Consider the following 144,179-nt stretch of genomic DNA (forward strand, 5'->3'; position numbering starts at 1 on the left):
CACTTTTAGTGAGTTTGGTACACATCCGGTGGATAGAGAGAGCCGTTTATTATGTTCAACATAGGAGGGCCAAGCACAGGAAGCAGCTCTTTCAGTAGTTTAGTTGGAATAGGGTCCAGTATGCAGCTTGAAGGTTTAGAGGCCATGATTATTTTCATCATTGTGTCAAGAGATATAGTACTAAAATACTTGAGTGTCTCTCTTGATCCTAGGTACTGGCAGAGTTGTGCAGACTCAGGACAGCTGAGCTTTGGAGGAATACGCAGATTTAAAGAGGAGTCCGTAATTTGCTTTCTAATGATCATGATCTTTTCCTCAAAGAAGTTCATGAATTTATTACTGCTGAAGTGAAAGCCATCCTCTCTTGGGGAATGCTGCTTTTTAGTTAGCTTTGCGACAGTATCAAAAATAAATTTAGGATTGTTCGTATTTTCCTCAATTAAGTTGGAAAAATAGGATGATCGAGCAGCAGTGAGGGCTCTTTGATGTGTTCAGTGAACCACAAAGATAGTGAATTCCTAAAAGAGGGACTCTGACAGTAAAGTTATTTTGGGTGAAACGTCTGAACATGCCTCTTCAGTCAAACCTTTATATTCACAGTAACACAAGAACAAACTTGCATTATCCAAGGTGATATACTATTGTCTGGTTGGAGTTCAGATGGGTTGGTGCTACCGAACGCAGGAAATATATTCAGCATATTACCTAACTGGGAAATCTCCTGCAATCTGTTCATTAAAGAGACTCCATCAAAGTCCTCCATAAATATTACATTCATTGGCCTCTATGTAAGATCTTCTGTTGGGGAGCAGGAAATGTTTTGTAGTAACAAGAACTACTAGAAAACATACACCTCCCCCTGGGCTTTGGCCTTTTTTACTCCCTCCTTTTACATCGCTCCATATGGAACAGCTTATACACATTGATGGAAACATGGAGACATTTGGCCAGAAAACCAAGTGAAACAGCTACAGGCTTTATTTCCAGTTGTTGGGGCTGGGTTTGACTTCCATAAGCCTATTTAATAGAATATACAGGTTTCATATATTTTCGGCTTTAAGTGGAACAGTTGTTGGCGTCTGTAAAGTCTGTATGTTTCCTGGGGAAGACAAAAGCAACATTCTTCCAGCACTGAGAGAATGAATGCAAGCTTGGGTTTGTGGAATCAATCAAATAATGTTAACAGTATGACCGGTATGAAACAAAATAAACTTTACACCGGCGTATTTATTCCAACTTACTTTCTAGCAGCATGGGAAGAATGATATATCAACAGGCTTTCACAGTCTTACTGCAGAATTAGACGTTCATCCACGATCTCCAAACGTCAAATTTTGAAGTTGCTCCTGCTCTGTATCATTCCATATTTCTCCAATAAAAACCAGTGTGCATGACTGGGATTGAACACACAACCTTCTGATCCACCACCACCCACATCCACAATGCCCTAGCAAAACTCATGCCCACTTGATGGCAATATCTCTCACTGTTGCCCCTAGTGGCCGCTTTGGAAGGCATTACCCGAGGTCGTCAGGACACGGATAGACATCCGATTTCAACATCAATCTTGAACGACCTGGCTGGATATTTTGCCTTAGCTGTGGAACTCTAACCACTTTTGATAGACTGGGGCCCATATTATAAATGTTGGTTTTGTACAGTATAGCCTATGCATTGTTCACTCACAGTCAGGACCATTGTGTCTGTGTTTATAGGATTTGTGAAATATTCCTTTCTTGAAGACCAGGACCATGAGGATATGCTATCAAGGAAAGTCAGTCACTGTTATGCATAAGCAGGACATGATATTTTAGTGAAACTACCCCACCTCCCCTTCTGTTACATCATAATACCATAGGTCTTGATACATCATAATACCATAGGTCTTGTTACATCATAATACCATAGGTCTTGCTACTTCATAATACCATAGGTCTTGTTACATCATAATACCATAGGTCTTGTCTTTCCCCTTTTAATACTAGAAATAATTGCTTCTCTGACACCCTGTAAATATAGGCACTCTCTCACTCACTCACTGACTCCCACACTCCCCCCGCACGCATGTGTGCGCGCACACACACATGTTCTGTTTGAATGTCTGTCTGTCTATTTGCGTCTCTCTGTCACACACCACACATGCACGCACGCACACACACACACACAGGAGAGGAGAACTACCCCACTACCCCTGGAGGCAGTCACTATTGAAAGAGCCAGGCATGGGTTTTAGAGTACAAGGTTCTGCAAGTCTACAATGTATATCAAAGCCGGCTTGACCAACCCTCCTTTCCCTTCAGGCCTGCAGCTTGTAAAGCCATTAAAGCATCTAGGATTTTCTTACCAATAGGCCTCTTAGTGCAACCCTCCCTTTCAAGCTGTGGTTATTAAGGTTGGGGGGGCCAGCCTCCTTGTTCCTGAATGAACCATGTACTGTGTTTGGAGCGCAATAATCGGTATTATTCTTATTCACAACGCTGTCTTGCTATTCGGAACCTTTGAGAGAGCATCCACCAGCAACTTTAAGGTAAATCGCATACTTTTCATTCATAAAAGTTATTTAAAATCTTAATCCGTCTTGTGCAGAAAGCCGTGCGCTTCAAACACCCTTGTTCTCAACTCAAATGTCTGCGCGTGCATGTGTAACAGTATAACTTTAAACCGTCCCCTCGCCCCGACACGGGCGCGAACCAGGGACCCTCTGCACACATCAACGACGGTCGCCCACGAAGCATCGTTACCCATCGCTCTACAAAGGCCACGGCCCTTGCAGAGCAAGGGGCAACACTACTTAAGTCTCAGAGCAAGTGACGTAACTGATTGAAATGCTACTAGCGCGTACCCGCTAACTAGCTAGCCATTTCACATCCGTTACACTCACCCCCCTTTCAACCTCCTCCTTTTCCGCAGCAACCAGTGATCCGGGTCAACAGCATCAATGTAACAGTATAACTTTAAACCGTCCCCTCGCCCCGACACGGGCGCGAACCAGGGACCCTCTGCACACATCAACGACGGTCGCCCACGAAGCATCGTTACCCATCGCTCCACAAAGGCCACGGCCCTTGCAGAGCAAGGGGCAACACTACTTAAGTCTCAGAGCAAGTGACGTAACTGATTGAAATGCTACTAGCGCGTACCCGCTAACTAGCTAGCCATTTCACATCCGTTACACATGTATCCCGGTACTTATCTGAAACTAAAGCCTTCAAATGGCAAGAGGATACTCTGTTTCTAGACTACTAACCCATGCTTGCCCGCAACAGTTTCAATCCATTCGGGACTGTATTAGCCAAGTTTAGGTTTTGCGCCTTCTTCCCCCCTTCCGTTTTATGCCGAAATACTTTTTCTGGACTCTTTATGCTTCAATATCAAAGCCCCAGCTGGAGTCTACATGTCTGCCTGGTATTTCCTAAGCAGTTGAAGTGGCTGCATATTATTAGAGAACTTCGTGGTCCACTGGACCAAAACTAATGAGGCTGTGCGGGAGACATGGATACGGTACAGGGTTCTACTTTAGTTCTAATCGAAGGAAGGTAGTCTGTAGACGTCTGACATGGGAAGATGCTCTAATGCATTAACAAAACAGTATTGGCTAGTCTACATCTAACCAACATCAGGGCAACCGTTATAAAACAGCTTCTGAAAAAAAGGTTATTTGAAACTTTTCCCAAACTTTTTTTTACAGACATACTTCAAGCCTTCTAGATGCGTCAAAACAGTGGTTGGTTTTCCAATTCCAAGGGTTCATTTCTATTATTGAGTACTCAAGCCTCTTGAATCATCTACATGGTCTCCACCTGACTGGCACCAGACTTGCTCAACTCCAGTGACTTTGAAGTGAAACTGGCCAATGTCCAATTGGCAACATGGTCTCAGGGAATTCGTATTATTCTGTATGTAAATCGGTGATGCTCCCTTTAGTATCATATGTTACATTAAGTTAGGTTACATTATGAATGGTATAGCGGTTGTGCAATATCATGCGAACTAGAGGATGCATATTGTCATATTGTAATGACCTTGATAGATCATTAGTAAAATAATATCCAAGACAGTGGATCGCTTTCTCGAATCAAACAGTTTTTTATGCAACTCGAACACGCTACTGTATGTACGTAGCCTACGCCAATAAATTGTTATACATAAATCACTAACTCTGATAGCTATCTCACTGATCCAGGACGTAAGAGAGAGAGAGAGAATAATCAAGCATGGCAATATAACACAACCTTTGGTGCCCAGCCCCCCGCTGTTCCAGCAACCACAAGGATACCTAGCAGACAGCAGGGGGACTGGCATGCTGTACCCCGCAAAACTCTGAGTAACTGGTAAACGTGCCCTGATAACCACACAACAACAGAATGTCAGAACACAAACACGTCGCTACAGATGAAGTAATTTATAATACATCTTGGAGTACGTTCAGTACTATACATCTTTATTTGAGACCAGGTTGCTTGGTACATCCTAACAACAAAGAAGAAATATAGCTGTAAGCAGCCATGCCGGGGGTCAAGCTATGGTCCCACAGTACCACCATCAGGACACATCGCCCTAGGATGAGCTACTTCTGAACACCTTACCATGACCATGTCAAACCACAGTGCTGTCTCATCCATGGCAATGATGTTGCTCTCCTTTATCTTCTTTTGCCCTATCTTTTTTTGGTACTCACTGTAGTTCACTCATTAACAATTCATTTAGACCCATATCGTTTATTTAAAACAGACGTTTATTTGGTGAATTGTGTGCTGACGCTCGGCTATTAAAAGGGACAGGCGGCAATAGCAGCTATGGACGCACATCTTTAAACTCAACATTTTCCAAGAGTCTAGCTAAAACAACACGGTCCTTATAAGCCAATGAGCTGCATTCATGTTTTTTCTTATCCAACAGCGCCAACATGCGGCCAAACTCAACCGTTCTCTACAGGTTAGCTATAATCACATCCCTGAGCATGTGTGTAAAATGTAACCACTGTGAGTCAAACAGATCAAGGGATATGAATATGTTCCCGTAATAGTACCACCGTGTGGGGTCGATCTGAATGTGCTTCCATATGTTGAGTCTTGACAGTGTTTGGAACATGGTAATCAAGTTTTATTACAATACGAATGTCTCTGTCTGAATTATATGCATTTATGTGCCAGGTCACGTCCACTTGAGTCTTTATTGGCCAGTATCGGACATATTTTTCAACATACAAGTCTGTAAAAACAGGCGTTGAAAGACCTTGGTCCATTGATGCCATGTATCAAGTTTCGTGCAGACCGATTATTTGGGGCTAGAGGAATAGCGTTTTATGTGTTTTTCACAAAATTCTAAATAGCAGAAAATCCATCATGGTGGACCTTATGGATCCTTGAGGCAACTTTGTTCCTTGTGAGGAGAGGGTCATATGTACTGAATTGAATGACTAGGTCACACGGGGTAAGGGGCCTGACCTTTCAACGTTTGCATTTATTTTCAATCGTGTGTTATAGCGCCACCACGTGGCATGGCATTGCATGAGAGGGTGTGGCCCTTGGTGCTTTACCAACATGCAAGGTTGCACCCTCCTAAGCCTTACCATCTCACAGGAATTTGTATTTTTTTCACCAAATCATTGGCAGGAGAATAATAATGAACTGCAACAAATACAAAAGGGTTTTACACAGCTTCGCTACTTGAACCCCTAATTATGGGGAGAATTTACGTTGGTGGTTAGGTGAACTAATGAAGAAGGTTAGGATAATTTATGTGAGAGGATCCGAGAACTAAAACGACAAAGGTTAGGTGAATTTACATAGCAGGTTAGGTGAATTGGGTTAAGTTTAGAATAAGTGTTACGGGAAGGGTTTGCTAAAATGCTACTCGAACGCGCAACCTTTGGATTGTTAGACAGTTGCCTTTTACACCCACTCATCCTCTCCGACCAACCTCCCTACTTTTGCTTCTGTCTAAACCCACTGTGCACAGACGTCAATTCAACATCTATTCCACATTGGTTCAAAGTAATTTAATTGAAATGATGTGGAAACAACATTGATTTAACCAGTGTGTGCAGAGTGGGAAGTAACTAGACCATTGGTAGGTATCATACGTCCTTGATAAGGCTGGGCAACAATTGTCCCCCACTGCTGGTCGCCACCACCTCCAAAAAGGTAGTGATTTGGAACTTCCTGGAGGTTCCGGGTTTGATAGCCTTGTGCATTAAAACCTGAAAAGTGGGGCTTGCACATTCTTGTTTGGACATGCATCACTCTAGTACCCTAGTTAAGTTACAGAATTGTCAGACTTTTGGGGTTTCTACCCATGTTTGTGATTTCAACAAAATAACTTTATTTCATACCTCTTCTTGTGTTCAAAGATGTGGTGATGTAAAATGAGTTTGTCTTCAAATCTATATGGCTGTCATATACAGTTGAAGACAGTTTACATACACCTTAGCCAAATACATTTAAACTCAGTTTTTCACAATTCCTGATATTTAATCCTAGTAAAAATTCCCCGTCTTAGGTCAGTTAAGATATTTTAAGAATGTGAAATGTCAAAATGAATAGTAGAGACAAATATTTATTTCAGATTTTATTTCTTTCATCACATTCCCAGTGGGTCAGAAGTTTACATACATTCAATTAGTATTTGGTAGCATTGTCTTTAAATTGTTTAACTTGGGTCAAATGTTTCAGGTAGCCTTCCACAAGCTTCCCACAATAAGTTGGGTGAATTTTGGCCCATTCCTCCTGACAGAGCTCCCGACAGAACGGAATCAGGTTTGTAGGCCTCCTTGCTCGCACACGATTTTTCAGTTCTGCCCACACATTTTCTATAGGATTGAGGTCAGGGCTTTGTAATGGCCACTCCAATACCTTAACTTTGTTGTCCTTAAGCCATTTTGCCACAACTTTGGAAGTATGCTTGGGGTCATTGTCCATTTGGAAGACCCATTTGTGACCAAGCTTTAACTTCCTGACTGATGTCTTGAGATGTTGCTTCAATATATCCACATAATTTTTCTTCCTCATGATACCATCTATTTTTTGAAGTTCACCAGTCCCTCCTGCAGCAAAGCACCCCCACAACATGATGCTGCCACCCCCATGCCTCACGGTTGGGATGGTGTTCTTCGGCTTGCAAGCCTCCCCCTTTTCCCTCCAACATAATGATGGTCATTATGGCCAAAGAGTCCTATTTTTGTTTCATCAGACCAGAGGACATTTCTTCAAAAAGTACGATCTGTCCCCATGTGCAGTTGCAAACCGTAGTCTAGCTTTTTTTTATGGCGGTTTTGGAGCGGTGGCTTCTTCCTTGCTGAGTGGCCTTTCAGGTTGTGTTGATATAGGACTCGTTTTACTGTGGATATAGATACTTTTGTACCTGTTTCTTCCAGCACCTTCACAAGGTCCTTTGTTGTTGTTGATTTGCACTTTTCGACCCAGGGGATGTTCATCTCTAGGAGACAGAACGTGTCTCCTTCCTGAGCGGTATGACGGCTGTGTGGTCCCGTGGTGTTTATACTTGCGTACTATTGTTTGTACAGATGAATGTGGTACCTTCAGGCGTTTGGAAATGGCTCCCAAGGATATACCAGACTTGTGGAGGTTCACAATTTCTTTTCTGAGGTCTTGGCTGATTTCTTTTGATTTTCCCATGATGTCAAGCAAAGAGGCACTGAGTTGGAAGGTAGGCCTTGAAATACATCCACAGGTACACCTCCAATTGACTCAAATGATGTCAATTAGCCTATCAGAAGCTTCTAAAACCATGACATAATTTTCTGGAATTTTCCAAGCTGTTTAAAGGCACAGTCAACTTAGTGCATGTAAACTTTTTACCCACTGGAATTGTGACACAGTGAATTATAAGTGAAATAATCTGTTTGTAAACATTACTTGTGTCATGCACAAAGTAGATGTCCTTACCGACTTGCCAGAACTATAGTTTGCTAAGAAGAAATTTGTGGAATGGTTGAAAAACTTGTTTTAATGACCCAACCTAAGTTTATGTAAACTTTCGACTTCAACTGTAGATGTGCTTTTGTTTGTTGTTTGAAGGCTCTTTGCACCTTCATATTGAATTACCACGACTACCTACCTTTATATTAATTAGCCAATTTGTTGGCTTCAATTTGGTTAAATTTAGTTTAATTCAGACATTCAATCATCTTTCTCCCTCTGTGTGTCTCATCTCTTTTTCCCATCCTCTGGTTTTATCATTCTTTCTCCTCTCCCGTGCGTTCCAGCAGAAATGAGTTTGAGGTGCGATTGATGGACCATGACATTAGCCTTGCTGACATGTACAGATGGAAGGTATCTGCGTACGCACCCTGCAGCTCAACATGTACCACAGGTGCAGCTACCAGCCACACCACACATACAATGTACACACACACATTGTACACACACTTTACACACATTCTCTCAAACACGTTCACATACATTACACCAACATCAACAAACACACATACCGGTACTGGCAAATCACTTCTTGTCTCTTCTCTCCACATTGATCATACCTCCCACTAAAGATAGTTTTGTCTCATGAACAAAAGAAACATAAAGGATACATGTTCAGTGGGATATTTAGTGTAAGCCTGATTGTTCAGTATTATATTGGTCATGGTAGTCTATGCTCTGCAGGTATCAGTGTCGGTGTGTCCACTATGACTGCGACACCGTGACCAGACCTGAACCCACACATGAGTTCTGCACTGGGAAGGAGTGTCCACCAAGGTGAGATATCCCATGTAACATCACATCAGATTGGGGTTTTCATGGACCAGGACCTGATGGTGTGAATTAGGGCTGTTACATTGACCGTATTACCGCCACACCGGCGGTCACGCGTCATGAAGGCACTCAAATTCCATGTGACCGTTTAGTCACAGTAATTAGGCTTCTCCAAGCTCTGATGCTGCTGATGGTCATTAGTAGTCTACCAAACTTGCTAACTGCCTGGCACTCTATTGTCCCTTGGATCATTCTGACATCAATTCAAATGTAAAATCCAATCAAACACTTGAGAGCCCATGAGCTCATGTTGCACAACGTTTCTATAAGCTATGCGATTGCGTGAGAAAACAGAGTTTTGATGGCCTCTTAAAAATATTTGTGTCATTCTCAAAACTTTTGGCTACGACTGTACACTCATGTTACTGCACGATGCTCTCCATGGTGCAGCTGTAGAACTTTGAGGATCTGAGGACCCATGCCAAATATTTTCAGTCTCCTGAGGGGGAAAAGGTTTTGTCGTGCCCTTTTCACAACGGCCTTGGTGTGTTTGGACCATGATAGTTTGTTGGTGATGTGGACACCAAGGAACTTGAAACTCTCGATCCACTCCACTTCAGCCCCGTCGATGTTAATGGGGCCTGTTCAGCCCTCCTTTTCCTATAGTCCACAATCAGCTCCTTTGTCTTGCTTACATTGAGGGAGAGGTTGTTGTGAGACAAAGGAGCTGATCGAGTAGGTGTGTCCAACCTTTTGACTGGTACTGTATAAAAAACATTTATTTTGTGCTGTGTCTAACAATCCAGAGAAAAAAAGCTGGTGAACAGGCTAACCCCTATTATGGTTTTCTTCACCTCAACACAAACATCAAGTCAAAGACACAGAATGTCTCATGTTGCAGACTGTTTATATACCACTACGTGTTGTGACAACACTATGTAGACAGACACAATAATCAATCACACTATAAACTGGGAGCATGCTGACCAATAAAAAGTGGCACCAGATTCACAAGGAGAGATGCATCACATTTAGGGTGGGTTATGGGTGGGTTATGGATAGAACAGCTACTCTACAAGTTCTTCTGTCACAGTGATGCTTTCCACAGAGGTTTATTTTTAGGGATCTAAACTCTAATAAAAAGGCATGGAAGCACACAGCAATGGGTTGTCACTTGACTAATTTCATAGTACAGTACATTTTGATACCATCTTTAAAAGGATCTCCATGGACCGGGTAGCAGCGCAGGCGACACACGGTTAAAGTTCAACTGCCTATGAGGTTAGCTGGTTTAAAACAGTCGGTCTTCCAAACCATTTCAATACTTTATCTTTAATACTTTATCATTAAGTGCTTTAACATTAGCTCATGTATCTACTGTAACATAGGTATCATACCTTGACAACACTAAGTCAGCCGTCAAATGAGGCCGTGAGCTAAAATTTCCCAATGCTGTCCACAACCACTAGAATTGCTGGTGTTCACAAGGCATTACTGTATACTTGCGAGCCCAGTAGGTTTAGTGCATAGGGTGTACACGTGGTCCAAAACAAGACAACAAACACCACACTATGAAGGTGAATTAAAACAGTGCCGGACTTCAAGAGGACATTAGATCATGGGGCGAGTCTCCGCCCACAGGAAGTGAGGTGCTATATGTCGTGGAGGACTTCCAGCACCGTGGAGATGGACCAGGCCTGTGATTCGCAGCTGAAGGGACAGTACTGGCCATTCTCATTGGTCAGCTCTGGCAGACCCTTCCAGCTAGACCTTAGAGGGTTAGAAGAGACATGGATGAAAGTTCAAAGAGTGTGTGTGTGTGCGCATGTGAAAATGTGTGTGTTAGTGTGTGTATTTACCTCTCCAGGTGGACATAATGCTGAGAGAGAATGCTCTTCACCAGGTACACTGTCTGTTCATAGGTTTCCTTCCCAAGCTTCTTGGCAAAATAGAGCTTTGCTCGCAGGAAGTACCCAATTGGCCATAGCCACTCCTAAAAAACAAACAAAAAGTCATTAAACCAATCAGATCAATTTAATACAACTTTATTTATACCCTCGGGAGCATTGACATAATAAGTTAACAATAACTCCTAATTCAAGGTGTAGTACAACTCAATTCCTCAGTAATGGACACTCACTGGTCCTTGGTGGTAGTTGAAGCCTCTGGCCACGTTGTAGTTATCGTTGTCCAGGGCGTTGTCATAGACACCGCAGTACACCATATCACTAGGGGAGAAATTAACTTGATGTCAGTATATGTGCCAAGAAAATAAGTATTGAAAATGAATCAGTTAATGAACAAGTATTAATGAACAAGTATGAGTGGGGCCAGGAGTTTTTCCTGAACATATGACCTGAATAAGAAAAACTCAGGGCCCTAGGTTCTCCTGGTCAGGTCACATGGTGATGAGTGATAATGAGGTCTCTTACTCTGGGTCCAACGTCTTCATTCCCAGAGGTCCTAGCAGCTTCTTCTCAGCCATTCCCAGGGCCTTCCAGGCTCTCTCCACAGTGAACAACTCCGGAGCCTCAGGGACAGAATAGAGAACACCATTCAGGTCAACTTATTAACCCATAAGAGTTACAACAACAGCTCAGCCGCGAAGTGGTAGGCCACACAAGTTCACAGAAACAAGACCGCCGAGTGCTGAAGCAGATAACGCGTAAAAATCATCTGTCCTCAGTTGCAACACTCACTACTGAGTTCCAAACTGCCTCTGGAAGCAACGTCAGCACAATAACTGTTCATCGGGAGCGTCATGAAATTGGTTTCCATGGCTGAGTAGCCGCACACAAGCTTTGCTGCCATTGGACTCTGGAGCAGTGGAAACGCGTCCTCTGGAGTGATGAATCAAGCTTCACCATCTGGCAGTCTGACGGACTACCAATGACATTCTAGACGATTCTGTGCTTCCAACTTTGTGTAAGGCTCTTTCCTGTTTCAGCATGACAATGGCACCGTGCACAAAGCGAGGTCCATACGGAAATGATTTGTCGAGATCAGTGTGGAAGAACTTGACTGGCCTCAACAGAGCCATGATCTGAACTCCATCGAACACCTTTGGGATGAATTGGAATGCCCAACCTCATTAATGCTCGTGGCTGAATGGAAGTATGTCCTCGCAGCAATATTCCAACATCTAGTGAAAAGCCTTCCCAGAAGAGTGGAGGCTATTATAGCAGCAAAGGGTGGACCATTTCCAAATTGATCATAAATACAGTGTAGACATTGTTCATGTTGTAAATGACTATTGTAGCTGAAAACGGCAGATTTTTAATGGAATATCTACTTAGGCATACAGAGGCCCATTATCAGCCCATTACCCTTTTGCAATTATGTTAGCATAGCTGAAAACTATTGTACTGATTAAAGAAGGCAATAAAGCTGGCCTTCTTTAGAAAAGTTTAGTATCTGGAGCGTCAGCATTTGTGGGTTCGATTATAGGCTCAAAATGGCCAGAAACAAAGACCTTTCTTCTGAAACTCATCAGTCTATTCTTGTTCTGAGAAATAAAGGCTATTCCATGCGAGAAATTGCCAAGAAACTGAAGATCTCGTACAATGCTGTGTACTACTCCCTTCACATAACAGCACAAACTGTCTCTAACCAGAATAGAAAGAGAAGTGGGAGGCCCCAGTGCACAACTGAGCAAGAGGACAAGTACATTAGAGTGTCTAGTTTAATAAACAGACGCTTCCTCAACTAGCAGCTTCATTAAATAGTACCCGCAAAACACCTGTCTGAACGTCAACAGTGAAGAGGCGACTCCGGGATGCTGGCCTTCTAGGCAGAGTTCCTCTGTCCAGTGTCTGTGTTTTTTTGCCCATCTTAATCTTTTATTGGCCAGTCTGAGTTATGGCTTTTTCTTTGCAACTCTGCCTAGCAGTGATGCTTGCTGATAAATGGGCCTCTATACACCTATGTAGATATTCCATAAAAAATCTGCCGTTTACAGCTACAATAGTCATTTACAACATGTCGACACTGAAAAATTTGCTTTTCTTTCAAAAACAAGGACATTTCTAAGTGACCCCAAACTTTTGAACGGTAGTGTATATATATATATATATTCTTTTACATGTATTTCACTAACCAGTCTCCATATATACTCCCATTACTTTTTTCAACTGGTACCAGGGGACCTTCAGACGAGTTTAGTGAGGCCTAGATCAAAACAACTGACATGTTCGTGAGAGTCACCTTTCCACAGAGGGGTCAGTGTCTAGCCTAACTGTCCTGACTCTAAAGACAGAAGTTGGCAGATGGCTGTACCGACTTCAGATGAGTCCCAAGACGCTTGTGGGGGTCATCGAGCAAAAACAAAGAGACTCATCATTCCATAGAGGGACTATAGTTTGTAGGCCAAACCGTTTGGATGCTACAAACGATTTGGTGAGAACACCGATTTTCGGGATGTCTCAAGGTCTGACAAACACCGCTCTAGCTCGGTCAGCTTTCACCGCAGATGCAAAACAACTGGTATCTCTAGGTTAAACTGACAGATTTATTATGCTAATTTGAATTCCGCAGGGGCACGGACATTGACATTAGGTGGTTTTAATACCTCAAACTCTACCACTATGTCCTGCTATACATCTTCCACTGACCCAGAGCTTTAGCTCTATTTACATCCAAGGAGTAGCCAAGAAAATGGGCTAAGGACCAGGGTTGGTGTCAATTCCATTTCAATTCAGTTAATGCTGGAAGTAAACTGAAATTCCAATGCTTCTCTATGAGAAAAAACATGCAAAGGATTGAAGGAACGGGGCATGGGCTGATGCCACTCTGATGGCAACTCACCACCACCATGGCAATGCAAAAGTTGGGCCTGAGCTGGTAGTCACACCATGGGCTGGAAGCTCCATGGCTGTCCTTGTAGATGCCTCTCTTGTGGACCAGGTCAGGGTGCTTCTCGTTGGGGTCCTTGTCGTCATGGGACACATAGAAGTTCTTCTCAAAGTTGGCCAGGATATTATGGTTCCACTCCTCATAGGAAACCTTCACCTCCTTACCTGCAAGGGAAAACAATAATATAATAAAAAATGTTTCATTATGTCTTATTAGTGAAACAATTGTCTCTGAGGGAGGGACATTGCACATGTAAGTTTGCATACATGTCCATGTGTGTGTATGCCAGCACTGCTGGTGTGTGTGTGTGTGTGTGTGTGTGTGTGTGTGTGTGTGTGTGTGTGTGTGTGTGTGTGTGTGTGTGTGTGTGTGTGTGTGTGTGTGTGTGTGTGTGTGTGTGTGTGTGTGTGTGTGTGTGTGTGTGTGTGTGTGTGTGTGTGTGTGTGTGTGTGTGTGTGTGTGTGTGTGTGTGTGTGTGTGTGTGTGTGTGTGTGTGTGTCCAGGCAGCACTCACCATCCCGGTGTATTTTCATGGAGCTGTGGGGGAACAGGCCCTTCTTATGGAGCTCCACCAGCCAGCGCACCGCAGACTTACTGAGGCCCACAATCTCCACCGCTGACCCATCTCTGGAGACACACAACCAGGGAGACAAGTCACATCAAATCAATTTAATATGCATTATTACATCTTTACAAACTTCAGGAGAAGCAGGAAAGACACCCAACTAAACATACACTGGCTTTTCCCTAGTTTGGTTTAATTGTATTGTTTTGTAGGTTTAAAGGCCCAGAGCAGTCAAAAGCTTGATTTTCCTGTATTTTATATACTATATTTCCACACAATGAGGTTGGACTAATACTGTGAAATTGTGAAAATTATGGTAATGCCCTTTTAGTGCAAGAGCTGTTTGAAAAGACCGGCTGAAGTTTCAGCCTGTTGTGGTGGGATGGAATTTTGGCCTGCCTAGTGACCGGTAAATTAATAAATAGACCAATAAGAAAGAGCGTTCCAAACCTCTCTGCCAATAACACCTCGTTTTCAGTTGTCCCCTCCCTACCTAGCAAAATTCTTGTTTGAGAAATTACTCTTTGCTAAGAAGCTATTTTTAGTTTAATTTTGACCATTTTAATTGAAAACAATCACATTAAGGTGATTAAATGTTACCCAGAAATTATTTGATATTGAGATAAAAACAGCTGAATTGGACCTTTAAGAAATAGGGGTAAAGTGGATAGTCTTACCTGGGTGTTGCAGGCATGCCCTTGTTGCGAGCTTTGTCACTCTCTCCCATTTTGTCCATCCATGTTCCGCAGTTGAAGCGGTTGCCACCGTAAACAAAGCCAGTATCACGGTGCACTTTGGCCACAACATTGAAGCCTGGGAGCAAGGAGAATAATAACAATATACCATATTTGCTGAAGCAAGACAATGTGCACCTCATAACAAAAACCTTAAAAACCAACAAGAGCAACTTGTAGGGAATAACAGGTGGCCCAGAGTTTTTCCTTGTCAGGTAACTTGGTCAGTAAAAACTCCTGGTACTACTTATTAACTCAAAGTGTGACCGAAACAAGAGGTGACCAGACTGTGGCGAACTCACCCTCGTCCTTCATGTGCATGTCGATCTTTGGTCCTGCGTTGCGCTCCCTGAAGTCGATACCCTGCATGTGACGTGTCATGGCCTCGTGGATGACATCACACAAGGGCTGTGTGAGCAGGGACTGAAACACACAAGGATCACGTTAGACTGTACCTGTGCGTGATGTACAGAGCCTTCAGAAATTATTCACACCCCTTGACGTTTCCACATTTTGTTGTGTTACAGCCTGAATTTGACACTGGCCTACACACAATACCCCATAGTGTCAATGTGGAAATGCTTGCAAATTAATAAAAAATGTGTCAATAAGTATTCACCCCTTTGTTATGGCAAGCCTAAATAAGTTCAAGAGTAAACAGTTGCTTAACAAATCACATAAGTTGCATGGACATTGTTGAATGACTACCTCATCCCTGTACCCCACTGGTCCCTCAGTCGAATTTCAAACAGATTCAACCACAAAGACCAGGGAGGTTTTCCAGTGCCTCGAAAACAAGGGCACCTATTGGTAGATGAATAAAAAATTTAAAAGCATACATTAAAAATATATCCCGTTGAGCATGGTGAAGTTATTCATTCATTGTTTATTTTTTATTGAACCTCTAATTACAATTTGGATGGTGTATTAATACACCCAGTCACAAGATACAGGTGTCCCTCCTAACTCAGTTGCCGGAGAGGAAGGAAACCGCTCAGGGATTTCACCATGAGGCCAATGGTGACTTTAAAACAGTTAGAGTTTAATGGCTATGTTAGGAGAAAACTGAGGATGGTTCAACATTGTAGTTACTCCACAATACTAACCTAATCAACAGAGTGAAAAGAAGGAAGCCTTTACAGAATAAACATATTCCAAAACATGCATCCTATTTGCAACAATGCAAGTAATACTGCAAAAAATGTGGCAAAGCAATTCACTTTTTGTCCTGAATACAAAGTGTTATATCTGCGACAAATCCAACACAACACAAGACTGAATACCACTCTCCATATTTTCAAGCATAGTGGTGGATGCATCATGTTATATGTATGTTTGTAATCATTAAGGACTGGGGAGTTTTGTAGGATAAGAAAGAAACGGAATGGAGCTAAGCACAGGCAAAATCCTAGAGGAATACCTGGTTCACCAGGAAAACCTGGCTTTCCCACAGACAAGGAGTGGCTTCGTAAGAAGCATTTCAAGGACCTGGAGTGGCCTAGCCAGTCTCCAGATCTCAACCCCATAGAAAATCTTTGGAGGGAGTTGAAAGTCTGTGTTGCCCAGCAACAGCCCCAAAACATCACTGCTCTAGAGGAGTTATGCATGGAGGAATGGGCCAAAATACCAGCAACAGTGTGTGAAAAGCTTGTGAAGACTTACAGAAAACGTTTGACCTCTGTCATTGCCAACAAAGGGTATATAACAAAGTATTGAGATAAACTTTTGTTATTGACCAAATACTTATTTTCCACCATAATTTGCAAATAAATTCATAAAAAATCCTACAATGTGATTTTCTGGATTTTTTTCTCCTCATTTTGTCTGTCATAGTTGAAGAGTACCTATGATGAAAATTACAGGCCCCTCTCATCTTTTTAAGTGGGAGAACTTGCACAATTGGTGGCTGACTAAATACTTTTTTGCCCCACTGTACATATTTAACAAAAAATATATGGGGGATTGAAAATGATGCAGATAATTACATTGATAGAAGTCACAATCTATTTGCAATATTAAAGCTGGTCTACCCCCCCAAAAACCTATTGTCTCAGGGGTGTGAATACTTATGTAAATTAGATATTTCTATATTTCATTTTCAATAAATTAGCTACAATTTCTAAAAACATGTTTTCACTTTGTCATTATGGGGTATTATGTGCAGATGGCTGAGAAAAAAATAATATTTTTATCAATTTTGAATTCAGGCAGTAACAACAATGTGGAATAAGTCAAGGGGTAAGACTACTTTCTGAAGGCACTGTATGTGTGTGTGGACCTGTATGTGTTTATGGATATGTGTGTCTATATTTGTGCATGTGAGAGTGTGTGGGTGGGAAAGAGAGAGCGATGGAGAGTGTGTATGTATGTATGTGTTTATGCATGTGTGTTCGTGTTTGATGTGTACACGTGGGCGTGTGTGTGAGAGAGAGAGGGATGAAACGTGTATAGATATGACCTACCGGAGTGCCAGGGGCCTGGGGCTCAGAGTCGTCACGGGGGTACATCCTGACCACAGGGCAGCGGAGGATGGCAATGCCCTCGGGCACCAAGGTACAGTAATCCTGGATGCACTGCAGCCACCACCACACGGCATCACGGCAGTTGAAGCGGGCACAGATGCCCTCGCCCAACAGGTTGGGGATAAGACCGTGTCTCAGGGTGCCTGCAAATGCCAGGATGATGTTTCTGTAGGAAAAAGAGACATTCAATTAATATATCAACTGTATTCCAGTGTAATATCCAGTGGTAGAAAAAGTACCCAATTGTCATTAAAAAAAGGAAAATACACCTCAATAGAAAATGACTCAAGTGAAAATCACCCAGTAAAATACTACTTTAGTAAAAGTCTAAAAGTATTTGGTTTTAAATATACTTAAGTATCAAAAGTAAATGTAATTGCTAAAAGATACTTAAGTATTCAAATTAAAAGTATAAATCATTTTAAATTCCTTATATTAAGCAAACCAGACGCCATAATTTTCTTGTTTTTTTAAATTTACGGATAGCCACGGGCACAGACAGAATTTACAAACAATCATGTGTGTTTAGTGAGTCCATCAGATCAGATGCAGTAGGGATGACAAGGGATATTCTCTTGATAAGTGCGTGAATTTCACAATTTTCCTGTCCTAAGCATTCAAAATGGTACTTTCGGGTGCCAGGGAAAATATATGCAGGAAAAATAACATTATTTTCTTGAAGAATGTAGTGAAGTAAAAGTAAAAGTTGTCAAAAACATAGATAGTAAAGTACAGATACCCTCAAAAAACTACTTAAGTAGTACTCTAAAGTATTTTCACTTAAATACTTTACACCACTGGTTATATCTTTTCTAATAGCTAAGAAGTTCAATTTGGATACTACTACAGTACAGACAAAATACACACCTAGCCTCCAGGTGACGACCAGTGACCAGCATGAGTCCACGCAGAGCGATGAAGGTGTCTCGGCCCCAGCAGCGGAAGATTCCAGAGGAGAAGTGAGGCAGACCTGTGAAACAGGAAGGTAGAGATGAATAAAGGAAGAAGACGTTCAAATGCAGCTGAAATTCAAACTCCAATTCTCAAAATGGTACCGAGATACAAATAGGACTGACAGCTACTGGATTGGGACTGAAGCTTGTAGAATTGTGTCAGCTTAAAAATACCAAGCGACTGACTACAATAGACCATTTTGCTGACCAACAATAGACTTAAACACCACTTATTGGTTTCGTGAATATCAACAGAAGAATTATGGTTATTAGGTTGGCATCCAACTACTGTTTACAGAAGTAGAATAGAATATATAATAGAAATAGGTTGTTGCTAGGCAGACCTGCGGCCAGGGAGACGCAGCACTGCTCCTTCTTGCCAGTGTCCTTGTTGAGGCGGTAGGGGACGTCGGGTAGTTCCAGGGATAAGGGGGGCAGAGCCGGGAAACTGCCCACACCACCCATCTGGACAGAGCCCAGGGCCAGCAGTTTGACAAAGGTCGAGCCGTTCTGGACAAAACTGAAAGAGACAGAAACCAGAAGAAGAACATGATTTTACATTAAAAAAATTGTGCACCATTACTGGACAAAACTGAAGACACCACGAGAAAACACATATGTTGTAAAAAAGGAGAGGTTAAAAGATGCTGTCAAAAACATTTAATGGTATGGTTCTGGGTTTCGGCACAAATACCCTTAAAGGTGCAGGGCCTTTTTTAATACAGATACTCTCACTAAATCTAATCATTTAAGAATATTCCATTCTTCTATTGCATAATTTCCTCAATGTATGTTGGGTATGAGAGAAACCTTATAGGGTTGTTTATGTGAGACATCCAGGTGCAAGATTTTAATTTGACCAGTTTCTCACAGGAGGAAAATAATCCTGCAGCTTCAGGAAATTTGAATTATTGTGTGGCTTATAATTAACGGAGATTTTTGTAGGGGTTGTTACATAATAAGAGCAAATCAAGTCTGAAATGTTTAAGTGTAAATTACAAACTTTAGAATCATTTTTAAACCTTGAATACACTAGAGGTTTGCATTTCCTGCTGTGCAGGACATTTCCTGCAACAGGGTGATCAAATTAAGACCCTAAATTTGTACCTGGACATCTTGTTGAAGGTGGTGTCAAGAGCCGTGGTGTAGACTCCCACTAAAATGGCATCAAAGTAGCAGGGGATGAGATAGCGAGGGATGTGCTTCAGATAATGGAACATCGCCTTGAGCCACTTCCCCACCTGGAAACAACACATGTTATCTGGATAACACCAAACTCTAAAATTATGACAACGGAAAATGGTGACAATGATGATAATCATCTTCCTATTATCATACTGCTACCACAGTGGTTGATTTAAAAACCCCTTAGCTGGGCTGAGTTGTAGGATTCATTTCTATTTACAATAATCATTGTCAAGTTCAGACCATCTTGTTTGTTACTTCTTACCATCATTAGGCCTATAAAAAATCTAAATGGGATTCATTTATTCAGTTTAAATCACTGTCACTCAAACTGCTCACCTCTCCTAGAGCGCCACTGTGACAGACCAGCCTGTTACTGACGTAGTCGATCATCCAGTCCCCCTGTCTCAGGTTGTCACACACCGGGTGGCCCAGGTCGTTCTTGGGACGAATGTCTGCCATCACTGACAGAAGACCTGCATGAAAACAATGAATCCCGTTTTCAATGTCTAAGTCCAGTTTCATTCAACAATATGTGTATAGCTGCTTGTAGACACAGCTCTAGGATGAGCTAACCAACTCAAATCCTAACCTTAACCATTGTGGGGGATGGAAAAATATCTGACCCTGTATCAGTGGTTGGGGCAACTTCCACAATGTGTGCTGACCAGGGTTAGGATCAAATCAGTCAATTCAGGAAGTAAACTGTAAAATTCCAATTTACTCTGAATTGACCGAATTGAAATGGAATTGACCCCAATCCTGGTGCTGACTGGACCACCTCACTGTGCACTGGGGCAAAATTGGGCTCCCGAGTGGCGCAGCGGTCTAAGGCACTGCATCTCAGTGTTTGAGGCGTCACCACAGACACCCTGGTTCGAATCCAGGCTGTATCACAACCAGCTGTGATTGGGAGTCCCATAGGGCGGGGCACATTTGGCCCAGCATCGTCCGGGTTTGGCTGGTGTACAGTAGGACATCATTGTAAATAAGAATTTGTTCTTAACTGACTTGCCTCGTTAATAAAGGTTAAATACATGTATTTTTTTTACTGTACCTTGCAGGCCACCGTACTTGAAGCTGGTCCAGGAAGGGATGTTGTAGCAGCCTCCTCCGTCCTCCTGTTCCTCAGAGTCACAGCGGAACAGCAGCATGTTCATGTCGCCCAGATTCAGCTTAGACATGATCCTGAATGGGGATAGAAGATGGAGTCACATAACATTAGAACACACCCACCTGAGAGCACAACTGGAGACTACAGAGCCCTGCTGAACAGTATTTCAACACATACTGTATGGACACAATTCATTACTATACAAATATATAGCTACCAGGAAAAACCAAACATACTATACCTTTCAAGCCATTGTAAGCGTAACGCTTTTCCAATACACTTGGTGAGTGAATTCGGAAAGTATTCAGACCTTCAGTTTTCCACATTTTGTTACGTTAAAGCCTTATTCTAAAATTGATTAAATAGTTCCCCCCCCCTCATCGATCTACACACAATACCCCATAATGGCACAGCAAAACCAGATTTTGAATAACTGAAATAACACATTTACATAAGTATTCAGACCCTATACTCAGTACCCTATACCCATGCCAGGTTGCAGTTGTAAATACGAACTTGTTCTCAACTGGCCTACCTGGTTAAATAAAGGTGAAATAATAAATAAATAAAAAATACTTTGTTTAAGCAGCGATTACAGCCTTGAGTCTTCTTGGGTATGACACTACAAGCTTGGCACATGTATTTGGGGAGTTTTTCCCATTCTTCTCTGCAGATCCTCTCAAGCTCTGTCAGGTTGGATGGGGAGCATCGCTGCACAGCCATTTTTGTTGTCCCCAGTCTGAGGTCTTGAGTGCTCTGGAGCAGGTTTTCATCTCCGTTCATCTTTCCCTCGATCCTAACTAGTCTCCCAGTCCCTGCTGCTGAAAGACATCCCCACAGCATGATGCTGCCACCACCATGCTTCACCGTAGGGATGGTGCCAGGTTTCCTCCAGACGGGACGCTTGGCATTCAGGCCAAAGAGTTAAATCTTGGTTTCATCAGACCAGAGAATCTTGTTTCTCATGGTCTGAGAGTCATTTAGGTTCCTTTTGGTAAACTCCAAGCGGGATGTCATGTGACTTTTACTGAGGAGTGGCTTCTGTCTGGCCACTCTACCATAAAGGCCTGATTGGTGGAGTGCTACAGAGATGGTTGTCCTCCTGGAAGTTTCTTCTACCTCCATACGAGGAACTCTGTCAGAGTGACCATCAGGTTCTTGGTCACCCCCCTGACCAAGGCCATTCTCCCCTGATTGCTCAGTTTGGCCAGGCAGCCAGCTCTAGGAAGAGTCTCCAAACTTCTTACATTTAAGAATGATGGAGGCCACAGTGTTCTTGGGGACCTTCAATTCTGCAGAACTTTTTTGGTACCCTTCCCCAGATCTGTGCCTCTACACAATCCTGTCTTGGATCTCCACGGACAAATCCTTCAACCTCATGCATTGGTTTTTGCTCTGACATGCGCTGTCAACTGTGGAACCTTACATAGACAGGTGTGTGCCTTACCAAATCATGTCCAATCAATTGAATGTACCACAGGTGGACTCCAATCAAGTTCTAGAAACATCTCAAGGATGATCAACGGACACACAATGCACCTGAGCTCAGTTTTGAGTCTCATAGCAAATACTTATGTAAATGTGATATTTATGTTTTTTCTTTTTAATACATTTGCAAAAATTTCTAAAAACCTGTTTTCGCTGTCATTATGGGGTAGTGTGTAGATTGACGCAGAAAAAAAATGGTTTAATCCATTTTAGAATAAGGCTGTAATGTAACAAAATGTGGAAAAAGTGAAGCCTGATAACTTTCATGAATGCACTGTATGTGTTTGCAATGCAGTGTGTGTAACAGTACATTTGCGTGTTTTTGTGTGATGTATACTCACTGTGCCAGTGGTGTCTCCAGTATGGTTGGTGTGTGCTGGTCAGGCAGACTGCCAGGCTTGTACTTGGGGCTGAATTGGATCAGGTGATGTCTGATGACTCCCACCAGCTCCTGGGCCTTAGGGTCCAGACTCACCCTGGTGAGGGAAACACATATACCCTACCAGTCAAAAGTTTTAGAACACCTACTCATTGAAGGGTTTTTCTTTAATAGTGAAGACATCAAAACTATGAAATAACACATATGGAATCATGTAGTAACCAAAAAAGTGTTACACAAATCAAAAATATTTTATATTTGAGATTCTTCAAATAGCCACCCTTTGCCTTGATGGCAGCTTTGCACACTCTTGGCATTCTCTCAACCAGCTTCATGAGGTAATCACCTGGAATGCATTTCAATTAACAGGTGTGCCTTCTTAAAAGTTAATTTTGGAATTTCTTTCCTTCTTAATGTGTTTGAGCCAATCAGTTGTGTTGTGACAAGGTATACAGAAGATATCCCTATTTGGTAAAAGACCAAGTTCATATTATGGCAAGAACAGCTCAAATAAGCAAAGAGAAACCACAGTCCGTCATTACTTTAAGACATGAAGGCCAGTCAATACAGAACATAAAGAACTTTGAAAGTTTCTTCAGGTGCAGTCGCAAAAACCATCTAGCGCTATGATGAAACTGGCTCTCATGAGGACCGCCACAGGAATGGAACACCCAGAGTTACCTCTGCTGCAGAGGATTAGTTCATTAGAGTTACCAGCCACAGAAATTGCAGCCCAAATAAATGCTTCACAGAGTTCAAGTAACAAACACATCTCAACATCAAATGTTCAGAGGAAACTGCGGTGATCAGGCCTTCATGGTCAAAATGCTGAAATGAAACCACTACTAAAGGACACCAATAGTAATAAGAGAATTGCTTAGACCAACAAACACAAGAAATGGACATTAGACTGGTGGAAATTTGTCCTTTGGTCTGGAGTCCAAATTGGAGATTTTTGGTTCCAACCGCAATGTCTTTGTGAGATGCTGTGGGTGAACGGATGATCTCTGCATGTGTATTTCACACTTAACGTTTCGACAGGCAAGCTGTCTTCATCAGGGTATAATCACAAACACTGCAGGGTGACTCGTTTATATAGTGTCAAAAGACACACAGGTGTCGTAATCATGGCCAAGTATGGCCTAATATCATTGGTTAATTCTCAAATATTAAAATGGCATACAAAGAACAGCATACAAAATACAAATTGATTGCATACGATCATAGATTCATTTTAGACAACACAAGCTTACAAACAATTACAAATGGCAAAAGTCACAATAATCATAAGAATAGCTTCAGATCAAAGTCTACGTTGAGACCGAAGAGAGCAACGGTCTTTAAGTTAAAGATCCAGGCAGCCTCTCGTTTTAACAATAAATTGTTGAGGTCAACCCCTCTCCTAGGGAGGGTGACATGTTCGATGCCAATATAACGCAGAGACAAAATCGAGTGGTTTGTTCCAAAAAGCATGGAGGACGATGTGTTATGGTGTGGGGGTGCTTTGCTGGTGACACAGTCTGTGATTTATTTAGAATTCAAGGCCCACTTAACCAGCATGGCTACCACAGCATTCTGCAGTGATACGCCATTCCATCTGGTTTGGGCTTACTGGGACTATCATTTGTTTTTCCACAGGACAATGATCCAACACACCTCCAGGCTGTGTAATGGCTATTTTACCAAGAAGGAGAGTGATGAGTGCTGCATCAGATGACCTGGCGTCCACAATCCCCCAACCTAACCGATTTTGGGCCAGGCTAGGAGACATACTGTACAGGCTCTTCAAGGCTGGAGAGACTCCTGGATTACTGCCATGAAGTCAGCCAAAAGCTAGAGGGTAAGGTTTCTTCCTTCGAGACAGATTTGAACCAGCGACCTAAGGACCACTGCTATTTACCTACAGTCCTCTGCTCTACCAACTGAGCTATCGAAGGGGTGCAGAGTCAACAGTATTATCTGTGAGTTGTGAGTGGACAATAGGGGCTAAACAACAGTGTACAATAGGGGGACAAACTGTCCAGAGAATATCCCTCATTGGTGTGTGTTACAGTAGACATGCTTTGAAATTCTATTTAATGGGTGTATATATTGGTCTGCTCATCATGACCTCTGACCTGAAGGCGATGACGCTGCCAGGGGTGAGGCGCTCGAAGATGATCTCCTGGACAAACTCACTGCTGCCCTTAGACGTCACGCCTGCGTGTTTTACAACACCACTATCTTTCAGCTGGGGTGACAGGGGACACAGAAGACCAGGGGTGAATAATGTTTCACTACCACATAAAACAGTATGAAGGTCCACAATGGGCGATTGAGAGGAGAGGACAATTATGAATCGGCTTTTGCTGGTCTATATAACCAAATATTGTGTGTAGATTGAGGAGGATTTTATTTTTCATTAATTTTAGAATAAGGCTGTAACGTAACAAAATGTGGAAAAAGTTAAGGGGTCTGAATCTTTTCTAAATGCACAGTGAACTAAATGGCATTCAATAGAAACTGACAAACATTCCAGACAGAATATAGACACAATACCAGCTTGTGAAATGTAACCAGATGCCACTGAAGCTTCTTGTTTTTCAAGACCCAGTCTGAAAATGGATTTGTTTGGATTGAGAGGAAATATTTGTCACAAGGCGATCTTTACTGCTCAAGCCCATTGTGACAGGAGGCCTAAACAACTAATTATTACCCACGTTCCTAGCGTCACACTACCTGGATGTGCTCCTTAATCTCCACGGTGTACTCCGGCATGCCGTTGATGTACTTCTCGCATTTCTTGTAGGTGCCGGCTTGCCGGTCAATGATACGCGCCTCCAGAATGACCTCCTCAATTTTACCTGGAAATGGAGAGAGATGAAGGGGATTGTGTTAAAATAGTAGGTGCATCCAGGTCAGTAGAGTTCTCCTGTGCCTCTCTTGACATTTTTTTTCTCCAATTATACTGGTTTTAAATAATCCCTGACTAAGATGGCTGCCATTATCAGCACATTCTAGAGTTCTGAAGATGAATGACATAGGCCACAACTATAATTGTATTTCTATAGATAACCCATTCTGAGGACAGTGTCCTGTTTATGGTAACAGTGAAGCATCACACCAGGGATAAACATGGGTGGAACCTCCTTCCTGTACTGGTGGTGTTTGGGGTTGTGGAAGGCAGTGCGACACACGGCCACCACAGACTGGTGGGTGCTGGGACAGTGACGCGTCACCGCCACAATGTCCTCGTCCACCTGGTCAACGTACACCTAGGAGAGGGCCAGGGGACAAGCAGTGTTACAAACAACTTTTATCAGGCAAATACATTTCCACATTCACACACACATACTGACCTGAATACTGAAGAGGGCCAATGCTAAAATGATCCTTTGGTTATTATCGACGACTCTTCACACGTCAAAGGACTAAATAGGAGTAACTGCTATGCCATATCTATTTAATCCAGTCTACAATTACCATTCACCATGTTGCCAATACCCATTCAAAAGGACTATGGATATGGGCGAGGAATTGGTTTGGGATTGAGTCAGACGAACACCCATTCCCCCACACACCCACCTGGTTGAAGCCCTTGGAAGCCAGTTCCTGGTGCATTTTGTTGAGGGCCAGCTTGCCAGCGATGATACCCGTCTTCAGGTTGACCTCCCCGGGTGACGAGGCCTTGGCTTCAGGGTTCCACTTGGGGTAGAAACGCTCCTCCTTGACCACTGAGATCTACAGGCAGACAGGCAGGGGAGATGGTCACTAAAGAGTCTAGTCCAGGCAGGAGAGATGTTCACTAAAGAGTCTAGGCAGGAGATGGTCACTAAAGAGTCTAGTCCAGGCAGGAGAGATGTTCACTAAAGAGTCTAGTCCAGGCAGGAGATGGTCACTAAAGAGCCTAGTCCAGGCAGCGGTACTCAAGTACTATTTGAGAAGGTCCAGTCCCACAAATTTCCTAGATGGCAAAGGTCCGGATGGATATTGTCATTTAAATCGGCATAGTAACAAACCCCCACGGCAGGTAGCCTAGTGGTTAGAGCGTTGGACTAGTAACCGAAAGAGTTACTAGTCCCCGAACTGACAAGGTAAAAATCTGTTGTTCTGCCCCTGAACAAGGCAGTTAACACACTGTTCCTAGGCATCATTGTAAATAAGAATTTGTTCTTACCTGACTTGCCTAGTTAAATAAAGATTTTAAAAAACAACAAAAAATATTCACACCCCTCATATTGGCGTAGAGAACATTTTGCAGTTTTAAACATAATTTCCTGCAATTCTACAAATGTTGCTATGGGCCGGAGAGAAATGTTGCAGTTATAAATCTCCTTTCCTGAAGCTCTACATATGATACCAGGGGTAACTAGTTACCATCATTCTAAACTCCTTGGTTTTATACTTAAAGTGATTTAAGATATTGTGACGCTATAGTGGTGTATATGCATTTAAGATATACAAATATCTGTCTAAAAGTCATTATACTGTTATGACCAAGAAAAGGTGTGAGAGTTACCTGGTGAGGCACCATCTCATCATATCCCCTGGTGCTGCCAGAGCAACAGCAGGCCATTGAGACGATGGCAGAACTGGGGAGCGAGTCATACGCAGAGCGGAGCTGGAACATAGACAACAACAAAGGAATTGACACACACCAAGGTTTGTGGTTGTCTTTTTTTTTTCCCACTAGGGGAAATGTTCCCAGAGAGTGAACATGGAGAGAGCACACACACCTCACTGGAGTTTCATATTGTACTGGAATTAAACCAAAAGTTCATACTGAAATCAACCAGGCTCTCAACAGGGTGAAGCCCCTACAGATCACCTTGTTGCAGGAGAACTTTCCTGCAATGCACACAATAGCATTCCACTTAGAATGCATGGACAATATAATTTCTTCATTCTAAGCAGTAGTACGCCAGCTATTGTGCATATTGAAATAGTGCCTAGATATTTTATTTACAGCAATGAAATAGCAATGGCCACTATAACACTGTGATGTACCTGAATAGCGGAACTCAAGGATAGGCTAAGAATAAAGTACCTGGATGGGGCACTCGTTGTCATGGGTGACGTCCAGGAACATGGCGTGGGCGATGCTGGGCACCAGGGGGCGGAGGCTGGGCTGGACGAAGGCCCCGACGGGCTCCCCTCCGTACCTGTACACAAGTCTGCCCTCCTCGTGACTGTCCCCTGCACTCATTGCCTCTGGAGGGGCCAGGAAGGGAGGGAGAGGGAGGGGTTCACAGTTACACCACTGTATTAGTTTGTAGTCTTTTCAATCACACACAATGGTGTAAACATGCAGGAATTGAGAACGCCCGTTGGTACAATGTTTCATTCACAGATGCAGTGATGCGTTAACCTGGTCTCAGATCTGTTTGGGGTGTCTTACCAACTCCTATGGTCATTAAAGACAAGAACCAAAGGAGTTGGCAAGACGGCACAAACCATTCTGGGACCAAGCTAGTGGTGTGCAATCCTACCTCTGATGAGCGAGGTAATGCCTAGCTTAGTCACAAAGACATTGTCCAGGTCCTCGCTGCCCGTGAACAGCTCAGCCACCACGTACAGACTGGGCCTCAACACACGAGCCACGTCCAACATGTACTACATGTCCACATCCACAGGTCAGTCAACGGTGGGTTAAAGCACAGAGAGGGTGGGGGTAGAGGAAGGAGAGGGAGAGGGAGAAGAAGTCGAAATGTAGGGAAGTACGGCGAAGCTAAGCAGGAAAGCAGGTTAGTATGGAAGAGGGGTCATGGGGGGGTTCAAGGTTCAAAAGAAAACATGCCAAACACCAAACCAAACAAAGAGACAGAAATATGAGAAGGGAACCGATAAAGGGGTGAGGAGGACGCCAATGATAAAGGTCAATGAGGTGTTTAGACCAGGAGTAAAAGAAAGGTGATATGTTTAATGCAAAAATGTTTAGCAGAGAGCGAGATAGTATGTAAAGTGAGGTATAGGAATGATGAAATGAGGGTTGTAAATGGGAGATATTAGAGAGACACACAGAAAAAGACAAAAACAGAGACTAGATTTAGTGTCATGCCAAAACAAAACGTTTTTTGGTAACACTTTATTTTACAGTCCTAAGATGGTATTTGGTGTTTACTCAAAAATGATGTTGTAACCAACGATACTTTCTGGTATATGCTTTGAAGAAACTGGTACCAGATGTTACAAATATATCTGTTTTTCAATTAAATCTCAATAATGCAATTATTATGTCATTTAAATAAACATTTTCAATGGAATGTCTAGTAAACACCAGATACGTCAAATAAAGTGTAACCTGGGATTTAACCCACACCACTCCAGTGCTGTATCTAATACATGTCAATGTCCGGTACCTCTGACAAGACTGGTTATCCCCAGGCGGTTAACAAACACATTGTCAATGAGTTCGCTGCCCGTAAAGAGCTCAGCGATTACATACAGGTTGGGCCTGACCGCCCTGGCTGCAGACAGCATGTGCTACGGAAGGAGAGTGGTTTCAGTAATGACATTGTTTTGTCACTTTACAGCGAATTATCACTAACTTTACTCATACATCAACCGTATCAATTATCTTGGAAGATACCTGAATCGTATTAATTGGCCATACAGTAACGTTCTGGGTTTCATAGATAGTATGGCCTACATGGATTGTAATAACAAACTCAATGGCTCAGACTGAATGGAATTGTGTACAGTACCTCAGCGACATGCAGAGGGGTGGAGTGACAGTTGTCCAGGCGGACCCCAGCGAAGTGCTTGGCCGTGATCTCTGTGTACTTCTGCATGTGGGCCCACAGGTAGGGACAGTCCTCGGGCTTGTTGCCGTAGCGAAGTTTGACACTGTCGCCCCAGCAGATCAACTCTCTCCTGATGTACACGTTGGAGCCTGGAAAGATGGAGGCATTTGTTATCTTTAAATTCTCAGAGACTTGGCCTTTAGCTCCCCCTTGTGGAATGATCAGGTTACCACAGAACCAGCATCACTATTTCCAGCTTTTTGTTTCTAAAGTCTGAACTAAAAATGTTTCTTTATATTCATATATCACTTAGGCTAAATATGTTTGGTAAGAAAGCAGTTGTTCTTAATCAGAGTGACTAGTTCACGCATCGCTACACTGTTTGCGTGTCATTGACCCATAGAGAGACACTGGTCTTTGCCCTGAAGAAAAGAGTGAGCGTAAAGTTATATCTTCCTTAGCTGAATGTGCTTATTGTAAGTTGTTCTAGATAAAAGCACACGTTTGAATTATTATAATTTAAAACAATTGACTGAGCTCCAACATCCCCAGAGCTGGGGCACAGTGGAGAAATCGTCAGAAGTGAAGATTATTTTGTTGCTGCCTAAGTGCCAGCCGGCACAATGGGTAGGAATGAATGAATGTAAAATAAAACGTGTGGACCTGGCTCAGCAAAGTTCCTAAGAGGGTCATCTCCCATCACCCAGCCGTTGTGAGCCAGGAAGTGACGGGCCTTGTCTGGCTGGTCCATCATTGTCAGGTCATCCTCCAGGCTTTTCTCCTCGAATGGGAAGGTGAAGTATCTGTCAACATACAAAATAATTTATTTATTTGTATCCAGAATTAGATGTGTAAACAAATGACCCAAATTGTATTTAGATGTGCATGCTGCTAAGGCTCTAAGGAAGGCACTCCTGTTTAAATAAGCTTAGCATGAAATAATCGCTGATGTCACAGATGGAACTCCCCGTTTTTTCAATGCCAGGAAATAAAGTTAATCTCCTTCTTTGACATTACAGTCCTAATACTCTAGACCCTGTTTCTAAATCTGTTTTTATATTAATGTGAGTGAACTAATTAGTCAAGCCTTTTAAAAACTACATACAGTCAGCACACACAGCATACCTGGTAACAATAGGGTCTTTCCTGGTGACGGGGCCCAGCTTGGGCCCGTGGTCAGCCAGGCGCTCATAAACTACATTTCCCACGATGCAGTTAGCAGCCTGTTTGAAAAAGAATAAGCAGAACAAAGAATTGTAAAATGGACGGACTACATTACCCAGAAACACGTATGGAACATACCAGAGCTACTGCTGGGGGTGGCGGGAGTGTGTCCTACCTGCTCCTGGTGGTGTAACATCTGCTGGTACTGCTCTTTATTGATCTCCTCCAATCTCCCCCACAGCCAGTTACAGGCCTCCAGAATGGCTTGAGGACTGCGGCTGGACAGGGACAAAGAATCGACAATGTGCAGGATGAGACTTGGTTATAGATTTGGGGATCGATTCATTCAAGAGAATCTACTCAAACTCATGTTAAGTCATGACCATCGGTTCATCATGATCACACACACACACACACACACACACACACACACACACACACACACACACACACACACACACACACACACACACACACACACACACACACACACACACACACACACACACACACACACACACACACACACACACACACACACACACACCTGTGAGGCACAAAGGTCTCTAGTGCAGAGTCCATATCCACTTTATTTCCGAACCGTCTGAACATGGGGTCCTGGATGATCTTAAGTCCCTGTTTACCCCCAGTCTTCTTCTGGTCTGGTTTTGCTCCTGAGTCCAATCACATAATACCACAACACATAAATGACTTCAATACCAACACATTCAAGCATATCCTCAATACCAAAACACAATTTCTCTGACTGAGAAATTATAGCTGCCAAAAAAGGAACATTGGAAAATGATAAATCAACAACACTTTTGCAAATTCTCCTCATTTATATAATTTATTTTTTATGGAGTCATTTGTTTCACATCAGACATGGACAAACTCCCACTGAGGTGGAGGTAGGTGTCTGTTTGACTGTGACTTGGCTCTACTTCTCATGCGAATCGATACACGGTCACTGTTCGGACTAGAGGTCGACCGATTATGATTTTTCAACACCGATACCGATTATTGAAGGACCAAAAAAGCCGATACCGATTAATCGGCCGATTTTTAAAATGTATTTGTAATAATGACAATTACAACAATACTGAATGAACACGAAAGCTAAAGTTTAAGTTCCTTGCTCAGAACATGAGAACATATGAAAGCTGGTGGTTCCTTTTATCATGAGTCTTCAATATTCCCAGGTAAGAAGTTTTAGGTTGTAGTTATTATAGGAATTATAGTACTATTTCTCTCTATAAGATTTGTATTTCATATACCTTTGACTATTGGATGTTCTTATAGGCACTTTAGTATTGCCAGTGTAACAGTATAACTTCCATCCCTCTCCTCGCCGCTACCTGGGCTCGAACCAGGAACACATCGACAACAGCCACCCTCGAAGCAGCGTTTCCCATGCAGAGCAAGGGGAACAACTACTCCAAGTCTCAGAGCGAGTGACGTTTGAAACGCTATTAGCGCGCACCCCGCTAACTAGCTAGCCATTTAACATCGGTTACACCAGCCTAATCTCGGGAGTTGATAGGCTTGAAGTCATAAACAGCGCAATAGATGCTGGCAAACGCACGAAAGTGCTGTTTGAAAGAATGCTTCCGAGCCTGCTGCTGCCTACCACCGCTCAGTCAGACTGCTCTATCAAATCATAGACTTAATTATAACATAACACAGAAATACGAGCCTTAGGTCATTAATATGGTTGAATCCGGAAACTATCATTTCAAAAACAAAACGTTTATTCTTTCAGTGAAATACGGAACCGTTACGTATTTTATCTAACGGTGGCATCCATAAGTCTAAATATTCCTGTTACATTGCACAACCTTCAATGTTATGTCATAATTACGTAAAATTCTGGCAAATTAGTTCGCAATGAGCCAGGCGGCCCAAACTGTTGCATATACCCTATATACCCCATATACCCTATATATAGACTCTGCGTGCAATGAACGCAATAGAAGTGACACAATTTCACCTGGTTAATATTGCCTGCTAACCTGGATTTGTTTTAGCTAAATATGCAGGTTTAAAAATATATACTTCTATGTATTGATTTTTTAAAAGGCATTGATGTTTATGGTTAGGTACATGTTGGAGGAACAAGTCCTTTTTCGCGAATGCGCACCGCATCGATTATATGCAACGCAGGACACGATAGATAAACTAGTAATATCATCAACCATGTGTAGTTATAACTAGTGATTATTATTGATTGATTGATTGTTTTTTATAAGATAAGTTTAATGATAGCTAGCAACTTACCTTGGCTTCTTACTGCATTCGCGTAACAGGCGGGCTCCTCGTGAGGCAGGTGGTTAGAGCGTTGGACTAGTTAACCGTAAGGTTGCAAGATTGAATCCCTGAGCTGACATGGTAAAAATCTGTCTTTCTGCCCCTGAACAAGGCAGTTATCCCACCGTTTCTAGGCTGTCATTGAAAATAAGAATGTGTTCTTAACTGACTTGCCTAGTTAAATAAAGGTGTAAAAAAATATATATATATTATATATATATATATATATATAAATAAATAAAAATCGGCGTACAAAATTACCGATTTCCGATTGAAAACTTGAAATCGGCCCTAATTAATCGGCCATTCCGATTAATCGGTCGACCTCTAGTTTGGACAGGTGGAGCTCATGAGAAGAGGAGATGGTTACTCTTTTGAACAACACTCTGACATAAGGTGTTTATAAATCAAAGGTATATTCATTAGTGTACACCATAGCAAACCGTAACCGCAGATGTCATGAACAGAAAGATAAAAACAGTGCTCAGTTGAATGCTCTCACCTTCTGTGAGCAGGGTCCTGAACTCCTCCACAGTGCTCTCGATTTTGACCTGGAAGAATTCCCACAGCTTGACCTTGGGGAACACCTGCTCCCACAAAACATTGCGGATCGCCTTAGGGAGGTAAAACAAAAAAATAAAGGTTTAGGTCTTCACAAAAGGAGCTCACAATTTCATTAAGACAAACCGAACGAGGTGTTATGTATAAGGCCCTGGAGTTTTTCCTGACCACATCTGACATGACCAGGAAAAACTCTAGACTACCATTATAGTGCTGTTGCCAGGGAACAAAAATTAAGTAAGCTTTCCTTAAAGGTCCAATGCAGCCATTTTTAACTCAATATCAAATCATTTCTGGATAACAATTAAGCACTGTGGTTGTTTTCATTTAAATTGTAAAAAAGAAATAGCTTGTTAGAAAATAGCAATTTCTCAAGTAAGAATTTTGCTAGGACTGTCTGGGAGTGGTCTGAGTGGAGAGGGGAAACTGAAAACTATATGTTATTGGTAGAGAGATTTGTAACTCTTTCTTATTGGTCTATTGACAAATTTACTCCATAGTGATGTCACCAGGCAGGCCAAAACTCCATCTCACCAAAACAGGCTGAAATGCCAGGCAGTCTCTTCAAACAGCTCTTACACTAAAACTGGATTATCATCTTTTTCCCAATTTTATTCCAACCTCAGTGTGGAAATATATATAAAACACAGAAATATCACATTTTTGACTGCACTGGGCCTTTAAGTTCCCGGTTTGAGGAAACCCTCCTGCTTATTCCCTCCTGATTCCAAGAATCCTTCAACCAGGATTTTTTATTTATTTATTTATTTATTATTTTATTTTTTTTAAACATGGGAATGTTGGGAAGGTTGGAATTTCACAATCCTAGCTGAGAAAGTAAACCTCAGACACTCACATTGAGGTGCCCCTCGTTTTGGACCTGGGCGGGGAGGCCCATAGCAGCGTACTTAGCGTCAGCCATGTTGCAGGTCATGTGCCATATGGCCCGGTCCAGGACCCAGGCTGACCTCAGGTGGGGGGAGTTGACCAGGTTGTAGCCACACTCAGGATGCTCCTTGATCCACGGGCTGTTGGCGGCTGCACAGGCAGGGGAAGCGCACAAAGCAACAGTTACCACACTGAAATTCTCAGTTATGGAGGACATTGAGGCCTTTGTCAAGGAATATTACAGAGGGGAATGAAGGTTCATTGATTCTATGCAGACACTCCCTGAGAACTAACGTTCTATCAGTGGTAGGATAATCGTTGGGCACATGACCAAAATGGCAGCGGTATCTCTTCACTCGAATAAACCCTAGACCCTTTTTTTTTTGCATTAAAAATATGTTGTTTTTATGTAAACACTGAAAATGTTCACTTTTGATCTAGGTTATTTCTCAGATAATACACATTCTAACCTGTTTATAATATGCACACATATGATAGAAAAGGGGAACTCTAACATAGGTAACCATTTCAGAGTGTTACATCATATCACAGCAGCGCAGACCCATTGGTACATCATTGTAAGCTGCACTGACCACAGACCATAGAGTTCAGCAGGTTTCTGGACATCAGTCAGCACATGGCCTTTAAGCTGCCATGGAGATAAGGTTTCTCTGACCATCTGACCTTTCACAATACTGGGTCTTGGCCATAGAGTGCTGCTCTCAAGACCTCATCCTCTCCAAGCCTTACCTAGGTTTCTGAAGCAGGCTACCTACAGTACACTGAACCTTATTACAGACACTTGTAAACCATAAAGGATACAACTGCCCTGAATAGAAACTAGTAGACAATAGAAAAACAACTGAACTACCTCCACGCAAACCCCACACTCAAACACTGAAGACAAAAGAAACCACCGCTGAACCAATGGCAAGGAGCCACTTTGACACAGGTTCTATTCAAAACACATCTAATCAATAGGAGCTTAAGTCAGCGAAAGCATTCTCTCTTTTAACTTAGCATGCTAGTCACATAGATTCTGTTATGCAACAGCTTGGCTGCAGGGCTGCACACACACAGACTGGGTTCACCAGCAGCCATGACCAAGTGGTGCAGAATTATCTAGGGAGGGTATTTTTAACACGCCACTCATCTTTAAAGCTCGCTCTAGACTCGAGGACCATGACTCGTCATTATTTTAGACACTGTGGCCTTTTCCTAGTGACCTTTCCCTAGTCTACATTCAGTAAGAGACATGCAGTATGCAAACATTGGCTAGAGTGGGACTTTAAAAATGTTGTAGATGTAGAGGTTATTTAAGGATATAAGACTGCTAAACTATGAATTGTGAGACCTGCCTGGCTCTTTGACAATGCTGGTACTTTTTCTCTGGACTTTGAGAGGAACTGCTCTTCAGGTATGGCCTCACAGTTACTGACTGTGACGCAACATCTCTAACCTAATACGCAGCTGTTGCAATGATCCTTCAACCAAACAGAGGGAGACACACGCACAGGCACACGTTCACCCCACGTCCCACCTACACACGCACACCTGTGTGATTGTAGACCACGTCAGTGATACAGATCATATTCCACTCTTTCTTCAGTTTCTGCACCAAATCTCCCACTTCTGTCCAGGTGTAGTTCTTTCCCGGTGGTGAAAACTCTGGGTTCAGGCTTAGTTGGTCAGCTAGGGAGTAGCAGGACCTGGAATTCCCTAGAGTCTGTAGTGGGGTGAAGTGGATCATGTTGTAGCCTGTGAAACAAACAAAATGCATTTGTTAATATCCAAGCATTGGAGCTAAATGTCCTCAGTTTACTTAGTTGATTAAGTTTCACACGAAAAACTCAGGGAATGGCATCCTCGCATGGCATGATAGCTACCCTTTCCATTTCACTTTAATGCATGTACGGTTATTACTACTACATACAGTATGCATTTTGGAACCAGCTTGTTAATGATTAAACTAACCCTCTTTCTATTGTCTAGTGAGGACAAGCCTGGGATATTGCAAAATGACAAGATGAAAATGTAGTGTAAACATTGACTTGGAATCATGAACTAAACTGGTGTCCGTAGGTGACCTAAAACAAATTCTGCCAAACCTGTTAAATGGGATTCAAACTTCCTGGTGAGATGACGGACTTACAAGACAATTCTTCGCTCTTGATCCAGGAAAACTGCAGGCATAACACACCTAATACTGTACATCTAATTTAGTTGATGACTAGTTGATAAGTTGAATCAGGTATTCTAGTCCTGGGTTGGAACAATTAAAGCTCTACACAGACTAGACATCCCTCCAGGACAAGGATGGAAGAGAAGTACACGTAAAGGCAGGCTGGCATAAAGACGTCACCCTTCTCTCTCACCAGACTCCTTGGCCACCCTCAGTCTGGCTGGCCAGTCATCCAGGTGTCCCAGGCATTTGGACAGGTAGGTCTGGATGGTGATACAGTCCAGATGGACGTGGTGGTTGTCAGCACCGGCACGCAGCACTGGGTCCACCACTATGTAGCCACCGCCTGACTTCTCCTCATGGCTGGGGGTGAAAACATGTAGAATATTTACTTATAGTGGTGATATCAAGCATTATATAAGGACAATAAATTATTATATGAAGACAATTTGGACAATGGTCCAACTTGAACATACAACATGAAGCTATAGTTACTCAGTGATGTTGTGGCTCATGTAGAAATGCAATATGAATACTGGTCTCTATTACAATAGTGCTTAACTCTCACCCGTGACCAAAGTAGTATTGGTATGATCCAGCGATCTGTAGGTCTAGGGTGCAAAACTTGTCAGAGTCGTCCTCTCTTCCCATGGGGTTGTGCCAGTCCAGGGCCTGGAAGGTGTGACGGTCAAAGTGTTCCCCCAGGGCAGGGTAGTTAGTGTGCACATGCACATGTTTTCCCTGGAGAGTAGGGCCCAGACGGAACTGGAGCTCAAAGCCTTAGAAGAAACATATAGTACAAACAGGCCTGAGCATACAATACATTTCTATGATTGTATGCTGCAAGGCACATGGATCAAGTTACGTCCCCCCTTTCGCCATGCTTTTGAATGCACCACTAACGGATTACAATCCGTTTCAACTAACATTTGCTACTCATTCTCCAAAAATGCGAGAAAGGAGATTTTGCACATTGCTATTAATGAACCAGCTAACAAATTTGGGACCAGTTTCCCAGACACATATTTTGCCTAGTTCCGGACTAAAAATAATCTTCAACTCTCCATTGAGCTTGCTTTTCAGTCTAGTACTTGGCTTAATCTGAGGAAAGCACCCCTTAATCTGCTAAACCACCCCTTAAAGTCTAGTTGCCATAGACCAGGGATGGGCGGCACATTTTTCTCGCCGCCACCATGGCAAAACGAGTAGAATTCCATGAAATGAGTTCGAACATTTCAAAATCACAACTGTCGCATGGCAAACTATGTACAATTGCAGAAATGAACTCTAATACTTCAAGTTCTTCTCTCCACTGTCAAGAGGGGGGGGGGGGGGGGGGGGGGGGACAACAAAATACTTCACTTAGGGCCGGCTCTGACTGCATGTGTGGGTATGAATGTGGGTAGGTACGCAGACCCGAGAGCCACTGCGGCCCCCTCCCGCGATGAGTTCAGATTTTTTGTGGCCCCCACCCCTTTAAAGTTGCCCATCCCTGCCCTAGACTATAAGTTATTGATAGATATAGGAATAACAATGAGTTGTCTGATCTCTGAAAATAGATTCTGCTGATAAGCTCAGCAGCAGCTGCCTTATCAAGTATGGTTGAGACTGCAACGCTGCAGTTGCTCATCTGGAGAAGTGGAGTGATACTGGATCGCCACTATTTCCTGTTGTTGTTGTGCAACTGTAGTTGTGGTTTATGCATATAATTTAGACAATGAACAAGATTATTCGAATCATCTAAACCAGAATCTCTTCTTAAGGAAGCAAACTATGTTGGCTTTGTCTCATAATAGTATCATGTTACCAGATATCATTGAATTAAAATTAATAATGGCTGGGATGAGGCTATTATTGATCATGTATAACGTGAGTGTTATCTAGAAAACGTTGATGCTTTTGCATACTGGAAATCTTGGATGACCAACAGATGCAATTCATGCAATAATTTGGTCTATATTAAACTAAAAAGGCAACACTCTCACCTCACAAGAACAAGAAAATGTTCAAAAACTGCAATGCAACAATACAGGGAGGGACATGTCTGTGTTTGCCTGCAACCACACTCCCCAGTCCCCATGGGCTATCTATAGAAATAGCACACTAGCAAATATTGCTACACGTCTCATGTTTAAATACCACCTTAACTGTCACGTTATTCTCATTCTCAATTAATCAATACCATTGTAGCCTAAGGCATGCATAAAAATGGAAATAATGTCCAGGTACCTTGGTCCAGGCGGAAGAGTGTCCTTCCCAGCTGTTCCATATCGTTGAGGACCAAGACTCTGACTTGTTTTGCCTGGAGGGACATTTTGACTTTGCCTATATAGGTCGTCCTTTACTGTACAGGGGATGATGATATGGATTTTCTTTTTCCGAGAACCTCCTGTTGAAAAAAAATGTAATATGTCACCAGCCATCAACAACATATTTCAGCTGTCTAAAAATAGTAACATTTTAGCAGCCTATTGCAGTTTCTAACATAATATTGTTGACACGTTGTGACAGCTGAATGGTGTGGTTGAAATTGGACAACTGGATCCAGTTCTTAAAGATCAATGCATTTGGAATGTGATAATAGTCACTACAAAGGTGAAGTTCTTAGAAGTGGAGCTGTCACTTGACGCAATTGGCAGGCAGCCTTTTATCCAGAATTGGAAACCATGTAGCTAGCCAATGGTCCAGTTTAAATTCGGTCCATTATCAACTAAATTCAGACCTAATTTTGAATACTTTTCAGTTCTTCACTACATGTATCCCACGGCTCCTCGCGTTCACAATGCGCGCACCACCAACACGCACTGTCAACAAACGCCCACTTGAAATTGCGCAGCGCATAAGTGTCCATATTTAAATCATAACTCATTCTGGATAAGGTCCAGAATTCAGTCACTTAAAAGGCCAACCAGGCTATTAAATACTCGATCTACCGTGTCCAGTCTCAGTCGGCCACTCACTAAAGTATAAGGACCAAGCAGACAACCACAAAAGCATTATGCGTAGCTTACAAACTATCGAAAATAAAAACTTATGCACCTGTTACATCCAACTTTAAATACTCAACGCATCGTGAAAAGCTGCTTTAATGTAATTTGCAAAAATACAAAGTATCGGTATTTTTCCTGTATTGAAGAATACGCTTGGCATCTGAGCAGGGGGGCGTGCCGATTTTGCATCAACCTTTAACCCGACTACCGTACATGTACGAATATAAGAAAGCTGTATTATCCTACTTTCTTGTAGACAGGTGCAATACAAATCTTACCTGTTTGGCAACATTATATGGCCTTATTACAGAGCACCATTCGACTGAAACACCAAATATTGCAATATAATTCATTAAATAAGAAACGATACAAGATAAAACCGCGAACAGGATTGCGCTGCTTCTACATGAAGAGGACGTGTGTTAGGTAACATGTAGGATACATGACTGCACTGCAGAACTTAATAAAGTTCATGCGCTATAAAGAACGTTCTCGATGGAGTAGTAAGGTGAAAGCAGTCCGAGAAGATGTGCCTGTAGACGAAATCCAAGGTGTGAAGTCGGGGAGATGGTTTTCCAACAGCAAGGCTCAGTGCAACATGGCAGTGTTGCCATTTTTTATAAAATATATTTTTTATAATGTCGAAATAAACAAGTCTCCAACCCCCATATCACACACTCACAAACTGAAAATATATGTGTGTATATCAATGGAGACTGCTGAGGGCAGGACGGCTCATAATAATGGCTGGAATGGAGTATAATGGGGTGAATGTAATGGTAACAAACACATGAAAACCATGTTTGATACCATTACATTCACTCCATTATACTCCCTTCCGGCCATTATCATGAGCCGTCCTCCCCTCAGCAGCCTCCACCGGTGTATATTGTAGTATCAGTTGGTGAGAGAGAGCCTCAAATATTACATTCAATTGTACACATCCCCTTGGTTCCTGATTGAATCTTTGGTAAAGTTCGCTTGGGTCAAACAAAACACCCTAATGATTGGTTGGCAATCCAGCTTCTCACAACGCAGGTGATGGCTGCAGGATGAAGTTGGTGAAGAGCAACTGCAGAAATTTGCAGTCCACTGCAGTCAAAACTGAATGACCTTTGATCACTTGGTTTTTGTCAATTTCATGCAGTCTTCATGTAGGCGCAAGTCGGACAATTTTTATCCACATAGCACTCTTTGACCACTGATTGTCACCAAATTGACAAAAGTCATCCGCTCTAACACGCCCAATATTACTGTGTTTTCTATTTAATCATGTGGCATATATGTATTATTTTCTGCAGCTCATTTCACACTACAAGATAATTTTCAATTTGACTTATATCTGACTGTGGGCACGTTTGAACGGTTCACTTTTGTCAAGTCAGTCACCTCCTTTCAAAATGTGTTGCATTATGGGGATAGAAATTGTCTCGACTTCCGCCTACATGTCAACTGCATCAACTTCATCCTGCAGCCATTGACTGAGTTGTGGGAGGCTCTATTGTCAACCAATCATTTGACACCCAAACGTAACCAAAGACATGACTGAAACAAATGTTGCAGAGATTCATGTGTAGTGGATATGTAACAGATGTGAAATGGCTAGCTAGTTAGCGGGTACGCGCTAATAGCGTTTCAATCAGTTACGTCACTTGCTCTGAAACCTAGAAGTAGTGTTTCCCCTTGCTCTGCAAGGGCCGTGGCTTTTGTGGAGCGATGGGTAACTTCGTGGGTGACTGTTGTTGATGTGTGCAGAGGGTCCCTGGTTCGCGCCCGAGGTCGGGGCGAGGGGACGTACTAAAGTTATACTGTTACAGATACATACAAATGCATGTGTTATTTGAGGCTGTCTCATTGACTGTATATTGAACACATATTTTAGTATGTCAGTGTATGATATGGGGATTGAAGAGTTTGTTGAAATTACAAAGAAAAACTTGAATAAACAACTGCAACAACACCATGTTGCACTGAGCCTTGCTGTTGGAAAACCACATCAGTGTCTGACTTTCGCCTGTCGCAGATGCACCTTCCACCGACTTCTCTCCTCGACTTTTGTCTGTAGTCGGTTGTTTCAGCCTCACCATTCAAAGAGCCCTGTGTCATTATCTGATAAAGATGTACAGTTGAAGTCGTAAGTTTACATACACTTAGGTTGGAGTCATTAAAACTAGTTTTTCAACCACTCCACAAATTCCTTGTTAACAAACTATAGTTTTGGCAAGTCGGTTAGGACATCTACCTTGTGCATGACACTAATTTTTTCAACAATTATTTACAGACAGAATATTTCACTTATTATTCACTGTATCACAATTCCAGTGGACCAGAAGTTTACATAGACTAAGTTGACTGTGCCTTTTAAAAAGCTTGGAAAATGCCAGATGATGGCTTTAGAAGCTTCTGATAGGCTAATTGACATAATTCGAGTCAATTGGAGGTGTACCTGTGGATGTATTTCAAGGCCTACCTTCAAACTCAGTGCCTCTTTGCTTGACATCATGGGAAAATCAAAAGAAATAACCCAAACACCAAACACAATTTCCAAATGCCTGAAGGTACCACATTCATCTGTACAAACAATAGTACGCAAGTATTAACACCATGGGACCACGCAGCCGTCATACCGCTCAGGAAGGAGACACGTTCTGTCTCCTAGAGATGAACGTACTTTGGTGCGAAAAGTGCAAATCAATCCCAGAACAACAGCAAAGGACCTTGTGAAGATGTTGGAGGAAACAGGTACAAAAGTATATACATCCACAGCAAAAAAACTCCTATATCGACATAACCTGAAAGGCCGCTCAGCAAGGAAGAAGCCACTGCTCTAAAACCGCCATAAAAAAAAGCCAGACTACGGTTTGCAACTGCACATGGGGACAAAGATAGTGCTTTTTGGAGAAATGTCCTCTGGTCTGATGAAACAAAATTAGAACTGTTTGGCCATAATGACCATTGTTATGTTTGGAGGAAAAAGGGGGATGCTTGCAAGCCGAAGAACACCATCCCAACCGTGAAGCACGGGGGTGGCAGCATCATGTTGTGGGGGTGCTTTGCTGCAGGAGGGACTGGTGCACTTCACAAAATAGATGGCATTATGAGGATGGAAAATTGTGTATATATTGAAGCAAAATCTCAAGACATCAGTCAGGAAGTTAAAGCTTGGTCGCAAATGGGTCTTCCAAATGGACAATGACCCCAAGCATACTTCCAAAGTTGTGGCAAAATGGCTTAAGGACAACAAAGTCAAGGTATTGGAGTGGCCATCCCAAAGCCCTGACCTCAATCCCATAGACAATTTGTGGGCAGAACTGAAAAAGCATGTACGAGCAAGGAGGCCTACAAACCTGACTAAGTTACACCAACTCTGTCAGGAGGTATGGGCCAAAATTCACCCAACTTGTTGGAAGCTTGTGGAAGGCTACCCGACATGTTTGACCCAAGTTAAACAATTTAAAGGCAATGCTACCAAATACTAATTGAGTGTATGTAAACTTCTGACCCACTGGGAATGTGATGAAAGAAATAAAAGCTGAAATAAATCACTCTACTATTATTCTGACATTTCATTCTTAAAATAAAGTGGTGATGCTAACTGACCTAAGACAAGGAATTTTTACTAGGATTAAATGTCAGGAATTGTGAAAAACTGAGTTTAAATGTATTTGGCTAAGGTGTATGTAAACTTCCGACTTCAACTGTATGTAATCATACGAAAAAATGTCCTAGCCCCACATAAACCATATAATAAAACACTAACATCCCATGTTATTTTAGCATTCCATCTTTCTACTCATACTCAGTGTGTAGACTAATAGTTTCATCAAGTGAAAATATCATTATCAATACAGGATAGGCAAAATATGTTTTTATATATCAGATCAATACAAAATAGTAAGAATCAAGTAAAAAAAAAAAGTGTTATTTATACTGGAATTATATGATTATTCAGTGCATTGATTAGTGTACAAACATTTCTTATTACATGTATTATAAACATCGAAAGTGTTATGCATTACAGTGTAGTGGAGTGTTATGATTGGATGAATACAGGTATTTTAATACTTGAATACTGAGTGTGCGTAATACAGGATTATATGTTTTATAGGCAGCATAGGCTTTGACACTTTGTATCGTATACAGATTGTACTATGTAGAAGACTACCAGTATTCTACATGAATATCTTCCATCTGCTTCTTGTCCAAACTGAATAATGAATGTGTATGGTTTAATATAGGCAGATGTGTTATGTTATAGTTTATTAAGGTTTGACACTTTGTGAAAAGATGGTATTGTGGTGTGTACCAGTCTTCTACATGAATATCTTATTCTGCTTCTTGTTCAGGCTGCTGGGCGAGATCAGAGCCTCCAGGCTCATGCCAGCGTACAGGGGCTGGTTCCGATTTCTCCTGAACACCAAGGTGACTCGCACCACCAGGAGCACACAGGAAACCACCAAGAGTACAACTGGAAGTGATAGAAGACAGAGTAAATTATCCTATTTATCTTTAACATGTATATTAGTTTCTAATATGATTTACGGAGAATAGAGAGGGAGGTTCTAAAACATTTAAGTGTTTCACATGAAGAGATTTGAGCCGTCCAAAACGAAGCTAGACATTTCTTGTAGATCTGAAAGAATCTGTTAGGTCTAAACAATATGGTGGGAACTCCATTTAGCCTATCACATGACTCGTGGAGCTATTGCTTACACCCATCCAATCCCTTCAGATCTACAATATGTTTTCAGGTTTAGGAGGAAAGGGTTGATGTTGTACTTGGTAATAGATATCTAGTCTGAGAGATGAGACCTACTCACCCATGAAGATAGCGTTTGCGCTTGGTGCTGCAGGGTCGTAGTGCTTGAACACATTCCCAACCAGAGCAATTATTACCACAGGGTAAATAGTCAGGATGTACCTCACATGCTGATCCAGCAGGAAGTTCTCAATACCAAACCTACAATAAACACATTACGATTACATTGAAAGTGTGTGGCTGTATGCACAAATGTGCTGAGAGTCTAATTTACATTGGTAACGTCTATATAATTAACAAATAAAACATATGCATCGAGTGAGATTGGATCACATGCCCAAAAATGTAATCAAAAGACGATGAGCCTGATTCTCATAAGACAGACTTTGTTAAACTGTGCTTACCATCCGATCACCTCCACCAGTAGAATACAGAGAGACACGGTGGCTGCAGTGCTCTTTGCCACTCCAGAGAGGTCCAACACCAGGGTGAAGTTGATCAGAGTGGCGATGGTTGTCCATGTGGTATACAGGGCAATGCCATTCTGCACCTAAGATTTAAGAAAACGTTACTTGTAGTATACGACTGTAGAATTCCTCATAAGAGGACAAAGGAAGGGATAGAGCAACTGAAAAAGTGGATTACCTAAGATGGTTAGAGAAAATACATTACAATAGAATGATTATGTAAAGTAAAATGCAGTAGGATGGCCAGAGCTGTATGTGCTTTAGCAAACTAATCTCAAGGGGTATGAAAGTATTCATACCCCTTGACTTATTCCACATTTTGTTGTGTTACAGCCTGAATTCAATTGTTTTCTTTTTCCTCAACCTACTACACACAATAACACATAATGCCAAAGTAAAGACATGTTTTTAGAAATGTTTGCAAATGTATTGCAAATGAAATCTCACACCTGGGTCAATACAAGTTAGAATCACCTTTGGCAGTGATTACAGTTGTGAGTCTTTATAAGCTTTCCATACCTGGATTGTGCAACATTTGCCCATTATTTTCAGAATTCTTCAAGCTCTGTCAAATTGGTATTTTCAGGTATTGCCATAGTTTTAACTTAAATCCGCTTGAAAATCTAACTCAGCCACATAGGAACATTCACCGTGTTCTTGGATATCAACTCCAGTGTAGATTTGGCCTTGTGTTTTAGGTTATTGTCCTGCTGAAAGATTCATCTCCAAGTGTCTGGTGGAAAGCAGACTGAACCAGGTTTTCCTCTAGGATTTTGCCTGTGCTTAGCTCCAATCCGTTTACTTTCTATCCGGACTCCCCAGTCCGTAACAATTACAAACATAACATGATGCAGCCACCACTATGCTTGAAAATAGAGAGTGGTACTCAGTAATGTGTTGAATTGGATTTGACCCAAACATAACACTTTGTATTCAGGACAAAAAGTTAATTGCTTTGCCACATTTTTTGCAGCATTACTTTAGTGCCTTGTTGCAAATAGGATGCATGTTTTGGAATATGTTTATTCTGTAAAGGCTTCCTTCTATTCACTCTGTCAATTAGGTTAGTATTGTGGTGTAACTACAATATTGTTGATCCATTCTCAGTTCTGTCCTAACACAGCCATTAAACTCTGTAACTGTTTTAAAGTCACCATTGGCATCATGGTGAAATCCCAGAGTAGTTTCCTTCCTCTCCGGCAATTGAGTTAGGAAGGACGCCTGTATCTTTATAGTGATTGGGTGTATTGATATACCATCCAAAGTGTAATTAATAACTTCACCATACTAAGGGATGTTCAATGTCTGCCTTTTTTTTCTCTATTTAACGCATCTATCAATAGGTGACCTTTTTTGCGAGGCATTGGAAAACCTCCCTGGTCTTTGTGGTTGAATCTGTGTTTGAAATTCCCTGCTCGACCTTACAGATAATTGTACCGTATGTGTGGAGTGCATAGATGAGGTAGTCATTATTTTTTTTAATGTTAAACACTATTATTGCACACAGAGTGAGTCCTTGCTATTTATTATGTGACTTGTTAAGCAAAGTTGTACTCCTGAACTTAATTAGGCTTGTTATAACACAGGGTTTGAATACGTAATGACTAATTTTAGCTTTTCATTTTTAATTAATTTGTAATAATTTCTAAAAATATAATTCCACTTTTACATTATGGGGTAGTGTGTAGGCCAGTGACAAATCTCAATTTAATTCTTTTTAAATTTCAGGCTGTAACATGACAAAATGTAGAAAAAAAATCAAGGGGTGTGAATACTTCGAAGGCACTGTGATGGGTTCTGACTTCTAAACTTGAAATATTGTTAATCATAAGGTATCCTATGGAAAGGAGAAGAGCCACAGTCTGGTTTCTACACCAGAAGTTAATGGTTATCTGTAGGAGGAATGTATGTGGTTGCGGTCACTGATAAGGGTGGAGAGCTGTGGATTAGTGAGGAATGGGGGCCGAGGTCAGGTCACATTAAGGGAGAAGGAACAGTTTATTACCCGCATCACTTACATCTTTATTGCTAGGCAGGAAGTTAATGTTTAGAGGGAAGGAGGAGACTTAACCCAAATTGGGGTGGGTGGATACATATGTAACGGATGTGAAATGGCTAGCTAGTTAGCGGTGGTGCGCGCTAATAGCCTTTCAATCGGTGACGTCACTTGCTCTGAGACCTTGAAGTAGTGGTTCCCCTTGCTCTGCAAGGGCCGCAGCCTTTGTGGAGCGATGGGTAACGATGCTTTGTGGGTGACTGTTGTTGATGTGTGCAGAGGGTCCCTGGTTCGCGAGGGGACGGACGTAAAGTTATACTGTTACACATACATACAGTTGAAGTCGGAAGATTACATACATCTTAACCAAATATATTTAAACTCAGTTTTTCACAATTCCTGACATTTAATCATACTAAAAATTCCCTGTCTTAGGTCAGCTAGGATCACCACTTTATTTTAAGAATGTGAAATGTCAGAATAATAGTAGAGAAAAATATTTTTTTCAGCTTTTGTTTCTTTCACATTCCCAGTGGGTCAGAAGTTTGCACACTCTCAATGAGCATTTGACCTTTAAATTGTTTAACTTGGGTCAAATGTTTCAGGTAACTTTCCACAAGCTTCACACAGTAAGTTGGGTGAATTTTGGCCCATACCTCCTGACAGAGCTGGTGTAACTGAGTCAGGTTTGTAGGTCTCCTTGCTCGCACACGCTTTTTCAGTTCTGCCCACAAATTGTCTATGGGATTGAGGTCAGGGCTTTGTGATGGCCACTCCAATACCTTAACTTTGCTGTCCTTAAGCCATTTTGCCACAACTTTGGAAGTATGCTTGGGGTCATTGTCCATTTGGAAGACCCATTTGCGACCAAGCTTTAACTTCCTGACTGATGCTTCAATATATCCACATAATTTCCCTACCTCATGACGCCATCGATTTTGTGAAATGCACCAGTCCCTCCTGCAACAAAGCACCTCCCCAACATGATGCTGCCACCCTCGTGCTTCACGGTTGGGATGGTACTCTTCGGCTTGCAAGCATCCCCCTTTTTCCTCCTAACATAACAATGGTTATTATGGCCAAACAGTTCTATTTTTGTTTCATCAGACCAGAGGACATTTCTCCAAAAAGTACAATCTTTGTCCCCATGTGCAGTTGCAAACCGTAGTCTGGCTTTTTTTTAATGGCGGTTTTGGAGCAGTGGCTTCTTCCTTGCTGAGTGGCCTATCAGGTTATGTCGATATAGGACTTGTTTTACTGTGGATGTATATACTTTTGTGCCCATTTCCTCCAACATCTTCACAAGGTCCTTTGCTGTTGTTCTGGGATTGATTTGCACTTTCGCACCAAAGTACGTTCATCTCTAGGAGACAGAACGCGTCCCCTTCCAGAGCGGTATGACGGCTGCGTGGTTCCATGGTGTTAATACTTGCGTACTATTTTTTGTACAGATGAACGTGGTACCTTCAGGCATTTGGAAATTGCTCCTAAGGATGAACCATACTTGTGGTCTCCAATTCTTTTTCTGAGGTCTTGGCTGATTTCTTTTGATTTTCCCATGATGTCAAGCAAAGAGGCACTAAGTTTGAAGGTAGGCCTTGAAATACATCCACAGGTACACCTCCAATTGACTCAAATTATGTCAATTAGCCTATCAGAAGCTTCTAAGGCTATGACATCATTTTATGGAATTTTCCAAGCTGTTTAAAGGCAGTCAACTTAGTGTATGTAAACTTCTGACCTAATGGAATTGTGATACAGTGAATTATAAGTGAAATAATCTGTCAGTAAACAATTGTTGGAAAATGACTTGTGTCAGGCACAAAGTAGATGTCCTAACTGACTTGCCAAAACGATTGTTAGTTAACAAGGAATTTGTGGAGTGGTTGCAAAACGAGTTTTAAATGACTCCAACCTAAGTGTATGTAAACGTCCGACTTCAACTGTACACACACACACGCTGGTGGGAACATGTCTTTGTGTGTTCAGCTGTCTGACCCATTGGGTGAATAAACTTGGTTTTAGCTTTTATAGTTGTCTGTCCATTTTTACCCTGTTATTTAGAACCTAACAACTGTAAGTGTCACCATAAAACTAAATGGGATGAGTGAATCCAATGAAAAACAATACTCCGGCTGGAGTTGGCTAAAGCACATCTGTGACCATGCTACAATCATGAGGATGGTGTGAGTCGAACAACTAACTCAATTAAGCCACAAATTAAACTCACCAGCACCCGGATGCACCAAAGATCATTAGGGTGGTTCTGGCTGAGCCAGGCTCCGTAAACACTCAGCCCATAGCAGGAGAAAAAGATCATAGCGTAGTTGGTGACAGCAATCATCCCCAGTAAAATCAACGCAGCAGTCATCTGCCTGTGCGGAACAGTAAAACAAAAGACCACTCTCATTGATCCACAAGTTACCTTGGTGTTTTGAGCAGAACATTTTTTTCCCTCACCTTTATTTAACCAGGTAGGCTAGCTGAGAACATGTTCTCATTTACAACTGCGACCTGGCCAAGACAAAGCAAAGCAGTTCGACACATACAACAGAGTTACACATGGAATAAACAAACATACAGTCAATAATACAGTAGAAAAAGTCTATATACAGTACGTGCAAATGAGGTAGGATAAGGGAGGTGAGGCAATAAATAGGCCATGGTGGCAAAGTAATTACAATATAGCAATTAAAACACTGGAATGGTAGATGTGCAGAAGATGAATGTGCAAGTAGAGATACTGGGGTCCAAAGGAGCAAGATAAATAAATAAATACAGTGTGGGGATGAGGTAGCTGGATGGGCTATTTACAGATGGGCTATGTACAGGTGCAGTGATCTGTGAGCTGCTCTGGCAGCTGGTGCTTAAAGCTAGTGAGGGAGATATGAGTCTCCAGCTTCAGTGATTTTTGCAGTTCATTCCAGTCATTGGCAGCAGAGAACTGGAAGGTAAGGTGGCCAAAGGAAGAATTGGCTTTGGGGGTGACCAGTGAGATATACCTGCTGGAGCGCACGCTACAAGGGGGGGGGGGGCGGCGGCTATGGTGTCCAGTGAGCTGAGATAAGGCGGGGCTTTACCTAGCAGAGACTTGTAGATGACCTGGAGCCAGTGGGTTTGGCTTCGAGTATGAAGCGAGGGCCAGCCAACGAGAACATACAGGTCACAGTGGTGGGTAGTATATGGGGTTTTGGTGACAAAACGGATGGCACTGTGATAGACTGCATCCAATTTGTTGAGTAGAGTGTTGGAGGCTATTTTATAAATGACATTGCCGAAGTCGAGGATCGGTAGGATAGTCAGTGTTACGAGGGTATGTTTGGCAGCATGAGTGAAGGATGCTTTGTTGCGAAATAGGAAGCCAATTCTAGATTTAATTTTGGATTGGAGATGCTTAATGTGAGTCTGGAAGGAGAGTTTACAGTCTAACCAGACACCTAGGTATTTGTAGTTGTCCACATATTCTAAGTCAGAACCGTCCAGAGTAGTGATGCTGGACGGACGGGCGGGCAGGCGCGCGCAGCGATCAATTGAAGAGCATGCATTTAGTTTTACTTGCATTTAAGAGCAGTTGGAGGCCACGGAAGGAGAGTTGTATGGCATTGAAGCTCATCTGGGGGTTAGTTAACACAGTGTCCAAAGGGCCAGAGGTATACAGAATTCCTGTCCTACAATCTATAGGCCTGGTTATTATCATAGCATGATAGAGACCCACAAAAATACAATGAATCTCAATGGGTCCAATTATATATACCTTGTGTAGTAACATTGTATTCATACATTATGTACTTCTATTTTAATTGTAAAGCAAAGAAGTTAAGGGGGGAACGCTAGGCCTATGTGGTTCAACTTCTCTCGATGTTCTCTACAGACAGGCAGAGGCCCACAGTATGGGTAGGTGTGGTATGGTTATAGTAACACCTTGAATACACCGTCCACATTACGTGTGCGAGCATTGCAAAATAAATTTACACGGATGGTATTCAATAATTTCAACCAAACTTTTCACAGTGTCCGTGTAGCGTAGCCAGGTGGTAATTATTACTTGGTTCTATTTAAGATGCTCGACGAGCTGCAAATGCCCTCCTTATTGGTTATCAGGAAGATACAAACCCACGTGGATGACAAAGACAAACGAGGAGTGATTCATCAGAGATAACTAGGAAAAAACGAACTAAGTTTCCCTTTTTATCTGTGGATTAATCGCCTGAGTAGAAACATAATTTTGTATGAATCTGTGTAAAAATTCTACAAAGAACCAGCTGTAAAGAGGACCATATGCATGTCAGGTTAAACAACCCCATGTTAATCTCCCAAAACAAACAAGCTAGCAACATGCATGTTTCAATCTGCCTGGAAATAAATATATTGATATTTTAACCTACATGTATTGATTGCGCCTGGTGGAGACAGGCAAAATGATCACGCGAACATTGGAGCGGGGCTGGTCTAGCCATGGTGGAAGTGGAGATGCTGTATTTTGCTTCCACCCATCCACTTAAATCAGGTTAGTCAGGCAACAGGAACTCATTGGTTTAGGTGTTAAAAGACTGTTACGCACTCTTGAACCCATAGGACAAGCCAGGTCATGTTGAAGGCCATGTTGACTATCCAGGACACGTAGAAACCATATGGCAGTACAGAGAGGGTCCAGCTCCTGAGGAATTGAAAATAAAGTTGGTATCAGAACAAACATTCTACTGTAGCTTTAAAAAAAATGTTTTATTTAAATGTAACCTTTATTTAACTAGACAAGTCAGTTAAGAACAAATTCTTATCTACAATGACGGCGCTGGGCCAATTGTGCACCGCCCTATGGGACTCCCAATGACGGACGGTTGTGCTGCAATACCTACATAACTATACATCTAATACATTAATTACTGCATTCACGGTCTAGGTGTTGATACTACAGCAGAAGGATGGTGTCCTAAAATAATAGAATACTATAGAATAGTAGCCTAAAAGATAGATGGCTGCATGGTTGAGCTAGTGATTGATTGACTGATATAGGTAGGTGAATAATTGTGTCTGTACCCTCTGTAGAGGAAGGAGATGACATAGATGAGCATGAGAGACAGCCAGGTGTAGATGAGCCCCCAGATAGAAAAGGTCCATCCAGCCGGAGTTATGTCGGTTTCATACTTCTTGGAAATGTTCCCTGTACTCGAATGGAATGGTCCTAGAAGAGAGGAGATTGCAAAACAAGTACAGCATAACTGTTGAGAAAACTACAGTGTTGCATCAGTCAGTTATGCTGTCTCAAGCACCAGACTTCCTCCCCTGAGGACAAGGTTGTCATTGACTTTGTGTAATAGGGTGGGTTCTGCATGTCCCTTGCTAAACATAAAGCTAGGAACTCTTAATGCTTCTACTTAAGAATAGAATAATGTGCAGCTGTGCTGCCAACAAAATGTTATTTCCTGTCCTACAGTTTAGTATGAACAGCCATATAGGAAGCGCTACAGTTAAAACATAGCAAGTTACACAACACTGCGTTCACATGAGTTAGCGTTAGCTAAGTTAGATAAGACTCACCCTTTCCAGCGCCTGCCATAGCATTAATTGCTAAAGCAGAAATGTAGATCAGCACAGACAGTGCAATGACCACAATACGAGGAAGGCTTCTATCTTCCATTATTTTTAACTACACCAGCTACAATGTATCTAGATAACTGGCTAGTCTAGTCGATAGTTGATCATGAAAGTCCACACTGGATGGTGTTTGGTAGGGGAACAATATAAGGAGTGTAAACAATCTTCTTCGGGAATTTCTTACCTGCTGCATGTCCACTGTCAACACTAGGTATAGCACCACCTGCTGTGCAGGAGAAGCCTATACAAAAACAAAAAACTAAACTGGAATGGTTGTCTTCTTTTCACTGTCCATGTATCAAACGATAAATCCCCAAATAATATGAGGAAACATTTTTGGTGTTATCAAATCAAAGAACACGCTGACTTGCTTTATTCGGCCAAGTAGTTGCAAAGCAGGAAGCACCATCCTCCAACCAATCAGATGAGGCAGTGACAGCCCCGTCATTTTCAAAATGGCAGCAACATTGCAAATAAGCGAGTTTGATAGTGAAGACCAAATAACTAAAGAAATAGCTAAACAAGAAGAGACAACGTCGTTGAAATACATAATCTTGCGCAAAGACAAACGTTTTGGGCGAAAGGGTAAGCTAGTTGCCTATCACCGTCTGATGTACTAGGCTACTTACTCCCGGGGCGAAGTGGCTAACGTTATCAAGATGGTTAAACGTTAACGTTAGCACACTGTGGCCATGCTGAGCTGGTGTAGGTAGACCACTGGGGTATACAGTAACAAATAACGATGTAGACATGCTGTGGGAATAGCTAGCAAACTAGGTCTGTAGCTTTTGGTCTGGTTATTTAGTAAAGGACTGCCTCTTCCTCCACACTACTTCCTCCACATCTTAAAATGAGCTAACGCTAGTTAGCAGATTGTAACCAGGGTTGCCATGTCTGCGGTTCTTTTACCAAATTGGGCTACTTTGAAAACGATGTCGCGGATGAAAATGTATTGGTGGCGGGTTTTTGAGCTACTTCTATTTGGCACCGCGGCATCTTTTATATGTATATAATCTGTAACTAGCTGCTGTTGACTCAGGCAATGTGCAGATTGATACCAAGGGGGGGGTGCGCTTTGAGAGACTGCTGCAACTGAGTCAACGAGAGAACAGCGCGCGCACATCAAGACAACTTTTTTTATTTTTTTTTACCAGTTGGTAGGCTATTAATAAGAATGTCTTCATAATGACACTCATTTTCCATAAAACTATAACGGCGACAAAGCTCTTTAGATAAATTCGCTAAAAGGTGGTTTAAAGTAAACTACATTCAAATGTCGGCTTTTCTCATGGTTAATCATATCAAGCGAAGGGTTTAGTCATGCTCAGTTCTAGGGTCTGGAGCGCTGCGCGAGTGGAAATGTGAAATTATCGAACTCCCTCGCGTGCTTCTGTTATGGGAGAAAAGTCCACAATGAAAATTACTTTGAATGCTGAGAATGATAGGCTACATTTGGATCTGTTGGCCGTCAAGTAGGCTATTAATTGCAATGCCATTCGGCTACTGTAGCCTACCATTTGATACAGTACAATAAATATGTTGAAATCACTGGAGTCATTGTAAATCAATTTGTGCCACTTGTGTAGCCTAGCCGGAGCTGGCAAACGGAATTAATAGCCTATAACTCCGTCTTTTTTGTTGGAGCCTTGTGTTATTATGCAATTATTTATGGCCATGTTTAGTTAATTAAATTGGGAGTTATCAATTGTGATCATGGTTACAGCTCTATCACGAATGTATCTGTCCACATTTAATGTCAGTTTCATTGTGGACTTTTCCCTGAAATGAGATAGCCTATAGCCCCTGGAAGGACATCTGCATCTAGCTCAGTACACCATGGCAAAGTTGAATTGCAATTAAACCCAGATGAGTCATTAGCCTATGCCTATTGAAGTAAGTCAATCTCGCAGACCAATTATAATGGATTGTAGTCTTAACATCTGGCAAAATTGCCAGAAAACAGCCTAACATTGTTTTTGTTTTTTTAAAGTTCTTCCAAGTGTTTCCTGCACAGAGATTGAGACCCTCTGTCCAAGTTATCACTCACTCTCTCATTGGATTTATCTATAGTTATGCGCATCCACAAACTAGATTTATTTACAATTAGAAACTGGGTAGTTTGAGCCCTGAATTCATATTGGTTGAAAGCCATGGCATATCAGACTGTGTACTATGGGAATGACAATTTTAAACATATTTTTACTTTTCTAATTACATTGTTAACCAGTTTATAATAGCAATAAGGCTCCTCAGGTGTTTGTGGTATATGACCAATATACCATGGCTAAGGGTTATTTCCAAAGAATATACCCTTAGCTGTGGTATATTGTCCATCTACCATGTCCTAGGACCTTATTGTTTAATCATAGCAGTCAAAACAAGTTAAATTGACATCCATTGATGAAAAATGATCTGGAGAGTTTAATAAGGGAAGTTTCTTGTGACATTCTTAAACTTACAAGAATTATTATTCGGATGGAAAAACAAATTTTCCTTCGTTGCCTACATAGTTAAATTGTAAATATTCCTTAACTCGCTCAATAATGTTATGGCAAAAGGGTCTCATGGATCATTTTTTTTGGGGGGGGGGCTAATTTTCAGGGCTTGTGGAAAGGTTTTCAGAGTTCATTGGGCAGGAAATTTTAGCTGGACCTGGCAAAACTGATTGTATTGGTCATGAGTAGACTGGCTCCAGTTTTGGTCAAATTAACATCAGATTTGACTTCATAGCAGGTTAGAAGTTACGCAGCAGGTTAGGAGAATTAGGTTCAGAAAGGGGTGAACTAAAATGCTAAACATTTCAACTTAATTTAACAAAAGCGCGATGCCTTCTAGCCATGTCCATTTGGTAATGGGCTAATAGAGATTGTCACTAGTTACCACAGCCACAAAGACACTTGTTAATTGTTTATTTGTTAGAAAACGGCAATAATCATCGCTTGCGATACAGCTTTCAAAACATATGGCCTCTCATCAGCGAGAAAGAATCCTTCAAATAGGAAATATACTTACTGTAGCAGTTTTGCACAGATTCGTACAGCTATGGGTGCCTCTAGTTGACAAAACTACACTTCCTCTAAACTTCCCGAGTCACGCTTACACACAAGTGTTCAGAGCATGTTAGATAGCTACAGTGGCTTGTGAAAATATTCACCTCCCCTTGGCATTTTTCCTATTTTGTTGCCTTACAACCTGGAATTAAAATACATTTTTTGGGGGGGGAGTTTGTATCATTTGATTTACTCAACATGCCTACTACTTTGAAGATGCAAAATATTTTTGGGTGAAACAAACAAGACAAAAAAACAGAACTTGAGCGTGCATAACTATACTTTGTAGTGCCAACTTTTGCAGCAATTACAGCTGCAAGTCTCTTGGGGTATGTCGATATAAGCTTGGCACATCTAGCCACTGAGATTTTTGCCCATTCTTCAAGGCAAAACTCCTCCAGCTCCTTCAAGTTGGATGGGTTCTGCTGGTGTACAGCAATATAAGACATACCACAGATTCTCAATTGGATTGAGGTCTGGGCTTTGACTAGGCCATTCCAAGACATTTAAATGTTTCCCCTTAAACCACTCAAGTGTTGCTTTAGCAGTATGCTTAGGGTCATTGTCCTGCTGGAAGGTGAACCTCCATCCCAGTCTCAAATCTCTGGAAGACTGAAATATGTTTCCCTCAAGAATTTCCCTGTATTTAGCGGCATCCATGATTCCTGACCAGTTTCCCAGTCCCTGCCGATGGAAAGACATCCCCACAGCATGAAGTGCCACCACCATGCGTCACTGTGGGGATTATGTTCTCAGGGTGATGAGGTGTTGGGTTTGTGCCTGACAGTTTTCCTTGATGGCCAAAAAGCTTAATTTTAGTCTCATCTGACCAGAGTACCTTCTTCCATATGTTTGGGGAGTCTCCCACATGCCTTTTGGCGAACACCAAACATGTTTGCATATTTTTTTCTTTAATCAATGGCCTTTCTGGCCACTCTTCCGTATAGCCCAGCTCTGTGGAGTGTACGGCTTAAAATAGTCCTATGGACAGATACTCCAATCTCCGCTGTGGAGCTTTGCAGCTCCTTCAGGGTTATCTTTGGTCTCTTTGGTGCCTCTCTGATTAATGCCCTCCTTGCGGTGGGTGGCCCTCTCTTGGCAGTTTTGTTGTGGTGCCATATTCTTTCCCTTTTTTAATAATAGATTTAATGGTGCTCTGTGGGATGTTCAAAGTTTTGGATATTTTTTTATAACCCAACCCTGATCTTTACTTCTCCACAACTTTGTCCCTGACCTGTTTGTAGAGCTCCTTGGTCTTCATGGTAGCACTTGCTTGGTGGTGTTGCAGACTCTGGGGCCTATCAGAACAGGTGTATATAAACTGAGGTCATGTGACAGATCATGTGACACTTAGATTGCACACAGGTGGACTTTATTTAACTAATTGTGTGACTTCTGAAGGTAATTGGTTGCACCAGATCTTATTTAGGGGTTTGATAGCAAAAGGAGTGCATACATATGCACACACAACTTTTTTTTATTTTTAAGAAGTAATTTTTTCATTTCACTAAATCAATTTTGACTATTTTGTGTATGTCCATTACATGAAATCCAAATAAAAATCTATTTAAATTACAGGTTGTAATTCAACAAAATAGGAAAAATGCTAAGGGAGGTGAATACTTTTGCAAGGCACTGTAATTAGCATAGGTGGTCGCCTCTTGTCTTCTGTCTGTTTTCCGTAAACATGCGCTGAAACATGGAGATATGGCCGTATGGGAATGCTAACCCAAACCTTATCAAGGTGTGTATAAATGTAACCTTTTGCTTTTGAAATTATTTCTCCCTGATATGAAAGATAAGGTCCTTATGCTTCCAAAACTGTACTGGAAGCGCTATGTTAATGTTCAGATTGAGCGGCGTGCTCTTAACAAAACTCCCCCGTACAGAAGACACCTTAATCCAATGATTTATCTGTAAATTAATGGAACTGAGTCATGATCAAGGACTAGCCTTACGGGAGTTGTTGATATGGTGAATATCCTTTTAAGCCCAGAATGTATTTTTATTTAACTAGGCAAGTCAGTTAAGAACCAATTCTTATTTACAATGACTACCTACCCCGGCCAAACCCTCTCCTATGCAGTGCCTTAGACCGCTGCACCTCTCAGGATCCAAGGAAGCAGCCATTCAACTTGCTATTCACCAACTTTTCAAGTTTAATAATGAGAAAATGTTAGATACTCACCAAATATGGAGTTTAGATTGCTATCATCAAGCTACATACAACCTGAAGAAATGCCTCTTTGGCACCTCCATTGTATTGAGCTGTTGTAGACTTCCGATCATTTTCTAAATTCAAACAAACCCCCTGCAACTAGACATGGATGTTTATAAGACATTGGTTGTCTTCTGAGTCAGGAAGTATCAACAAGTTAAGGTTGGTCAAGTGATCTGTGTCACACCAAACATTACCTATCTAATAACACCCAGCCAGCCAGCTGGAACAGGCAATATTTTTAATAGTTGCTAGCATATGGGATTATATTCCAAGCACAGAGGAGTTATTGGATACAGAAACTTTGCTACATTTATTTTTGCATTTAGCAGACGCTTTTATCCAGAGCGGCTTACAGGAGCAATTAGGGTTAAGTGCCTTGTTCAAGGGCACATCATATTTTTCACCTAGTCGGCTCGGGGCGTAGAACCAGCGACCTTTCGGTTACTGGCCCAACGTGCTTAACCTCTAGGTTACCTGCTGCCCTACGTTATTTTCCCAATAGTAATATCAGTTTCTTGTCCTTTGACAGATGCACACCCTTTGGAAGGAAAGAAGATCAGCTGGGAGGTAAAAAGTCACCCATTCAATGGAGTTCCATTTCAGGTTGTGGGCACAAGCACATATGAATGCCATCAGGGGAAAGACCGACAAGTAAAAGCTAAAGAGAAACATGCTGCTAAAATGAACAAGAAGGCGGTAAGTTCAAAGACGGATCGCTGTCATTTTCTACCATACACTTTTACAACATTCATTTAATTTCGATAATGTTGAAGTGTACTAGGCTAACTAACAATAGATTGGACTTTAAATGGGTTTCCTGACCCTATGTGGTCACTAAAGAAAGATCCCATGGCACTTATTGCAAGAGTAGCCTCTGGCTAAAATCCAATTCCCAACCAGGCCTCATTCCATTATCATTCTTGTAATTGGCATATATGTCACTCCTCGCCTCTCCACCATGATAGCTAATGTGTGGTGAGCAGTCTGGCTCAAAATGGTAGTGAGTGAGATACAGGTAACTGCCAAAATAAAGGAAACACTTGAGTAAATGAGGGATTAAAAAGTATATTGAATGCAGGTGCTTCCACACAGATGTGGTTTGTGAGTTAATTAATTATCATCTCATCATGCTTAGGGTCATGTATAAAAATACCCAGTTGCCCATTATTTTGGCTACCATGTTTAGAAGAAGAGATCTGTAACTTTGAAAGAGGGGTCTCAAAGGATTATAGGGGCTGTCTCTGTCACCAGATCTCAACCCAATTGAACACATGGGAAGATTCTGGAGCGGTGCCTGAGAAACCGTTTTTCACCACCACCAACAAAACACCAAATTATGTTGTGTCCCTCCAATACACTTGTATAATCTATGCCAAGGAGCATTGAAGCTGATCTGGTGGCTCGTGGTGGCCCAAAGCCCTATTAAGACACTTGGTGTTTCCTTTATTTTGGCAGTTACGTGTAAATTGGTGGATGAGGTGAAGTCCCCCTACACAGTAAAGTGCTTCGGGTGTCTCAAATTGCTATATAAGTCCAATCAATTATTATTAAATGTTTTGCCACCTTCCATAGCTTGAAGACCATGCCTTAAAGAGACGGAAACAAAATACAAAGAAGGTGGACTGCAAGGCTTTAATAAACATCGCCCACATTATCCGCTTTCCTGGTTTTAAGGTAAATATGAAGAACTATATCATGGTTTAGACTGTCACCTACAGGGCTAACGCTGTACATAACAGTACACATTTAACAAGCATGTTATTTCCTGTCTAGATTGAGGAGAGTACTGTGCGCTCTAAAAAGGAGGCCTCCAAAGATCTGAAGGCAGCGCTAAGTGAAAAACCAAGCTCTGTGAAGGCAGAGGTTGTCTACTGCGTCAGGTTCCCCTCTCTCTCTGAGCATAGCTCACACGCACTTGTTGGCGAGGTATGTGTGTGCGTGTATATATATATATATATATATATATATATATATATATATATATATATATATATATATATATATATATATATATATATATATGCATGCTGTCCTACCTAAGAATTATATACATAAAAAAAAAAAAAAAAAAAAAAAAGACCCCTCTGTGATAAACCCATGTTCTTTATCCCAAAGAGGTCCTCTAAGAAGAACTTGAAGGTGTTGCAGAAGCAATGTGCAGGCTATCTAAAAGAAATAACAGACCTCACCTATCATCTTCAAGATGAACAGTACATGACTGGCCTGTCTTCACATCTGCAAAGCCTATTGCAGGAAATTAAAGGACTTGTCCCACAGGATAAAGATCTCACACTGACCCTTTCCCCAAGGAAGAGAAAGGCTGAGGAGGACATGGCCACCCTACCAACCCAGGGAGCGTCACAACCTTTCACCGACAGTGTAGGACAGCATGCAGATTTACAGAACACATGCGAAGAACCATGTTTGCCAAACTGAGTGTGGAGTGAGATTGCTTGTAGGCAGGGAGCCTAGGGCGACGGAGGATGGCAGTGTGTGTATATATGTGTTGAGTCCGTTTTTTGTTTTTCCCCTTCAGAATATTTTATTTTTGAGAGCTGGGTTTTGTGGTAACCCAAGCCTACCAGCATACTTGTTGTAATATTTGAATATTAATTGTAATAAAATAAAAATACAATTGGGTGATAATCCTGAATGCAGTGGTGGAAAAATTTCCCAATTGTTATACTTGAGTAAAAGTAAAGATGCCTTAATAGAAAATGACTCAAGTGAAAGTCACCCAATAAAATACTACTTCAGTAAAAGTCAAGTATATTTCAAACAAAATACATTTAAAGTATCAAAAATAAACAACTGCTAAAATATATTTAAGTATCAAAAGTAAAAGTATAAATCATAAAAAAATTCCTTATATTAAGCAAACCAGACGGCACCATTTTCTTTTTATTTATGGATAGCCAGGTGCACACTAACATTCAGACATAATGTACAAAGGACGTATTTGTGTTTAGTGAGTCTGCCAGATCAGAAGGAAGTAGGGATGACCAGGGATAAGTGTGTGTGAATTGGAAAAATGTTCTGTCTTGCTAAGCATTCAAAATGTAATGAGTACTTTTGGGTGTAAAGTAAAAAGTAAATTATTTTCTTTAGTAATGTAGTGAAGTAAAAGTTGTCAAATATAAGTAATATAGTACAGATACCCCAAAAAACTACTTAAGTAGTACTTTTAAAGTATTATTACTTAAGTGCTTTACACCACTGCTTGTATGTGGTGCATTTCCACATCCAGTACCCAGGTCAGGTCTTCTGTCTTATTCCCTCTGCATTCTCTCAACATATCTTTCCATGTAACTTACTGTGTTATCTCACAATCGAATCTACACCATAAAATGAAAACCTGTATTTACAGTTAAAGATTAATGTGTTTCTGACAGTGCTAATTGGTGGAGTACTGTGGCTACCAATATCCCTGTGAGCCTTCCATGTCGCCGAGGGTTAAGAGTATAAATTGTAGATTAATAATATTGCATTGTATTACACTCTAAACTTGTTCTATGGATTTCTTGGCCAAAATCTGTTAACTTTTTTTTTTTTTTTTATACATTTTGAGATCTGTCTGTGGAACCCCTGCAATACCTCTGCGGAACCCATTTGGAGAACCTCTGGTTTATACGTTCATTGTGTGGTCTTGTCGGTTTCCACTCCAATATAAGAGAGATCTCAAAAATGGAGAAGGCAGTGATAAGGCTATTATATTTCAGGACATGTGGTTTTGGTCTGTGATATAGTCTTGAGTGTTTTTGATATGAAAGTGAAACACTTGTACAATCACATGTTATCTTGTTTAGCTGATTAGGCCATGTATCTGATTCAACTGGGAATACACTGCCCTCGCCAGAACCGGTTTTATGTCTCTTGTCATTCTATAATTGCATACAGTTGCATAACTGTTTGTCTATGGATTTTGGTGGGGGAAACAAGGTCTAACACATTCTAAATGTTTTCTGATTACTTTACATAATGTGCTGCATTTCAAATTGTTTGCTTTATTACATCCGTTAGTGGATTTGGTATTCCACACACCTTTCTTTGTACATAAAATAAAATGCAACTTCGATCTGGTCTTCTCAGCTCCCTGGCTTTACTAGTTATCTCCTAGTTCTCAAAAATGTAATGTCAGTCAGTGTTTTCTTTCGTCCATGAGGTCAAGGGGTTTGTGGTTTGATATTGGCTTGTCATACTGCCCCTGGGGTAAAGTCTTATAACATTTATGTCACGTTATTGTTTAATGACACCCACGCTTCAGCCCAATTTTTTTAACTAACCCAAGATAGACTCATTTCCAATGGGAGCAAATTAATCATAGTGGGCAGAACAAGCACAAGCTAGCGAGATCCTATTGGTGCGTCCCAGCATGTATTTGCATATTTCCATTAGGAAACGCCTACTCTTAAGTGAGTGTAAATCTGATGACTCAATTCGTGCTTGCACTTCTTTTAAACAACACCTTTTTTTTTTTACTTTGGTAAAGGGCAAAGTCTACAAAAAATAGTCCACTGTAAGAGATTCTAGTTTTGGGAACAGAACATTTTTAATTGATGAGAAAATTTGCAGAATGTGGGCCAAAATCCATCTTCTCACACTGCTGGCCACTGTTCTTATCACCATATTTGGTGGTAAGTGGAAATTCCAACTGAATACTTCAGATATTTACATCCAGTGAAACATCTGGCTCATTGTTTTGTCGGAGCTTCTGCTACTGACTACATTTTTTTATTTTACCTTTATTTAAAATGTACTGTGAATGTTAGATAAATTGTGGTATATATATAATATGGGGGGATCTAGATACAAGGCCTCAATCATTTATATAGCTATACATTTTTCCCCTCAATGGCCACTTTATGACCAGTTTATGACAGTAATAAGCTGTCAAAGAATGGAGAATATAGATAAAAGTTTTTTTGGATGAAGGTTGGCGAAAGGACTTTGAAATGGCTTCCAATCATGCTGTCATACAACAGCATGCATCTTATTAATTGTATGCCCTATTTCTAAAGATGGAGTCTACCCGTTGAATGTCACCTCACCTTCACTGACATATTAGTCACAGTATATGTCACTGATGGTAAGAGAAGCCTACTTTCTGTAAGTGACTTACTACTAACTCGTCCACCTCTGTGACTATTGTCTTGTCTGGGTGGTGCATGACCTAACCCCTCATATCCTCACGGTAGAAGGTCATCAATGTTCCAGCAGAGATTCTCACAGGCTCCCGATCACCCTTCCTCGTGAAATTGAAAATAGCAGGCAAACAAATGCATAAGAATGTACCCTTCACAGAACTGTCGGTGATACCATGTTAATATGGTTGGTGTGGCAGGTAGCCTAGTGGTTAGAGCGTTGGGCCAGTAACCAAAAGGTTGCTAGATGAATCCCTGAGCTGACAAGGTAAAAATCTGTCGTTCTGCTCCTGAACAAGGCAGTTAACCCACTGTTCCTTTTATTTTTATATTTAACATTATTTTACCAGGTAAGTTGACTGAGAACACGTTATCATTTACAGCAACGACCTTCATAAAAAAATATATATATATCATGTCAGACTTTCGTCAACAATTTGATATATACGGCATTAATTGACTTGATTTAAGAATGATTAAGGGTAATCTAAAGTTGTTTACATTATCTATTTTGTAATATCAAGCACTCTCATGTTGATTGCTTGGATGTTGGCTGGAAGAACGGACACTTTCATAGCCAGCTACTTCAAACCTGATTGCCCAGAGCAAACACTGTTCAGTCAAAAAATGTGTTTCCAGGTATGTAACAACAAACAGATTAACTCAAATGTAACATCTGTTGTAAAAGGTTAAAGATGTAAAGGCTGTAGATGTAACGGCTCAGGAAATATACTGTACATGGACAATAAGTTGTCCCTTTACATTGATATGTCACTGCTTGAAGGTGATAAGCATCAAAGATACAGTGTAAGTGTCCTGTGTTTGTTCAAATGCATCGAGGGTTGATGGTGTTAACAGTGATGCTTATCTGTTTGACCTTCACTCTTCCTTTCATCTACAAAGGAGGATAGAGTAAGGTGAGCTACAGCAAACATAATTCTTACTCTGCCTCACTCTTGCTGTTGTGCCCTGCTTTAACTTTAGTTTGCCAACAGAGGGCATCATATCTTGTTGTAGGATGCAGGCCTCAGTGGAAAAGTGGTTTGATGTACAGTGTGTTGTCTATCCAGTAGCATGTATTCATTGATGCCAAGGGAAGCCAGCCTTCCCCAAAAAATTGACCAAGAAAAAAAATATATATATATATATATATATATATATATAGTCTCTCTGTGTTTCCTAATTATCCTTCAATTCACAAGAGTCTGAATGTATTTAATCGGAGAAAGCATCCGAGGGAGCGAAACAGCGCCCCTCAGTCTCAGTACGTGTAGGCCATTATCTGAGGCTGTCTGGTCAAAAAGAGTATAACGTTACTATAGTATTGAATGCAAGGGAAGCCAGTTTGGATTTGGCTTCACAGCAATCACATTACACCAAAACCAACAAATAATTTACGGAAAAAAACTTTAATTGTTGTATCTCGTTGTGTTGTTGTCCTCTGGTGGCTAGCTAGCTAGTTAAAATCATCCCTTTCCTAAATTAGCCATGAATGGAGATAGGGATTTGGACTTCTGGTTTTACTTAATTCTCCGTACTGGCCTATGATTATAACAGCGATTCTGATCTAATCATAAATTCATACGTTGTGCCTCTGGCCTGAGATGAAGGAAGTTCAATATGTAGCTAGATGTAGTAGGCTAATGTTAACTAGCTGGCTTGGCACATCGTTTCCCATGAACGGAAGTTAGGCTAGCTAGCAAGCAAGCAAGCATTTTAGCCAGCTAGCCTAGGACAACAAAATCTAAAAGCGTGCACTGTATGGCAGAGTCATGGTAAGAGAGGAGGACAGCATTGGCGTTTCACTACAAGTAGGGTGAGTCAACATGTTTTTTCTACTTATACACACCCACCCACACACACACGCACAAAGAAATCAGTGACATGGACAGTGTAACAGTCCTGACCTGTTTTATGTTGTTTTTGTATGTGTTTTAGGTCAGGGCATGTGTTTTGGGTGGGCAGTCTATGTTATCTGTTTCTATGTTGGTTTTGGTTGCCTGGTATGGCTCTTAATTAGAGGCAGGTGTTTTGCGTTCTCCTCTAATTAAGAGTCATATTTAGGTAGGGTGTTCTCACTGTTTGTTTGTGGGTGATTGTCTCCTGTGTCTGTGTCGATGTTACACCATACGGGAATGTTTCGGTTTGTTCGTGCGTTTATGTAGTCTGTTCCTGTGTCAGCGTGCTTCGTGTATTTGTAAGTTCGTTTGTTCAGGTCTGTCTACATCGTTTTGTTATTTTGTTAGTTATATCAAGTATAGTTCGTTTTCGTCTTTGTCTGTTTTGTTTATTTAATAAATCATCATGTATTCACAACCCGCTGCGCCTTGGCTCGATCACTACTCCACCTCTTCTTATGAAGAGAGAGAGGAACGCCGTTACAGAATCACCCACCTTTCAAGAGCCAAGCAGCGGAGTAATTGGAGTAAGGGACAGGAAAAGAAGGAGCAATGGACATGGGACGATATATTGGACGGAAAGGGTTGCTACACATGGGAGGAGATCCTGGCTGGTAGGGATCGCCTCCCATGGGAACAGCTGGAGGCACTGAGGAGAGCAGAGGCTACCGGAGAGAGGAACCGGAGCTATGAGGGAACACGTCTGGCACGGAAGCCCAAAAAGCCCGTAAGTAATTCCCAAAAATTTATTGGGGGGGGGCTAAGAGGTAGTGGGCCAAGGGCAGGTAGGAGACCTGCGCCCACTTCCCAGGCTTACCGTGGAGAGCGGGAGTACGGGCAGGCGCCGTGTTACGCAGTAGAGCGCACGATGTCTCCTGTACGAGTGCATAGCCCAGTGCGGGTTATTCCACCTCCCCGCACTGGTAGGGCTAGATTGGGTATTGAGCCAGGTGTCATGAGGCCGGCTCAACGCGTCTGGTCTCCAGTGCGTCTCCTCGGGCCGGCATACATGGCACCGGCCTTACGCATGGCTTCCCCGGTTCGCCTACATAGGCAGGTGCGGGTTATTCCACCTCCCCGCACTGGTCGGGCGACCGGGAGCATTCAACCAGGTAAGGTTGGGCAGGCTCAATGCTCAAGAGTGCCAGTACGCCTCCACGGTCCGGTATTTCCGGCGCCACCTCCCCGCCCCAGCCTAGTACCTACAGTGCCTACACTACGCACTAGGCTACCAGTGCGTCTCCTGAGCCCAGTTCCTCCTCCACGCACTCTCTCTGTAGTGCGTGTATCCAGTTCGGTGCCTCCAGTTCCGGCACCACGCACTAAGCCTCCTGTGCGTCTCCAGAGCCCTGAACACACTGTATCTTCTCCCCCTACTAATCCTGATGTGCTTGTCCTCAGCCCGGTGTCACCAGTGCCGGTACCTCGCATCAGGGATAGAGTAGGCTTTGAGAGTACAGTGTGCCCTGTCCCTGCTCCCCGCACTAGTAGGAAGGTGCTTATCCTTAGCACGGTGCCTCCAGTTCCGGCACCACGCACCAGGTCTACAGTGCGCCGTATCCGGCCAGAGCCATCCGTCTCCCCAGCGCCATCTGAGCCATCCGTCTCCCCAGCGCCATCTGAGCCATCCGTCTCCCCAGCGCCATCTGAGCCATCCGTCTCCCCAGCGCCGTCTGAGCCATCCGTCTGCCATGAGCCTGCAAAGCCGCCCGTCTGCCATGAGCCTGCAAAGCCGCCCGTCTGCCATGAGCCTACAGAGCCGTCCGCCAGACAGGAGCCGCTAGAGCCGTCCGCCAGACAGGAGCCGCTAGAGCCGTCCGCCAGACAGGATCTGCCAGAGCCGCCAACCAGACAGGATCTGCCAGAGCCGCCAACCAGACAGGATCTGCCAGAGCCGCCAACCAGACAGGATCTGCCAGAGCCGCCAACCAGACAGGATCTGCCAGAGCCGCCAACCAGCCATGAGCTGCCAGAGCCGCCAGCGAGCCATGAGCAGCCAGAGCCGTCAGAGAGCCATGAGCGTCGAGAGCCGTCAGCCCGCCATGAGCGTCGAGAGCCGTCAGCCCGCCATGAGCGTCGAGAGCCGTCAGCCCGCCATGAGCGTCGAGAGCCGTCAGCCCGCCATGAGCGTCGAGAGCCGTCAGCCCGCCATGAGCGTCGAGAGCCGTCAGCCCGCCATGAGCGTCGAGAGCCGTCAGCCTGCCATGAGCGTCGAGAGCCGTCAGCCTGCCATGAGCGTCGAGAGCCGTCAGCCTGCATAGACCTGCCAGAGTCCCTCAGCCAGGATCTGCCAGAGTATATCAGCCGGGACCTGCCCCTTGTCCCGGTGTTGCCCCTTATCCCGGTGCTGCCCCTTGTCCCGGTGCTGCCCCTTGTCCCGGTGCTGCCCCTTGTCCCGGTGCTGCCCCTTGTCCCGGTGCTGCCCCTTGTTCCGGTGCTGCCCCTTGTCCCGGTGCTGCCCCTTGTCCCGGTGCTGCCCCTTCTCCTGGTGCTGGCCGTTTATTTAGGGGATGTGAGTTTTAGGGTGGTCATTGGGAGGGGTAGACAGAAGCGGGGGGTGACTATGGTGGTGTGGGGACAGCGTCCAGAGCCGGAACCACCACCGTGGTCAACTGCCCACCCAGACCCTCCCCTGGACTTTGTGCTGGTGCGCCCGGCGTTCGCACCTTGAGGGGGGGGGGTTCTGTAACAGTCCTGACCTGTTTTATGTTGTTTTTGTATGTGTTTTAGGTCAGGGCATGTGTTTTGGGTGGGCAGTCTATGTTATCTGTTTCTATGTTGGTTTTGGTTGCCTGGTATGGCTCTTAATTAGAGGCAGGTGTTTTGCGTTCTCCTCTAATTAAGAGTCATATTTAGGTAGGGTGTTCTCACTGTTTGTTTGTGGGTGATTGTCTCCTGTGTCTGTGTCGATGTTACACCATACGGGAATGTTTCGGTTTGTTCGTGCGTTTATGTAGTCTGTTCCTGTGTCAGCGTGCTTCGTGTATTTGTAAGTTCGTTTGTTCAGGTCTGTCTACATCGTTTTGTTATTTTGTTAGTTATATCAAGTATAGTTCGTTTTCGTCTTTGTCTGTTTTGTTTATTTAATAAATCATCATGTATTCACAACCCGCTGCGCCTTGGCTCGATCACTACTCCACCTCTTCTTATGAAGAGAGAGAGGAACGCCGTTACAGACAGCCACATCATATCTAGCTTACGTTTATTGGACTAAATGGTTTTTGGTATCTTAGTTGTCGCTGTATTAGACTAAGCATAGATTATTTGATGATGTTGAAATGTTAAAGTTGGAATGGTGTTGGATTAGTGGAGGCAGCTCCTGTTTTCTTTGTGACTTGCAGTAACACTCTGTGGTTCTAAATCAATAGTTGTTTACTAGTCCGAAAATGTTGGAAACATTAACCTGCTTGACCATGCTGTAGGTCATTTAATACCATATGCTTTGTGGACTTCACCAGACAGCTGTTGCTCTCCGGTTTTGTGAAGAAACAAGGTGTGGTTGAATTTGTACTGTCCCAGCCCTGGCTATACTTCAGCCCATAATGGCCTCTCTCAGACCTTCTCCCGACTCCTCCAGGTAAAGCCCAACTGTCATCTACATCTCATACATGATCATACTCTGAAGATGCTGATGCTGTAAAATAAGGTTTCTCTAAGCTGCTGGTATGGATGTTTGGTTATTACCTGTGTATGTGTGGATGGATGCTGTGTTTAATGGGGTGCTGTTGTTTTCTGTAAATCCTCTCTCTGGCTGTTATACAAGGTGTGCTTCTATTATTAACCTGTACTCTTACCACTGATTAGCCGTTCTCTCGATGCAGGAGGTGGGTATTTCACTGGATGCAATGGGGAGATTATGGCTGGTTAGTCCACCTTTGGAACTTATGTTATTTTAGTACATATTTGTTTCTATTTGATAGTCAAGCTAAATAACTTAAAGTGCATACCTTATCCTAATTTTGTCATATTAAATGTCACTGTTACTGCGCAGTTAGCTGATTATGACCACTTCCCATCATTGAATAATTGTTGTTTAGAGCCAGGAGTTTTTTCTGACTTTAACAGGAAAATCTCTTCGCCCTATCTATAACTTGGGCCCATAATTTTTATGGCCAGACGGTCAGGAAAAACTATTTGCCCTTCTCATTGATTTCCACTAGTTTCTATAGTCCCAAAGTCCTGTTCCACAGTCACAAAGTCAGGTTCCACAGCCACAAAGTCAGATTCCACAGCCACAAAGTCAGATTCCACAGCCACAAAGTCAGATTCCACAGCCACAAAGTTAGATTCCACAGCCACAAAGTCAAAATGGCTACAAAATTTGCTTTTTGGTCTTAATTTAAAGTTAGTGTTAGGCATAAGGTTAGGTTGAAAATCTAATTTTAAGAAGATAAATTGTAGAAATGGGCATGATTTGTGACTGTGTCTATAAAAGCTACTGACGACCCTTTTCATGTGATACTTTTTTCCTGTTGTGATGCCGTCGGCCATGTTTTTGGGGATTGGCCAGCAGTCTGCCTCACCCCTGGTTGCTGGGGGTGCTGACTGGGTTTCTTCTTGAGAGTGTTCCTTGGGCTCCATAAAAAAGCCTACATTAAAACACGTAACTTGTTTCATGATTGATAGGTCTGTTGCTTGAATATATAAATTATTTTCAGAAATGCACTTTTCCCATTAATTTTAACATGCATAGCAGGTGATTGATCACACTTTCTGTAGAAAAAGTTGTCATTGTTTCATATTCAAAGGTGAAAAGCTTTTCAGCACCAATTTCCTGTTTTGTGATGTTGTGACCTTGTTTCCACAGCGAGTGACCCAAATGACCAGCAGGGGATTCTTGCTTACTACTCAGAGGGCAGCACTTGGGTAACACCATAAGAACAGACTTAAGAGTTATCTCTGTGAAGCTTTGAAGTAATTTGAAGTATACGGGCCAGTAAGAATTCAGGTTTAAAGCCAAGGACGGATAATTAGGATGGAACTCTTATCCTGAACTGTCACGTTCCTGACCTGTTTCTGTTAGTTTTGTATGTGTTAGTTGGTCAGGATGTGAGTTTGGGTGGGCAGTCTATGTTTTCTGTTTCTATGTTTGTTTAAGGGTTGCCTGGTATGGCTCTCAATTAGAGGCAGGTGTTTGGCGTTTCCTCTAATTGAGAGTCATATTAAGGTAGGTGTTTTCACACTGTTTGTTGTGGGTGGTTGTCTCCTGTGTATGTGTTATGTTACGCCACATGGGACTGTTTCGGTTTTGTTTGTTTGTTCGTTCGTTTTATGTAGGCAGTTTTCGTGTTCATGCGTTCTTCGTGTTTCATGTGAGTTCGTAGTTCAGGTCTGTCTACATCGTTTATTTGTTTTGTAATTTCAAGTGTTCGTTCGTGTTTTCTGTTTTGTTTAATTAAAAATCATGTCTTATTCAAACGCTGCGTCTTGGTTCAATCCATGCTCCTCCTCTTCGGAGGAAGAGGAGAACCGTTACAGAACCACCCACCGATCCAGAACCAAGCAGCATGAGTTCGAGCAGTGGACATGGGAGGACGTGTTAAATGGAAAAGGTTGCTACACATGGGAGGAGATCCGAGCTGGACGAGATCGCCTTCCATGGGAACAGCTGGAGGCGATTAGGAGAGCGGAGGCAACGGGAGAGACAGACCGGATTTATGAAGGTACACGGCTAGCACAGAAGCCCGTGAAGAAACCCCAAAAATTTCTTGGGGGGGGGCTAAGAGGTAGTGGGCCAAGGGCAGGTAGGAGACCTGCGCCCACTTCCCAGGCTAACCGTGGAGAGCGGGAGTACGGGCAGACTCCGTGTTACGCAGTAGAGCGCACGGTGTCTCCTCTACGTGTGCATAGCCTGGTGCGGGTTATTCCACCTCCCCGCACTGGCAGGGCTAGATTGAGTATTGAGCCGGATGTCATGAAGCCGGCCCTACATATCTGGCCACCAGTGCGTCTCCTCGGGCCGGCATACATGGCACCAGCCTCACGCATGGTGTCCCCGGTTCGCCTACATAGCCCGGTGCGGGTTATTCCACCTCCCCGCACTGGTCGGGCGACAGGGAGCATTCAACCAGGTAAGGTTGGGCAGGCTCAATGCTCAAGGGAGCCAGTACGCTTGCATGGTCCGGTATTTCCAGCGCTACCTCTCCGCCCCAGCCCAGTACCACCAGTGCCTACACCACGCACCAGGCTTCCAGTGCGTTTTCAGAGCCCCGTTCCTCCTCCACGCACTCTTCCTATGGTGCGTGTCTCCAGCCCAGTGCCTCCAGTTCCGGCACCACGCATTAAGCCACCTGTGCGTCTCCAGAGCCCTGTACACGCTGTTCCTTCTCCCCGTACTCGTCCTGATGTGCGTGCCCTCAGCCTGGGGCCACCAGTGCCGGTACCACGCACCAGGCAAATAGTACGTTTTGAGAGTCCAGTGTGCCCTGTCCCTGCTCCCCGCACTAGCATGAAGGTGCGTGTCCTTAGCCCGGTGCCTCCAGTTCCGGCACCACGCACCAGGTCTTCAGTGCGTCTCATCCGGCCAGAGCCATCCGTCTCCCCAGTACCGTCTGAGCCATCCGTCTCCCCAGTGCCGTCTGAGCCATCCGTCTCCCCAGTGCCGTCTGAGCCATCCGTCTCCCCAGTGCCGTCTGAGCCATCCGTCTCCCCAGTGCCGTCTGAGCCATCCGTCTGCCCAGTGCCGTCTGAGCCATCCGTCTGCCCAGTGCCGTCTGAACCATCCGTCTGCCCAGTGCCGTCTGACCCATCCGTCTGTCCCGAGCCATTAGAGCCGCCCGTCTGTCCCGAGCCTTCAGAGCCATTAGTCAGTCAGGAGCCGCTAGAGCCATTCGTCAGTCAGGATCTGCCAGAGCCGCCAACCAGACAGGATCTGCCAGAGCCGCCAACCAGACAGGATCTGCCAGAGCCGCCAACCAGACAGGATCTGCCAGAGCCGCCAACCAGACAGGATCTGCCAGAGCCGCCAACCAGACAGGATCTGCCAGAGCCGCCAACCAGACAGGATCTGCCAGAGCCGCCAACCAGACAGGATCTGCCAGAGCCGCCAACCAGACAGGATCTGCCAGAGCCGCCAACCAGACAGGATCTGCCAGAGCCGCCAGCGAGCCATGAGCGTCCAGAGCCGCCAGCGAGCCATGAGCGTCCAGAGCCGCCAGCGAGCCATGAGCGTCCAGAGCCGCCAGCCAGCCATGAGCGTCCAGAGCCGCCAGCCAGCCATGAGCGTCCAGAGCCGCCAGCCAGCCATGAGCGTCCAGAGCCGCCAGCCAGCCATGAGCGTCCAGAGCCGCCAGCCAGCCATGAGCGTCCAGAGCCGTCAGCCAGCCATGAGCGTCCAGAGCCGTCAGCTAGCCATGAGGAAATGGTAGGGAATATTTTAAGCAAAAACATTTTTACTGGATAGCTTTTTGTACTATTGATTTTGTGCTAATGTTGTTATGCCAACTTCTCAGGAAAATGTAGAGTACTGTAAGTCTATTATCATGATTACAATCTTAACATTTTGTTGAAAGATAACTATAATTAGACTATATCTGAACAGAGCAGCTCTGTACTGCATGCCATATAGCAAAGATTCAAGTGTTTCTTTCAAGTTTTTGTCCTCAATGTTATACTCAGTATAATGCAGCTAAATTCATACAGGCCACTTTAAATGTAGATCATGTAATTTCATATAAAAAAATGAATGGTTGATTGAGAAAAGCATTTGAATGTAACTATTTATGCTGTAAATTGAAATGCATTATCTTGATACAGCCTTGTCCAATATGAGTTAATGTGTATTACATTTCTGCTAAGTGTTGGTAAAGTGCTGTAAGGGAGAATGCACAAATTATTCTTTCAATCAATTATTGATATCTTAATTAATAATTAGAACATTTACTTTTTGTTGAACTTTAATGTGCATGTCAGATCTTTCCAAAATGGAATTTATCCTGTAGTATAATACTGTATAAATTAATCATGTATGAATTTGTAGTTAACTATCCCATCCTGTGACTACTGTACATGTGATTTTACTTTATTGGTGTTATAGCTAGTGTGGACTTCCCAGTCAACACACACAGCCATACACACTTACAGGCACACGCATTTCTCTGTAACAAGAGGACAAGTCAATTATTTTCCTTAATGTCAATACAACTTTATTTTGATGCAGAATTATCAATTGAGAATAACAAAAACAAACAAAAGCGAAATCTCCATGGAACAACTTAACACTTAAAATAACAGAGAATGCAATTTAAACTTTAAAGTATTCACCTTGGAGTTTTGCATTAGTTTAGTACATAATACTAGACCACCTGCAAACAAAAAAGATCACATTGTGAAGCATAAAAAACAGTAATATAGTTGAAAAAGGCATCTCAAAATGGCAATGTCAGGTCAAGCTTTGAATATCCTATACTATAAGTGGCTATCATATTAAACATTTTAAATTAAGTTAATTATACAGGTAATTATAATATGCATTCTTTATTTTAGAACAATAATAGATTTGTTTTTTACTGCTTTGGATTACCACATTTATCATAATATTCTATTGCCTCTTTAGTTTAAACTCTATTTAGAAGAAAATACAATACGAAAATACCATAAATATCTTTCTTTTGTATAACCAAGACAGTACTTAAAAATATGTAAAGATCTTAACTGAACAATATCGTAATGTACTCATCCGGTAGTCCATCTATGTTCATTACATTGTGTCATATCTCTTACAATACCAATTACATATTTTATTTCACAATAACTTTAAAAGTACAGTACCAGTAATGAATACATATATTCAAGCTGTATCAATAATAGAACTGGAAACATCTAGCAAAGTTCAGGAAGTTGGCAGCTGTAGTAATATGGAATGGGATTATTCAGGTTTGGTGTTCTTCACTCTTGTTCGTGGTTGACAAATAGTCTTGCCTCCCATCTCTGAGCCATGGCATTCTTTTTCCTTGGTAATGTGGAGAGTGATTCTGGGAACTGGGGGAAAGAGTTTCACCTGTAAAACTGCATACAGTTTCAAGGTGAAAATGGATGGTGTTTAAAATGGTTTGTAATGAAAAACCAGTATCAGGAAATGTAATAAACACAATTAAACATGAGCACATGCAATGTTATTTAGTGAGGCATTCAGGTGACATTTAGTGAGGCAATCAGATGACAAAATATATATAATATTTTATAATATTTTTTTCTACACTGGTCATGTTTTGCAATTGGCATGACAACGAACACCACAAGGGAGTTGACTAGGCTAACATCTGTTTGTTGATTAATTATTATTGGAGAAGATAGGACATACCCTATGGTCACATGACAGGGTGGAGCGGTCCAGCTTTCGAGTCCTTGATGGTGATGAAGGGGAAGACACACATTTCAGCGGCACGTCTGAAGAAGAAAGAGAAACCATTAATACTCATACATTCATATGCTTAGAGACCTATATCATGAATTTGGACAAGTGGTGACCACTAGTGATGCAATGAAAACACAATTCAGCTACAAACCACAAACTATTTCTCATATTAACCGTGCTCTTCATCAGTCATCAGCACATACCTGCTGTATCAAAGCTCAGGTTCTCCAGGTTGGGGGACACCACAACAGTGTCATACTTCTCCCTGGTGTGCATCTGGCTCCTCTGCCTCCTCCACTCCTCCTCCCTCTGCTTCACCATCTTAATCTCCTGATCCACCAGGGACATGGAGCTCCGCGAGCGCAGTTTGAAGAAGGGGTTGTTGACAAATGTGCTCTCCTGGGTCTCCTGGCAGGAGGCCGAGCTCAGGCAGAACTCTGAGGCGCTTCGAATGATCAGGTTGGACGTCTCTAGAATGATGACGTTGGCTGACGTCTCCAAAGGCCACTCGCTGTAACGGCTGGAACCCGGGGAGAGCAGGGATCCTCGGGTGCGGTGCCTTGGGCTGGTGGGGTAGGAGTCTGGCTCCAGGATGATCACGTTTTGGGCGGTCATTTCGTGGTAGGTCGCACACCTTGGTGTGGGTGAGGGGGAGGTGGCTATGGAGAAGGTTGGGGTTTTTGCGTCGAGAGACCTCAATGGCCTGCATCCGGGATCACTAGAGTCAAACATCTTCCGTTTCTCCTCCACCTCCTGGCAAAAACCTTTCCCGTACTTGCCGGGGTAGAGAGTGGTTGGTCTGGGATGTGCAGATGATTCTCCAGCTTGACCCTGTTTCGCGATCCCTCTCTCCCGCCTGAAGTTTTCCTCGCGCTCTATGGTTTGTCGTATCTCCCTTTCGACAGGGTTGTCTGAGTCCTCGTAAGGGGACCTGTAGCTGAGGTCATCCAGACCTGAGTCTTCTGAACATGGGCTAAACTGGGTGTGATGAAAGTCACCCAGGGCGAGGCTGTCGAGTTCGGTGTCCCTCCTGGGTCGGTCGATGTTCCTGACGGGTGTGTACATGGCGCTGTGGCCTCCCTGGCACATCCCCTGCTGTCTGACAGTGGGCTGGTGGACCTGGACCTGTCCTTTGGTCTGCTCCTCCATTTGGCGCCACTGCTTCCGAGCCCCCTGGAAGTCCACATGTTCTGTACTAACGTTCTTGCTCGTCATTTCTTGTATCACACAGTAGTCTTGAGGAACCTTCTTGTCAGGGTCAGAGCTTACAGAAGAGCTTGCAGATGTAGAACGACGTACTTTGCAAGCTCCGCCTTGGCTGGCCTCTTCCTCATCCTCTGGAATCTCTGATAAGACCTTGAACTGGCCAGAGGACATATCTTGGTCTTGGATCTCGCATTCTGTGGGGCAATCGGGTTGTTCAAGCTCATGAGGACTATCTGCAGTTTCATCCTTGGCCCCATTCTCTGCCTCCCCTGCAGCTTTGTCCTTCTCGGGAGCATCTTGAGCATTTCCGTCACACCTTTCCTCCTTGTTGACTGTAGATGCAAAAGTGGACCTCCATTGGTCATCAGTCTCACTGTCTGATGACACGATGGCCATTTCTACCTGCAGACAGTCACTCAGGTCGTCTCGGTCAAGGTCATGACAGGACCCCGTAGAAACGTCAGAGGAGACCTCCTCTCGGATAAGCTGCTCCAAGATGGACTCTTGTGTCACCATCACTTCTGATGGAGCAGAGTTGTCCATGTCATCTTCTGCAAGCAGGTCTTCCACCTTGCAAACGGGTTCACTCCCAAATATACTTGAGGAGTTGAGTAACTCTTTTAGACTGAAGTCATCTTGTCCTGTCCCAAAGTTGAGAATCCCCTCCTCTCTGTTTCCATCCACATTTTCATTGTCCTCGTCTGGTTCATCCACTGACGTTTTTATGTTCTCTTTTGTTCCTCTGTATTCTGCGAAAGGTTCTTGGTCACATTCTTCCTCGCTCTCACTAAGCAGACGTCTCTGGTCCTCCGTTTCCCCAGAATCCATTTTATAGTCTGTTAGGTCGTCCGTCTCTGAAAGCTGGCTGGTCTCCATGGCTACGGCCCCAGAGTGGGATTCTTGTTCTTGTTGTTTCTCTTGTGGAGTGTCGCTGGCACTGGCACTGGCACTGGCACTGCAGCTCTCTCTCACTTCATTCCCCTTTATCCTCTTCACTCCAGCTGTGGCTCTCTATGGAAGTCAAATAAAACACGTTAAGGGAAGAATAATGCGGAGACACAAAAAAACCTGTATCTGAATAGATCAATGGATAGCCTACTGAACCTGGTATGATGTATTTTTGTCTTTCTTCGATGGCTCTTTTGATGAAGTGTGGTGGCGAGTGGAGTTCCTTATATAGTGAATCTCAAATTAAGTAATGCCAATATCAGCCAGTACCCTCAGTTCCATGTAAAAATATATAGTTTATCCTTATAGGTGGTATAATGTTATCCTTTCAACACCCACCACAGTAACTGGTTAACTGGTTATCATTTTGGTTCTCTGTGATATGACACACCAGGGTTTCACCACGCCATTTTAATTTCATCAAAACACCGTCTTCACTCTGGTGATCACAGAGGATGGGAGGAAATCTTTTGAAAGCATAAAACACCATGAGACATGCTTCAAACCGAGCATGGCTTCGCTGTAAGTGGGTGAGAATTAGCATGATTTTGATAGTTTCACAGCCAAGCATGTGATTCTGCCAGGGATAACATGTTGATGTCAAAAGAACATTGTACTGACATACATAAAAAAACACAGAAAATGGCTAGGTGAAGGGAGATGGGCTTGTTCTCATACATACTGTATGTCTTTAGATGAACGTTTGGATAAGGTTTTCATACAAGAGATGCAAGCTGTCTACATACAGTACATGTATGCATGAAATATGGTGACCAGACCATTTTCTGAGGCCCTTAATAACAGTTTACATGTGATTAAAACTGACTTCTTGATTAGGGGATGTAAGCAAATCAGCCCACACAGTAGCCCTAATCAACATACCTAGCTATTGCTAAGACAACATTTATTACATAGTGAATACACCCACACACCAACACTGATAATTCACACCATTGGAGTTGGCATAGGCTACTGTCCACCTGTTGGACAGCACTTATTTTTCAAGTGAAGTTGTTTGAAAGCTTGGAGACCCCATATCTGCAAATAAACAACAGTTTCTTTATCTGAAGAAAAACAAAAACATGCTGAAAGCATTGCACATGTTTCTGAGTGTGTGTGTTTGTTTGTTTACGCACATGTTGCAAACATGTGGCCCTGCATACTGTGACAATGGCATTGGGCAGAGAACAGAATAAACCCATCTGAAAGAACAAATTGGATCCATTATGTAAGGATGAAATACCTCGGCCCCCGTCATTTCGGTTGTGTCCCAATAGCGTTTGAACATTATGTCCTGGTACTGCAGTACAGGGAATCAGTACATTCGAGCCCTCAGGGCATCCAACCCAGCCTCCATCCACTACACTGTACTAAGACCTGAATTCAACCTGTACTGGTCATTCATCCATAATGCTGTATCAATCCTAATGTCGATGGTTGGAGTGATTTCTTTGAAGCTCTTAACTTGCACTAGTTTTGCTTCTCCAGTGCACCACCATACAAACTATTCCTCCCATATACTGGTGTTTCTGACTGTTTCCTGGATGGAGATCAAGTCCACTTGGTGTGAATCTCTTAGCAAACATGCTGTACTGTATATGGTATAAATATAGCTTTGGAACGGTTGCCTAGAAACTTGCTGATATGAAAATCCAAGCTCTCCTGGGAGCAGCTTGTAAGAGAGATGCCTATTCATATTTTTTATCCTCCGGGTCATATTTAATGTACATAGAGCCGTATTAAATGTACAGTAAGCTCTCTGCAATACCAGTAATGGCTAGATCTGCCAGATGGACCAGATTCATCTTGAATGATACAGCAGGGACATGTGTTGAAAAGTAGGGTAGCCTAACCCACTGGCCACACCACGTTATTTCAACATGGAAATGTGGCTAATTTTTGGTTGAGACGTTGCTCAATGAAATTTCAACCTTTATTTACCCACTCAAAAAGACAGCCAGAATTTTGTTGAATTCCCAAATGTGTTATCATATGCGTTCAACCATCTAAAAGCACAACCAAATTCCTATGGAAAAACAATGTCAGATTTTTGGTTTAGTTGTCATCTAAATGTGTTACGATATCACGTTCTGACCTTAGTTCCTTTGTTTTGTCTTTTGTTTTAGTATGGTCAGGGCGTGAGTTGGGTGGGTTGTCTATGTTAGTTTTTCTATGATTTTCTATTTCTGTGTTTGGCCTGATATGGTTCTCAATCAGAGGCAGCTGTCAATCGTTGTCCCTGATTGGGAACCATATTTAGGTAGCCTGTTTTCTGTTGGGTTTTATGGGTGGTTATTTTCAGTCTTTGTGTGTCTGCACCAGACAGAACTGTTTTCGGTTGTTTCTTTGTTGTTTTGTTAGTCAGTGTTCAGTTTTGATTATTATTAAAGATCATGAACACTTACCACGCTGCACCTTGGTCCTCACCTTCTTCCACCGATGACAGCCGTTACATACGACTTCAATTTCATCCATTTAAAAACCCAACAAATTTCGAATGGGATTACAATGTCAGATACGTTGTATTTATACAACATTTTAACGTGTTATCACTGTGCTTCATCTAATAGCACTACCAAATGACCTGGATTGTAGTTGAGATTATATTACAATATTTGTTCATTTGTTAATTATATTTGTTAATATATAATATAATTAATTTGTTAATATTTGTTCATTAATATTGTGAAGATCTCCACAGACCTGTGACCTTTGCATGCTATCCTGAACATGCACACTTTCTATGATGACATAATAAGACTTTTAGAGTTACAGTAACCTCTAAATGTGGCCATGGATGAGTTGAATAAAAACTGTTCCATAACCTTAACTTTAGGCTATTTACTGCATTACAAAAGTCATATTGAATTGTGTTGGTTGACAAACAAATATCAACATTTTAAAGGAGATGTATCTAACGCTTGAAAAGTTTCATCTGAGCCACTGGCTTAATCCTATTCTTTAGCTTTTATTTTTGGTTTAGTTGGAGACGTGAATCCAACATGTAGACAAGTTAATAGGCTATTTACTTTATTGCAAAAGTGAGATTAAATTGTATTTGGTTGTCAACGCAACCAAATATCTCCATCTCAACCAAAAATCAAAAAGTAACCAAAAAGTAATAAAACAGGACTATATCAAATCAAACTTCAAATGCACTTTAAATAAAGTTCGATTTGATTTATTCCTGTTCTTTTAACTTCGATTTTCTGGTTGAAATGGAGACGTGAATCCAACATATTAAATTTGACTTTCACTAAAGCTTGAAATCCTAGGCCTATATGTATTGTTTAGTTTTGTTGAACCCTGGGCTGAATTGAAACAATAGCTTTTGATTTCTTCGCAAACGCTTATACGATATGGTTAAATTTAATTTGAACTGTTAAACCCACCACTTGGAATGACTTCGATAGCAATAGTGAATAAATTTAGTTATTAAGAAATCTCTAAATAATAATTCTCACGGTAACACATTGGTAGTAGTAAGTGACAAATATCAAAGCTGAGCTTGGTTAAACCCCTGGATGGGAGCCCAAATGCAATAGCTGTAGATACATTTGCTCTCCAGTAGGAGGTTCTGCTAAGCCTATTTTTTTTCTTCTGATAGTGGATATAATGTTGAAGATCTGACGTTGTTTCAAAGGTACAAACTAAACATATTTTATACAAGGTTGAAAATTGGTTACCATGATGACATAATTCTGTGGTTGAAATTTCACCCTCAAAACAACAGTTTGGATGACTTTTTGAAAATCCAATGTATTTTCCATTTAGATTCCACGTCACATTACCTTGACAAATTACGTTGATAAAACATTGATTCAACCAGGTTGTGCCCAGTGGGAAGCTTTACTTTACACACACAAATATTTTACTGAATAGCATTATGAATATTTACATGTACGGTTTGAAAATTCAATGAGAAGGAAATCTTTGAGTGCTTTGCAGAAGGTCAAATTACCACAGGCCTAGGGATGGATTCACCTGCCAGGCTATCAGTAACTAATTTCACCTGCATGGCCATGTATCTTTGTGTTGTTCATGTGCACTGTTATATCATGTGGCCTGCTGTAGGCGTATGGACCAGCACATCCTACAGGTAATGTGTTCTGCTTTCTACTCAATCATTGCAAAATGGAGTCTGTGGTCTGCACAGCCAAGATAGGTTTACTGCTTTGATCGTTTGCAGACACAACACGGACGATATCAACAGCTGGTTACAGTAGGATGAAATCCCTCAGTTCTGTTTATGTGGGAGGTGGAAAATACGACTGAAAGATGACTTGATTGTTGAGTATGAGGAGAGTCCCTCACACCCCTTCTCTTGTTACATCAAAGGTTGAGTGATGTATTCTGAATAACATGTTCACAATTTTCCCAGGATACCCAACCAATGGGAAAAGGATCCACCATTTGCAGTGATACAGAATGAGATAATTCTGTAAAATCTCAGAGAGTAAATATGTTCATGAGAATGAATTGCTTGGCTGATAATAATGTGAAAAATGCCTTAATTTAAAGTGACATTTATTTTCTCTTGATAAAGGCAAACCACCTGTCGTATGGCTGAGGACAAAAGACATGTTGGACAACAGATAAAATAGTCACGCGCAGAATGCTTAGGATACCCCACTGCGCAAATTACAGACATTTCCACCATTCTGCGGGGGGATGTAGATAGCAAACAGACATGCATCGACCAGGCAAATTCCCAGCATAGTGACAGATAAACTCACGTGCCGTAGCCGAGCAAAATCCATGCGATTTATGTACCCATCCAAGCCTTGAGCATGCTGCCAATCAAAACAAATTGGCCGTGGCGAAAATATACAGTATACTTGGATAGGATAACATCTCTGGTACCTACCAGCAGCCTCCAACAGAGCAACCAGAAGGATATCATCTCCAACTTACCGAAGCGACCACATATTATTTGAACTACATTCACGGGTAGAGAACTCAACCAAGCGGCCACCCGTTGCGAGTAATTCATAGGTTTAATTTGAAGGAGGAAGAGATTCGCGTTTATGTGTGTGTGTGTGGTAGGTGTCGGTCGGAATTATCGATTCGCAAGGCAAATTTGTCTGAAGTTAACTAGAGCAGACGCAATAAGTATTGGCATAAACCCCACTGAAATGCATTGCATCGCCCGCGACCCCCCGCGCTTCTCTCACAGCATCCTGCCCAATCCCCATACAGATAGATACGTTGGGCGCGTATGCATCGGCTACTGCAGCATCCACTGTCGCCCCCAGGCTCCTTCTCTTTCAGAGACCAGCTATGGAGCGTTTGATTTTGCCTGCACTTTTTAGAACCCTTGTCGATTTCCATGACCAACGTCACTGCTGCTCTGAAATCATTAGCTCACTGATTATTCATTGTGGATATTAACATCCTTTTCCATAAAGGGCTTCAGTGTTTTATCAGCTGTCAGGTTTTGTACATACAATTATTTCAATTGACTGACCCCTAAGTTGATTGCTTGGGCTGTCTGGGTTATAGTATTAATATTCTGTCACTACGTGGACAATTAGAACATCTAAATATTTCAGTCGTTTCAAGGATAAACCAGAGCTGAGTGATGCAAGAGAGTGAAGTCTCTGGTGAGGGTACTGTTTTGAAGAATAACCCCTAGACACAGTTAACTCACTGCTGTTAAAAAGCCATTCAAATCTGGATAAATGATGGATCTTTAATAAGTGAGGTGGATGCGAGTGCCATGGCAGGACTGGCTTTTTAATCTTTTAATGCTCCACTTTTGCTCTGTGTCCAACATTTGGGATCAGTTGTTCACTTTGGGCATGCTGTGATAAATGAGGCAGTATGCCTACCATTAAAGGTGTTCAATTCGTCTGCTGAATGTGTTTGTATTTATGACCGTGTTTTTCTTTCTGCTTGCATTTTCTATTTAGATGTGTGTATTTTCTGTAATTTATGTAACTCAGGGCTCATCTGTGAAAGAGACATTGGTCTAAAAATGACTCCCTGATAAAAATAAATACAAAATAAAATAATAATTCAATAAAATAAGAGGAGAACCCCAACAAAAGCGAACAAAAGCGACCACATATGCTACATATGCTACCCCATATGCTAAACAAAATGTATACAAAGTTAAACAGTTCGTTTTAGTGGCCGAAATTGGCTAAAATGGCATACCCTGGATATATCTCTGTCTCTTGTAATGTGAATGGTCTGTAAACTGACTTTTTGAGTTCCAGGGGGGCATTCCAGCTGTACAAAATACCTGAAACTGTTTGTTAGCTTTCAAAAGCGCTTCCTCAACTCACTACAACTTTTCTAACCCCTCATCCAGCATTAAAACCCAATAAAACAAATTTTAAAAAACACTACTCTCAGTCTTAAACCAGTGGTCAGCTTGACAACCTCTCCAATGTATGCAGGAATGCTCAGTGCTGCTGTGAGTGTTTCTACAGTTTCATGCACCCTCACTCTATGTTCTCCTCAGCTCAGCTGGCTCACTGGAGCAGAGCTTTGTTTTTATCCACTTCAACCACACACTGAAGCCACAGTAAGAACAGAATCAACCAAACACCAATAACACAACCTACTTATGTTAAAGCAGAGCTCTCTCCTCCTCTTTTTCTCACACTCTAGCCTACATCTCTATCTTTCTCTCCCCCGCTCTCACTTTTTCTCTCTGTATCTCTCTTTCCCTGTTTTTCTCAAACACTCTCCATCTTTATCACTATTTTTGCCTTCCAGAACACAATCCCATCAGTACTAACTCAATACTCGGAACTGGTAACCACCTCTACAAGACTGTCAAGTGCAAAGTCCATTATTGTGACCTTCTTACTTTGGTCACCGTCTCTAAAGTGTTGCTAATGGTCATCAGCCTGATGCTGAATAACTAGGTGATGACCAATCGTCATGTTGTCCTACTGCTCCCTTACCTCTCAGGGTCTTTCCACAGTGATTCGGGCTCGGACTGGTCCAGTGGTGGAGTGATGAAGTGGAGTGTGCCTGTCTGCATCTGTCTGACACACACACACACAGTCACCACAGCGGCAGGCAGCAACACAAATCGGGTGCGTGGAAATCAGCCAATCACGAAACAGAAGCTTTGGTGACAGTTGTGTGTGCAACATGCGTTCACAGGCTCACACATTGAATATCACAAGCTCAGGGCAGCTACACGGTAAATACACTGACTGTACAAAATATTCAGAATATTGAGTTACACCCCCTTTAGCCCTCAGAACTGCCTCAGTTCTTTGGGGGCATGGACTCTACAAGGTGTCGAAAGCATTCCACAGGGATGCTGGCCCATGGTGACTCCAATACTTCCCACATTTATGTCAAGTTGGCTGGATGTCCTTTGGGTGGTGGACCATTCTTGACACAAACTGTTGAGTGTGAAAAACCCAGCAGCGTTGCAGTTCTTGACACAAACCGGTGCGCCTGGCACCTACTACCATACCCTGTTCAAAGGCACTTCAATATTTTGTCTTGCCCATTCACCCTCTGAATGGCACACATACACAATCCATGACTCAAATGTCTCAAGGCTTAAAATTGATTCTTTAACCTGTCTTCTCCCCTTCATCTACACTGATTGAAATGGATTTAAGTGTCATCAAAATGGGATCATAACTTTCACCTGGTCAGTCTATGTCATGGAAAGAGCAGGTGTTCCTAATGTTTTGTACACTCAGTGTAGATCTTGCATGCACACACACCACACACCACACACCACACACACACACACACAAACACCAACATGACCTTTTCAAAGGACTTACTACTTTTCATCATCACATATGGCACGTGTTACATCTGTCAACTTGACATTCTAATCTCCTTCATCCTCATTAATCACACTTGCTCAGATCAGCAGCAGCAGCAGAATAAAGATGCAAAACAACAACCTGACTATTTGATGTGTTGTTGTTACATGCATGGCATCAACAGCTGGGATGGAATACAAAGACTCCCCCACACAGCCTCCTACACAACTAACTGTTAGCCACTCTGTCAGGTTTTGTGTGGACCCCAGAAAGAGTAGCTGCTGCATTAGTAGCAGCTAATGGGGATCCTTAAAAAAGACCAAATACTACTCCTGTCAGGGATTTTAAATGGTAGAAGAATCACTAAGGTCTGTGAATATGGATTTTTTTCTGGCATCACATTTTATCTTTCCTCTATAGCAGTGCTTCCCAACCCTGACTTTTTAATTTCACCTTTATTTAACCAGGTAGGCTAGTTGAGAACAAGTTCTCATTAACAACGGCGACCTGGCCAAGATAAAGCAAAACAGTGTGACACAGACAACAACACAGAGTTACACATGGAGTAAACAAGAACAATAACACAATAAACAACTCAATGACACAGTAGAAAAAAAGAAAGTCTATATACGGTGTGTGCAAAAGGCATGAGGAGGTAGGCAATAAATAGGCCATAGGAGCGAATAATTACAATTTAGCAGATTAACACCGGAGTGATAAATGAGCAGATGATGATGTGCAAGTAGAGATACTGGTGTGCAAAAGAGCAGAAAAGTAAATCAAATAAAAACAGTATGGGGATGAGGTAGGTAGATTGGGTGGGCTATTTACAGATGCAGCGATCGGTTAGCTGCTCAGATAGCTGATGTTTAAAGTTGGTGAGGGAAATAAAAGTCTCCAACTTCAGCAATTTTTGCAATTCGTTCCAGTCACTGGCAGCAGAGAACTGGAAGGAAAGGCGGCCAAATGAGGTGTTGGCTTTGGGGATGATCAGTGAGATATACCTGCTGGAACGTGTGCTACGGGTGGGTGTTGTTATCGTGACCAGTGAACTGAGATAAGGCGGGGATTTACCTAGCATAGACTTATAGATGACCTGGAGCCAGTGGGTCTGCTGACGAATATGTAGCGAGGGCCAGCCGACTAGAGCATACAGGTCTCAGTGGTGGGTGGTATAAGCTGATTTGGTAACAAAACGGATGGCCCTGTGATAGACTGCATCCAGTTTGCTGAGTAGACTATTGGAAGCTATTTTGACTATTGGAAGCTATTTTGTAGATGACATCGCCGAAGTCGAGGATCGGTAGGATAGTCAGTTTTACTAGGGTAAGTTTGGTGCCGTGAGTGAAGGAGGCTTTGTTGCGAAATAGAAAGCCGATTCTAGATTTGATTTTGGATTGGAGATGTTTAATATGAGTCTGGAAGGAGAGTTTACAGTCTAACCAGACACCTAGGTATTTATAGTTGTCCACATATTCTAGGTTGATTCCGTCCAGGGTGGTGATGCTAGTCGGGCGGGTGGGTGCGGGCAGCGAACGGTTGAAAAGCATGCATTTGGTTTTATTAGCGTTTAAGAGCAGTTGGAGGCCACGGAAGGAGTGTTGTATGGCATTGAAGCTCGCTTGGAGGTTAGTTAGCACAGTGTCCAAGGAAGGGCCAGAAGTATACAGAATGGTGTCATCTGCGTAGAGGTGGATCAGGGAATCGCCCGCAGCAAGAGCGACATCATTGATATATACAGAGAAAAGAGTCGGCCCGAGAATTGAACCCTGTGGTTCCCCCATAGAGACTGCCAGAGGTCCGGACAACATGCCCTCCGATTTGACAGCTGTTGGCCGGGGTTGGCCGGGGTTGGATTTGCCAGGAGGAAGACATGGCCAGCCGTTGAGAAATGCTTTTTGAAATTTTCGATTATCATGGATTTATCGGTGGGTACCGTGTTACCTAGCCTCAGTGCAGTGGGCAGCTGGGAGGAGGTGCTCTTGTTCTCCATGGACTTTACAGTGTCCCAAAACGTTTTGGAGTTAGAGCTACAGGATGCAAATTTCTGCTTGAAAAAGCTAGCCTTTGCTTTCCTGACTGACTGCGTGTATTGGTTCCTGACTTCCCTGAACAGTTGCATATTGCGGGGACTATTTGATGCTATTGCAGTTAGCTACAGGATGTTTTTGTGCTGGTCAAGGGCAGTCAGGTCTGGAGTGAACCAAGGGCTATATCTGTTCTTAGTTCTGCATTTTTTTGAACGGGGCATGATTATCTAAGATGGCGAGGAAATTACTTTTAAAGAATGACCAGGCATCCGCGACTGACGGGATGAGGTCAATATCCTTCCAGGATACCCGGGTCTGGTCGATTAGAAAGGCCTGCTCTCAGAAGTATTTAGGGAGCTTTTGACAGTGATGAGGGGTGGTCGTTTTTTTATTTTTTATTTTTTTATTTCACCTTTATTTAACCAGGTAGGCTAGTTGAGAACAAGTTCTCATTTGCAACTGCGACCTGGCCAAGATAAAGCATAGCAGTGTGAACAGACAACAACACAGAGTTACACATGGAGTAAACAATAGACAATTGACAGCGGACTCATAGCGGATACAGGCAATGAGGCAGTGATCGCTGAGATCCTGATTGAAAACAGTGGAGGTGTATTTGGAGCACAAGTTGGTCAGGATAATGTCTATGATGGTGCCCATGTTTATGGATTTAGGGTTGTACCTGGTGGGTTCCTTGATGATTTGTGTGTGATTGATGGCATCTAGCTTAGATTGTAGGACTGCCCGGGGTGTTAAGCATATCCCAGTTTAGTTCACCTAACAGAACGAACTCTGAAGACAGATGGGGGGCGATCAATTCACAAATGGTGTCCAGGGCACAGCTGGGAGCGGAGGGGGATCGATAGCAGCAACAGTGAGAGACTTATTTCTGGAGAGATTCATTTTTAAAATTAAAAGTTTGAACTGTTTGGGTATAGACCTGGAAAGTATGACAGAACTTTGCAGGCTATCTCTGCAGTAGATTGCAACTCCTCCCCCTTTGGCAGTTCTATCTTGACGGAAAATGTTGTAGTTGGGTATGGAAATCTCAGAATTTTTGGTGGCCTTCCTAAGCCAGGATTCAGACACGGCAAGGACATCAGGGTTGGCAGAGTGTGCTAAAGCAGTGAGTAAAACAAACTTAGGGAGGAGGCTTCTGATGTTGACATGCATGAAACCAAGGCTTTTTCGATCACAGAAGTCAACAAATGAGGGTGCCTGGGGACAAGCAGGGCCTGGGTTTACCTCCACATCACCCGAAGAACAGAGGAGGATTAGGATGAGGGTACGGCTAAAGGCTATCAAAACTGGTCGCCTAGAGCGTTGGGGACAAAGAATAAAAGGAGCAGATTTCTGTGCGCGGTAGAATAGATTCAGGGCATAATGTGCAGACAGGGGTATGGTGGGGTGCGGGTACAGCGGCGGTAAGCCCAGGCACTGAGTGATGATAAGAGAGGTTGTATCTCTGGACAAGCTGGTTATAATGGGTGAGGTCACCGCATGTGTGGGAGGTGGGACAAAGGAGGTATCAGAGGTATGATGAGTGGAACTAGGGGCTCCATTGTAAACTAAAACAATGATAACTAACCTAAACAACAGTATACAAGGCATATTGACATTTGAGAGAGACATACAGCGAGGCATAACGTAATCACAGGTGTTGATTGGGAGAGCTAGCTAAGACAACAACGGGTGAGACAACAGCTAATCAGCTAAAACAACAACAGGTAAAATGGCGATGAATGGGCAGAGAGGGTCGGTTAACTACACACAGAGCCTGAGTTCGCGGCTGGGGCTGACAGATAAACAAAAAATAAACAGAATGGAGTACCGTGATTAATGGACAGTCCAGCAGGCATCAGTTATGCAGCCACGGGATCATAGGGTCCAGGGGGCAACAATAGATGGAACAGGGAAGCCGCGGAGTAGTCACTACTACGCTAGCACGCGGGCGACACAGCATTTAAAGTTAGTTGCCCGGGGCTAGTAGAAGCGTCTGCTCCGACGTCCAACTGAGGCCGGTTGAGGGCACAACGGATGGAGTATTTGTCGGCAGACCAGTCGTGGTGGTGCGGCGGGGCGCCGTATCGACAAAGGATCCAATTCAGATGGCGAAAGCGGTATTGTAGTTGTAGTAATTTAGTTTGCTACCCGGGAGATGCGCCTGGCTCACGGCTAACTGGTGCTAGCTTTGGGGCAGGGGCGTTAGCCACTATAGCCTCTCGGTAGCAGCGGTGATCCGGTGCTAAGGTCCAGAGCTTATGGCAAGGATCCGGTTGAGTAGTGGGTTCTAGCCGTGTTTGGGTGGAGTCCGGGTGAACGACTGAGTAGGCCGGGAGGTTGGCCTCAGGGATAGCTTCGGTACTGGGTAACTCGGTGGGTGCTAGCTAGCTGTGAAGATCAGGAGTAATGGTCCAGGGATTACGGCAGGAATCCGACGTTGTAGTGGAGAGACAGTCCGATACTGGTGGGTTGGCGAGTATTATCCAGGCAACAAAAAAAAGGGCTGGTATCTATGCAGAAGGTAAAGGCCGCTAGCAGTGGCTAACAATGACTAAATAGCTTGTAGCTAATTAGCTGGTTAGCTTCTGATGGCTACGTGGTTCTTGCTATAAGGTCTAAACATTTAAAATAATAGCGGTTCCGTATCACATTGGGTGAGGCAGGTTACCGGAAGGTATAATTTAATTAAAATAGAAAAGAGATTGAAAATAAAATAGAAATATATACAAAAAAAGATGAAAAACACAAAAGTACACGAGAGGACGAACAAAACACGTCTGCACTGCTACGCCATCTTGGATGAGGTTTTTACCTCATCCAAGACTACCCCCAACAGTACATATTTTTATTGTAACCCTGGACAAGCACACCTGATTCAACTGCCAACTAATCATCAAGCCCTCAATGAGTTGAATGAGTTGTTTTTTGTCAAGGGCTACAACAAAACTGTGTACTGGGGGTACTCGAGGACCAGGGTTGGGAAACACTGTTCTATAGGGTCAGTGAAGAGAATTATATTTTAAGTGAGAGACATTTGGGGGCACGAGACAGTATATATATATTGGTTTCTGTGTTTTATAATGGATATCGACAAATATCTGCAGCGTCCTCCCCTTGAGCTGAAAGAAAGTTAATATCACATCACCACACTCTATTTAAATCAAAGCCTTTGTCAAGGGACATTATAAGAAAATCTCAGTTTCAACGACTTATTGGCATTTCCTTTGTATAACAGCTTAACACTCAGTTGTGTGACAATTAGCTTTTTAATTATTTAGTTAGCATGATTATATTTTATAAATATGCAAGCAGGTTACAGTTTCAACAGCAAATTACATTAAGGCACTCTAAAAAGGTTTATTAGCATATCAAAAGTGCTGGCTAGTAGCCTACAGTAGAGGAGGAAAATATATCTGGCAGCAGCATAAAGGCTGGAGAGTAAACATCAAATGCACTGATATCTTCAGGAACATTGAATGAGCAGATTTTTCATTTAAGATGAGCGATTCCCTTCAAAAGTCTGTTTTAGACTGGTTGTTCCTTCTCAAAATGACATCATTGGTATATTTTAAGCTCTAATACTCTGTGTAAGGAAACATTATGAGCAAACATGTTTACCACTTTTAAACAGAACCTTATATTGAGAATTATATTTAGAATCCAAATATAAAGTTTTGATTTAAGCTATTGATGGCCTCACAGAAGTGTGCTTGGTGTTAGTCGAATGTGTTGCGCAAAGATGTTTTTCTTCCTTCTCGTCATGGAACTTGAAGGGTTGATGAGTCTTGCATGGAGTATTTCTACACAAACTGTTCAGGTTTCTCCATACACGTACTTGAAGCTGTAGGAAATGTAGGAGAAAATAAAACACATTTATCATGTAAATATCATATCACATCAATTAGGACTAATTAAGATTCATCCAGATTAGTTGTGTTATGTTTATAATAATGTGTGTCCTGAAATAACCTCAAGACAAAAGTATGGGACAAGACTTTCTGTGAAGTATAGTAACACCACTCTTCCAATAGCCTACTCACCAAGCAGACAAAGTTGTGAGGAAAAACACTCTCTGAACCAACCCCAGGAGAGCTAAGATTGGTGTATGTCCTCAGTTATGTGTCATCAGCATTTATGTAACTCAAATTATAGTTATATAAGTGTGTCTCAATCACATATTACAGGATGACACATTCCTTTTAAAAGCCTCTTAGTTCGGGAGACATCCATGTCTAATGATCTGATTGATGTCTGGACCGTTAAGTCTGTTAAGGTCCAGACCATCCACTATCCCTGTCCTCAGAGAGATCATGAGAGGTGACAGAAAGGTCGTTAGCACTGTCAGATGGTGTGAAAGTGTTGTTGGGTGCATGTGTGTGTGTGTGCGCATGTGTGTGTGTACATGTGTGTGTGTGTACATGTGTGTGTGTACATGTGTGTGTGTGTGTGTACATATGTTGTATGTGTGTGTGTGTGGGAGGGTGTGTGTGTGTGTGTGTGTGTGTGTGTGTGTGTGTGTGTGTGTGTGTGTGTGTGTGTGTGTGTGTGTGTGTGTGTGTGAGGGAGGGAGGGAGGGTGGAACGCATGTCTTATCCCTCTTCCTTTGACTCCTCAGATGTGAAGTGATCAGTAATAACACAGTGATGGTTATGTATAGGAAATTATTCTGACATTAGCTTCAGTTACAGTTCTACTGAAGACCTTAACATATTGCCATGCACTTTCTTCCACTTTGTACTGAATCTCATTAGCTTCATAGTGTCGGTGTGATTAAATGTTTTAATGATAAATAAAGCAAACATTGAACAAATACACAACAATTGTTCAGCAGAAATACACTGAGTGTAAAAAACATTAGGAACACCTTCCTAATATTTACTTGCATTCCCTTTTGCCCTCAGAACTGCCTCAACTCATCGGGGCATGGACTCTACAAGGTGTTGATAGAGTTGACTCCAATGATTCCCACAGTTGTGTCAAGTTGGCTGGATGTACTTTGAATGGTGGACCATTGTTGAGACACATAGTAAACTGTTGAGCGTGAAAAACCCAGCAGCGTTGCAGTTCTTAACACAAACCGGTGTGCCTGGCACCTACTACCATACCTCGTTCAAAGGCACTTCAATCTTTTTTCTTGTCCATTCACCCTCTGAATGGCACACATACACAATCCATGTCTCAATTGTCTCAAGGCTTAAACATCCTTCTATAACCTGTCTCCTCCCCTTCATCTACACTGATTGAAATGAATTGAACAAGTGACATCAATAAGGGATTATAACTTTCACCTGGATTCACCTGGACAGACTATGTCATGAAAATATCAATTGTTCTTAATGTTTTGTATACTCAGTTCATATTGTTACATGTTTATTTCTAAAAGCGCAACCTCTCTCTCTCTCTCACACACACACACGCGCACACACACACACGCACACACACACACACACACACACACACACACACACACACACACACACACACACACACACACACACACACACACACACACACACACACACACACACACACACACACACACACACACACACACACACTTGTGCCTGTTATATGCACACACTCATGCACGTACACACTCACACAATCAAACAGATCATTGTTACACAAGAGGATTAAGGCAGTCAATAATGAGTTAATTACTGTTTAAGTTACAAGGCAAGCAATCATGCATATTACTGTAAGTATACAGAGTACAGACATGGCATAACAACATTGCAATGTGGAAAAGAGATTCTAAAAAACACATACAAAATAAAAAATATTAAGTTAGTGCAAAACAATTATTTAATCAGAGTGTACATTTGATTTGCACTGTACTTTCAGACCAGTTATTTATAATATGTCAGTAAAAAAGTCAATTCTAGCTTTGTTATCCAAAAGTAGAAACATAAAAAATATCGAATAATATTTTACATATTTTACAAGCAGTCAAGCACATTTTGGCCTCCTGTAGGAAACCAAAGTTACAGCATTACTGCCTTCCAGCCACTAGAGAGAGGCAGAGTTTGACTTCAAGTATCAAACAAGCTCTGGTATGGATACACAACATCACTATGTATGTAAACAGTGACAGAGTGTGATTAGAATGAGTTTCAGGTCAGTCTGTGTTACAATGATTTAGACAAGAACAAACTGATGCAACAGAGAAGCCAACTACCCAGCATACAGTTCAACACACTAGCCAGCCAATGAGAGACCTCAAAGGTGCTGTCAGTCAAAGCAAAGGAAGTGATGTTAGTTAGCTAGTGTCAACAGTTGCAGGTTGGTTACATGAGCATGCAGCATGGCTTCTTTCTCTTTTGAATCTTTTGAATCTTTCTGATACCTGGGGCTGAGTGCTTCTCTATCCCGTCCAACTGTCCGTCTGAATATGGGTAGCATGCCTCTTTGGCCTGTTGACCAGGGTAGACCAACTTCTTTGACGCTGTGTACGGTGACGCATTGTTAGCGTTAATATTAGCGGTGGGCTCTGCCATGTACTGTATTAATTTCTGTTGAGGTTGAGGGTGATGATAACCCCAGTTGTTGTATCCATCCGGGTTGCAGGTGTTAAGCTGAGGGTTACTCTCATCCACCCCATCCTCATCGCCAATGACGACAAGCTCAGCCCGGATGGACCCTTCGTAGCCCAGACCACGTCCACTGTCATCCTTGGCGGTTTGGTAGCCCATAAAGATCGCAGTGATAGGCTCAGATGTGTCTATGGCGTTCAGGATACTGAAGTGCAAGTCTTCCTGGTAGATCGGAGATGGTTTCCGGTCCTTTTTAGCCGACGAGTTGTAAAACATCTCGCCTTGCTGGCTCTCTCTAGGGCTATGGTAGGAGTTGTGGGTGGGGTGAAACTCCCCGCCGTAGGAGAAAGGGTTCTGGTTGTACCCGTTGGTTGGCTGGTAGTACTCCTCGTCCTTCCTGCAGATGAAAGAGGGGACTGGAATGTGAGGGGAGGAGGAGAGACTCTCCGGCCCTGAGTAGTGGACTCCATCAATGTAGTGGAGCTCCTTTCTGGAGAGGACGTCATGCTCATACAACTCCGGCTGATACCCATTCCCATTGGTTCCTTGGAGGACTTTAGCATGACTCTGTTGGGGCCTGTTGGAGGCTGAGGCACTCCTGCCGGAGGTGGGGGAGAATGCAGGCACTGATTCCTGGTGAACCTGATGGTCCTGTGGGAAAGCTCCTCTTTGAGGCATCTTCTGCACTATAGCCTTTCGGAGCAGCTTCTCCACCTCCATAGGGCTGAGCTCCTGGTGGCTCCGAGGGCCACAGGGGGTGGAGAATGCAGGCACTGGTTCCTGGTGGACCAGAGGGCCACAGTTGGGGGAGAATACAGGCACTGCTTCCTGGTGGCCACGAGGGCCACAGTTGGGGGGGAATGCAGGCCCTGGTTCCTGGTGGACCAGAGGGCCACAGTTGGGGGAGAATACAGGCACTGCTTCCTGGTGGCCACGAGGGCCACAGTTGGGGGGGAATGCAGGCACTGGTTCCTGGTGGCCCAGAGGGCCACAGTTGGGGGAAATTACAGGTACTGGTTCCTGGTGGCCCCGAGGGCTATAGTTGGGGGAAAATGCAGGTGCTGATTCCTGATGGCCTTGGTGGCCCCGAGGTCCTCTCTGAGACTTCTTCTGTTCAGTGGCTGCTCGCAGCAGCTCCTCCACCTCCATAGGGCTGAGCTCATCCACTCCATTCCCCAGGTGAGACCCGTCAGACTGCAGGGCATAGACGGACTTACGGCCGTCGTCGTAGACTTTAACCCCTCTCTGCTGGAGCTCCTGGGGGGTGACGGTGGATGTAGACAGGACCCGGCTCTCCCCGGTACGGAGGTCCTTCTGGACGTTGATCTCCATTGCAAACATGGCTGGAGGAGGAGAGAAGGAGGAGAGACAGGGAGTACGAGGAAGGGAGAGATGGAGAGAGAGATGGGTTGTAATTAGATAAAAATAGGATTTTGACATATCTACAGTACACGCCATTGTTGTAATAAATGTTACTATGAAGTTTCTTACTTTGTTTGGGTGTGTCCTTATTAAATTTAAAGGACTGCTTGCTTGAAATGTGAGGTTTGTAGAACTTTGGGAGATCTAGAGTAGCTGGGGAAATATAGATTGGCGCTGTGAAAAAAATAAGCTATGTTTTTTGTATTACCAATGATTATGTGTATAGTGTAACATGCTTGCTCAAATACATTAAATGAATAACGCAATCAGAAAGCTAGCAAAAGGCCTTACCTTCTTTGAAATTCTCATTTGCCTCCTGTAAGACAACATAAAAACAGCACTTTTAGAGATACAACTCAGATCAACAAAACGTCAGATTAACAGTACCCCCATTGTGGCCAAAGCAAAACATCTAAACCAGAAATATCTCAATGTCAATTATGTTATGTCCAAGTACCTTTATTATCTCCTCAGGGGTTTTCTCAATAGCCTTCAGTCTCTTCAGTATGAAGCCCTCGTTTTTTGATATCATCGTCTCTTCTCTCTCCAGAGCCTCAATCTCTTTCTCAATCCTGCAAGCCGAAACAGAAAGGGTCAAAGGTCATATCACCTCACAGACAGGCGGAGAAGGGATGAAGAATGGATCAGTGACCTGACAGTTTTCTCATCTTTGGAAGACTTCCTTTTCTGGCTCTAATCTCGTCAGAGGTGTAACTTGGCAAACTGATCATGGCTGGCAGCAGACAGACTCAGGGTCAACCACCCATGCATCCCACCTCTGTCAACCCCATCAATGCTGTGCTATCCCACCCAACTGGCATTAAATCACCCCATTAGAGTAGCACAACTCTGCCACTTGACACCTACAATCCAAATGGCTATACCCCAAAGCGGTACGACCCTAACAGATTGGAACCTACCCTGTGAAATACTAAAAAGTGTCTATTCAGTTGAGATGGGGGGAACAGGAGGGGGGAGGGCAGAATGAGTCTATTTGTGGATATCCCTCACTCTTACTAAAGAAACAAAAAGGCCAGAACATCACCTTTTAATAGTGACAAATACCTATATGTTTAAATCCAAGGTGGTTTTCATTAGGTAAAAAAAGAACTCTGTTACTTCCATCTCAGTTACGGGAGTTAGTGAACCTAAAGCTCACGCTGCTGTTGTCTTACTACCAGAACCTTAGGGGTTTCAGGGAACGCACTGACTGCCACTTGGACCAATCTACGGACAAATATAGGTCTAACTGGACAGTTGATGGGCTACCCTTCACCGCAGACAGTCCAATACATGTTGCCAGGCTGTGCATGCAACGTGATGCAGTGCCTGTCGGTTGAGCATAGAAATTAAATAAATAAAAGAGGCGTCCCCATTTAAAAGCAACACTTCACCGTAAGTGGTACAGATTTAACATGGGTAAGGTTTAATCGAATGAAGCATCCAAGATGAAACATTTGCTAAAACATATCTCGACATACCAAGGCCTATATTCCATCAGGCAGCCATGTTAAAAAAACAGCAATGTAAACATACTGTAGATCAGTTTAGACATGAACAAATGGAGTATCAGTTGTCCTGGCTTACTGTACCTGTGGATGCTGGTCTGGAGGAGCTTCGTTTGTTGTTGATCTCCCCTCAAAGTCTCTCTCTGCTGTGGGCTCTGGATGGCTGCTCCATCCATGAGCCATTGCTCTCTCAAGGACTTTTTCTGTTCAAAGTAAGAGAGGGTGACACAGCATTATGTCTTAACTGTCATGAATTACATGTTATTTTTGCACTCTAACATATGTCTTTAATGGACTGCTCAGCCACAGTGACCATAAAATCTAAAAACTGTCATCAAGCTTTGATACTTGGAACTCTCGCTGTCATTAGATAGTTACGAATTATTGAAACAATGTGGTTTGACAATATGACAGTAAGATAAACTGTAATGTTATCACTTCATTGATGGTCAAATTACCTAACTGTACCTTTAAGTGCTGAAGCTTTAATTTCTCCTTGTCAATCTCCAGCTTCTTATGAGCAATGTCCTCTTGGACTTTCCTCTTATCCTGCAGATAAAGTATTTAAAAAAGAAAGTTGTGAACCTTGTACTTGACACAGATATTATTCAGTCATTGATTTGCTGTAAGAGAACCAGGACTCGAGGTCAGTTTACCGTTATGGCTTGGAGCCGCTCCTTGACCAGGTCTGCCTCTTCCATACCGACCCTGGCCCAAAGAAAAATGTAAAAAAGAAAAGACAATGGCGATGAGAAGGAAACTCTGGAACAAAAACAGCAGCTAAAAAGTGATGCGTTGACACACATACCAGTCATCCAGTGAATAGAGCTTTATGATCCATTGAGAGGGAAGGTTAAAGGGATACTTCACCTTTTTATGTGAACTATCCCTTTAACAGTTGAACCAGGAATAGTGCCAGTGGTGATTGACACGCTTTAAAAAAGTGACTTGAACAATTTGACCAGAAACAAGAGGGTTTGAGTTCCACCACAGATGACAAATGACCTAGTCATTACTGAGGGATTTCACACTCAATTCTACCTGACTGTAACAGTCCTGACCTATTTATGTTAGTTTTTATGTGTTTATGGTCAGGGCATGTGTTTTGGGTGGGCAGTCTATGTTACCTGTTTCTATGTTGGTTTCGGTTTGCCTGGTATGGCTCTTGATTAGAGGCAGGTGGTTTGCATTTTCCTCTAATCAAGAGTCATATTTAGGTAGGGCATTATCACTGTGTGTTTGTGGGTGATTGTCTCCTGTGATGTCTTCGTGTCGTTATCGATGTATATTCACAAACGGGACTGTTTGGCTGTTCGTTTTGTTTCGATGTCGTCTGTTGCCTGTTCGTGAGTTTACGTTTCAGTTATGTAAGTTTATGTTCAGGTTTTCGTTCTACGTCGTTTTGTTATTTTGTAGTTTGAAAGTGTTTTGTTTAGTTTTCGTGTTGCCATCTGCATCGTTTGTAATTTATAATAAAGATGGCATATTTCCCAGACTCCGCATTTTGGTCAGAAGATCCTTCTCTCCTCACCTCATCTGAGGATGAGGAGAGCGACAGCTCTAACAGAATCACCCACCAACCCAGAGCCAAGCAGCGGAGTCAAAGGAGAAAGGGACAGGAAAAGAAGGAGCAATGGACATGGGACGATGTTTTGGACGGAAAGGGTTGCTACACTTGGGAGGAGATCCTGGCTGGGAGGGATCGCCTCCCATGGGAACAGCTGGAGGCACTGAGGAGAGCGGAGGCTACCGGAGAGAGGAACCGGAGCTATGAGGGAACGCGTCTGGCACGGAAGCCGAAAAAGCCCGTGAGTAACTCCCAAAAATTTCTTGGGGGGGGGCTAAAGGGTAGTGGGCCAAGGGCAGGTAGGAGACCTGCGCCCACTTCCCAGGCTTACCGTGGAGAGCGGGAGTACGGGCAGGCGCCGTGTTACGCAGTAGAGCGCACGGTGTCTCCTGTACGAGTGCATAGCCCGGTGCGGGTTATTCCACCTCCCCGCACTGGGAGGGCTAGATTGGGTATTGAGCCAGGTGTCATGAGGCCGGCTCAACGCGTCTGGTCTCCAGTGCGTCTCCTCGGGCCGGCATACATGGCACCTGCCTTACGCATGGTTTCCCCGGTTCGCCTACATAGCCCGGTGCGGGTTATTCCACCTCCCCGCACTGGTCGGGCAACCGGGAGCATTCAACCAGGTAAGGTCGGGCAGGCTCAATGCTTAAGAGAGCCAGTACGCCTCCACGGTCCGGTATTTCCGGCACCACCTCCCCGCCCCAGCCTAGTATCTACAGTGTCTACACTACGCACTAGGCTACCAGTGCGTATCCTGAGCCCTGTTCCTCCTCCACGCACTCTCCCTGTAGTGCGTGTATCTAGCCCGGTGCCTCCAGTTCCGGCCCCACGCACTAAGCTACCAGTGCGTCTCCAGAGCCCTGTACACACTGTATATTCTCCCCCTACTAATCCTGATGTGCTTGTCCTCAGGCCGGCGTCACCAGTGCCGGTACCACGCATCAGGGATAGAGTAGGCTCTGAGAATACAGTGTGCCCTGTCCCTGCTCCCCGCACTAGTAGGAAGGTGCTTGTCATTAGCACGGTGCCTCCAGTTCCGGCACCACGCACCAGGTCTACAGTGCGCCATATCCGGCCAGAGCCATCCGTCTCCCCAGCGCCATCTGAGCCATCCGTCTCCCCAGCGCCATCTGAGTCATCCGTCTGCCAGGAGCCTGCAAAGCCGCCCGTCTGCCATGAGCCTGCAAAGCCGCCCGTCTGCCATGAGCCTACAGAGCCATCCGCCAGACAGGAGCCGCTAGAGCCATCAGCCAGACAGGAGCCGCTAGAGCCGTCAGCCAGACAGGATCTGCCAGAGCCGCCAACCAGACAGGATCTGCCAGAGCCGCCAACCAGACAGGATCTGCCAGAGCCGCCAACTGAGAGCCATGAGCAGCCAGAGCCGTCAGAGAGCCATGAGCAGCCAGAGCCGTCAAAGAGCCATGAGCAGCCAGAGCCGTCAAAGAGCCATGAGCAGCCAGAGCCGTCAGTGAGCCATGAGCAGCCAGAGCCGTCAGAGAGCCATGAGCAGCCAGAGCCGTCAGAGCGCCATGAGCGTCGAGAGCCGTCAGCCTGCCATGAGCGTCGAGAGCCGTCAGCCTGCCATGAGCGTCGAGAGCCGTCAGCCTGCCATGAGCGTCGAGAGCCGTCAGCCTGCCATGAGCGTCGAGAGCCGTCAGCCTGCCATGAGCGTCAAGAGCCGTCAGCCTGCCATGAGCGTAGAGAGCCGTCAGCCAGCATGGACCTGCCAGAGCCGTCCAAACAGGACCTGCCAGAGTCCTTCAGCCGGGATCTGCCCCTTGTCCCGGTGTTGCCCCTTGTCCCGGTGCTGCCCCTTGTCCCGGTGCTGCCCCTTGTCCCGGTGCTGCCCCTTGTCCCGGTGCTGCCCCTTGTCCCGGTGCTGCCCTTTGTCCCAGTGATGGTCCTTATCCTGGTGCTGCCCCTTGTTCTGGTGCTGCCCCTTGTCCCGGTGCTACCCCTTGTCCCGGTGCTGCCCCTTGTCCTGGTGCTAGCTGTTTATTTAGGGGAAGGTAGTGTTAGGGTGGGCATTAGAAGGGGTAGAAAGAAGAGGGGAGTGACTATGGTGGTACGGGGACAGCGTCCTGAACCGGAACCACCACCGTGGTCAACTGCCCACCCGGACCCCCCCCTGGACTTTGTGCTGGTGCGCCCGGCGTTCGCACCTTGGGGGGGGGGGTACTGTAACAGTCCTGACCTATTTATGTTAGTTTTTATGTGTTTATGGTCAGGGCATGTGTTTTGGGTGGGCAGTCTATGTTACCTGTTTCTATGTTGGTTTCGGTTTGCCTGGTATGGCTCTTGATTAGAGGCAGGTGGTTTGCATTTTCCTCTAATCAAGAGTCATATTTAGGTAGGGCATTATCACTGTGTGTTTGTGGGTGATTGTCTCCTGTGATGTCTTCGTGTCGTTATCGATGTATATTCACAAACGGGACTGTTTGGCTGTTCGTTTTGTTTCGATGTCGTCTGTTGCCTGTTCGTGAGTTTACGTTTCAGTTATGTAAGTTTATGTTCAGGTTTTCGTTCTACGTCGTTTTGTTATTTTGTAGTTTGAAAGTGTTTTGTTTAGTTTTCGTGTTGCCATCTGCATCGTTTGTAATTTATAATAAAGATGGCATATTTCCCAGACTCCGCATTTTGGTCAGAAGATCCTTCTCTCCTCACCTCATCTGAGGATGAGGAGAGCGACAGCTCTAACACTGACCAGACCTGAAACACGAGTCTGGTCTAGCCAATAACACACTCAATTTTTGGTCTGAGAGAGCATAGAATTCAGGCCCATAATATCATATTACAGAAATGTAGTGACCTACAAGGCAAGAGTCTCCAACTGGAATGCCGATACGCATACTTTCAAAAATCATAAAGTGAAAAAACGAATGCACTCTGGGGTACCTTAGGGGTGTGCTTCTGTGTGTGGTGACAGTGACAGTGATGACCTATGGCCCTGAAAGTGCATGCCAGCATCTACTTGGTCTCTCCTTACATCTTTCCACGAAATGTGAGCTCTACCGCAGACTTCCTGTCTCTCCCCATGCTCCACAGATATTCTAGACTAGCTATTTTCTCAGGCAGCAGCCTCTATATTTGCTCTTCACATAGAGGTAGGAACCTGAAAGAGATAGCAGTCTGATAAGTGAGGAGAATATGGGGGCCTTCCAGTTACTGGTAAAATGTTCTGTACATCCAGTTGAAGTCGGAAGTTTACATACACTTAGGTTGGAGTCATTAAAACTTGTTTTTCAACCACTCCACAAATTTCTTGTTAACAAACTATAGTTTTGGCAAGTCGGTTAGGACATCAACTTTGTGCATGACACAAGTAATTTTTTCCAACAATTGTTAAGACAAATTATTCACTTATTATTCACTGTAACAAAATTCCAGTGGGTCAGATGTTTACATACACTAAGTTGACTGTGCCTAAATAGCTTGGAAAATTCCATAAAATGATGTCATGGCTTTAGAAGCTTCTGATAGGCTAATTGACATAATTTGAGTCAATTGGAGGTGTACCTGTGGATGTATTTCAAGGCCTACCTTCAAACTCAGTGCCTCTTTGCTTGACATAATGGGAAAATCAAAAGAAATCTGCCAAGACCTCAGAAAGAAATCTGTCTGGTTCAAAGTCTGGTTCATCCTTGGGAGCAATTTCCAAACACCTGAAGGTACCACGTTCATCTGTACAAACAATAGTACGCAAGTATAAACACCATGGGACCACACAGCCGTCATACCACTCAGGAAGGAGACGCGTTCTGTCTCCTAGAGATGAACGTACTTTGGTGCGAAAAGTGCAAATCAATCCCAGAACAACAGCAAAGGACCTTGTGAAGATGCTGGAGGAAACGGGTACAAAAGTATATTTATCCACAGTGAAACGAGTCCTATATCGACATAACTTGAAATGCCGCTCAGCAAGGAAGATGCCACTGCTCCAAAATCACCATTAAAAACAACAACTAACAACTGCACAGTCGGAAGTTCGTACTTTTTGGAGAAATTTCCTCTGGTCTGATGAAACAAAAAATGGAACTGTTTGGCCATAATGACCACCGTTATGTGTGGAGAAAAAAGGGGAATGGTTGCAAGCCGAAGAACACCTTCCCAACCGTGAAGCACGGGGGTGGCAGCATCATGTTGTTGGGGTACTTTGCTGCAGGAGGGACTGGTGCACTTCACAAAACAGATGGCATCATGAGGGAGGAAAATTATGTGGATATATTGAAGCAACATCTCAAGACATCAGTCAAGAAGTTAAAGCTTGGTCACAAATGGGTCTTCCAAATGGACAATGACCCCAAGCATACTTTCAAAGTTGTGGAAAAATGGCTTAAGGACAACAAAGTAAAGGTATTGCAGTGGCCATCACAAAGCCCTGACCTCAATCCTATAGAAAATTTGTGGGCAGAACCGAAAAAGCGTGTGGGATCAAGGAGACCTACAAACCTGACTCAGTTACACCAGCGCTGTCAGGAGGAATGGGCCAAAATTCACCCAATTTATTGTGGGAAGCTTGTGGAAGGCTACCCGAAATGTTTGACCCAAGTTAAACAATTTAAAGGCAATGCTACCAAATACTAATTGTCACGCACTGACCTTAGAGATCCTTTTTTTGTCTCTATTTTGGTTTGGTCAGGGTGTGAGTTGGGGTGGGTATTCCATGTTCTATTATTTGTATTTCTATGTTTTGGCCGGGTAGGGTTCTCAATCAGGGACAGCTGTCTATCGTTGTCTCTGATTGACAACCATACTTAGGTATCCCTTTTTTCCACCTGTCTTTGTGGGAAATTGACTTTGTTTATGGCACATAGCCTTTAGCTTCACAGTTTGTTTTGTAGTGTTTATTGTTTTGTCGGCGTCATTTTTCAAAAAAAATAATATGTACGCTCACCACGCCATGGTCCTCTTCCTTCAACAGCCATGACACTAATTGAGTGTATGTAAACTTCTGACAATAAAAAGTAAAATAAATAATTCTCTCTACTATTATTCTGACATTTCAAATTCTTAAAATAAAGTGGTGATCCTAACTGACCTAAAACAGTGGATTTTTACTAGGATTAAATTATAGGAATTGTGAAAAACTGAGTTTAAATGTATTTGGCTAAGGTGTATGTAAACTTCCCACTTCAACTGTAACTGCTTATTCCCCCTGATTCAGGTAATCCTCTAACTGGAATTTCTGAAATAAACAAAAACTGGGGGATTCGGGGAAAGTTTCTCTTTTGCAACCTTAACTACAATATACACCCTAACTACAGAAAGTAATCATACCCCATGACCAACTTTTTGTTGTGTTACAGCCTTTTGGTCACTGGCCTACACACAATACCCCATAATGTCAACGTGGGATTATGTTTTTCGAAATTGTAACAAATTAATAAAACATGAAAAGCGGAAACGTCTTGAGTCAATAATTATTCAAGCCTTTGTTATGGCAAGCCTAAATAAGTTCAGGAGAAAAATGTGCTTAACAAGTCACATAATAAGTTGAATGGACATTTTTGAATGACTACCTCATCTCTGTACCCCACACAAACAATTATCTGTAAGGTCCCTCAGTCGCACTGGGAATTTCAAGCACAGATTCAACCACAAAGACCAGGGAGGTTTTCCAATGCCTCGCACCTATTGGTAGATGGGTAAAAAAGCAGACATTGAATATCCCTTTGAGCATGGTGAAGTTATTAATTACGCTTTGGATGGTGTATCAATACACCCAGTCACAGCAAAGATACAGGCACCCTTCCTAACTCAGTTGCCGGAGGTAAGGAAACCGCTCAAGGATTTTACCATGAGGTCAATGGTGACTTTAAAACAGGTACAGAGTTTAATGGCTGTGATAGGACAAAACTGAGGATGGATCAACAACATGGTTGTTACTCCACAATACTAACCTAATTAACAGAGTGAAAAGAAGGAAGCCTGTACAGAAAAAAATACTACAAAACATGTATCCTGTTTGCAACAAGGCACTAAAGCAATACTGGAAAACATGTGGCAAAGCAATTAACTTTTTGTCCTGAATACAAAGTGTTATGTTTGGGGCAAATCATATACAACACATTACGGAGTACCACTCTCCATATTATCAAGAATAGTGGTGGCTGCATCATGTTATGGGTATGGTTGTAATCGTTAAGACTTGGGAGTTTTTCAGGATAAAAAAGAAACGGAATGTAGCTTAACACAGGCAAAATCTTAGAGAAAAACCTGGTTCAGTTTGCTTTCCACCAGACACTGGGAGATCAATTCACCTTTCAGCAGAACAATAACCTATAAAACAAGTGTAACGGCTGTTGGAAGGAGAGGACCAAGGTGCAGCGTGGTACGTGTCCATATTTATTTAATGAACACTGAAATAACAAAAATGACAAAGAGAACGACCGAAACAGTTCTGGCTGGTGCAGACACACAACTGAAACAACAACCCACAAAACACAGGTGGGATGAGGGTACCTAAGTATGGTTCTCAGTCAGAGACAACGATAGACAGCTGCCTCTGATTGAGAACCACACCCGGCCAAACACATAGAAATAGACCACATAGAACAAAAACATAGAATGCCCAACCCAACTCACGCCCTGACCAAACCAAAATAGAGACATAAAAAAGATCTCTCAAGTCAAGGCGTGACAACAAGGCCATATCTACACTGGAGTTGCTTACCAAGAACACAGTGAATGTTCCTGAGTGGCCAAGTTACAGTGTTTACTTAAATCTACTTGAAGTCTATGGTAAGACCTGAAAATGGTTGTCTAGCAAGGATCAACAACTAATTTGACAGATCTTGAAGACGTTTGAAATAAATAATAATGGGTAACTGTTGCACAATCCAGGCGTAGAAAGCTCTTAATAGATTAACAACCGAAACAGTTCTGGCTGGTGCAGACACACAACAGAAACAACAACCCACAAAACACAGGTGGGATGAGGCTACCTAAGTATGGTTTGTTTGAAATAAACAAATAAATTAACCCAGAAAGACTAACAGCTGCAATCACTGCCAAAGGTGATTCTACAAAATATTGATTCAGGGGTGTGAATACTTAAGTAAATTAGATATTTCTGTATTTATTTCCAAGAAAATGTGCAAACATTTTCACTTTGTCATTATGGGGTATTGTGTGTAGATGGGTGAGACTTTTTGCAAATATTTAATCAATTTTTTATTCAGACTGTAACACAACAAAATGTGGAATAAGTCAAGGGGTTTGAATACTTTCTGAAGACATTGTAAACTCAAGGAGAGTCTAAAAATAGGAGGCCATAACAACAATAGACAAGTGTTGCACTCTGCGGTAAAGCATGCATCTGTCTGTCTCTTCAAAACAGAGATAAGCAAACAGGTGATAGAACTAAAGTACAGTTCTTGTTCTTCATTTACATGTTATTACATATGTGGGGTTCTTCTATGAGGGCAGGGAGATACACAACTCTGATACTGTAGGAGGAAATGGGGGCATGTAGAAACATTTGGGCAGCTGTTATGGTTGTAAATGTTATTGACATAAAGCCCTTGTGATGAAATATTGCCAGGTGGCATAGGGCCAGTTATGTCTATCATGATTACAGTGACATCATCACACAGCTCTGTATAAACAATGAAATTCAAATTCAAATTATTTTCCTGTTTGAAATTAAAAGTCTAAACATTATTTTAAACAAGAATACATTAGAAAAATCCTCATTGAAAATTCATGGCACTTTTCAGTTCTTGAAGGGGAATTTCAATTATTCATCTCCTGATTAGAAAGAACTGAAATAGGACTCACTGATCCCAACCCTGGTCAGCATTATGAACTGTGCCATATGTCCTCCCACATGTGACAAAGACTGCATTTCTCTGACCAATCACATAAGATCTTTTCACATCAGATCTTTCAGACCAATTAGTAAAAAAAAGCTCAGAATTGGGCTGCCTGTGTAAACCCAGCCTAATTTGGCTGGACACCGCTTTGACCCTTAGTTCATCACTTCTAAGAAGGTTTGAGACCTGATGAAAGACTTAAGAAACAACACATTGTTTAGCTGGCCTGATATATCACACTTGGGTGCATTTATTGCAGTACGCAGACTCTTTTATTTTCTTTATAGACATATTATAGGCTACTTCTTCATCAGCACCTGCCCAGATCAATCGGATGTGTTTCAATGTGTCCCCAATATGTCCCCATGTGAAGAGTGGCAGCTACAAACTGTGATGGTCAGTTCCCAGCTCCAATCCCTCCTCAGGCAGACTGACAGTTCTAGTGGAAGGAGGTTTTCTCTAAGCTGTCTGCCCTAAGCTGATCACTGCGGTGATTTAGCCAGGCAGCAAATCTGTTGGGGCATCTGCTTCCACAACAATAACTGCATGGACACATGGTTTTCAAAAGTGCACATGTACAGTAGGATGGTAAAACCGTATGCATATTTGTAGTATACAATTTCATGCGCATTCTTCCTTCATTTTCTTTATGCTTTATGCTATTATTTAATGGGTGTGTATTTCATTCCAATATAGGGCTTTGCATGAGTATAGGGCTCATGCAAAGTATTTGTCACTAACATAGCCTAGATGCACAAAGAATGCCCAAACGATGAGACATAAATGCTGTATATTCTAGACCTATTTTGGTAAATTAGAATGGTTTATTCACACAAGTAATCAAACAAATGGAGAACACGCGCTTGAGTACACCGCACAAACATTGGACTGAGGAATAGCTAACTGTGATTTTGCAGCTCTCACATGAGCGAAACAACAGTGTCCCAAGTAAAAGTTCCTCTAAAATGACAACAAAGTCCCATGCCTTCGCATGTTAGAACAGGAACACTGGCGGTAAAAACTGAAGTGGTTTAAATTAAGCATTAAGGGATCACTGGAGACCCCGCAGCGCGCCTGTCCAATTGTTTTATACATGCACGCTAAAAGAGCAATTGAACATATGAGAGTAAATTTATGTTGAAATTATTTAAAAATAACGAACTCAGGTAAAACCTAAAACCCATACAAAGTTATAATGTATTGCATAGTTATATATGCAGGATCATATTTTGACCTATATTGTCACAGCAAGATACAGAGCAGCAATAGGATTTTAAAGTTTATTCCATAATGTTGCTTGATCGGTGGTTAGGCTATTAGCCTTATCTTACAACATTGCCAAGCAAAAACGGTTTGAGAAAATGGCAAGAACACTCACCAGTTGTGCGTGAACAAATGCTGGATATGGATTATAAATGCCTTGGTGACCCAAGTTCACTATTGGTGGACAGCGTAAAGCGCTCTGTCCTTAACAACGCGACAGTCAGGTACAGCGCGGGTGGCTTGAACAGAGCCAAGGGAAGGCATGATTGGCAGCTTGCCTTTACACCAATAGCAACAGGGCAAGTGTGGTATCCCACTGAGCACAGATGTCAGTTCAACGCCAACGTCACATTTGGTTGAGTTGTCCACTAACGTGAATTCAACCTGAAATCAACCAAAAATGTCACCATGTCATTGGATTTGGGTTTGATTGAAAACAATACGAAATTCCCTTACATTGATGACTTATTGCAAATCCAATCAGTTTTCCATCTCGATTCAAAGTCATAACATAGATTTTTTAGTTGAAATTACATAAAAAAATGTTGATTCAACCAGATTTGAGTTAGTATATGCATCAAAAGTCCCAATTCACTTTCCTATTTTTGGAGTTATTACATAAAACTGATCAGTATTCCAAAGAATGCCGAAGTCATGTACTTTCAAGGCTGTGATGCAGGGGCACAACTTTGGTTTTAGAAGTGTGGGTGGGGAATAATATATATTTTTTTATCTAGTCGGATAAACACTCCAAACAGCCTATCCGACTGCTCGTAGTCATCCACATTGTCCTAAAGCACGCCTCGTTTTGTACCACATTGCGATGATAAGACTGGGGGGTACAAAAATGCAATTTCAGAATGTGAGGGGTACGAGCAGAGATTTACAGATTGATGGTTGGGGCCCATCCGAAAACTTTTAAAAGAGTGCAGGCTCTTTTAGCTATCAAAGCAAGGGGGAGGTGGGCGCTTCACCAGGCCGAAATCCAAAATAGATAGATTCCAGATGTCCGTCAGCTAGCGAGCTAGCACTAAGCCAAGGTGGGAAAAGTTACAAAACTCCCGTAGCCTACTTCACAGAGAACATGCCGAAAAGTTGACAAAACAAAAAAGGACAACAGACGAGGTACTACACAATAGAGCAAACAGGTATGATTTTCTCTTTCATTTTGAGCCCACGGCAAGAAAGCACCAAAGCCTGCCCGGGCTAACGGGTTACCACTAGATAACACAGCCACAAAGTTTGTGAATAGCATGAGGTGTGGCTAACATTAGCCAGCTTGAGCTAGCTACCGATCTATCATACGAACTCAATAGCACAGAGTAGACCCTCCATATGACGTTGAGAAATAGTGCATTGTGGGTAGTTTAGACTTTTTTCCATAAATAAGTAAATAAATATGTAATAACCCCAAAACATAACTATGTTTGTACTTATAGGTAACCAGATGGTGACTACAACTAAGTTACTGAGTCTGACCACACTGTGTTGTTACATTGGTGAGTAAAAACTGCTTCCTACCCTTTATCTGAAGCTTTGAGAAAGCCATGTGCTTGCTCTCATCATCTCACTGTGAAACAAAGCTCCTCTTTGCTTTCCTTGCAAAGTTCCAAATTGGCCTTTTGTCTAAATGTGCACAGCTGTCTTTGCTTTGATCCTCCTTGACAAACATGGACAGACATCGACCTAGAACCTAGAAGAATTAGAAACCTAAAACAGGCATCCATCACAGTCATGCTATTTTGAACAATTCATTTATTTATTATGTCACATTCCAGGGAATGTTTTGTAGTTTTTTATTAACCACATCGACCATGGGACAGACAGTGTCCTGAACACCCATAGCACATGCATGTTTACGGCCAAGTCGTTAAAGATTCCATAAATAACTGACATGCGCTCCAAGCACATCCATCATGCAGGCATGCGGGGACAGGTGTGGGAAGTGGGAGTGTAGCTATGGCAACAACACACGTCTCCAAATACCCATGTCTGTCTGTGTAAGTCATGTTATAAGGTTTTGCACTTGTGGCTTCTATCCCTGCCTGTTTTCTCCTCTAAGCTCAGTGTGTTTATTTCTGTTTGAGTATTTCCAGGAATGCATTTTTGGGCTATATTGTAGGCCTCCTTCTCTCATCTCAGTGGAACGTCCAACAGTTAGCTCATAGGTACAGAGTAGACCTGCTGGTAAAACAATAATGCATCCACAAATCACCTCAGCATGGGACAGCTCACAGACTGCGCCAGAACACACCCAGGTGGGAGACATTCCTACGTTGTGTTGCGCTTGCTTGTGCTCCCATTAAGAAATGTCACCCTCGGTGGCATGAGACATTCTCAGTGCAGCCTCTAATGAACAGGAACACGTCAGTAGCGGTCAGAACACACAGGCAGTGACACACGCATGCACACACACACACACACACACACACACACACACACACACACACACACACACACACACACACACACACACACACACACACACACACACACACACACACACACACACACACACACACACACACACACACACACACACACACACACACAGAGGAGATTGAGTTAACAGTATATCTAACTTAATTCCTACTCCGCAAAAGGCTTCTTGTGGGATTTGAGTATCAAATGTCTTTGAGTATCGAATCCCATACAGAAGCAGAAATCATGGCAATCATACAGTACCAGTCAAAAGTTTGGACACACCAACTCATTCCAGGGGTTTTCTTTATTTTTACAATTTTCTACATTGTCGAATAATAGTGAAGACATCAAAACTATGAAATAACACATATGGAATCTTGTAGTAACCATAAAAATGTTAAACAAATCAAAATATATTTTAGATTTGAGATTCTTCAAAGTAGCCACCCTTCGCCTTGATGACAGCTTTGCACACTCTTGGCATTCTCTCAACCAGCTTCACCTTGAATGCTTTTCCAACAGTCTTGAAGGAGTTCCCACATATGCTGAGCACTTGTTGGCTGCTTTTCCTTCACTCTGCGGTCCAACTCATCCCAAACCATTTCAATTGGATTGAGGTCGGGTGATTGTAGAGGCCAGATCATCTGATGCAGCACTCCACCATTCTCATTCTTGGTCAAATAGCCCTTACACAGCCTGGAGGTGTGTTGGGTCATTGTCCTGTTGAAAAACAAATGATAGTCCCACTAAGCGCAAACTGGATGGGATGGCGTATCGCTGAAGAATGCTGTAGTAGCCATGCTGGTTAAGTGTGCCTTTAATTCTAAAGAAATCACAGACAGTGTCACCAGCAAAGCACCCCCACCCCATCACACCTCCTCCTCCATGCTTCATGGTGGGAACCACACATGCGGAGATAATCCGTTCACCTACTATGCGTCTCACAAAGTCACGGCAGTAGGAACCAAAAATGGATGTTGAGATGTGTCTGTTACTTGAACTCTGTGAAGCATTTATTTGGGCTGGAGTTTCTGAGGCTCGTAACTCTAATGAACTTATCCTCTGCAGCAGATGTAACTCTGGGTCTTCCTTTCCTGTGGCGGTCTTCATGAGAGCCAGTTTCATCATAGAGCCTGATGGTTTTTGTGACTGCACTTGAAGAAACTTCCGCATTGACTGACCTTCATGCATTAAAGTAATGATGGACTGTCTTTTCTCTTTGCTTATTTGAGCTGTTCTTGCCATAATATGGACTTGGTCTTTTACCAAATAGGGCTATCTTCGGAATACCCCCACTACCTTGTCACAACACAACTGACTGGCTCAAACGCATTAAGAAGGAAAGAAATTGCACAAATTAACTTTTAACAAGGCACACTTGTTAATTGAAACATATTCCAGGTGACTACCTCATGAAGCTGGTTGAGAGAATGCCAAGAGTGTGCAAAGCTGTCATCAAGGCAAAGGGCAGCTACTTTGAAGAATCTCAAATCTCAAATCTATTTTGATTTGTTTAACATTGTTTTGGTTACTACATATGTTATTTCATAGTTTTGATGTCTTCACTATTACTCTACAATGTAGAAAATTGTAAAAATAAAGAAAAACCCTTGAATGAGTTGGTGTGTCCAAACTTTTGACTGGTACTGTATATGTGTTTAATAATTGTCCACAACAGACGCTTTCTATTCTATGTTGCACTACTCTAACAAAGGTCATTCAAGTACAGCCATCACATTACAGTGTTCTTTAAATGCTCCAATGACGTCTCAAGGTTTTTGTTAGCCAGCAGGTATTGTCCCCTTCAATGACAGCTACAGTCAGACCACCCAGAGAGAGCATCAGTGACCTTCCCTGTCCTGCCTCAGCATTGAGGCAATTACATTTGACTTATTTTTAACATTTTAGTAATTTAGCAGAAGCTCTTATCCAGAGTTATTTACAGGAGCAATTATGGTGAGGTGCCTTGCTCAACAGCACATCGACAGATTTTTCACCTAGTCAGCTCAGGGATTCGAACCAGCAACCTTTCGGTTACTGGCCCAATGCTCTTAACAGCTAGGCTACCTGCCGCCCAAAAGCACAAAGAAGGGACACAAATAGCTAGGGCCAGGAGTTTTACCTGATCATGTAATCTGACAAGGAAAAACTACTGGGCCTGCAATAGTCTATATAACTAGGGCCCAGAGCTGTTCCTGTTCAGGAAACTTTGTCAGGAAAAACTCCTGTGCCTGTGTATGGTACGGCTATAGCCTTGGGCATTCCTCTGACCATCACGAGGTTTAGCAATTGAAGTTCAACCCAGGGCAAGAAGGTCATGACCAGGGTTACACAGTTCACAAGTTCAGGCTCCTAGAGAGAAATGATATAGCCCACGAGGGATCCCAAAATAGTGTGTTTGTGTGTGTGCGTCAGGTGCGTGCGTCAGGTGCGTGAGTCCACTAATTTGAAGGGGCGTCCACATACTTTTGTATATATACTGTATGTGTCAACACCAATTCTGCTTTGGTAAGTAATGGTGGCCAATGTGGTTGGCTATTGTCGTAGACAAGTCATTCAACACATCATCGCATTGCACATCATCACATTACACATCATCTTCCTCTCTCTCTCCAAAATATAATTTGAGTTAATTGACATCACACTACAGTACATTGGGAGTTACAGCCCTGTTATCAGGTAAAGAGCCATTGTGTTTGTGTGGTTCAGGCATGTGGACACTTAACCTACTTACAGCCTTAATCCAATAAGGGCCTCTGTCTTCTTTCCCTCCAATGGGAAGAGGTGTTGATCCTATGGAGACACTGAGATTTGACAGTTTAGTTATTTAGCAGACAATCTCATCCAGAGCAAATAGGGTTATGTGCCCTGCTGAAGGGCACATCAACAGATTCTTTACCTAGTCGGCGAGGGGATTTGAACTAGCAACCTTTCATTACTGGCCCAACACGCTTCACCGCTAGGCTACCTGCTGCCACAACTGAGAGAGACCGTAAGCCATAGTCCTCAGACGCTATTCAAGACTACGCCCAGGGAGTCTGAACTCTTACAAGATCCTCGCCCTCTTCTGCTTCCTTCTGTTTTTCTCTCTCACCCTCTTCCACACAGTCTTTTCTCTTTCTCTCTATCATCCTTCTCTCTGTTTCTCCTCTGCTTTTCCAATTCTTTTATATTTCTCTTTCTGTCTCATCCTCCTCTTTAATCATCTACCTGTGTCTCCCTATCCATCTCTTCCTTCCATTAGCTCTCTGCCTGTTACCTTGTTTCTCTCTCCTATGACCCTTCTCCAGCCCAGACGGATGGATGTGTTCAGGCAAAGGCTTTGTGTTTGATAATTTCTCCTCTTCATTCATTTACAGAGGCCTGCCATATTAGAAAAGCTATTGAGGCTTTTGAACTGTAGCCATTGTGAATGGATTCACATGGTTTAGGCTCTAGAAGACAAGTCAACATAGTTGCAAATGTGTCCATTCGGCATGAATATCTGCTGAAGAAGTACATTTTGAAAAAATATTTTACCTGAACATAGCAGTAAACATTTGCTGAACATTGAGAACCACAATTGTTACCCACTGGGGAAACACTGGTTGAATCAATGTTGTTTCCACGTCATTTCAATGAAATTACGTTGAACCAATGTGTAATGGGAGTTGAATTGAATTGAATTGATGCGCGGTTCTTCTAGCTTCTAGGTCCCAATGCTATCTTAGTACTCTTACCATAAAGTCTTGTGTCATGGCTGACCTAATGAGAGAGGTATGTGTCAGGTTAGTGGGAAATAACCATATGGTGTGGTCATTCCCATAAAAATATCCAGCATCTGGAAGCTGGTCTTTTAATAGACTCTTTCTAACTGAACTAAAGGAGGGTTGCGTAACTACTGCGACACCCACTCTGTTGCCTCATCAAGCAGGCATGTCCGCTGTATTGTTGATGATGATGCAGCAACATTTTGGACTGAAAGAAACAGTTGTCTGACAAAACATTTGTAATATTAGGTCTAAACAGAAAAATATTATTTGTAGACTGCCTGTTTACATGCAAAATTATGTAATCCCTCAATCAAAGTTCTGGTGTGATTACATGGCTAGCAGCAGAAGTAAACCCCAATGGAATGAAATCGCACAAACCATATGAAAATGAGTAAAATGTAGAGTCAATAGACAGATTCTACTATCTATAGGCCATCTACTGTATATATCAGATAATTTTATATACTGTCTATAAGCACTGGTGTAAAGTACTTCAGTAAACATACTTTAAAGTACTACTTAAGTCGTTTTTTGGGGTATCTGTACTTTACTATTTATATATATATATATATATATATATATATATATATATATATATATATATATATATACTGCTCAAAAAAATAAAGGGAACACTTAAACAACACAATGTAACTCCAAGTCAATCACACTTTTGTGAAATCAAACTGTCCACTTAGGAAGCAACACTGATTGACAATAAATGTCACATGCTGTTGTGCAAATGGAATAGACAAAAGGTGGAAATTATAGGCAATTAGCAAGACACCCCCCAAAAAAGGAGTGATTCTGCAGGTGGTGACCACAGACCACTTCTCAGTTCCTATGCTTCCTGTCTGATGTTTTGGTCACTTTTGAATGCTGGCGGTGCTCTCACTCTAGTGGTAGCATGAGACGGAGTCTACAACCCACACAAGTGGCTCAGGTAGTGCAGTTCATCCAGGATTGCACATCAATGCGAACTGTGGCAAAAAGGTTTGCTGTGTCTGTCAGCGTAGTGTCCAGAGCATGGAGGCGCTACCAGGAGACAGGCCAGTACATCAGGAGACATGGAGGAGGCCGTAGGAGGGCAACAACCCAGCAGCAGGACCGCTACCTCCGCCTTTGTGCAAGGAGGTGCACTGCCAGCACCCTGCAAAATGACCTCCAGCAGGCCACAAATGTGCATGTGTCAGCATATGGTCTCACAAGGGGTCTGAGGATCTCATCTCGGTACCTATTGGCAGTCAGGCTACCTCTGGCGAGCACATGGAGGGCTGTGCGGCCCCACAAAGAAATGCCACCCCACACCATGACTGACCCTTCGCCAAACCGGTCATGCTGGAGGATGTTGCAGGCAGCAGAACGTTCTCCACGGCGTCTCCAGACTCTGTCACGTCTGTCACATGTGCTCATGTGCTCAGTGTGAACCTGCTTTCATCTGTGAAGAGCACAAGGCGCCAGTGGCGAATTTTCCAATCTTGGTGTTCTCTGGCAAATGCCAAACGTCCTGCACGGTGCTGGGCTGTAAGCACAACCCCCACCTGTGGACGTCGGGCCCTCATACCACCCTCATGGAGTCTGTTTCTGACCGTTTGAGCAGACACATGCACATTTGTGGCCTGCTGGAGGTCATTTTGCAGGGCGCTGGCAGTGCACCTCCTTGCACAAAGGCGGAGGTAGCGGTCCTGCTGTGGGCATTGTAGAGGGAAACAGAAGGCACATACATGTTCCTGAGAATCTTATCTTCCAGTGATTGTAGATTAAACGGTAAAGAAATAGAGCCACATTTGTAGGAAGAACCGCTCTGTTTATTACAACCTCATCTAGAGGCCCCGGGCGGTTCTATGAACCGAGCACAATTTTTACATTTTATTTTAGAGTTTCTCACACGACCCCATTTTCAAATCAGGCGATCCGAAATGGAAACGTTGCTGTAGCCTATGACCTAGCACCTCGTAGCCTACCTATGACCAACCGCCGCATCACAGCTGTGCTAAAATCACTATAAGCCCCCCCCGCCACCATATATGATTGCTTATTAAGAGAGAATGATGAATGATTTTGTTAATTTTTCACAAGCTGAAGTTCAAAGCATACTCTGAAGCTTCCTACTTTGCCTATTGGGCCACACGTTTTGGCTGCTGTCACCTTCAGAAGCACACTCCATCTAATTAGGTATTGGTGATACTTTAGGACCAGCAGGTGGCAGTATGATACATCTCATTTCAAACTGGAGAGTGAGACTAATCCAGTGAGGCATATGGAAGACAGGTCACATCTCCAGAGGTTTTTTCTTTTGAGTGACACCAGAGAGGAAGATGTGACAGAGGCAGAAGACCTCTCAAAGTGTTAGTCACAAATCCACTCGGCATGGATGAATGAATAGAGCAGGGGCCAAAACACTCTTTGTTTTCTCTATTTCTAATCAGCAACTTATTTAGAACTGGGAGGCTAGGGGAGTGGACTCTGTGAAAACCAACAGCACTTTGGCCCTGCAGGCCTAAAATGTAATACCTCTGGGCTTCACTCTTTAAAAAAATGGTGCTACCTAGAACCATTTAGCGTTCTTCAGTTGTGCCTATACGAGAAACCTCTTCAAATAACAATTTTTGGCTCCAAGTGGAACCCTTTCACTAATACAAGGTTCTACATGAAACCCTTTCGCCTCTAAAAGGATCTAAGTGGAATCTTTTTCACCACCAAATGTTCTACCTGGAACCAAAAAGGCTTCTGCTATGGGGACAAACAACGAACCCTTATACCACTCTTATTTTGTGTCATAATAGCAATCATAACCGATTTGAAAAGGACAACATAATCTATCAGGGGAGACAGATTGTTGGCAGCCTGATAGCTACAGCTACTGTACATCCTCCCTTTCTGTCTGTCTGTGGATCAGCCTGGGAATTCTGACACTGTCTGATGAGAATGTCTCACCATTGTTGTTGACTGTTCTGGGTTCAGTCAAACTGAAATAAAATGGGATTAACCCCTGGGATTAGAGCCTGTGGCTGCAGGGGAGAGTGGGGTTCATTTGGGATTACCTGGAGGTTGAATGTTAACCACCAGGCAACCACAGACCCAGGGTGGGCTGGGACCAGAAATTGTCCCTGGCATATCTTACACACCACCCATTTCTTTTCCTTTAGGCCCCCACACTGGCCCATTTTCTGTTGTTGAGGGTGCCACACCGGCCCATTTTTTCCTTTGAGGCCCTCATTATTTGCCAGATAATTATCATTTTGCACAAAATACCCAAGTGAGACAGACCAGCCCATCTGGCATTTGCCTGAAATGTCAGATGGCCAGTCCACCCCTGCATAGACCCTATATAGAGATTGTGCTCATTCTGTGTTCTTTGCTGTGGAGAACATTAATCTGACATCTAATCAACTCAGAACCACTTACTCACACAGCTACATCCATACTGTATTGAATAGTCAAGCACTCTCTCTCTCTCTCTAACTATCTTGCATGCACATACTTACCTATCCACGCAAACGCACACACACCCTTGATATCTGAATTACTGATTGGTCCAGATGTGGGTGTGTGTGTAATTGTGTGTGTGTTTGTGCATGCACACGCAGTGTGTGTATGTGTGTTTGTGAGCTCTTTGAGTTGACCGCTCCAACTTGCTGAGCTTACACTGTATCCGTGGCATGGTTGCCATGGTGAATTTCTACATGGGCGATCGAGGATTGCATGTTCCGCAGCCCTCCACTGTGTGTCAAGCAGCTTTCTGTGGAGAGACCCACAAAAATAGAGAACCAAGATAGAACTGTGAAAAATAGAAAAGAACAAACAGCATTCAGCTCTAAGCACCCATTCAATCGATACACTCACACACGCACAGTGTTATTTAACATCAGACTGTGAACTATGACAAATCTACACGTAGGAATTATTCAGTGTAGTGCAACCTGATAGAAATGCAATGTATAAAGCTGACACAATTCATTGTTGTATATGACAGAGAATAATGCATTTTCTAAACAATACATTTCTATTTCAATGGTCCGCAACGATGCATTCTCCTGGATAGACCACTGGTATCGTTGTATAACACGGTGGGTTGGCTGGTGAAGAAATGAGAGGAGAGATTTCCTCATTGAAAAGCTGTTTCGGTGGATAATCTTGCTGTTGAATAGAATGTTCTTTCTACGTCAGAGGAGAAGACACAGGAGACATGATGCTATGCTTTGCTATATGTTCTACAGTGCATTCGGAAAGTATTCAGACCCCTTGAATGTTTTCACATTTTGTTACGTTACAGCCTTATTCTAAAATGGATTAAATAGTTTTTTCCTCATCAATCTACACACAATATGTCACGTTCTGACCTTTATTTCCTTTGTTTTGTCTTTATTTAGTATGGTCAGGGCGTGAGTTGGGGTGGGCAGTCTATGTGTGTTTTTGTATGTTGGGGTTTGAGTTCGGCCTGGTATGGTTCTCAATCAGAGGCAGCTGTCAATCGTTGTCCCTGATTGAGAATCATACTTAGGTAGCCTGGGTTTCACTTTTGGTTTGTGGGTGTTTGATTCCGTGTAAACGTTATGGACACTTACCACGCTGCACCTTGGTCCTCACCTTCTTCCACCGACGACAGCCGTTACACAATACCCCATAATGACAAAGCAAAAACAGGTTTTTAGAAATGTTTGCAAATGTATAAAAAAAAGAAACGGAAATATCACATTTACATAAGTATTTAGACCCTTTACTCAGTACTTTGTTGAAGAACCTTTGGCAGGGATTACAGCCTAGAGTCTTCTTAGGTATGATGCTAAAAGCTTCGCACAATTCTCTGCAGATCCTCTCAAGCTCTGTCAGGTTAGATGGGGAGTGTTTCTGCTCAGCTATTTTCAGGTCTCTCTAGAGATGTTTGATCGGGTTCAAGTCCGGGCTTGAACCTTTAGAGACTTGTCCCGAAGCCACTCCTGTGTTGTCTTGGCTGTGTGCTTAGGGTCTTTATCCTTTTGGAAGGTGAACCGTCGCCCCAGTCTTAGGTCCTGAGCGCTCTGGAACAGGTTTTCATCAAGGATCTCTCTGTACTTTGCTCCGTTCATCTTTCCCTCAAGCCTGACTAGCCTTCCAGTCCCTGCCTCTGAAAAACATCCCCACAGCATGATGTTGCCACCATCATGCTTCACTGTAGGGATGGTGCCATGTTTCCTCCATACGTGACGCTTGGCATTCAGGCCAAAGAGTTCCATCTTGGTTTCATCAGACCAGAGAATCTTGTTTCTCATGGTCAGAGTCCTTTAGGTGCCTTTTGGCAAACTCCAAGCGGGCTGTCATGTGCCTTTTATTGAGGAGTGGCATCTGTCTGGCTACTCTACCATAAAGGCCTGATTGGTGGAGTGCTGCAGAGATGGTTGTCCTTCTGGAAGGTTCTCCCATCTCCACAGAGGAACTCTGGAGCTCTATCAGAGTGACCATCGAGTACTTGGTCACCTCCCTGACCAAGGCCCTTCTCCCCTGGTATGCTCAGTTTGGCCAGGCAGCCAGCTCTAGGAAGAGTCTTGGTGGTTCCAAACTTCTTCCATTTAAGAATGAAGGAGGGCACTGTGTTCTTGGGGACCTTCAATGCTGCAGACATTTTTTGGTACCATTTCCTTAGATCTGTGCCTTGACACAATCCTGTCTCAGAGCTCTACGGACAATTCCTTTGACCTCATGGCTTGGTTTTTGTATCACATCTGGCTGTGATTGGGAGTCCCATAGGGCGGTGCACGATTTTCCCTGTGTTGTCCTGGTTTGGCCGGGGTAGGCCATCATTGTAAATAAGAATTTGTTCTTATCCTGTTTGGGCTGCAAGCCCGAAATCGGACGAAAATGACAACAGCTGCAGGGCGCGAAATTCAAAATCTATTTTTTAAAAATATTTAACTTTTACACATTAACAAGTCCAATACAGCATTTGAAAGATAAACATCTTGTCAATCCAGCCAACATGTCCGATTTTTTAAATGTTTTACAGAGAAAACACCACATATATTTATGTTAGCTCACCACCAAATACAAAAGTGGACAGACACGTATGGATATTGTCACGCCCTGGCCTTATTATTCTTTGTTTTCTTTATTATTTTAGTTAGGTCAGGGTGTGACATGGGGAATGTTTATGTTTTGTTGGTTTTGGGTGTTTATTTGGTAAAGGGGTTATGGGGTGTAGTAGATGGTTTTGTGTTGAGTGTATATGTCTAGAGTTGTCTATGTTGGTTAGTTATCTAGGAGAGTCTATGGTTACCTGAATGAGTTCCCAATTAGAGACAGCTGATTTCGGTTGTCTCTGATTGGGAGCCTTATTTAGGGTAGCCATAGGCTCTCATTGGTTGTGGGTAATTGTCTATGTAGAACGTTTGTAGCCTGTATGTATGTGCACAACGTTTGTAGCTTCACGGTTGTTTTGTTGTTTTGTTGTTTTGTTAAAGTGTTTCGTGTCGTGTTCATCTTCGTCTTTTAAATAAAAAAAGAGAAGATGTATTCATATCCAGCTGCGCCTTGGTCCTCATTCTCTCCAGTACATGATCGTGACAGAATTACCCACCATAGGACCAAGCGGCATGACCAGCGGCAACAGGAGAAATACAAGGATTCATGGACATGGGAGGAAATTTTAGACCGGGAGGTACCAGGAGAATATAACCGCCCCAAAGCTGAGCTGGAGGCAGCGAAAGCAGAGAGGCGGCGATATGAGGAGCTAGCTCGGAGACAGGAAAAGGAACCTACAAAGGATCTGGGCTACACTACGTGGGAGGAGATTGACAGGTGGGCGATCAACCCAGGGAGAGTGCCGGAGCCCGCCTGGGATTCTCTGGCGCAGTGCGAGGAGGGATACCGGCGAATGGAGGCAGCACGACGAAGCGGTAGGAAGCCTGTGGGAAAACCCAAAAAATTTCTTTGGGGGGGGCTTAAAGGGAGAGTGGCGAAGTCAGGTAGGAAACCTGCGCCTACTCCCTGTAATTACCGTGGAGAGCGAGAGTACGGGCAGACACCGTGTTACGCAGTAGAGCGCACGGTGTCTCCTGTACGTGTGCATAGCCCGGTGCGGGTTATTCCACCTCCCCGCACTGGCAGGGCTAGATTGAGTATTGAGCCGGATGTCATGAAGCCGGCCCTACATATCTGGCCACCAGTGCGTCTCCTCGGGCCGGTTTACATGGCACCAGCCTTACGCATGGTGTCCCCGGTTCGCCTACATAGCCCGGTGCGGGTTATTCCACCTCCCCGCACTGGTCGGGCAACGGGGAGCATTCAACCAGGTAAGGTTGGTCAGGCTCAATGCTCAAGGGAGCCAATACGCCTGCACGGTCCGGTATTTCCGGCGCCACCTCCCCGCCCCAGTTCAGTGCCACCAGTGCCTACACCACGTAACAGGCTTCCAGTGTGTCTCCAGAGCCCTGTTCCTCCTCCACGCACTCGTCCTATGGTGCGTGTCTCCAGCCCGGTATCACCAATTCCGGCACCACGCACTAAGCCTATTGTGCGTCTCCAGAGTCCTGTGCATCCTGTTGCTGCTCCCCGCATTAGCCCTGAGATGCGTGTCCCCAGTCCGGTACCACCAGTTCCGGCCCCACGCACTAGGCCTAATGTGCGTCCCCAGGGTCCAGTATGCCCTGTTCCTGCTCCCCGCACTAGCCCTGAGATGCGTGTCCCCAGCCCGGTGCCACCAGTCCCGGCACCACGCACCAGGCCTACAGTGCGCCTCAGCCGGCAGGAGTCTGCCGTCTGCACAGCAATGACTGAACTGCCCGTCTCCCCAGCGCCATCTGAGCCATCCGTCTCCCCAGCGCCATCTGAGCCATCCGTCTCCCCAGCGCCATCTGAGCCATCCGTCTGCAATGAGCCTGCAAAGCCGCCCGTCTGCCATGAGCCTGCAAAGCCGCCCGTCTGCCATGAGCCCACTGAGCCGTCCGCCAGACAGGAGCCGCTAGAGCCGCCAGCCAGACAGGAGCCGCTAGAGCCGTCCGTCAGACAGGATCTGCCAGAGCCGCCAACCAGACAGGATCTGCCAGAGCCGCCAACCAGACAGGATCTGCCAGAGCCGCCAACCAGACAGGAGCAGCCAGATCAGTCAGCCAGCCATGAGCAGCCAGATCCGTCAGCTAGCCATGAGCAGCCAGATCCGTCAGCCAGCCATGAGCAGCCAGATCCGTCAGCCAGCCATGAGCAGCCAGATCCGTCAGCTAGCCATGAGCAGCCAGATCCGTCAGCTAGCCATGAGCAGCCAGATCCGTCAGCTAGCCATGAGCAGCCAGATCCGTCAGCTAGCCATGAGCAGCCAGATCCGTCAGCTAGCCATGAGCAGCCAGATCCGTCAGCCAGCCATGGGCCATCCCTCAGTCCGGAGCTGCAGTCCCTCAGTCCGGAGCTGCCATTCTTCAGTCCGGAGCTGCCCCTTACCCTGGTGCTGCCCCTTACCCTGGTGCTGCCCCTTACCCTGGTACTGCCCCTGATCCTGGTACTGCCCCTTACCCTGGTACTGGACCTTAGTCCGGAGCTGTCCCTTAGTCCGGAACTGCCCCTTAATACAATGGGGTTAATGTGGAGGGGGGTCGTTTGGAGGAGGCCTAGGAGGTGGTTAGGTACTGTGGTGACGTGGGGACTACGACCAGAGCCGGAGCCGCCACCGTGGAGGGGAGCCCACCCAGACCCTCCCCTAGACTGTGTATGGTGCGCCCGGAGTTCGCGCCTCAAGGGGGGGGTTATGTCACGCCCTGGCCTTATTATTCTTTGTTTTCTTTATTATTTTAGTTAGGTCAGGGTGTGACATGGGGAATGTTTATGTTTTGTTGGTTTTGGGTGTTTATTTGGTAAAGGGGTTATGGGGTGTAGTAGATGGTTTTGTGTTGAGTGTATATGTCTAGAGTTGTCTATGTTGGTTAGTTATCTAGGAGAGTCTATGGTTACCTGAATGAGTTCCCAATTAGAGACAGCTGATTTCGGTTGTCTCTGATTGGGAGCCTTATTTAGGGTAGCCATAGGCTCTCATTGGTTGTGGGTAATTGTCTATGTAGAACGTTTGTAGCCTGTATGTATGTGCACAACGTTTGTAGCTTCACGGTCGTTTTGTTATTTTGTTAAAGTGTTTCGTGTTTATTGTTTGTCATCTTTTAAAATAAAAGAAGATGGCTTATTTTCCAACTGCTGCATTTTGGTCCGTCAATCCGCCACACGATCGTGACAGATATGATTATGAAGTATGAATTATGATTCAAGTAGCATGCACAAGCCAACCGAAATAAACTAAAACCAACCTAAAGAGCCCAGAAAAAACTACCTCAGATGACAGTCATATAACATGTTACACAATAAATCTATGTTTTGTTCATAAAAAGTGCATATTTTAGCTATAAATCAGTTTTACATTGATGCTACCCAAAAATGCTAACACATAGCTAGAGTCTGAATCCAGACGGGAGTAGTCGGCTACTAATTACACCTCATAAAACATTTCAGAAAAACATATGGTGGATAACTAATGAAAGACAGATATCGTGTGAATAAAGCCAACATTTCCGATTTTTGAAGTGTTTTACAGCGAAAACACAATATATCGTTATATTAGCTAACAACATAAGCTAGCATAAGTCAGCACTAGCATTGGTCAAGCGCTAGCCTAGCACAGTTAGCCCACTTAGCACAGCACAGCTCAACAGATATATGAAAAAGCATCCCAAATTGGGTCTTATCTTTCTTGATATTCCATCAGAATGTTGTAACGGGGTCCAATGTCCAGTAGAGTCTTTAGTTGGGTTCCAGAACGAATTATTTCCCTCTTTGGTTAGCAAGCACAATAGCATTGCGGCGCTACACAGCGTTTCTTCAAAAAATTCTTCCGTCGTATCACATCTAAAGTCCAGAATAAATTGCAATAATATAATTAAAGTATATTGAAAAAACATACTTTAGGATGATTTTGTGACATGTATCAAATAATATCGTAGTCAGACATCATATTCACCGTTATCTACCTTGTTCCAGAAGCCGAGACCAAATTATGCTTCGCGCCCGGAATTTTTTTTTAACTGCGCAGGTCTCACAAGAAGGTGTGTTATTCAGTCCATGGACGAGATATTCGACTCCTTTCAATTCTCACTTCCGCATTACAGCCTGACGAAGACGTGTGACGTGTCCCTATGGTCCCAAGTCAAAGGGCCTTTTATAGAGAAGGTCTTAAAGAGACACATCGCATTTTGGAAATCTCAATTCGGCTGGGAAAATGGCTGTAAAAATATTTCTGTTCGACTTAGAGAAACAATTCAAACCTTTTTAGAAACTATAGACTGTTATCTATCCAACAGTAGTAAATATATGCATATTGGAAAATAAAAAGTTTCTTAGGAGGCCGTTTGAAAATGTGCACACATTTTCCAGTTTTTTTAATATTCAGCTTGCAGCCCAAACAGGTTAACTGACTTGCCCAGTTAAATAAAACATTTTTTTTTAAACGGAGATCAATTTTGAGTCTCAGAGCAAAGGGTTTGAATACTTATGTAAGTAAGGTACTTCTGTTTTTTTTCTCAATACATTTCCACACACACACACACAAAAAAAAAACAGTTTTTGCTTCGTCATGATGTGGTATTGTGTGTAGATTGATGAGGGAAACATGTAATTTAATCAATTTTCAAAAAAGGTTGTAACATAACAAGATTTGGAAAAAGGGAAGGGGTCTGAATACTTTCTGAATGCAATGTATGTCAGAACATTGGAGGTACAGGCAGTCATGCAATGTGTAGCTACTGCATTTGCTTTCATGTCTTAATCCCTAAGAGTCTAAGCCGGGTGGGGGGTTCTACTAAGCTGACACATGGAATTGTTTTAAAATGGTCATGCCAAGGATCATTTAGGTATTTGATTTAGAATTTTAGGACCCCTTTAGGTATAAAAAAATATATAAAATACATTTATTTGATGAAAATTTTAATTTGGCCTTACTGCTATTAGCCCATAGAAATGCGTTGAATAACCGATTCATGCATGGAAAAATAAATACATTTTTATTAAGTTTGTTTTAAAGAGTCTGTCCTATATCTGACAGATATTCTTCAGTATTGGTGGGTCCCCTGTGAGACTGTTGAGCTAATGGAGGCGTATGCGATTAGTATGAGGTTGTAAGTAACATGAAGATTTACCAGGACATAGACATATCTGATATTGTCAGAAAGCTTAACTTCTTGTTAATCTAACTACACTGTCCAATTTACAGTAGCTATTACAGTGAAAGAATACCATGCTATTGTTTGAGGAGAGTGCACAATTTTGAACATGAAAAGTTGTTAATAAACAAATTAGGCACATTTGGGCAGTCTTGATACACATTTTTTAAGTGAAATGCAATGGTTCATTGGATCAGTCTAAAACTTTGCACATACACTGCTGCCATCTAGTGGCCAAAACCTAAATTGCACCTCGTCTGGAGGTGCATTATGACCTTTCTCTTGCATTCCAAAGATGACGGTACAAAAAAAATGTTTTTTTTTCTTTGTATTATCTTTTACCAGATCTAATGTGTTATATTTTCCTACATTCCTTTCACATTTCCACAAACTCCAAAGTGTTTCCTTTCAAATGGTACCAAGAATATGCCTATCCTTGTTTCAGGGCCTGAGCGACAGGCAGTTAGATTTGGGTATGTCATTTTAGGCAAAACATTTAAAATAAGGGTCCGATCCTTAAGAGGAGATATAAGAAAGATGAGTAAATTAGTATAACTTTTACCCATATTTAACCAATTTGTTTTGGCACTAAACTACTTCCATATATACTTAAACTGATACCGGCTACCTTCAGACGAGTCTTGTAAGGCTTTTCACCTTTCCGTAGATGGGTGATATTAGATTTGTAGGCCAAACCATTTGGTCGCTACAGACGTTTTTGTGAGAAGACCGATTCTTGGGATGTCTCATGGTCTGACAAACACCACTGTAGCTCGGCCACCTTCCACCGCAGATGCTGAAGGCCATTGACGGATGCGGTGGATTGAGACAAGATATGTCTAGTTCAACCCTCCTGCTGTGTTCCGGTCGAATTGGACCGATTTACAAGTTTTCTCAAAATGTAGTTCATTTAATCTGATTGTCATTAGGTTCCATGACTTTGTCCACACACATCTGAACACACAACATTTTGATGATTTTTGATGATTGTCACAACATTTTTGTTGTTTTATTTAACTTTTGTACACCTGTGGTGTTCCAGGTCAAAAATGACCGGTCATTAGAAATGAATGGGTGAGACAACAATTAGTGTATAAAATTGAGTTCAGGCACATGCCCATTCATCAAATGGACACACTTCCTCTCCCAGACCCCCACATGAATGTGTGTTTGAGCACACACACACAAATACACATACACATACACACACACACCTCATTCCCCTTCTTTTCTTTCCTCAATAGAATCTTTCCCCCACGAGAACCACACTTGTTGGCATTCTCATAAATAATCGCAACACTGTTTCAATAATATATAGAACTTTTCTCGCAACTCTAGTATATAAAGTTTTTTTGAGGCATTGCTCACAATTCATTCTGTGGCAGCACAATGACCAAATGATATACTGTACGTGAGGCTCTTGAGCATATCTTTGATCATGACACTGGTGAGGAGGAAAGAATCCTTGTTAAACGTTGACACAAAGTAGTCTGTGATAAATAGCACGATATGTTTCATCTGAGTATGTGTTATAGTCAAAATAATCCATACATTATGCTTTTTTAAACTCAAAAGCGAGTTGTATGAGCTCAGGTCAATAAGGCCTACAGGCCATAAATAGCAAATAGAAGTTAAAAACTTGTAATGTTCACAAGAACTTAAGTTGATTAAATGATCTAACACAACATTAGATGATAATGTATGTATTATTATGGATTTACAATCAGATATAATGGGGGCGGTCATTTTGGAGAGTTAAACAGAACAGGAGGGTTAAACACAACAGGAGGGTTAAACAGAACAGGAGGGTTAAACAGAACAGGAGGGTTAAACAGAACAGGAGGGTTAAACAGAACAGGAGGGTTAAACACAACACTAGGGTTAAACAGAACAGGAGGGTTAAACAGAACAGGAGGGTTAAACAGAACAGGAGGGTTAAACAGAACAGGAGGGTTAAACAGAACAGGAGGGTTAAACAGAACAGGAAGTTTAAACAGAACAGGAAGTTTAAACAGAACAGGAGGGTTAAACAGAACAGGAGGGTTAAACACAACACTAGGGTTAAACAGAACAGGAGGGTTAAACAGAACAGGAGGGTTAAACAGAACAGGAGGGTTAAACAGAACAGGAGGGTTAAACACAACACTAGGGTTAAACAGAACAGGAGGGTTAAACAGAACAGGAGGGTTAAACAGAACAGGAAGTTTAAACAGAACAGGAAGTTTAAACAGAACAGGAGGGTTAAACAGAACAGGAGGGTTCAACACAACACTAGGGTTAAACAGAACAGGAGGGTTCAACACAACACTAGGGTTAAACAGAACAGGAGGGTTAAACAGAACAGGAGGGTTCAACACAACAGGAGGGTTCAACACAACAGGAGGGTTCAACACAACAGGAGGGTTCAACACAACAGGAGGGTTCAACACAACAGGAGGGTTCAACACAACAGGAGGGTTCAACAGAACAGGAGGGTTAAACAGAACAGGAGGGTTCAACACAACACTAGGGTTAAACAGAACAGGAGGGTTAAACAGAACAGGAGGGTTCAACACAACAGGAGGGTTCAACACAACAGGAGGGTTCAACACAACAGGAGGGTTCAACACAACAGGAGGGTTCAACACAACAGGAGGGTTCAACAGAACAGGAGGGTTAAACAGAACAGGAGGGTTAAACACAACAGGAGGGTTAAACACAACAGGAGGGTTAAACACAACAGGAGGGTTAAACACAACAGGAGGGTTAAACAGAACAGGAGGGTTAAACAGAACAGGAGGGTTAAACAGAACAGGAGGGTTAAACACAACAGGAGGGTTAAACACAACAGGAGGGTTAAACAGAACAGGAGGGTTAAACAGAACAGGAGGGTTAAACAGAACAGGAGGGTTAAACACAACAGGAGGGTTAAACACAACAGGAGGGTTAAACACAACAGGAGGGTTAAACAGAACAGGAGGGTTAAACAGAACAGGAGGGTTAAACAGAACAGGAGGGTTAAACAGAACAGGAGGGTTAACACAACAGGAGGGTTAAACAGAACAGGAGGGTTAAACAGAACAGGAGGGTTAAACACAACAGGAGGGTTAAACAGAACAGGAGGGTTAAACAGAACAGGAGGGTTAAACACAACAGGAGAGTTAAACACAACAGGAGAGTTAAACACAACAGGAGGGTTAAACACAACAGGAGGGTTAAACACAACAGGAGGGTTAAACACAACAGGAGGGTTAAACAGAACAGGAGGGTTAAACAGAACAGGAGGGTTTAACAGAACAGGAGGGTTAAACAGAACAGGAGGGTTAAACAGAACAGGAGGGTTAAACAGAACAGGAGGGTTTAACACAACAGGAGGGTTAAACAGAACAGGAGGGTTAAACAGAACAGGAGGGTTGTAACGGCGGTCCCTCATAACTCCGGTTCCTCTCTCCGGTAGCCTCTGCTCTCCTCAGTGCCTCCAGCTGTTCCCATGGACGGTGATTCACTTTAGCCCATGGTCCTTCTCCGTTAAATATTTGCTCCCAACTCCATAAGTCCTGTATACTTCCCCGTTGCTCCAAATTACGCTGCTTGGTTCTGGATTCCTGGTGGGTGATTCTGTAACGGCGGTCCTCCTCCTCTTCATCTTCGGAAGAGGAGGAGTATTGAGGGAACCAAGGCGCAGCGTAGTGAAATGACATTTTATTTAACAAAGACACGAACTTGAATAAACTAACAAAAATAACAAACGGTGTAGACAAACCTATACGACGAACTCACATAAAACAAGAAGAACGCACGAATAGGACAATTAGACTACACAAACCGAACAAACCGTAACAGTCCCGTATGGTGCAAACAATTACACAGACACGGAAGACAATCACCCACAACGAACACTGTGACAACGCCTACCTAAATATGACTCTCAATTAGAGGAACGCCAAACACCTGCCTCTAATTAAGAGCCATACCAGGCAACCCAAAACCAACACAGAAACAGAAAACATAGAATGCCCACCCAAACTCACGTCCTGACCAACTAACACATATAACAAATTAACAGAAATAGGTCAGGAACGTGACATAACCCCCCCCATAAGGTGCGAACTCTGGGCGCACCAGCACAAAATCTAGGGGAGGGTCTCGGTGGGCATCTAACCACGGTGGTGGCTCAGGCTCCGGGCGAGGTCCCCACCCCACCATAGTCAATCCCAACCTCCATCTACCCCTAAGAATGTCCACCCTCCTTTTACCCCCACAAAATCTTCTTAGTAACATCACTGATAGGGACAGCACCGGGACAGAGAGATAGATCAAGACAGAGGGATAGATAAGAATATAGAGGTAGATCAAGATAGAGAGGGAGATAATGATAGAGGGGCAACTCCGGACTGAAAGGCAGCTCCGAACAGAGAGACAGCTCTGGACTGATGGGCAGTTCTGGGTATATAGCCGTTTCAGGCTGAAGGGCAGCTCATGGCTGACTGACGAATCTGGACGCTCATGGCAGGCTGACGGCTCTCGACGCTTATGGCAGGCTGACGGCTCTCGACGCTCATGGCAGGCTGACGGCTCTCGACGCTCATGGCAGGCTGACGGCTCTCGACGCTCATGGCAGGCTGACAGCTCTGGACGCTCATGGCAGGCTGACAGCTCTGGACGCTCATGGCTCTCTGACGGCTCTGGCCGCTCATGGCTCGCTGGCGGCTCTGGCAGATCCTGTCTGGTTGGCGGCTCTGGCAGATCCTGTCTGGTTGGCGGCTCTGGCAGATCCTGTCTGGTTGGCGGCTCTGGCAGATCCTGTCTGGTTGGCGGCTCTGGCAGATCCTGTCTGGTTGGCGGCTCTGGCAGATCCTGTCTGGTTGGCGGCTCTGGCAGATCCTGTCTGGTTGGCGGCTCTGGCAGATCCTGTCTGACGGACGGCTCTAGTGGCTCCTGTCTGGCGGACGGCTCTAGCGGCTCCTGTCTGGCGGACGGCTCTAGCGGCTCCTGTCTGGCGGACGGCTCTAGCGGCTCCTGTCTGGCGGACGGCTCTAGCGGCTCCTGTCTGGCGGACGGCTCTAGCGGCTCCTGTCTGGCGGACGGCTCTGTAGGCTCATGGCAGACGGGCGGCTTTGCAGGCTCATGGCAGACGGGCGGCTTTGCAGGCTCATGGCAGACGGATGGCTCAGACGGCGCTGGGGAGACGGATGGCTCAGATGGCGCTGGGGAGACGGATGGCTCAGATGGCGCTGGGGAGACGGATGGCTCAGATGGCGCTGGGGAGACGGATGGCTCAGATGGCGCTGGGGAGACGGATGGCTCTGGCCGGATACGGCGCACTGTAGACCTGGTGCGTGGTGCCGGAACTGGAGGCACCGGGCTAAGGACACGCACCTTCATACTAGTGCGGGGAGCAGGGACAGGGCACACTGTACTCTCAAAGCCCACTCTATACCTGGTGCGTGGTACCGGCACTGGTGACACCGGGCTGAGGACAAGCACATCAGGATTAGTAGGGGGAGAAGAAACAGTGTGTACAGGGCTCTGGAGACGCACAGGAGGCTTAGTGCGTGGTGCCGGAACTGGAGGCACCGAACTGGATACACGCACTACAGGGAGAGTGCGTGGAGGAGGAACAGGGCTCAGGAGACGCACTGGTAGCCTAGTGCGTAGTGTAGGCACTGTAGGTACTAGGCTGGGGCGGGGAGGTGGCGCAGGAAATACCTGACCGTGGAGGCGTACTGGCTCTCTTGAGCATTGAGCCTGCCCAACCTTACCTGGTTGAATGCTCCCGGTCGCCCGACCAGTGCGGGGAGGTGGAATAACCCGCACCGGCCTATGTAGGCGAACCGGGGAAACCATGCGTAAGGCAGGTGCCATGTATGCCGGCCCGAGGAGACGCACTGGAGACCAGACGCGTTGAGCCGGCCTCATGACACCTGGCTCAATACCCAATCTAGCTCTACCAGTGCGGGGAGGTGGAATAACCCGCACTGGGCTATGCACTCGTACAGGAGACACCTTGCGCTCTACTGCGTAACACGGCGCCTGCCCGTACTCCCGCTCTCCACGGTAAGCCTGGGAAGTGGGCGCAGGTCTCCTACCTGCCCTTGGCCCACTACCTCTTAGCCTCCCCCCCCCAAGAAATTTTTGGGTGTTACTCACGGGCTTTTTGGGCTTCCGTGCCAGACGCGTTCCCTCATAACTCCGGTTCCTCTCTCCGGTAGCCTCTGCTCTCCTCAGTGCCTCCAGCTGTTCCCATGGACGGTGATTCACTTTAGCCCATGGTCCTTCTCCGTTAAATATTTGCTCCCAACTCCATAAGTCCTGTATACTTCCCCGTTGCTCCAAATTACGCTGCTTGGTTCTGGATTCCTGGTGGGTGATTCTGTAACGGCGGTCCTCCTCCTCTTCATCTTCGGAAGAGGAGGAGTATTGAGGGAACCAAGGCGCAGCGTAGTGAAATGACATTTTATTTAACAAAGACACGAACTTGAATAAACTAACAAAAATAACAAACGGTGTAGACAAACCTATACAACGAACTCACATAAAACAAGAAGAACGCACGAATAGGACAATTAGACTACACAAACCGAACAAACCGTAACAGTCCCGTATGGTGCAAACAATTACACAGACACGGAAGACAATCACCCACAACGAACACTGTGACAACGCCTACCTAAATATGACTCTCAATTAGAGGAATGCCAAACACCTGCCTCTAATTAAGAGCCATACCAGGCAACCCAAAACCAACACAGAAACAGAAAACATAGAATGCCCACCCAAACTCACGTCCTGACCAACTAACACATATAACAAATTAACAGAAATAGGTCAGGAACGTGACAAGGGTTAAACACAACAGGAGGGTTAAACAGAACAGGAGGGTTAAACAGACTGATTTTGATGGGGATTTTTTTATTATGCTAATTCGATTTTCACAGGATCGTGGACATCGACTCCAGGTTTTAATTAGAGCTTTCCCAGTTGTTAACACACGTTTGCTGAAACTACATCTCAAGTACTCATAACTCTAAACACAAAACAGTTACCAATTTTTCCAAAACCCCACAGACATCAAGCTAAATGAAACACAGCAATCAAAATCATGTACTCCCTGCTCAAAATGAAACTCTGCAAACAAATGAGACATACACACACTATGAAGGAATCTAACTTAGTGACAACCGAGATCACACTAATGTGACATATTCAAAACACTACTATCAGAACCTATTTCAGTGTAGACTAAGATTTTGTTGTTAAACCGTATATTGTTTGTGTACTCAAACAAGAAAGGAACACAAATGCAAACATTTTTGTTTTATATTTAAACATGACTCAATACATGCCACACAGCATACTGTTAGCACACATACAGTAAAAATGCAAACATACAATAAATACATTGTAATAACCTGGCTAGATCATAAAAAAACAATTGTCCACACAGAGGAGTTTACGAATGTATGGTTTATTAACCTGTCTAGGCTGAGGGTGCCGCTAGCGGCACTCCCCCCCCCCACCCCCACTGAAAAGGCAGAAGCCGCGAAATTCAAAAAAAATATTTTTTTAAAATATTTAACTTTCACACATTAAAGTCCAATACAGCTAATGAAAGACACAGATCTTGTGAATCCAGCCAACATGTCCGATTTTTAAAATGTTTTACAGGGAAGACACAATATGTAAAGATGTAAATCTATTACCTAAAAACACATTAGCATAATCCACCATCTTTTATTTGTCCACCAACACCAGTAGCTATCACCAATTCGGCTAAACTAAGATATTTATAGCCCCCAACCAAGAAAAAAACTCATCAGATGACAGTCTGATAACATATTTATGGTATGGGATAGGTTTTGTTAGAAAAATGTGCATATTTCAGGTAGATGGCATAGGTTACAATTGCACCCACCGTCACAAATGGACTAGAATAACTACATAGAGCAACGTGTTTACCTACTTACTAATCATCAAACATTTCGTAAAAATACACAGCATACACTAATCGAAAGACACAGATCCTGTGAATACAGACAATATTTCAGATTTTCTAAGTGTCTTACAGCGAAAACACAATAAATCGTTATATTAGCATAGCACATAGCACATAGCAGCCCAGCATTGATTCTAGCCAAAGTGAGCGATAACGTCAACATCGCCAAAATATATGAATTTTTTCACTAACCTTCTCAGAATTCTTCAGATGACACTCCTGTAACATCATATTACACAATCCATATAGAGTTTGATCGAAAATGTGCATATTTAGCCACCAAAATCATGGTTAGACAATGTGAAATGTAGCCCAGCTGGTGAGAAAATGTCCGTGCGCCATATTAGACAGTGATCTACTCTTATACATAAATACTCATAAACGTGACTAAAAAATATAGGGTGGACAGGGATTGATAGACAATTTAATTCTTAATACAATCGCGGAATTACATTTTTTAAATTATCCTTACTTTTCAATACAGTTTGCGCCAAGCGAAGCTACGTCAAAAAACATGGCGTCCTAAGCCACTAACATTTTTCGACAGAAACACGATTTATCATAATAAAAATGTCCTACTTTGAGCTGTTCTTCCATCAGTATCTTGGGCAAAGGATCCTTTCTTGGGTCTAATCGTCTTTTGGTGGAAAGCTGTCCTCTTGCCATGTGGAAATGCCAACTGCGTTCGGGATGAACTGGAAGCGTGCCCAGCAATTCACAGCGTTTCAGAAATAAATGTCCCAAAATCGCACTAAACGGATATAAATTGCTATAAAACGCTTTAAATTAACTACCTTATGATGTTTTTAACTCCTATAACGAGTAGAAACATGACCAGAGTAATATTACTCCCTCCACTAATGCTTGGAACAGGTGCGGGTCGGTGTCCTCCACGCGCATAACGCAGCTCCAAAAGACTTACTAGCTACAGGGTTTTTTAATTTATAGTGCCTGTGAACGCGCAATCGACCCCATTCAAATCGTCATCACGTAAAGGCATCCAGGGGAAGACGTAAGCAGTGTCCGTATACTCATAGCAATAACTGTGGCCTTTTAACTGACTCCAGATCAGGGGCCAACATTTCTGAAATCTGACTCTATGTCAGGGAAATTGCTGTAGAATGGGTTCTGTTCCACTTAGAGACAAAATTTCAACTCCTATAGAAACTATAGACTGTTTTCTATCCAATAATAATAATAATATGCATATTGTACGATCAAGAATTTTGTGGGAAGCCGTTTCAAAAATTACACGATTAGCATAAATAGTGACAACAGCGCCCCCAGCCTCAACAGGTTAACCCAACTCCACACAGGCTACTGGCCGTAGCCCACGCCAAATAAATGACAGATATCCTGGAAAACAACCTTGACCTTCTCTTGTGAAGATCAGACGTAGGAGAGAGCTCAATGGCTTAACATGGTCTTAACTTCCAATGCTCCATCCCCCTGCCCAATCCCCCGGTTGCTACAATATTTTGCGTATGCAAAGGAAGAAAAATAGACCTATTTGTACTACTGTACAAACAGTAGATCAATTGATAACAAAAAAACTGTCAAAATACAGTAAAATCAAAATCATAAGTCAAGAAACAAATACTCCATTGCTTTAACAAAATCAGTTCTGTCTGTTGTTTTGGTCCGGCTACAGCTTTTCATCAACATCACAGGTGATATTCTCTGGCCAGACAGAAGGGGAAATATCTTCTGGCATGATGCATCCACCCCTGCTGGAATGTCACCACAGGCCTTCTCCATTGCCCGGAGAAGGGTAAGACATTCATGGTATTTGTGATCGTACACTTTCCACTGCCATGCTGAAAACAACTCCTTAATGGGGTTGAATTCCTTTCAAATGGGACTCCTCAGATTTGCTTCATCTGGAGATGGTATTTCTTAAGGATGTGGGCTATGGTTGATAAACTCACTCTGATGTTATGGAAGATGGCAGGGATTTCAATCATCTGTTTTTGGATTTCCTGCAGTCTTATGACATTATTTTCAACTACCATTTGCACAATGGCAGCCTCCTGTTTGCCTGTAAATAGATGCATTGTACCACCACGTGGTTGTCATCTCTCAGTTCTACAAAAACAAAATAGCATACAGTACAGTAAACACTAAAGTAATACAGTATACAAGATAAACATGTTACAAAATAGTATACCTACAATTTCATACATACAGTTATACTTGAAACATTTACTTTGCTTCCCCTTAAAGTACGTATTGGAATCTACAGTTTTTACTATGTTTTATGTTGTACTACTTTCAGGAAGTAAAAGAAGTAGATAGGTCCAATGTCTGCAGTACATACCTATTATCACTTAAGAACGTCCGGATGCTAATAATGGATGCTACGATGAAGCGGCTCAGATTGGGCTGCACTCACTGCCCAACCTCTCTCAAGGTCAAACCATGGTTGACCACATGGTCCACCACATCTTGGTCTTCCTCCACCACCTCTACCTCCACCTCCACCTCTACCTCTATCTCTACCTCCACCACCTCTACCTCCACCTCCACCTCTATCTCTACCTCCACCACCTCTACCTCCCCCTCCACCTCTATCTCTACCTCCACCACCTCTACCTCCACTTCCATCTCTACCTCTACCTCCACCACCTCTACCTCCACCTCTACTTCTATCTCTATCTCTACCTCCACCACCTCTACCTCCACCTCTACTTCTATCTCTATCTCTACCTCCACCACCTCTACCTCCACCTCCACCTCTATCTCTACCTCCACCACCTCTACCTCCCCCTCCACCTCTATCTCTACCTCCACCACCTCTACCTCCCCCTCCACCTCTATCTCTACCTCCATCACCTCTACCTCCACTTCCATCTCTACCTCTACCTCCACCACCTCTACCTCCACCTCTACTTCTACCTCTATCTCTTCCTCCACCACCTCTACCTCCCCCTCCACCTCTACTTCTACCTCTACCTCCACCTCTACCTTCCCCTCCACCTCTACCTCCCCCTCCACCTCTACCTCTATCTCTACCTCTACCTCTACCACCTCTACCTCCACCTCCACCTCCACCTCCACCTCTACCTCTACCACCGCTACCTCCACCTCCACCTCTACCTCTATCTCTTCCCCCCCACCACCTCTACCTCTACCTCTACCACCTCTACCTCTACCTCCACCTCCACCTCCACCTCCACCTCTACCTCTACCTCTACCTCCACCTCCACCTCCACCTCCACCTATACCTCCACCTCTATCTCTATCTCTACCTCTACCACCTCTACCTCCACCTCCACCTCCACCTCTACCTCTATCTCTACCTCTACCACCTCTACCTCCACCTCCACCTCCACCTCCACCTCCATCTCTACCTCTACCACCTCTACCTCCACCTCCACCTCTACCTCTATCTCTACCTCTACCACCTCTACCTCCACCTCCACCTCCACCTCTATCTCTACCTCTACCAACTCTACCTCCACCTCTACCTCTACCTCTATCTCTACCTCTACCACCTCTACCTCCACCTCTACCTCTATCTCTACCTCTACCTCTACCACCTCCACCTCCACCTCCACCTCTACCTCTATCTCTACCTCTACCACCTCTACCTCCACCTCCACCTCTACCTCTATCTCTATCTCTACCATCTCTACCTCCACCTCCACCTCTACCTCTATCTTTACCTCTACCACCTCTACCTCCACCTCCACCTCTACCTTTATCTCTACCTCCACCTCCACCTCCTCTTCTCCCTGCTAAGTTTGCTTCCATTGTTCTCCAAACACAGGAGTACTCACTCACCTATAACCTTTTAATCCATACCAAAAGTATGATTTCAAAGTGAACATTTACGCAATTAGTGTTTGCACATATGAAGAGTGTAAGGGATCAATTGGTAATTGAGTTTAGCTTGTTGAACAGTGTTGCTTTTCGCACACAAGATATTTTAGTTGTGAAGGTTGTGCCAAAGGTAAATAATTGTGTCTTGTGTTTTGCCAAATGTTTGTTATAGAATTACAATCTGAGTGTAAAGCAAAACGTGTGCCAGTAGTATTGCAGATTTGGTGTCTGGTTCTGCTAAATGAGTTACAGATTCAGGTCATTGTGCCTCATGGGCTAGTTTTAGTGTGTAAACCATTGGGGAAAACTGTAATAAAGCAGAAGTGTTTTTGTTCTTGTTACTATCGGGCTTGTATTAATAAAGTCTGATAGTAGGAGTGGTGAGCTAGAATCAGGTCCCCCGTTGTCCATATAGCGTTAAAATGTTTTTATCTAGAAGATAAAACTGATCTTAGTTAGATAAGCACTCCTACTCTGAGACTCTTAAAGGCCGAGGCTCTTTGAGCTTGAGAAAACCCTCTAGGACAGCAGGTCAAGACATCTTTAAAACGTTTGCCCAAAATGTCAGTTTAGCACATCAGTGCTTCAACGTATCATCTTTAACTCAACCTCCAGACCTCCAAAAGACCCCACAATCAATTGATTAAAGAAATTAAAGTGACTCTCCCTCTGGAGGACAGTGTTTACGTGTGTGTGTGTCTGTGTGTGTCTGTGTGTGTCTGTGTGTGTCTGTGTGTGTGTGTGTGTGTGTGTGTGTGTGTGTGTGTGTGTGTGTGTGTGTGTGTGTGTGTGTGTGTGTGTGTGTGTGTGTGTGTGTGTGGTAGTAATAATGCCTGGCTGAGCTGACGGAAAGTATCGAAACACACTGGTCCTCTTGAGACCAGCTTCTGCTCAGTGAAACTCCACAGTGACTTAGATCCACGTGGGATTGTCTTCAATCACATATGAATTTACATCAAAGGGAGGTTTAATGTGGCTTTGATAGTGTTGTACTTATTGTGGAAAAATGTGTCAGATGTTTGAAAACATTAATTTAGCCATACATGCAATATTCCCAAGCAACATGCTGTTTGCTACATACCCAATTTTCCTCTACACTGTTGGGGAATTATTGCATACTTGTATATGAGTGTTTATTACCCATACGATGTCTCGTCTGACACAAACTCTTTCTCTTTCTCTCTCTCTCTCTCTCTCTCTCTCTCTCTCTCTCTCTCTCTCTCTCTCTCGCATGCACGCACGCGCGCGCACGCGCGCGCACGCGCACGCGCGCACACACACACACACACACACACACACACACACACACACACACACACACACACACACACACACACACCATGCAAACCTTGCCCTGCTAAGTTCTTTAGTATTCTGCTCCTGTGCTCCTGGGTCTTACAGTTTTTGACAATCGCTAGGACCCATTTCTCAATACTTAGGTCACTTTTTCAAAACCCTTCACACAGTGAGCACAACAGCAGTCTATGTGGGCTAAACTGTGGATCATTTTTCATTGCTTTGGCACAAAATGCATACAATGACTACATCTTACAAATTTCATGAATTATTTTCTCACAAAACTCTATGTACCTACAGGCCAATTTGCACATGTTTACATACTCTTTTCAAAACTGTTTAACCTAAGTTCATAACCTAACATAACACAAAATTGAATAAGACAGCATTTCTACAGTAAAACCATATTGAAATATATTCCAAATCTTAAAAATTAAATACTAGCAAAACAATTAGACCAACCACAGCTGATTCATATTGTAGCTTAACACCTACCCAGGCGTTAGTCTTTCTATTTCATTACCATCTATACAAAAGGGGACATCTTAGGAATAATGCTGTACTGTAATGTAAACATGGACCCAGCCAGAGATAGAGAAGTGGCTGACAGAGTAAGAAGAGTGGCTGGGAGAGGGAGAGGAGTATGTACAGTCGTGGCCAAAAGTTTTGAGAATGACACAAATATTAATTTGACATTTTACAAAAGAAAACATTGTGTAATGCTACCTGTTGTTAGTGTTTTTTTAGGTCATTGTTTTATGAGTGACAAAGTGTGCTTGTTGGGTGACAACTTTTGCTAGTGTTATGGAAGAATGAGTTGATTTTAGACATGTAAGAAGTGTTTTGGTAGTTTTAGTGCATTTTGGATATGAAATTAACTGCTGTGCCAAGCTGAAAGTTGGTTAGAATAACTGTGTGAAGAGTTTAAAAAAAGTTACCTAAGTATTGTGAAATGGGTCCTAGAGATTGTAAAAAACTAATGAATGAAGCCTATCAGTGAGTAAGAACTCAGATCCTGTAGAGCACCAGGTTCCTGCCCTGTTCAATCAATCCCCTGTCATCTCCATCACCTTCAGCCTCGGTTACCTGCCTAGAGGGGGCTCTCCATGGGGATTCCACCGATGCACCTCCTCCTGTGGAACTCCTGCTATGGAGCTCATCCTGTGGAGATCACCTGATTACTGAACACAAATGCTGACCTGGCTGTTTGTAGTCAGCCCATAAGCCATTTCTTTAGGTTAACTCACTTTTCCTACTTCCAACCTGGCCATGCAGTTTGACTGGGACGAAACCAGGGTTAGTAGTAACACCGACATACCTATTTATAGTGACAGTGTGGGAAACTGCTACTACTCACTTACCCCTATCACTTACATTCTCTTTTTCCTCTTACAGTATTATTCTAGCACTCCTGCATTGGGACAGAACTTCACTTTCACTTCAAACCGTCCCGATGCAGCCCCACAGATCCCCAGAAGCAGCTCTCCACAGGGTAGTGTTTGACTCTCTGCCAGCCTTATATGCAATGAAGCTTGAGCATCGAACATTCATTTTGCCCTGTGGGATGAAATTCAGCTGAGGTATTAGTTTGTGAGGGGCTGTTGAGAAAGTCACGTTGCATTACTGCGGGCAGAAGACATTCTATAGCCGTGGGAGCATTTGTGTTCATTTCATGTCTGCGGTAAAACTTGGCTGAGCGCTGAACCGTACATGAACCCGAGTGCATTATGTCGTCACTGGTGTCTTGTGACTGCTATCGCCAGAACATGTCACTCGATATACACAGTACATTTGACATTGATGTGTGGTCACATTTCACTTGTCAGCTTTCCTAACCTGTATTAGGAATAATGTATTAGGAGCATTATTCCTGTGACATTTGATATTGCTGTCAGTGGTGGAAAAAGTACTCAATTGTCCTACTTGAGTAAAGGAAAAGATACCTTAACAGAAAATGACTCTTGTAAAAGTGAAAGTCATCCAGTAAAACATTATTTGAGTAAAAGTCTAAAAGTATTTGTTTTTAAATATACTTTTAAGTATCAAAAGTAAACGGAATTGCTAAAATGTACTTAAGTATCAAAAGTAAAAGTATAAATCATTTAAAATTCCTTATATTAAGCAAACCACAGGTGATTTTATTGGTGGATAGCCAGGGGCACACTCCAACACTCAGACATCATTTACCAATGAAGCGCTTGTGTTTAGTGAGTCCACTAGATCAAAGGCAGTAGGGATGACCAGGGATGTTCTCTTGATACGGGTGGGAATTGGACCATTTTCCTGTCAAAATGGAACAAGTACTTTTGGGTGTCAGGGAAAATGTATGGAGTAAAAAGTACATTATTTTCTTTAAAAATGTAGTGAAGTAAAAGTAAAAGTTGTCAAAAATATAAATAGTAAAGTAAAGTACAGATACCTCCAAAAAACTACTTAAGTAGTACTTGAAAGAATTTTTACTTAAGTATTTTACACCACTGATTGTTGTTATACTATGCAGTAACACTGTTGTTTCACAGTTATTGAGTTGTTTTATTGTATTACATAAGGGCAATAAAGTAAGGTATTCCTGCTTCTGGGCAGAATGTATCATTGTAATGTGCTCAAAATCAAAATGGTTCACATTCTCTCTCTGTTCTCAGAGTGGAATAACCAGTGGGAACAAGAACAGACAAACACTTAGTAATTTAACCCACAAAGGGACCAGGAACAATGATTGTAATGGCTATATTACTGGTAATTGAAGATCAGTTAACGGATGTGCAGATATGTCCTTCTTTCTCTACTCATTCACAGGATCTCTCTCTCATGGCCTGACCTACATTCTCTAGACCAACCCTCTTCTTCGTTTCAGAGAGAATAAGCCCCCGTGAATTTCTCTGCCAGAATAAGACATGATAGCGCTATAATAGAGATCTCAATAGGAATTGTTTTCCATTTATTTTATGTAGAACTGAAGTCTATGGGGGGTGCTTCAGGGCAATAGAAAATATGTTTGTCACAACAATTGCTTATAACGATTGCTGTTTTATTCCACCAATACTGAAGATAGACACCAGTAATACCACGTCTCGGTTATAGCACCCATAACACCCCTACCTTTGACAAAATTAGGCTATAGCTCACAATGCAGCGATGATCTATCGTGTCTGTCTCAGTGTTTAGTGGTAGAGAGCAACCCTTCTCTTTCTTTTTCTTTCTTTCTTTCTTCCTGTCTCTTTCTCGCTCTTTCTCTTTCTCTGTCTCTTTCTCTCTCTGTTTCTTTCTTTCTTTCTTTCTTTCTTTCTTTCTTTCTTTCTCTCTCTCTCTCTCTCTCTCTCTCTCTCTCTCTCTCTCTCTCTCTCTCTCTCTCTCTCTCTCTCTCTCTCTCTCTCTCTCTCTCTCTCTCTCTCTCTCTCTCTTTCTCTTTCTCTTTCTCTTTCTCTTTCTCTTTCTCTTTCTCTCTCTCTCTCTTTCTCTCTCTCTGGCTCTCAATTCAATTCAATTCAATTCAAGGGGCTTCATTGGCAAGGGAAACACATGTTAACATTTCCAAAGCAAGTGAAATAGATAATATACAAAAGTGAAATAAACAATAAAAATGAACAGTAAACATTACACTCACAGAAGTTCCAAAATAATAAAGACATTACAAATGTCATATTATGTATATAAACAGTGTTGTAACGATGTGCAAATGGTTAAAGTACAAAAGGGAAAATAAATAAACATAAATATAGGTTGTATTTGAAATGGTGTTTGTTCTTCTCTGGTTGCCCTTTTCTTGTGGCAACAGGTCACACATCTTGCTGCTGTGATGGCACACTGTGGTATTTCACCCAGTAGATGGGAGTTTATCAAAATTCGATTTGTTTTCGAATTCTTTGTTGATCTGTGTAATCTGAGGAAATATGTGTCTCTAATTTGGTCATACATTTGGCAGGAGGTTAGGAAGTGCAGCTCAGTTTCCACCTAATTTTGTGGGCAGTGTGCACATAGTCTGTTTTCTCTTGAGAGCCAGATCTGACTACTTTCTCAATAGCAAGGCTATGCTCACTGAGTCTGTACTTAGTCAAAGCTTTCCTTAAGTTTGGGTCAGTCACAGTGGTCAGGTATTCTGCCACTGTGTAGTCTCTGTTTAGGGCCAAATAGCATTCTAGTTTGCTCTGTTTTTTTGTTAATTCATTCCAATGTGTCAAGCAATGATCTTTTTGTTTTCTCATGATTTGGTTGGCTCTAATTGTGTTGCTGTGCTGGGGATCTGTCACGTTTGTCGTATTGAGGAGACCAAGGCGCAGCATGATATGAATACATTCTTCTTTTAATAAAGGAAGAACACTGAACAAACTAACAAAGTAACAAAAAATGAACATGACGCTAAATAGAACGAGTGCTGACATGCAACTCCACATAGACAACTACCCACAAAACCTAAATGGAAAATGGCAACCTAAATAGGATCCCCAATCAGAGACAACGATAAACAGCTGCTTCTGATTGGGAACCAATTCAGGCCACCATAAACCTACATTACCTAGACATACAAAATCCCCATAGATAAACAAAAACCCTAGACAACACAAAAACACACATACCCACCCTCGTCACACCCTGACCTGACCAAAATAATACAGAAAATATAGTCCCGTGTAGCTCAGTTGGTAGAGCATGGCACTTGCAGTGCCACGGTTGTGGTTTTGATTCCCACGGGGGACTAGTATAAAAATGTATGCACTCACTACTACTGTAAGTCACTCTGGATAAGAGTGTCTGCTAAATGACGTAAATGTAAATGTAAATGTAATAATCTCCCTCGATCTGGGGCTCCACGCAAGATCTCACCCCGTGGGGTCAAAATGATCACAAGAACGGTGAGCAAAAATCCCAGAACCACACGGGGGGACCTAGTGAATGACCTGCAGAGAGCTGGGACCAAAGTAACAAAGCCTACCATCAGTAACACACTACGCCGCCAGGGACTCAAATCCTGCAGTGTCAGACGTGTCCCCCTGCTTAAGCCAGTACATGTCCAGGCCCGTTTGAAGTTTGCTACAGAGCATTTGGATGATCCAGAAGAAGATTGGGAGAATGTCATATGGTCAGATGAAACCAAAATAGAACTCGTCGTGTTTGGAGGACAAAGAATGCTGAGTTGCATACAAAAGAACACCATACCTACTATGAAGCATGGGGGTGGAAACATCATGCTTTGGGGTTGTTTTTCTGCAAAGGGACCAGGACGACTGATCCGTGTAAAGGAAAGACTGAATGGGGCCATGTATCGTGAGATTTTGAGTGAAAACCTCCTTCCATTAGCAAGGGCATTGAAGATGAAACGTGGCTGGGTCTTTCAGCATGACAATGATCCCAAACACACCGCCTGGGCAATGAAGGAGTGGCTTCGTAGGAAGCATTTCAAGGTCCTGGAGTGGCCTAGTCAGTCTCCAGATCTCAACCCCATAGAAAATCTTTGGAGGGAGTTGAAAGTCCGTGTTGCCCAGCAACAGCCCCAAAACATCACTGCTCTAGAGGAGATCTGCATGGAGGAATGGGCCAAAATACTAGCAACAGTGTGTGAAAACCTTGTGAAGACTTACAGAAAACGTTTGACCTCTGTCATTGCCAACAAAGGGTATATAACAAAGTATTGAGAAACTTTTGTTATTGACCAAATACTTATTTTCCACCATAATTTGCAAATAAATTCATTAAAAATCCTACAATGTGATTTTCTGGATTTTTTTTCTCATTTTGTCTGTCATAGTTGAAGTGTACCTATGATGAAAATTACAGGCCTCTCTCATCTTTTTAAGTGGGAGAACTTGCACAATTGGTGCCTGACTAAATACTTTTTTGCCCCACTGTATGGATGCAGCTTAACCCCCAACTGTTCAAGTAGACTGTGATTTTGCTGTGGTCTGATAGGGGTGTCAGTGGGCTGACTGTGAACGCTCTGAGAGACTCTGGGTTGAGGTCTGTGATAAAATAGTCTATAGTACTACTGCCAAACGATGATCTATAAGTGTATTTACCATAGGAGTCCCCTCGAAGCCTACCATTGACTACGTACATACACAGCGTGCGACAGAGCTGCAGGAGTTGTGACCCGTTTTTGTTGATCATGTTGTTATAGTTGTGCCTAGGGGGGCATATGGAGGAGGGAATGCTGTCACCACCAGACAGGTGTTTGTCCCCCTGTGTGCTGAGGGTGTCAGGTTCTGGCATTTAGGTCGCCACAGACTAGTACATGTCCCTGGGCCTGGAAATTATTAATTTCCCTCTCCAGGATGGAGAACCTGTCTTCATTAAAGTATGGGGATTCTAGTGGAGGGATATAGGTAGCACACAGGAGGAAATTTTTCCCTGTTAAGGTAATTTCCTTTTGAATTTCTAGCCAAATGTAAAATGTTCCTGTTTTGATTAATTTAATGGATTGAGTTAGGTCTGCTCTATACCAAATTAGCATACCCCCTGAGTCTCTTCCCTGTTTCACTCCTGATAGTTTGGTGGATGGGACTACCAGCTCTCTGTAACCTAGAGGGCAGCCAGTGGGTCAGTCTCCTTTCTACCATGTTTCTTGTAGGATGACAATGTCTGTATTTCCAATTTCTTTGATGACGTCTGGGTTCCTGCTCTTTAGGCCAAAGGAAGATTCCAGGATGAGATAGTAAAAAGGTTGTGTTGCGGACCATCACAGTAGGTGTGAGCAGAGCATGTTGAGCATCTGATACATACCTCTTAGGTCGCAGGATAGGGCTTGGGCGGGTGTAATAGTGGGGGTTAGGCCTGTTGCTCTGCTATCTCTCTCTCTCCAGCAAGTCAGAGATGAGCTTGATTGACGTCTGATAGAGTGTGCCACTTCATTACTGACTCAGTCTGAGGCTAAACAACAGAGGCCTGGACTCTGAGGCCCTTATCTCTTATAGACCTCACTAAACAACAGAGGCCTGGACTCTGAGGCTCTTATCTCTTATAGATCTCACTAAACAACAGAGGACTGTACTCTGAGGCCCTTATCTCTTATAGATCTCACTAAACAACAGAGGACTGGACTCTGAGACTGAAATGGCTCCACATAAAGTGTCAGACAAGTTCATGCAATGACGTAATGTGTGTGTGTGTGTGTGTGTGCGTGCGTGCGTGCGTGCGTGCGTGTGTGCGTGCGTGCGTGTGTGCGTGCGTGCGTGATCATTTGTGTTGTGTATGTTTGTGTATGTGTGTATATGTATGTGTGTTTTTTTTCTGTGTCTGTGAAATGCATGCAGAGTGGAAGGTATTTGGGGGTCAGCAGACACCTGCCTTCTGTAGATTTGTATTGTGGATTGAGGGTTGAGAGGTGGCAGACATGGTGCCACACGTCTGCCCAGAAGGGAGCCATCTTAGAAGTGGAAGGATCATATTCTCAGTCATGTCTGTGTTGATGACCTCACACTGAGAGGGAAATAACAAGCCTGGTCTTACAAGAAGCTAGAATGACTATGTATGCGGAGGATTCCACACTCTACATGTCAGCACCCAAAGCCAATGAGCTCACTGACATTCTAAGTAAGGAGTTACAGTCAGTATCAGAATAGGTGATTAATAACAAACTGGTCTTAAATACATCTAAAATGAAAGGCATTGTATTTGGTTCTAAACATTCTCTAAGACCTAAACCTAAACTGGAGTTGTGCATAAAGAGCAAGTTGAGGAAGTTAAACTCCTAGCTGTAACATTGGATTGTAAATGATCATGGTCAAGTCATATTGACAAAGTTGTTGTGAAGATGGGGTGGGGTATGTCTATGATAAAAAGGATGTTCTGCGTGTTTGACACAAAAAGAAACTGTACTAGTTGTTCAGGCTCTGGTCTTGTCCCATCTTGATTACTGTCCGGTAATATAGCCAAGTGCAGCAAAGAAAGCTCAAAACAGGG

General features: G+C 43.2%; 5 protein-coding genes across 16 annotated transcripts; 1 reads left to right on the plus strand and 4 right to left on the minus strand.

The window, feature by feature from the left end:
• Nucleotides 1-9,602: 9,602 nt before the first annotated feature.
• On the minus strand, nucleotides 9,603-39,516 carry agla (amylo-alpha-1, 6-glucosidase, 4-alpha-glucanotransferase a). 5 transcript variants are annotated; one of them, XM_055883019.1, is made up of 34 exons: nucleotides 39,369-39,516; nucleotides 38,559-38,718; nucleotides 36,898-37,108; nucleotides 36,523-36,692; nucleotides 35,702-35,905; nucleotides 34,116-34,297; nucleotides 33,201-33,312; nucleotides 30,939-31,065; nucleotides 30,567-30,669; nucleotides 30,353-30,450; nucleotides 29,891-30,030; nucleotides 29,189-29,376; nucleotides 27,974-28,097; nucleotides 27,532-27,695; nucleotides 27,004-27,105; nucleotides 26,070-26,225; nucleotides 25,609-25,759; nucleotides 25,224-25,348; nucleotides 24,623-24,735; nucleotides 22,468-22,602; nucleotides 20,582-20,712; nucleotides 19,864-20,000; nucleotides 19,447-19,580; nucleotides 18,684-18,859; nucleotides 18,254-18,356; nucleotides 17,327-17,552; nucleotides 15,167-15,287; nucleotides 14,808-14,943; nucleotides 14,080-14,192; nucleotides 13,518-13,729; nucleotides 11,147-11,244; nucleotides 10,855-10,942; nucleotides 10,574-10,707; nucleotides 9,603-10,484 (listed from the first exon to the last, which is right to left on the minus strand). In XM_055883019.1, exons 2-34 carry the CDS (start codon nucleotides 38,641-38,643, stop codon nucleotides 10,367-10,369), a joined length of 4,617 nt encoding a protein of 1,538 aa, XP_055738994.1. In that variant the 5' UTR covers nucleotides 38,644-38,718; nucleotides 39,369-39,516; the 3' UTR covers nucleotides 9,603-10,366. The 5 variants fall into 5 exon arrangements, with proteins under 5 accessions (XP_055738994.1, XP_055738995.1, XP_055738996.1 ...); XM_055883020.1 differs by lacking the exon at nucleotides 27,974-28,097 and adding an exon at nucleotides 28,844-28,967; XM_055883021.1 differs by lacking the exon at nucleotides 39,369-39,516 and adding an exon at nucleotides 39,052-39,158.
• A 3,656-nt stretch (nucleotides 39,517-43,172) lies between these two features.
• Nucleotides 43,173-52,312, minus strand: LOC129823915 (uncharacterized). Its single transcript, XM_055883024.1, has 7 exons — nucleotides 52,080-52,312; nucleotides 51,579-51,723; nucleotides 51,103-51,198; nucleotides 48,772-48,916; nucleotides 44,483-44,628; nucleotides 44,140-44,279; nucleotides 43,173-43,787 (listed from the first exon to the last, which is right to left on the minus strand). The coding sequence occupies exons 1-7, from the start codon at nucleotides 52,177-52,179 to the stop codon at nucleotides 43,633-43,635; spliced, it is 927 nt and encodes a 308-aa protein (XP_055738999.1). The 5' UTR covers nucleotides 52,180-52,312; the 3' UTR covers nucleotides 43,173-43,632.
• A 248-nt stretch (nucleotides 52,313-52,560) lies between these two features.
• LOC129823917 (uncharacterized) lies at nucleotides 52,561-61,487 on the plus strand. Of its 2 annotated transcripts, none has more exons than XM_055883026.1 (5): nucleotides 52,561-52,721; nucleotides 57,937-58,103; nucleotides 58,980-59,081; nucleotides 59,181-59,333; nucleotides 59,523-61,487. In XM_055883026.1, exons 1-5 carry the CDS (start codon nucleotides 52,592-52,594, stop codon nucleotides 59,841-59,843), a joined length of 873 nt encoding a protein of 290 aa, XP_055739001.1. In that variant the 5' UTR covers nucleotides 52,561-52,591; the 3' UTR covers nucleotides 59,844-61,487. The 2 variants fall into 2 exon arrangements, with proteins under 2 accessions (XP_055739001.1, XP_055739002.1); XM_055883027.1 differs by lacking the exon at nucleotides 52,561-52,721 and adding an exon at nucleotides 56,830-56,930.
• An 11,077-nt stretch (nucleotides 61,488-72,564) lies between these two features.
• LOC129823918 (uncharacterized) lies at nucleotides 72,565-82,981 on the minus strand. 7 transcript variants are annotated; one of them, XM_055883032.1, is made up of 4 exons: nucleotides 82,873-82,981; nucleotides 74,005-76,018; nucleotides 73,748-73,833; nucleotides 72,565-73,425 (listed from the first exon to the last, which is right to left on the minus strand). In XM_055883032.1, the coding sequence occupies exons 2-4, from the start codon at nucleotides 75,881-75,883 to the stop codon at nucleotides 73,333-73,335; spliced, it is 2,058 nt and encodes a 685-aa protein (XP_055739007.1). In that variant the 5' UTR covers nucleotides 75,884-76,018; nucleotides 82,873-82,981; the 3' UTR covers nucleotides 72,565-73,332. The 7 variants fall into 7 exon arrangements, with proteins under 7 accessions (XP_055739007.1, XP_055739003.1, XP_055739008.1 ...); XM_055883028.1 differs by lacking the exon at nucleotides 82,873-82,981 and adding an exon at nucleotides 80,823-81,279; XM_055883033.1 differs by lacking the exon at nucleotides 82,873-82,981 and adding an exon at nucleotides 80,870-81,278.
• A 6,005-nt stretch (nucleotides 82,982-88,986) lies between these two features.
• Nucleotides 88,987-106,054, minus strand: palmda (palmdelphin a). The gene is made up of 9 exons (XM_055883036.1): nucleotides 105,965-106,054; nucleotides 95,859-95,910; nucleotides 95,671-95,751; nucleotides 95,287-95,405; nucleotides 94,152-94,266; nucleotides 93,986-94,010; nucleotides 93,764-93,847; nucleotides 92,086-93,615; nucleotides 88,987-89,580 (listed from the first exon to the last, which is right to left on the minus strand). The coding sequence occupies exons 2-9, from the start codon at nucleotides 95,901-95,903 to the stop codon at nucleotides 89,540-89,542; spliced, it is 2,040 nt and encodes a 679-aa protein (XP_055739011.1). The 5' UTR covers nucleotides 95,904-95,910; nucleotides 105,965-106,054; the 3' UTR covers nucleotides 88,987-89,539.
• Nucleotides 106,055-144,179: the final 38,125 nt, after the last annotated feature.

This window comes from Salvelinus fontinalis, chromosome 26, assembly GCF_029448725.1.
Source record: "Salvelinus fontinalis isolate EN_2023a chromosome 26, ASM2944872v1, whole genome shotgun sequence".
NCBI lineage: Eukaryota > Metazoa > Chordata > Actinopteri > Salmoniformes > Salmonidae > Salvelinus > Salvelinus fontinalis.

Excerpts from the sequence above, each read along its gene's own strand:
- agla (XM_055883019.1), bottom strand. The coding sequence starts at position 38,643 with ATGTCCCTCCAGGCAAAACAAGTCAGAGTCTTGGTCCTCAACGATATG. Across the intron at positions 28,098-29,188 it reads CCCCTCTGCATGTCGCTGAG|TACATGTTGGACGTGGCTCG; the intron begins GTACTGTACACA and ends GTGGACATGTAG. Across the intron at positions 27,106-27,531 it reads ACAACGAGTGCCCCATCCAG|CTCCGCTCTGCGTATGACTC; the intron begins GTACTTTATTCT and ends TCTATGTTCCAG.
- LOC129823915 (XM_055883024.1), bottom strand. The coding sequence starts at position 52,179 with ATGGAAGATAGAAGCCTTCCTCGTATTGTGGTCATTGCACTGTCTGTG. Across the intron at positions 48,917-51,102 it reads CTTGTCCTATGGGTTCAAGA|GCAGATGACTGCTGCGTTGA; the intron begins GTGCGTAACAGT and ends TGTTCCGCACAG. Across the intron at positions 43,788-44,139 it reads CGCAAACGCTATCTTCATGG|TTGTACTCTTGGTGGTTTCC; the intron begins GTGAGTAGGTCT and ends TATCACTTCCAG.
- LOC129823917 (XM_055883026.1), top strand. The coding sequence starts at position 52,592 with ATGGCAGCAACATTGCAAATAAGCGAGTTTGATAGTGAAGACCAAATA. Across the intron at positions 52,722-57,936 it reads CAAACGTTTTGGGCGAAAGG|ATGCACACCCTTTGGAAGGA; the intron begins GTAAGCTAGTTG and ends GTCCTTTGACAG. Across the intron at positions 58,104-58,979 it reads CTAAAATGAACAAGAAGGCG|CTTGAAGACCATGCCTTAAA; the intron begins GTAAGTTCAAAG and ends CACCTTCCATAG.
- LOC129823918 (XM_055883028.1), bottom strand. The coding sequence starts at position 80,948 with ATGAATTACTCGCAACGGGTGGCCGCTTGGTTGAGTTCTCTACCCGTG. Across the intron at positions 76,019-80,822 it reads TGCTCTGTTGGAGGCTGCTG|AGAGCCACAGCTGGAGTGAA; the intron begins GTAGGTACCAGA and ends TGACTTCCATAG. Across the intron at positions 73,834-74,004 it reads CCTGAGCTTTGATACAGCAG|ACGTGCCGCTGAAATGTGTG; the intron begins GTATGTGCTGAT and ends TTTCTTCTTCAG.
- palmda (XM_055883036.1), bottom strand. The coding sequence starts at position 95,903 with ATGGAAGAGGCAGACCTGGTCAAGGAGCGGCTCCAAGCCATAACG. Across the intron at positions 95,752-95,858 it reads AGCGGCTCCAAGCCATAACG|GATAAGAGGAAAGTCCAAGA; the intron begins GTAAACTGACCT and ends CTTTATCTGCAG. Across the intron at positions 93,848-93,985 it reads AAATGAGAATTTCAAAGAAG|CTACTCTAGATCTCCCAAAG; the intron begins GTAAGGCCTTTT and ends ATATTTCCCCAG.